The sequence below is a fragment of the Gallinula chloropus genome (assembly GCF_964237585.1).
Source record: "Gallinula chloropus genome assembly, chromosome: 2".
Lineage (NCBI taxonomy): Eukaryota > Metazoa > Chordata > Aves > Gruiformes > Rallidae > Gallinula > Gallinula chloropus.
In genome coordinates this window covers 88,090,138-88,208,546 of record NC_140086.1, presented here as the reverse complement: position 1 = coordinate 88,208,546, position 118,409 = coordinate 88,090,138, and the positions used below count along the sequence as shown (strand labels likewise).

Sequence of the window (118,409 nt, the reverse complement as noted above, 5' to 3'; positions counted from 1 at the left end):
GAGAAGGGCGGCAGCTCGGGGCGGGGCCTGCGCGCGTCGGCCGGGAAGCCGGAGCGGCCAAGCGGAAGCGGAAGTTTCCGGTGCTCGCGGCGGGGGAGATGAGTGAGTGCTGGCGCGTGCGCACTGAGCGCGCTTCCCGCGGGGGCTGAGGGGGAGCCTGCCCGGGGCGGACTCCCGGGGCTGGGCGCGGGTCTGGGCCCTCCCCTCCCCCGGCTTCGGGGGAGCTTGGGCGGTCCGGGGGCTTCCTTCGCGGCGTAAGGGTGCGGGGCCAGCGCCCCGCCCGGGAGCTAGGCCCCGAGGCGCCCGCCGGCCGGCCCCTTGCCCGAGTCGTGTCGGCTGTGCCAGGGGCGGGCTGCCCCGGGGCAGGCAGCGCCTTGTGAGGTCCCCGAGCCTGGCGGCTTCTCGGGCTGGCTGGGCCCCGGGGTGTGAGCCGTCGTCAGGTGCGCCGGCCAGACCTGGCGTTGGGGAGGGCGCAGGGGCGGGCGGCAGCGCGCTGCGGGTCTGGCGGCCTGATGCTGCCGCTCGTAACCGGCTGACGCCAAAGCCTTGTGTCGAGCGGTACCGGGCGGGAGACTCAGCGCAGCAAAAGATAGCGGAGGGCATTCAGCTGCTAGCAGTACCCCTGCAGAACGGGGTCGGCGGTGGTTTCTGTTCTGTTTCTTTCGAAGCGCCGTATTCCCATTGCTGGTATACTCGCAGGGGCTCCCTGTGAGGCTGATTCGCTAGCAGTCACTTGCTTTGCTGAGAGCAAAATCTGAGCTGGCATCTCGGTGCTAAAACAGGTGTAACGCTTTGCGGTGATACTGAGGGGTTGTGGTAGTACCGAGGTATTTCATAGCAATTGGAAGTGACTTTGTGCAAATCACTTCAAACTCTGCAGCAAGACTGTAGGTACAGCCTTCTAGCTTTACTAATGTTAGTAGATCTGTGTGCAATAGTCGGTACTGCGACCCCACGCTCTTCCATTCTCATCCCATTAGTACGCGATAAAAGAACGCCACGTTCTTTATGTTTGTAACGCACGTAGGGTTTTAGTAAACAATGTAATCACCTTAGTATTATTTCCTATCAGAAGCTGATTTTTTCTACTGTTTTATCTTCCCTCTATTGTTAATTAAAAGTAAATAGTGGAGTGGGAACTGCTCGTAGCATAAGGTAAAACCCTGACCTATTGAAAACGTTTTAAAATTCAACTCGGACCACAATAAAAATAAGAGCAGCACTGCTTTACTGCCGGTACTCCGGTTGAATTAGTTAGTTTGGGTTTTTTTTTAAGATATATTTTTCCTTTCCTCTCCGGAGAATTAAAGCACACTTAGTGTGAACTTGTCAGTAGCTGTTTTGCTGGTGTTCTGCTTCTTGCCTTAAGATGGAGGGGAAAACTTCCCGATGTCCTGTAGCAGCCTCTAGTGGCGATCGGCAGTGTTTGTACGTGACTTGGAGTTGCTTAAAGGGAGTTCAGACACTGCGTGCTGCCTTTCTTTTAAGAGACTCATTTCTACCTACTTCTTTGTGCTGTTACATGAAGGACCCTCTTGCCCTTTCCTTGCCTAAAATAATGTAAAAACATTCCTCGGTTTGGATATATGAAACTAACTGAAATACTTAACAAATGCCAGTCATTACATCCAAAATAATTTATACATGACTGGGATAAAGTTAAAAACTGCCATGTGTATTCCAGAGCTGAAAAACATATGGAGAAAACTGTGCTATTGATAATGTGCTTAAACCCAGTTTCTTATGGTGTAGAAAAGGCTGGTTTTTTGGAGATACTTTAGAAGAAAACCTGATAAGGAAAGTTTAGCACCTTGGAAGATATTTAAAGAAAAAGATGCATATGTTTTAAAAACAACATTACGTAGGCCTACTTGAGGGAGACAGCTACAAATTAATTTCTTCATTTATTCAGTAGTCATTCTGAGAAAGCAGATTCTTCATCAAGTTGCATTGGCTTTTACTGGAGACTTCCTTCTTGCTTTTAAAGGACTCACGGTTTATATCTGAGAAACAGGGTATATAAATATAGCTCAGAAAAAGCCTGATACCTAAAAATGTTCTGCCAAGCTCAGCATCCAAAATACAGGGGGCTTGTAGGGAAAAAAGATCATGTTGGGGGGGGTGATAAGGTATGAATATTTTTTTTTTGTTTATGAATCTTTTTCATGAACTTTTAAACTTACAGTTCTTGAGATGGAAAATAAGTAGAAAAAAGGCCAGTCTTTCCTTTTACTGTGTTATTTTTCTAGGAGTGTTAAATCTTCACCTAATGCTTCGAAGTTTAGTGAACTTAAACATATGGCCAGTTTTGAGTTCCCTTATATGCTGTTTGGAGCAGTTATATGTGTGTAAAGTATGCTTTCCTTCTGTGCTATTCAGGTGCAGTTTCATCTGCTGTCACAGTGCACAGCTTAAATCAAACTACAAATGTGCTTTTATCTTTTTTTAGCTGCTACAGATAAAACTAATTTAATTTAAAAAAATAATTCTCTTTGGTCCATGTTGGTTTTTTCCTGTGTTAAATACTTGGAATCTGTTCATCTGTTTTGTGGAGTCCTACAGTGAAGCAGGGTAGAGTTTTTCATCTAACTGGAGTCCTAATCAAGGCACAGGGAACAAAATGATGAGGGAAATTTTGAAACAAATCTGATTTCTATATCTGGAAGCGTCCTTGTCTCTGTATGATTGTTTAAGACTAAATTTACCCCCTTTTCAAAAGAAACTTTAGAGAAGTTACAATTTTATTGTCTATTTTCAGACAGTAAACCAATGAATTTCAGTGTTTTTATAAAACCCCTAACCTTAAAAAAACTTTTTGTGTTCTGCAGGAGCTGAATAATGCAAAACTCATAATGTTGATAATTTGTGCTTAAAGATCTCTGCTGTATCATCCTAGTTTCCAGGGGATGTTTTTTAACAAGGGTGGCTCAGGTCAGCAGTTAAGTGACTTGTGTGTTAAATACAGACTTAGCTTTACCTAGAGAAACTGACATAAAGTGTTTGTTAAATTGGGACCTGGAATGAAAGTAGTACACCAGTGTCAAGGGGCTCTTGGAAATACTTACAGCCTTACTAAAAGGGTCATAATGTCCCATGAAATCAGATGAGGACCTGAATTAAACAAAACAACCCCCCCAGAATTCCTTTGAATTGAAGTTTGGCAGTGTGTTTTTCCCTCTAAAACTATTGTTTTGAAGCATTAGCATGAACAGTAGATAGTTGGAAGCCAGTTGTTAAAAATGCAGTGGGCAAACATGCTCAGAGCATGTTTTAGAATATCTTAGAAAACTTGTTCAAGCTTCATGATGTGCATATAATGTTTTTGTGAGAGTGAATAGAGAGGGGGAAAAATGTTGTTACAGTTGAGTGAGGAGACATCATTTGGAAATAAAAGCTATGACCTTCTATGACACCACAAACACTAGAGTATTGAATTGCTTGGGCTTTGTTCAACCTACTCTGGAAGATGGAGTGTGTTGTCTGGAAGCGTAGGCTACACAGCACGCTGTTGTAGAGGGCACCAGACCACTGAGTTGGGATGCCTTACCATGCCTCATCACAGAGGAGGGTGGTGTAGGTGGGGAAGGGAAATGGTGAATCATAGAATCATAGAATGGTCTGGGTTGGAAGGGACCCCAAGGATCATAGAGCTCCAACCCCCCTGCCACAGGCAGGGACACCAACCTCCAGGCCTGGATCTACACAAGGCTGCCCAGGGCCCCATCCAACCTGGCCTTGAACACCTCCAGGGACGGGGAATCCACTACCTCTCTGGGCAGCCTGTTCCAGCACCTCACCACTCTTTCTGTAAAAAAACTTCCCCCTAATATCTAATCTAAACCTTCCCTCCTTTAGCTTTAGTCCATTCCCCCTTGTCCTGCCATTATCTGCTCTTTTAAAAAGTCAAATCCCCTCCTGCCTATAAGCTCCCTTCAGGTACTGGAAGGCTGCAATGAGGTCCCCCCGCAGCCTTCTCTTCTCCAGGCTGAACTGAACTGAAGTATGAAAATGATAATTTGTAAAGTAATGCTTGAGTTCTGCAGTCTACAGGAACTAAACTCAAATAAAAAGCTGTTTTGCCTAAATTTCTTAAGGTGTCTTTTATTGAAGCTTTGTGGAGGTGAAGAGAGTTAAAGCTTGACATTGGAAAGGTCTTATTTATTCCTCTCGCTGCAGAAGCTTGGGGCAACTTGCAGAGATGTTTCTATGCTGGCTGTGCATTTGAGGGTTGCCTGCTTCACCTTTTTCCTCTTCAATTTAGTGTTTGCACAGTTAAAAAAATATCCTTATATTTTCCTTACAAATCTTGCTGTTCTTCAGTCATATTCAAATATAAAGGAGAAACGCACCCAGAGAGGTTTGAGTTGGCCTGTGTGGGAGGTCACGCGACAAACTGTGGTGTTAAAAGCAATACAGCTAGTGTAAGATTCAGCCTCTGGAGAGCAAGGGAGGAGTCTGAAGACGTGCTTTGAATGTGCTGAGTTGGCACAGTTGGGAGGAGATGCAGTTCTGCCCTGGTGCCAGCGCAGAGGTTTGTTTTGGGAATCAGATTGGGGAACTAAATCACTGCAAAGTTAGCTTTACTCTTCCTTCCCCCCTTTTTTTTTTCTTGAGGTTATTTTCGGTTGAATTCACTCTCCAGTCTGCTTGACTATGTGGTTGTACAGATGGCTATGCCAGCCCAAAGAAGAGGGTTGGCTTGGGAATAAGTGGGCAGGAGGAGAGAAGGGACAGGCAGCTCTCTGCAGCTGTACTGGCTTTGTTTTCCTTGCAGTATTTGTGACTGTGAAGACCTCTTGTTCTTTTAACTGCTCCTCTCACAACAGCCATTTTTGTATAAAATACCTGGTAAAACATATTTGCCTCACTGGTCTTAAGTATTTTGGTTTCAATTACAAGGAAGTTTCTGTTGGTGGTAGGGTACAGGTTAATAGCTGCCGCACAGAAGTGAGAGACAGACTTTTCCTGCCATCTCAAAACGGGCTGTTTGCATTCTCCCTGAAAGTAGTTACTAAGATAGCTAGATGTTTTGGCCTTCATGTTCTTGACGTGAAACTATATTTGGTGTCTCTCTCATAATAGTAACTGTCATCTCTTTGCAATCTTCTATCTGCACATGCTGTATTGCTCCCCTGTTTTACCAGCGGAGAGATCAGGAAGTGCCAATGGACTCTCTGGGGGAGGGGGGGGTTGGTGGGGAAAGTTGTAATATGAGAACTGGAGAGCTGTTGCCCATCTGTGTTCTCCAGGTCTCTGTCTCAGAGTTTTCATCTTGGTCTCTAAGCTTCCTTGCCTCCCCACCCCACCCCCCAGTGAAGGTATTGACTTTTTGGGGTTTTTTGCTAAAAGAGTTTGGGTGTTGGGGAGTTTTCATTTTAAATCGGCAGTGCCCTGTATTGCGGAGGCAGAAGAATGATTGTTTCAAGGAATCATTTCCTGGATCTATTAATTTTTATGGTCAGCAGGAGCTGAAAATTACAGGTGTCTTACAGCAATGAAAAGTGGCTTGGCTTTGCTTAAAAAGTAAAAGGTTTCAACTGAGGGTGTTTACAAGTTGATAAATGATTTAATAAATGTTATGATAAATTTCTTATCATAAATGATAAAAAATGTTAATTACTTTCTTAGTAGATATTGCTGTATGGGCAGAAAGAACTTTGTTCTGAAGTGGAAGTAAGTATTTCTGGCTGCAGTAACTGGCAATTTCGGTTTTGTGGCTTCCTCACGCCTAGGAAAATGCTTTCTACAGGGACACCTTGCAGCTGTGGCTGCTGGTGGAAGAGTTGAAGAGGAGGGGACTCCTTCACGTAAAGGTTTCTTACTAGACCTCGAAGTATCCTTAGACAAATAGTGTATGTAGTTGCTTTACTCCTTGAGGACTTGCTGTCTTGAAGGTGATGCACTCCGTTATTTCAGTAGCTTTCCTGCACCTTACAAACTGGCAATTGGATTTATTTTTTTAATATCTTCTTTCGTTTATAAATTGAAGGAATTGAAGAAATGACTTCTTTTTTTCCCCTTGCGCCGATTCCCTCACGACAAAGCGGTTCCTCCTGACAGCGTGTGTTCGGGGTGGGGTTGCCCAGGCGCTGTTACGGTGCCGCGCACTGGGTCGCGGCTGGGATGCAGGACCCTGGAGAGCGCCCGCCTGCCGCGGGGTTTGCGGGGTGGGTGGGCTGCGTGTCCCCGTCCCCTCTGTGCTCAGGTTGCTTTAAGCGAGGCTTTGGTCCCCGCGGGAAGCAACTTACCTCTGGGCCAACTCTGCTGTGAAGTCAGGTTGGGTAGTTAGGTATGTACAGCCAGTCTATTCAGTTACACGTTACAGTCAACTGTCTAGCATCGTTAAGCTGCACTTTTGAACCCTAAAGCTCTGAAGTCTTTTTTTTTTTTCCTTTTAAATGCTTTTTTAAAAATGCCTTTTTTTTTTTAAAGGGTCGTAACCTACAAGTTGATTATTTGTCTTCTGTCTTCCTTTTATTGAAAGTATTACTGTATCCATAGAAGGTTGTCTTAAAGTCCTTTTTTTTTTCCTTGGAACTGAAGCTATTGGCAAATTGGCATTCAGAGGATTATATATGCAATATTCAACACGTGTGGCTTGTTACTATTTATCATAATTATTTGTAATGGTTGATATTGATAAGAAAATGTGACTTAAAAGAAAAACAACTTCTGACAGCTTTTTTAAACCTTCCTTGTTCCTACTAGCTTCCATGGAACATAATTCAAACACTCTTTGTTTGTCAAGGGGTGTTTGCTTCTCAATGAGTATACAGAATACATTTGCAAGGTGGTTTTGCAAAGTTAAATGGTGCTGGAAGTTCTTCTGTTTTCCTTCCTTTTCCCTGTGTGTTCTATGTTAATATTTGTTGTATGACTTTAAAGAATTTGATCCTCGTTGCTTTTATTGCTAAAGGGAAAAACTCTGCAGCTGATATTGGTGCTTGTGCTTTTTTGCATAGTTTTGTGAAGGTCTCAGGGGACCTTCAGCCTTGGTTTGTCAGAGAGGGCTGCAATGAGACAGCAGGACTGCTGTGGCAAGCTGTCTTACAGGTGCTTGTGTTCTCTGAAGTGCCACTTGTCCCTTGACCCTAGCAGCCATGGAAGTTGGTGGGCTAGGTTCTGTTAGACACTCTTAGGCTGCAGTTATTTCCCAAAAAGTATCCCATGAAACTTGTGATATGAAAAATCTGTCTACGAGATATCCAAACAGGGGAAGAAAAAACAATGACAGAAAAAGATTTCTTTATTCTTGCAAAAACTAAGATTTTTTTTTAAGTAATGCAAGACACTCTTGACAGCACAAAAAGAACTAAACAGTCCATCTTAGGATGAAAACAGATATTAAGCAGTAGAACAGTGGTGCTCTAAGAACACTGGCTGATAGAGTATTATCTGAAGTCAAGAAATACCCAAGAGGATTTGCAAATACCTCCTGAAAACAGGCATAGGTAAAGACTCTTGCCCAGTGAAACAGCTGATTTGCAGCAAAACCACTCAGGGTTTATTAGTTTGGGGCTTTGCTTTTTTTCGTGAGCTCTGATTTGCTAGCTGCCCCACATACAAAGCGGATGTAATGCTGAATTTCTACTCTTCATTTGTTCTCCATTACCAAAGGATCATGCTTTTGTTTTCTCTTTCATGCCTCAAAGCAGTCGTCGTTTCTTAAAGAAGTATCCTTGTTCTCTTTCTCAGTGCTGTCCTGTTGTCTCTGTGGTTCTCAAGTACACTTTTGTTCCTGGGAGACTTGTGGATGCAATTTCCCAGGCTTACAGGATACTTCAGAGAAAACCACATAGGCTGACACTGGGTGAACTGATTTGCAGTATGTTTGAGTATTAGTACACTTGATGTTTTATTGGCTCCTTGCAGGCTGTAGTCAAAATCCTCCTTGAGAAGTTTTGGCAAAAGAGACTTTTCTAGGCAGGCAGAATAATTTTGATTATCAAGTGATGTTAAAAGAAAATTAAATATTCTTTGAGCGCCTTGCCTCGGGTTTAGATGATGTGCTTTACTGAAACATATTTAAAATTTAAAGCACATGTCATTTGTTATTATAATCCCTGAAATGCTCAGTGAAGATGTTGAACATACAATAATTTTAAACAGATGGTTTGAATTACAAAAGCCACTTCAGTGCAAGAGCAAGTGGAAATACTGTAGTTGCAGTTTCACTGTCTGGCAGAGCATGCTTTGCCTCAATGGAGAAAGAAAATGCAATTTTGAAAAGGATGAAAAGGGACTTGATCATTATCCAATGTCTGCTCATAGTCTGGTTATATGATGAAGTCAAGATGAGGATTTTGGGTTTCCTGTGATTTAAATAGTGTGTAAAGATAGGAGAGTTACTCTGAGGCTGGCTGGTAAGTATCTTGTATAAATTTATACAGTCAGTAGGTGTATGTGCTGTGGCACATGGGATGACTTGGTTGCTTTTATTGATTAGTATAACTCTTAAAAATCTAAATTAGTAAAAGAATAGGGTAGGAACTGCAAGTACAATCTTAGATGATGTATAACTGCTGTACCATGCAAAATACTGCCAGACAGACCACACACCTTCCACTTTGCTCCTCTGCCCTAAGCAAAAGGATCATTTTTTACGTACAGACAAATTGTACAGTCACCACTTCGGCAGTTTAAATTACAAAATACACAACGCTGTTTAGTTAAAAAATGTATTAGTCACCCAGAAACATAGCAGGCACTCCTGTCTATTTGCTGTAAAAGATATTGCCAAGGCCATTGATGCTTATTGAAAATGCATTTCCGATGGATTTTCTTCATCTTAACCAGCGGACTTGACAGTATTAGTGAAGCATGATGCCTCTAAAAGAAATGACTTGTGTCTCTTGAGCTCCCTGCCTTGATACTTTATCTTTTAAAAAAATATTCCTGCCAATGCAACATGCTCCATGTAGTATTTTGTGTATGTTTTATTGCGTGTTTGAAGAAAGAAAAGGTAAAAGAGATATGTTACGTTTCTCACAAAGAGCTATATTGTATTGCAGTGCAAGTACAGTTTTCTTTACCTTATAAATAATGCTGAGACATTATAACTTCAGAGGAATGCAGGTTAGCTGTTGATCACTTCGGGGAAATGAAGGCTGCACGTGCTTATGTCAGCTTTCCTGTTAAGCACTGAGGCACTTGATCCAGCTTGGGGCTGTGGAAGTAAGTTCTGTGGCCTGAGTTTAGAAAGACAGTGGGAGGTGGGAGGGGATGGGTAGGGGCAAGGTCTTGTCAGCAGGTTATAGATTAAATTGAGAAGAGGGAAGAACTTGTGTAAAATGAACTGCCTGCTTCTTGTCTCTGCTGGTTGGGCTCAGGTGGCTCATTGCAGCTGTCTTGCTACCCTGCCATTCTCAGTCTGGGTGTGTTAGTGCTCACACTGATGTAACTGTTGGTGAGGAGCTTGCAGCTAGTAGCAGGATTTTTTATGGTTTTGATGGGTGCAAGTGCAAAGAAAATAAAGAGGAGGTCTCTTCACCTCATCTGCCACCAACCAAGAGCCTTTCTGAGAATTCTGGAAAAAAACACCAAACTTCTCTAAAGTGCAATTCACTTTATTCTGGGGAACTAATTATTTGTGGTCAGGAGATCCTTGCTGCTTTTCTTTCTTTCATCCCCTAGAGTGGTGTCTGCTGGTTCTGCCTTGCAGTCTCTCAGAATGACTGCTCTCCTGTATCTGCCTGTTCTCTTCTCACACAACAACATCCAACAAAGTCAGAGGATCTGAAGTATGATGAAGGCCCCAACGTGGACAGGGCAGTGCTAACCTCCTACTTCGCTTTGTTCATGTGGACAGCTTGTGCTTAACAGGCAGCAAGTAGGTTGGTGGATCTTTAATACTTTTCTGTTAAGGATACAAAAAGGGTCTTTATTTAAGACCCCACTCCAGCTTTGAGTTACTGGCTTGAAATTGTTTGAACAAAAAAATAACTTACTGGGAAATTTGAATTCTAACATACTGGCAACATGTTGGACAGTATTGTTGTTTAGGAGGTGGCAACAGAAGGAGGAAAAAATATAGAAAGAATAATCTTGAGTCTGAATCGTGGTTTGCTAGTTGGGATGAGTCTCCAGAAGATATGAATTGGCTGTCTCAAGTGTATATGGTTGGACAGAAAGAGATGGTCTGTGGCAAATAGGTTGCAACACACTCCTCTTAGTCTATTATCTGCAAGACTAGAAACTTCTTTCTCTCTTCTTGGTATGACAGGCAATGGCTTAACAGAATTAAGTAGAATAATGCAGTGAGGATTGGGGCAAAGCTTGTGTTTTGCTTTGTGGACTGTTAGGGTGCTTTAAGGACTGTGAGAGGTAGCATGCCAAGTCACTTGCTAAGGGATTACCTGGTATGGTATCAGAGGACACGAAAATGCTGAGATATCCTTGGCTTAAGTTTTCTTGACAGGAAGATGTGCGATATATTTTTCAAGTGACAGTTTGTTTATCTGCTGCTTGGATGGCCAGGCACCTGAGGGCAGAGACATTTTTTCACTGGTAATAAATATTTCGATCTGGCTCCTTGTCCTCCGAAGTGAAAAGGGGTATGTGCAATTAATACATTTCTATTTTTCTTGTCTTGACAGGCTGTGGCTTCTTCTTTTTCTTAAAAGCTAGTACTTAATCTACTTTTTCCTTTTTATCCTTGATATTTCTTCCTTTTAGGAAACCCTTGTGGGGTTTCTGCCTTGAACCATCAAGCACCGAGCTTTACAGAGAAATTTGCTCCTGATCTGATGACCTCTGTAATGGAGGGGTGAGGACTAAAAAGTAAAGAACTTTTTTCTTTTTGGTGTTTGTGTGTGTGTGGTATCCCCCAGAAGCTAAAGTTCAGAAATAGTATGTAGACAACCATGTTTCCTGCTAGGACAGATGCACACACAGTGCTAGCTGTGCTTTTTCTGCGCCTAGAAGGCATGAAAGTACACACTGTAAGTGTGAGGGGTGTCTGAGCACACAGACTGTACTGGCTTAGCTGCTCTCTCCTCTTCCCAACCGCAAAAGTATTCCAGAAGGCTGCTGGGAACCAAGGAGTTTGATATTGATATTTGCAGCTCCTCTTGATGTTGACAGGCCTGTCAGAACACCTACCAGATCCTGATCAGCCTTTAATTCCCACAGTGGGCCTGTGGATTCAGGTTAGCTTTTGAACCACCCTATGAAATGGTGATGCCAAAGCACAAAGCGGGAAGAAAAGAGGAGTGGAAGAGACCTCTGTATGGCAGAGGACTCAGATGAGTGAAGATCTGTGCATTTTCAGAGTTAGAGGTGCTGTCAACTAGTTCCAGCTATTCCTGCATTGGTGGTGTGGGGGCTGCATTGACTGCTAAGTGGGATCCAGCCTTGGACTTTGCAGTCCAAGACCTTGCATTTCATCTTTAAGAATGCAGCTCAACTGATGATTCCTCTTCTCTTGGAACTGAGTAGGGAAAAAAAGGCATAATGCTAGAGCATATCATAGGCAGAGAGAAAACAGATGTCCCAGGAGATCTACGCTGATGTTTTTCCACAAATCTCATTTTCCCTAAAACTCCCTTTTCTGACTAATGAAGATCATGTCCAGATCTTGTAAGGAAAGGGGTATTTTAAAGATAAATATTTAGCTGTCCCTCTTCATATTGATGGCATCTTATGCAAGAGTGCAATGGGGGAGAGATGACCACAGGTCTACAAATTATACTTGAAGTGAGACATGCTTATTTTTTGTCTTAGAAACGCAATTACAGAGCACAAACGTTGCTTAGTATGTATTCTCTTTTTCTTTGGAGGTCCATTCAAAATCCTTGAGGGGCCTCTTTCTTTTACCTTCACTTTCTTCCTTGATGGCTTACCATTTATGGTTCAGTACTCCATGGTAAATCAACTTTGGCATTTCTAATTAGGGAAGAGGGTTGTCCTTCAATTTGTAGTTCATATTCTAACACTTGAAATCCAGATGTTTACAATTGAATGTTGATAATGAAATGCTGGTGGTCTGGCCTTGTCAACTCTGTCAGCCTTAACTCAGACTGTAGCTGGGATGACTCTTTCTAGGAGAGATAAAGCACCCTCATTCAGTGTAAGTGCAAACTGAAGACTTCTGAATGTTACCTCTGATGCTCTTTATTTCTTTGACTTCCTGTCTTGACGGCTTTGTTTAGTTAAAAGAAACGGTGTGAAGTACCATTTGGTAGCGATTCAGCCAGGAAATGAACCAGTATCGGTCAAGACCTGTTTCTGCACAACATTGCTCAGACAAACTCCTTCTCAAAATGCAAACTGCTTTTTATATGGGAAGGGGCCACTTCAGCCTGTTGCTCAACTGCCTTCCACCCCTGTCTGTCTTAGACCGTGGTACTTATAAGTTCGCAGGGGCCTACTAAAGGCATTTATTTGGCAGGAAATGCTTTCCTTCATTAATATCTGAAGTTGTTAGTTTCCATGTCTATTTGTCACGTCTCTGATAAGTAGCTTTGTGATTCAGTAGATATGAACGATGCATTCAACTTAATGATAATATTTCTGTGAGTGTGGTTTCATGTATTTAAACTCAGGCAGGAACCCTGAGTACTTGAAAACAAAACTGATTTTTACAAATATTCCAAGTCTTGTCTCTCTCTTGGCACCTCACTAGTAGACGTAGAAGCATGTAAGTTCTTGATTAATGAAAAGTTTGAGTATGATCACTTAAGCATGACTGCTATGTGTCTCTTCTGAAATGTTGCATTTAGTTATCTCAGTCTTGTTAGATGCTTTTCTCTTAATTTCTAAAATGTAAAATAACTATATTAAAATTTCTGATTCGGATTGGAGTTGTTCAGCCTGCCTTTCAGTAGGGAAAATGCGGGTGGCATTAGAAGTTATGGCTAAGCTGCATACAGAGCTAAATTTTCTTTGTATTAGTAAGTAATAATATGTATTAACTTTCAATATATATATTTTTAGTGTGTGGAGGGGTGGTTTTTCTGGTGTGATGTGTGGTGGCTGGCTGTGTCTGTCCAGCTGCTGGAATTCTGCGTAAGTAACAAGATAAACTGTACACATTGTCATTGAGAGGCACTAACTGGATTCTGAAACAGTTTCTCTTGGAGAGAGGTGTGTGTTTACATTGGTAATGGAATATCCAAACCTTCCATGCTGTTAGGAACGTCTGTTTCAAAATTGGTAAGTGGAGGTGTTGTTTTGTTAAGGCTGATGATAATTAGCAGGTGTTTAAGTAACTAAGCAGCCTGGACAGGGCCAGTAGTACTCTGTCAGAAGTAAACCTCACTCAGGGGCACATCCCACACCTAGCAGAGCCGGTACATGTATTGGCACAGCCTTCGGTCGGCATCGTGGGCACCCCTCAGTCTGCGTGTCGGACACGCGCGTTCCTGGTGGGCCTGTTAGGGGAGGCTGCAGGGAAGGGCAGGGCAGGGAAGGAAAAAAACATCAAAAAAGGCGTCTTATTAACCCATAAACCCGTCCTTCAGCTGTTGTGCTTCTGTCACCTGTTTCAGAACGCTCAGCAGAGCAACTTTCTTCCTTTAAAAAAGAAGTTTCTGTGTCTCGGCAGGATGTAAGGAGCCCAGAACTGATAGTGAGCTGGGAAAAGGCCGGGCTGGGTGGGCACTGGCTGCGGGGCGGCTGTCCCTGCTGCCCTCGGCCTGCGGGTGCCCGAGCCGGCCTCCGCGCTGTGCCGCGGCCAGCCGGCAGGGGGCAGTGTGGGCACGGAGACGGCCCGAGCCGGCCGGCACTGATGGGCGGGACCGAGACCCGCTCAGTCTCGGACGAACCGCCTTGGTTCGGTGGTCCTTCTGAAGCCATCTGATGCCCCGCTAAACACCAGAGATGAGTTACTGAGAACTACTAATGCCTGTTTGAAAGTCTGAGTTAGTCACGTCGTGACTTTTGACCAGAACTTCTGCTTTTTGGAAGCAGAGACTGCTTATGGATCCTGGGTCATGCCTGTGGTCGTGGTACTCCTCTAATAAGTGAAATAAACGTTAATTATGCCAAGCCTCATCCGACTAACTTCATTTTTTCTCACTCCTCCTCAGTGCTGGGCTCTGCCCTGCCAGCCTGCTGTTGCCATGGGTGTACCAGTCTTTGTGCTCGCTGGTCTCCTCGTGCATTGTGTGTTCCTGGTCTCCATTTTTGACATCTACTTCAGCTCTCCCCTGGTTCACGGAATGAGTCCTCACCAGACTCCGCTGCCCCCTCCGGCAAAACGCCTGGTGCTCTTTGTCGCTGACGGCCTGCGGGCAGATGCGCTGTATGAACTGAGCGGCCATAACACATCCCGAGCGCCTTACCTGAGGTAAGTCCATCTGAAAGCGCTGCTGATCCGGAAGATTTCGCTTCTGGAGGCAGCCCCATGTAGTGTTCAAAAGAGAACAAGAGGAGCCATGGCAGCTGTTGTGTTGTGGCTTGTGTACTGCCTTCCCTCTGCCTTTGAAGTAGCAGACTTCGCAGTGCTCTGCAGAAAAGTGTGAATCTGAGTCGGTGTCCCTTGTGGTCAGTGAAGCTGCTAAACCACCAGCAGAGTAAATTAAGTTAATATTGTCCTCTGAAGACTACAGGCTGAGAGTGTGAACTTTCTCCGTTCACATCAGCGTGGTATCAGTTCTGAAGCCTAACAGAGTCATTAATTTAAACTGCTTCCTGGATGTTCAGTTTAGGAGTAGTACTTCATTAACGTGCTTGTCTTCTAATTCGAAGCTCCTGATGAGGCTTTTTAAGGAGTGATTAGAAAAGATGGCCTGAATGGATCTAACAGCAGGCTGCCACTTCCTATTTGTTACGCCCTTCCTGTGTACGTGACCCTGCTGCCTCCCTTCTGCTCTCTGGTGTGTGTCTGATTGCTTAATGGAATGATTTGGTTTAAGATTGTGAAAAACTAATCCTGCCAAAGAAAGAGTGTTAAAAGTCATAGCACTGAGTGCTTAGAACTAATTTTCATCATCCTCTCTGTTTCCTTATATCAAGATAATTATTTGATCATTAAAAAAATGGCAATTTCTTAGTGTAAGAAAAGTAGACAGTATTAAATAAGACAACTTTTGTGTAATAGCGTTGGTCTGGCTTGAATTATCACAGCAAGGCAGAACAATCAGTCATCTGAAGCCGTTAGAATGTTTGCAGTCTCTACAGAAATCGCTTCCTACAGCACTTACCAGCTTATATGGCATTACTTGTCCTGTCAGTGTTTTTCTAAGGTGCTGTCTGCCACATCAGTGTGAGATTTCCATGTTGTCTTTTAGCAGTGGACTTCACTACTTCCTCCAGAGCAGGTTCTTCTCTTAGCCGTAAAGCTGTTGGCCTTTTTGCACCATCAACAAAGTGTGAGTGTTGTAATGGGCCCATCACCAGGAGCAGTGGTGGGGAGTGGCTGTGAAAGAGTTAAAATGGATTTTTTTTTTCAGTTTCAGCCATTCAGCCTTATCATGCCTATCTAGAAATGGAAAGTTAAACCATGTATTTGTGTTGGTTTTGGCTGGGCTAGAGTTCATGTTCTTCATATTATCTAGTACCGGGCTGTGTTTTGGATTTGTGCTGAAAACAGCGCTGATAACATCTGTTTTTTGTTACTGCTGAGCAGGGTTTACGCAGAGACGAGGCCTTTACTGCTCCTCACACCATCCCACCAGTGAGTTAGCTGGTGATGCACAAGAATTTGGGAGAGGACATGGCTGGGACAGCTGACCCAACTGACCAAAGGGATATTCCATACCCCACGATGTGATGCTCAGCATTTAAAGCTGGGGGAAAAGGAAGGGGGGAGGGCACACATGTAAGGGCAACACTCAGAGTGATGGCATTTGTTTTGCCAAGTAACTATTAAAACAGGATAAAGCCCTGTAGTCCTGGAGATGGCTGAACACCTGCCTGCCCATGGGAAGTGGGGAATCAATTCCTTGTCCTGCTTTGCTTTTGCACATGGCTTTTGCTTTCCCTGTTGAACTGTCTTTAGCTCAGCTCACAAGCTTTGTTACTTTAAGTCTTCAGATTCTCTCCCCCATCCTGAAGCGAGAGGAGTGAGCACAGGGCTGTGCAGGCCTTAGTTGACAGCTGGAGTTAAATGATGACAGCATTAAATCATCAGCTTGCACTTTTGCTGTCTCTACCTTGGTTGTGGAGTTACAGACTTTATATTTCAAAATCTGTAGAAGTAAAACATTGTCACCTGCACTGAAAGTGCACGGGGGAATGGGCAGGAAGAGTTGCTTTGTTTCAAACAACACGCTGGTGGCTCACTGAGTGGAATAAAATGCCAGGGGAGATTTGAAGTGCCATCTGTATTTCTCTTACTTCTAATTCTACATATAATTACCTATGTGGGGATGTGTGTGTGAGAGGAAAAGAAAAAACATGTGGCATGTTGTGCCTTCTGAAAGGCAAGGGCCAGGTGCTCCGAGGCTTATCTTCAGCTCTGCTACACACTGCTGTGATTTCAAAGCAAGAGGCTTGGTGTTTTGTCACAAAACCTTTGAGCTACACTTCTGTAAACTAATCTTGTAAGCAGGATGACAAGATCAGATGTTTGTTGCTGCAAGTGCTTCCTTTCTTATTCTGCCACATTGTTTCTGTCTGAGCTTTCCTTTTTCAATAATATTAACCCAAAGTATATGCATTTTAATATGAAGTTCTTTTTTTTTGCACATTCATTCCTAAGTGCCAAATGTTCAGTCCCTTACCCACTTGTAGTGGGCAATGAAACAGACAGATTACTCTTCTCATCCAGGTGGAGCACTAGGGGAGCTGCTGCATTGTTAGCAAGGAAAGATTATCTTTAAATGAGCAAAAACCATTCTTGTAGCAAAGTTCAAGAGGAGATTTCTTCCTTGCCTGACACTTTACAGACATACTAGTATATTACTCGTATTCATTGTTACGGGTAGCTAAAATTTATACTGTCAAGGATATTGGACAGTGTACATGTGTTATATTATCTAGAAATGGGTTTTTTCTGCATAAAAGCCTTTGAAATAATTAAAACCACATAAATTAATATTGCACAGGTAAATGACAGTATCTGGCTTTTTTTTTTCCCCTGCTTGGTATGTGTCATTGTTGACTTCAAATCCTGTGATACAGCCCCAAAAAGCAAAGGTAAAAGATTACTTGCCAACTCAATAGAAATCAAATCCTGACTAATTTTCTACCTGTTGTGACAACAAATTGTGAGGAGGGCCAAAAGTGTTTTATTTTTGTCTTAAATCTTCCACTAACGCTAGTGCAGTATGTTTGGGACGGGATCTCCAATGAGAATAAATTAAACAACACTGTGAAAAAAAATTATTTAAGTATTAAATTAGTAGGTTTTTTCAGTACAACTTGTCTTAAAACCTACCTGAGATGAGAGCTAGGAATAACAAGTCAGAGTACTGTATTGTCTTTTACATGTTTCGCTGTAATACTTGGGCAGTTCCAGAGAGTCCCATGAGCTTTCAAGTAGGCCGAAGAATGGGAGGTTTAAGATGAGTTAAAAAACCAAACTCAAATAAACCAGCAAGCAAACTGTGAATCCTGTGAGCTTAGATTGGAGCCTGAAGTTGTAGGTTGTGGCTTGATTCTTCATTCATTAGTAAGGAATAAATTGAGAGCTGAATGCACAGATCTTGTAATTAACAGTTGTATAAAATGTCTCTTAAAGTTGCAGTGCATGAACTTAGAATCTACTTGGACTAAAACCTATCTGGTAAAAGTATATCAAGTTTTATAGCTTCTATCATGAACAAGAGAAATTAAATTTCCTGGTAAACTTGACTCTTAAAAACTGCTTTGAATTTGTTCAGAAAATTCTGCTACTTTTTTTTTATCCTGAACCTTAGTATAAGGTATGTCCTGGGGTGTTCTGTTTTTCTTTCTTTCCCCGTGCTTTGACAGTGGACAGTGAGTCTTTCTCTTCTTCCAGAAGATGGAGACAGGAAAACAGCATATGGTAATGCTCACTGCTTGCTCCGACAGGCTCCAGCTGTTCTTATCTTGAGCAGACAAGAGTAGTTTATGAGGCCCTTTCTTACACGTGGGCTTTGTCCTCTGTTTTCTTTGGGTTTTATCTGTTAGAACTCTAGTATGTCCAGACTCCCTAGAAAATTTATGTCTTTCTGTACAGGGGGTGAGAAGGTATTCTCCTTCACTTTGGTTTAATTGCAAAAGATTCAAGGTCTACTTACATTTTCTCCATGTTGCTGAAATGATTTGCACCTTGGATTTATGTGGCTTTTAAATTCTTTTGACGCTGCCTTTCAGTATGCAGCACAGATAACGACAGACATGGTCACAAGGAACTACCTTATAATTGAGCGTATTTAAGGAGAAAGAGAAGATTGAACTAGACGCTTTCAAGCTAAATGGAAAGAGCAAAGTACCATCAGGCAGAAACAATCTGTTAGGGGATTAAAAAAATAAGCTGTAGCAGAAAGCAGCAGAAAAAACCCCAGTATGTTAATGCTAAGTGTATTAGAGCACCAGCTAAACTCAGACTGTTTGCAGTACTGATGGGCTACAATAGTAATGTTCTCTGTGGGGTGTTATAATATAAAACAACATGCAGGTGAATGTTCTGCTTGTTTTGCTGCACAGCAGGCAGTCATGAAAGTCAGTTTTAGTCTGGGGGTTTTTGTGTTGGTTTGTTAGGGTGGTTTGTTTTGTTTGGTTTTCTTTCATTTCTTGCCTCACATCTACCTGCAACTCTTTTTATGTGTAATTAATTGTACTGTCGAGAAGTCATAAACATTAACTGTCTTGTATCCTGTTTTCAGGAGTATTCTAGAGAATAAGGGCAGCTGGGGAATATCTCACACCCGGGTCCCAACAGAATCCAGGCCAGGACATGTTGCACTTATAGCTGGATTTTATGAAGATGTCAGTGCAGTTGCTAAAGGTACGTTGGTCCTCGAGCTTTGAACACTGTCCTGAAAAATAAGGTGTTTAAGTAATATGCTTGGCTTCTAGCTGACTGTTGGTAAATACCTGCATTGTGATTTGTGTACCAAGATGATATAGAAAATAATTTTGGATGCGTTTCCCGCTCTTTATATTGATAGGTATGAAAATAGCTTACATAAAAATTAGGATGCTGAATTTAAAAGCAGAAATATGTTATGGAGTGACCTCTTCATGTCACATAGTTTTTAATTATCATTTGGGATGTAATGGGAGTTGGCTAAGTAGATGTCACAATTAAGAAGTGAACTGCAGTCTCAGCTGAACCATGGCTGGGTTGACTTGGAGAATCAGTAGCAAAATAAGGTGAAAACCCCACCTGTGTGGTTTGTCTGCAGCTTGTGTTATTACATGCGTGGTGGTTCATAATGTGGAACAAGCCTTCACTTTACTGGCTTGGTCTTTTGTGTGGTCTCTGCCTTCCCCCAGGCTTCTGGGCCTGGTGTGTGTTGGCTTTGGACAAGGGAGATAAGAGGAATTACTTGGTCTTGTCCATGTTCCTAATCAAAGGGTTCTTCCTTCCACCATTTGCTACAAATGCAGGATTGGCAGGAATTGCCTGTAGGAACATCTCTCTGTTTCTGTCAGCTGCCTTGTCATGGAAACAGAAGATCATGAAGGCTTTATTGTGACGAGGTGGAACATGACTGCTGGAAACATGATATATGAGTGTCTAATTTATTGCCTAAAATGCCAAAAGTTGAGTTCAGACAACAGGGGATTTAGAGTTCAGGAGAATTTTAGCTATTTAGAAGGTAAACCAGCTGCATGTTTAGTCAGTTTGAATCCCTGAATAATGACATTGGCTTAGGTTTTCAGCTCACTTCTAAGGAATGGGGACCTAATTGCAAATAGAGGTTGAACTCCTAGTAAAACCAAGTCTTCCAAAGTAGAGTTCATTGTGAAATAATATAAGGGAAACTTTAAAAACAAAACTAAAAAAACCCAACCACAGCAAAAGAAAAACTTTTTGCATGGACTATCAATCTTATTAATCTTAGCAGTAAATGAGATCTGGCAACCCCATTTAAATCCAGGTATGTTTGTTTAACAGGATGGAAGGAGAATCCAGTGGAATTTGACTCTGTTTTCAATGAAAGTAAATATACTTGGAGCTGGGGAAGCCCGGATATTTTGCCAATGTTTGCAAAAGGTAAGGTTTAAGTTCTGTGCATCTTGAACACATAGTTATCAGGTCGTAAAATAGAGGCACTTGGAATTTTTTAGTTAAAGAAGGTGAATGAAGTATTTCTAGTTTGTATATCTGATTGCTACTTCATGAATTCAAGACTCGGTGGAGAAAAAGCCCCAAGCCTTTGAAGAGGATATCCCTATTTATTACTCATCCATTTAAGTAGGCCTCAGCTAATTCTGTCAGCATACTAAAGAAAACACACCCTTACTTACAAGAACTTTAATACTTTTTAGTTTGGTTGAGGTTTAAAGCTCTTGCAAGATTGCAGCTGGGATTTTTCTTCCTCTTCTTGCAGGTCCCAGCAAGTCAGGTGATAGAACTGCAGCCATGTTTCTGGAGTGTCTGAGCTGGAGAAGTGGGTTATCCTGCTTCTCCAGAACAGAAGATGTATATGTAAGCAGGAACTGCCTGGTGCTTTTCCTGAAACTGAGCTGTTTACCTCCCATGGTGTGCAGTGTGTTTAAGTCTTGTCAGCCCAGTACAGTTTGTCTTTGACTATGAAGAGACTGCTGAGCAGCATTTCAAATGTTTAAAGGGTCTCCAAGTTTAATTTCCTTTCATGCTTGAAGGAATGAGGGTATGTACACCCTTTCCCATAGTCTCAGGATAAACCAGACTAAAGTGAAAAGGGAGCAAACTAGGGGCACGTGCTGCTGTTGTGCTCTAAGCATTTGCATGGACAAATCAGACAAGTGTAATAGGCAGGATAGGAGTAGAGTCTAATACTGGTTTAGGAAAAGCATGCAGCATATTTCTCATGATGAATCTTGAACTTTTTCTGAACTCCAGTCTCTTCCCCTTTTCCTCCTTCCACACACATACACCCACCTCTTCTCAGTTCCTTTCTTGATTCTCTAAGGCTTATGGTAATTATCTCCTGATAATTTCCCATGACCTCATATTACAGCTGCTATTTGTGAATATTGTGATAGTGGCTTGGGAGAGGGGAAAGGTAGCACGCTGCCCTTGCACAGATTATTTACATTTTTTGAGACATGTTCTTGGGAAAATATTTGGAGAATTAAAGAATCTCCCAGAGCCTTGTCCTTCCACTAGTTTTGTTTGAATAAGAAGATAAGCAGAGGACTTGGAAGCAGCTTTGATGTTATCTGGAGGGATGTGCAACAGTTATACCATATTGTTGCGGTGTCTCTCAATATGGCTTGTTCTGAGTGGCATCAACAGTGGAGCTTTCTTTTGCAGGGGGAGGGAAATCCTGCAGAACTGAGGAATGTTTAGTGCAGCGTTGCATCTGAGAAGTAGATGTTGTATAGGAAAATGAGTCAGTTTCTCATGAGAAAGGTTTATTAACTTCTTTTAGTAGAAAAAAGGTACGTCTCCTTCTTCCAAATGGGTGTTGTTTTATGATACAGAAATGATTTTATAACACACAAAATTTCCAAAGAGGAGAAGCTTTATAAACCAGAAGATTATGGAATCAAGTGTTCTTTATTTTAAAAAAAGAAGGCCCAAAAGGAGATGGGGGAATATAACTTCTTTCCCTTTTTCTATGATGCTAATTAGTGAGGTCAGACAGGACTCTGTGTGTGTGTGTTTTATCATGTCAAAATGTTCAGGATTTTATTAGCTGTTTCATTGCTTTCATTGAATGATGCTTAAAAACTACATATCAGCTGATTTTTTTGGGGGGAAGGAGAGAAGAATCCTTTGTTTCCTGTCATTGTCTGTATTCCACAGGTACTTTTCCTGTCATAAAATATTTCAGTGAAATGGTTGAGGATTCTATAGAGAAAGTAAATAAAATGCTCACATATCTCTTTCAATATCAAAATACATATGTATGAAATATAAATTAGTCTCAATGACTGTGTGATTAGTGTTTTAGTCTGAGAAAATGTGCAAGGTACCTTTGGAACTGGTGTGCGATTTAATCCTGCTGAAATTGTATGTTTCTAATAGTTAAACTTACTTAAACAACACAAATTCATTGTGCTAATTTTAACCTTACTTTCCATCATTTTTTCATATTATGACCTTTAATTTATCTGAAAACAATGTACTTCGAAAATGCCTAGTTTATTGCCAGAATGCTCTTTAAAATTGAGTGTTTTCTGCTTAGACAGAAACTGAGGTTTGACTTGGAACAGTCCAGCCCTGCGCTGTTTTGTAAAGGGCTGAGATTGTTGCTTCTGCTAAAGAAAGTAGGTATTAGTCCTTTGCACCCAGATTGCAGTTGGTTCCACAGGTTCTTTTTCTCTCTCTTGGAAACTAGGAGCAAGGCTAGAGTCATTGTTTAGCTAGAGTATGAAGCAGGGTATCATTGAGAACATGGGGACAAGTGGGACAAGCCTTTGTTTGGGTTATTCTGGGCGGACAGACCTCTCTGTCTCCTAGTTCTGTGTTCCTATGGTGCACCAAGACAAGTGCAGTACTTCTCCTGTTCCTCACCTGGCTGTGTTTGATGATAACTCCCTGATGCTCATGCTCTGTCAGATCAGTGCCTGACAGGCCTTGTGCCTTCGTTCTTTTTTCTTCTCTTTTGTCCCTGTAATATCTGCTAGCAAAAGTTTCCTGCTGGTCTGGGCTGCAGCACTTGACAGGTTTGTTGGACACAGGACCTGCTCCACCAGCAGAGCATAAGCTTCACTTTCTGGTGGTTGTAAAACTTACTGTAAGAGGGTGATAATTTGATTCTTGACCCTACAGTTGAATGTTGATGCTGAGGACAAGATGATGGGCCAGGCAAGTCTGCAACAGGAATAGGTTGTGTGGGAGTTTCTGGAACCTCAAGTTACTTCCTTTAGCATGATGGCATCACCAAACCCAGTAAAGCTCTGTGCTTGCATCTGAAGGACCCTTTTCACCTTTGAGTTCCTTCTACTTCTCTATCCTAGCTTTGCTTCCTCATCTTCAGATATGAAGTGTTGCACATACCACTGCCTGCCACCTCTCAGATGACAGAAATATAACTTCATTTTGCAACGTAGGATTTATTATTTAAAATAATAAATCAGTTATTTTATAGGCTATCCAGACACTCCACAACTTTCCCAATATGGCTTCATTTTCTCACTGTTTCTCTTTGTAGTAATGCAGGGGTGGGTAGCAGGGGTTTTTTCACTCTGGTAGAAATTAGAAACAGGTGAGTAGTAGGTATGTTACTTTGCCTGGTCTGCAAAATGCATGCTTTCATTTGGTTGCTGTGGTGTGGCACAAAGACAGGTGGTCTTGAGTTTTCTGTGACACTGCAGAAAAACAGGATGGCACTGTACTCTCTTAGGCCATCAGTCATTCTGACAGCGATGGCCAGGGCTTATTTCTTCTTTTGAACTAATTTATGCCCAATTCACTTTTTTAATGCCTGGGAGTATTTTCTTCCTTTACTTTCAGAACTGCAGTGAGTGTTCAGAGTTTTAAGTAGTAGTAATGTCTCCTGGGGGCAAGAGGGGGCTGCACCAGGAAATCTGTGCCAGCTTTCATCTTCCTGGCCTGAAATATCTGCATCCCTTCTGTGGGTTTGGACATAATCTTTGTTAAGCAGCTCCCTTATACTGAGGTGTTATTTCATTCACGAGCCTGGAAGCTTACAAAACTGCATTATAGAATTGTGACATCCAGAAAATCAGTTATATTCTGTCTGGCCATCAACTGATTGAAGAACACTTTCCCCTTTGGGAGTTTGCATAGTCACTGTAGAAACAGCATCCATGAGCTGTAACAACTCAGCATTGACTGAATTATTTCATTAAACACCACCAAACTTCAGGTCTTCCCAGGACTTCAGAAGTTTACTTCATTCTAGATCTTTATCTTCTCCCCTCCCCAACAGAGGATACAGAATTCAATTGCCTTGTTTTCGCATCAGTGGCCCTCATGTTGTACTTTATGCCTTAACATAGTCCAGTGGTTCTCCCTCTTGTATTTTAAATCCATGACTTAAAGATGCAGACTCTGAACATTCTATTTCTGAAGTTGTTTGCTTGGCTTTCGACACTGTGTTGTCTCCTACAGTTGATGTATGGTAAATAAGTTATATTCTTCCTGATGCTGCTTGTCTTATATGTAATACATTATGTTTTCCTGTGTAAAAGGCCTCATTGATAGGACATTAAAGACCTTGTATGATTCAGTTTAACAACCAAAAGCTAAGTACATTTTCTTACACACACCCCACCCTCAAAACACCCCCAAAAACCCTTGCATTCAAACCCAAAACCCCCTAAATAATGGGCAAGTTTAAGGTTGGAGAAAACTTCTTTGACTTCTTTCAGGATTGTCATTCTTGATAAGTTTCTACTGCTGTAGATTAATATTAGTGTAATTTTTACTATGAGAAAAGGAACAAAACTGTTATGTCTCCTATCCCATCTATATGGCTTTTGCAGGTGCTACGGGAGATCATGTTTATACATTCTGCTACACAGCAGAAAGTGAAGACTTTGGAGCCGATGATGCAGCCAAGCTTGATACGTGGGTTTTTGATCATGTTAAGGTAAGCAGAGAATCTTTTTATACTGCTTATGTATAAAAAGCACAGCTGGATGTGAACTTTTTATCATAGAAAGTGTTATCTTTATCATAGAACTAGAAGGTAAGAAATTTTTGAAAGATCCATCACATGAGGCCATAAGTAAAAATTGCTTGAATTGATTACTATGCCTAGTGTAATGGAAGCTTAGAGGAAGCATTGGTAATTCAATGCTAATGAACCCCCTAAGGCTCATAAAAATACCCTTTAAAAACATTCTTGGCTTTTCTTTGTTTTAAATATGTGTGTAACCTGAAATCCATCTTGGAGTACTACAGAGCCGTTAAAATTTTGAATGTGGTTAGTTCAGGATTCTATAGCAGGTATTATAGTATGACAGGAACATTAACTCTTCACTATGTGAAAGAAATGGACAATACTATTGGGTTAATTTTGTGAGGCTTACACCCAGTGTAGTCATAGGATGTGCCTTGTACTGATGCGTGTAGCTGGCTCCTCATGATCTCCTGTGGTTCATGCTATGCTGCGGCTGCCGGGGTGAGGGGCAAGAGCAGGGACAGAGCCGGCTTAGGCCCTGAAGCAGTATGACATGTTCACGTGGTGCTCTGCTCAGCTGACTTGGGTCAGTGCTGGTTCATTGCTGTTGTTCTCTGTGGTGCTGTCACTCTGAGTATTAATAGTCCAAGGCACGTAGCTTCTGATTATTCATTAATACCTATATTCATCTAATTCTGTGCTACCTCCCTCACTTGTCCTGCATTAAAAAATGCTAATAGTGGGGGTTGGTGTATAAATACCTGTATCTGCACAGCAATTAGGTGAGTTGCTTTCTGGATCTCATAACAATGTTGATGGAGTATAAGCCTTAATCAGTTTTTTTCTACAAGCTGTCTGGGCTCTATGCATTAACATCAGCTAACCAGCATAAATCCAAACGAAAATAAACCCAAATATATCAGTCAAGCAAATCAGCATCTGTATTAGCACCTTTATTAAAATAAAGGGTCATGTCACTCCCGTTTGTAAGTAAGGAAGCAAGTAGGACGGTGGGAACTACCTCTGTGCCTGGGAAAATATGGAACAGATCTTGGATGGCATGTTAGAGCACATGAGGGATGAGCACGTGATCCGGGACAGCCAGCAGGGCTTCACCAAGGGTGCCTCAACAATCTGGTGACCTTCTATGATGGAGTGACAGCATCAGTAGATAAAAGGAAGGCAACCAATATATATCTGGACTTTGACACAGTACCCCGCCGCATCTTTATCTCTAAATTGAAGATGTGGATTTGATGGGTGGATCATCCAGTAGATAAGAAACTGGTTGACAGACCGTAGCCAAAGGGTGGAGGTCAATGGGTCTATGTCCAGGTGGAGGCCGGTGACAAGTGGTGTCCCCCAGGGGTCTGTCTTGGGACCGGTTCTCTTTAACATCTTTAACAATGACATCGATGGTAGAATTGAGCGACCCTCAGCAAGTTTGCGGGTGACACCAAGCTGAGTGGTGTGGTTGACATAACAGTAGGAAAGGAAGCCATCCAGAGGGATCTTGACAGGCTGGAAAGGTGGGCCCAGGTGAACCTAATGAGGTTCAGCACTGCCAAGTGTAAGGTGTTGCACTTGGGCCGAAAGAATCCCAGATGTAGATACAGACTGGGAGAAGAGGTTCTTGAGAGTAGCCCTGCTGAGAAGGACCTGGGGATTCTGGTGGATGAGAAATTTAACATGAGCCAGCAGTGTGCTCTTGCAGCTCGCAAGGCCAATGGTGTCCTGGGCTCCATCAGAAGAGGGGTGGCCAGCAGGGACAGGGAGGTGATTGTCCCTCTCTACTCTGCCCTCGTGAGGCCCCATCTGGAGTCCTGTGTCCAGATCTGGGGCCGGCAATACAAGAAAGATGTGGAACTGTTGGAGAGGCTGAAGGAGCTGGGCTTGTTCAGCCTGGAGAAGGGAAGGCCACGGGGGGACCTCATTGCAGCCTTCCAGTACTGGAAGGGAGTTTATAAACAGGAGGGGAATCAACTCTTTAAAAGAGTAGACAATGGCAAGACAAGGGGGAATGGATTGAAGATAAAGGAGGGAATGTTTAGGTTAGATATCAGGGGGAAGTTCTTTACAGAGAGAGTGGTGAGGTGCTGGAACAGGCTGCCCAGAGAGGTGATGGATACCCCATCCCTGGAGGTGTTCAAGGCCAGGTTGGATGAAGCCCTGGGCAACCTTGTGTAGGTCCAGGCCTGGAGGTTGGTGGCCCTGCCTGTGGCAGGGGGGTTGGAATTCTGTGATCCTTGAGGTCCCTTCCAACCCAGACCATTCTGTGATTCTATGATTAGGAAGCTAAGTGTAGGTCTGCTTTGAGCAGTGATGTGGAGTCAAAAAATTCATTGTTTTTTAGTTTGCAAAGGAAGCAGTTTTTAGAGTTTGCTGGTGAAAAGTTGTGGGTTTTTCTAACTGCTATACTCTCCCTGAGTATGTACTCATGCCAGGTTGTGTGTTGTAATACATATGCATAATATAAATCAGTTTAGGCTGTCAATTACACTTAAATAGCTGTTGTCTTAAAGTTGCACCCTGCTGTCACTCAGAGCTGCACAGGTACATGAAGGTGGAACTACTTTTCTTTGGCTTCAAAACACCTAATGGCATTTCTTCATGCAAACTGTAATGATAAGCTTAATATGTATGTCACTACTGATGACTTTTTCCTTGAAACCAGCCTCATTATTTTAAAGACTTCTTTTGCACTTCTAAATTTTATTCTGTGAGCGGATAGGACTTGATTGACTGGTGTGAAACACTCATTCCATTAATCATCTCTTCAATTACACACCAGTGATTGTTTAGCAAGTGTGAAACTTGAGGCTGACTGAAACTGAGGTCACTGCTATTATAACTCCAACAACTCCCAGCTATGCTGGTGAGATTATATGTAAGTAACAGTAGCAATTTGCTGAAATCTAAGTTCTGCTTTGCCAACATTTTTCTTTCTCCTTTTTGAGTTTTGTCTCATTTAACAACAGATCATTTTATGCTGGTGGACAAGGCAGTAAGACACACTAAGATGTACTGCCTCTCCTGTGTAGTCAGCAGGTCCCAAGCATTGCAAGGGCCACTTATGGCTTCCCCTGCCCAAAAAAAGTTGGGATTAAAATGGAGAATGGCTAACTGATGTTTGGGCTACTAGTGCAGGCACCTGGAAATGTTTTTTTTTTTCTCTTTGAAAGTGTGAACTCAGGTGAACAGATGTGAAACTCCAACTAGTTTTTATTTGTATGAGTCAGAATCAGATTGCTTAGATCATGAGTGGGGCAAAATACGAGTGATACTTGACACCTGCTTATGGTACAAGGTGATATTGGTCCTTTCTTGGGACAAAGAAAATTGAATGTAGACAAGACTTGGTGGAGTTTTTGCCTACAGATGGGTTAACTCAGCAACTTTAATGTGTGGTAATAGCTTGGGAGTGGCTTGGAGATCCAGATGGGTATGAAATTGATTGACTCTGGGTTTCTTCTGTTTTGTTGGGTTTGGTTTGTTTGGTTTGGTTTTTTTTTTTAGAAGCCTTCAGAACAATTAAGGGGCTGAGTATAATTTAGTGTGATGTGGTGAAGTGATTGTCAGTTAAATAACCTTTACCTAGATCATAGTTTGAATCTATGCCAAAGACAATTAGGAAGTGATATACTGGGAGTCTAGGTTAATGGGGGATGGGGGGAAGTATAAGATGGTCTTTTTTGTGAATTTCTGGGGGAAGGGGTGTTAAGTATTTTGTGAAAACTGTTTGTTTAAGATTTAATTCTTTTTTTAGGGTAAAATGATTGAAATTCCAGGAACTCAAACACTCTTGGAGACAGAGTCCCAGTGAAAATCTAACCACAACTTATTATGACCACAGGGTAGGATATGCTCAAGACGTTCAGCTGATGTCTTCTGACTTAAATGGACATGTATCTGCAGATGGCAAACATTCCTTTTACTTGTTTGCTTATTTTGAACACAGTACTTTGTGCTTCCTTTGGCCCCTTTCTGCTGGAAGGAGGCCAGGCCGAGCCTTCAGCCTGTCCCTTCTGTGCAGGGTGGGGGCCGGAGTCCAGAACTGAGTAATGTTCAACTTTGAAACTCTGCAGACAGTGCCATGACCTGATGTGGATTTCTGCCAGTGGTTTTCAATACAGATTGCTCTGCTCTAAGTAGCAGTAAAATGGTTGGATGGTTTATTTTAAATATGTGTAGGAGTCCTGTGCCATGAGCATGCTCAACTGATACAAACTTGGCTTATATGTGCTTATCCTGCCCTTGTTTATTTTTTTACATCTCAAAACTGGCATAATGATTTTAAATAATGCATCAGCACAAACCAACATGCACAGCTTTAATCAGCCAATCCAATTAAGATATCCTGGATTTATGTACAAAGGACCTTTGTGAAAGGAGAAAGTTTGTTTGGTCGCTTTTCTCCCTGTACATCCATGCAGTCAGCAACAGTTTATCAGCTCTATTAAAGGATCATGCTTTCATGGAGGGCCTTGTTTGGGGAAACAAATTGTCCCCAGCCACTTAGATTAAATATCTCTGGAGTCTATATTTTGTTCAGATGTCATTAAATTATGTATTTGCTAGACCTTCTAGATAGTCTTTTTTCTTCTTTGCTTTTTTCCTGTCCAAAGAGGAAGATGATACTAAAAGACTTCACACAGTTGTAACTAAAATACTCTAGTAATATTTTAGTTAGTATTACATTATAATTAACTTTACAGTTTGCTGTGAATGTTTTAACGGGAAACTTCTTGCTGATCTTACTAAATTGCATTTCAGTTGTAGCAAAGCATTATTTGTTGTTAGCTGCCAGAGTGATAGAAAAAGGAGGCTGGAGGAAAGCTGTAGGGGTCACTGAGTCCAACTCCTTGCATGAGAAAGGTCCAGTTAGAGCAGGCTGCGCAGAACTTGCCCAGTCAAGTTTTGAGCATCCTCAAGGGCAGAAAGTCAACAACCTCTTGAGCACCTGTTCCAATATCTTGTGGTTTTAAAAAAACAATTTTAACAACTCTTCTTATACTACTGGAATTCCCTGTGTTCCAAACGATGTGTTTCCCCTTGTCCCATCACCAAGGCTGTCTGGTTCAGTCTGCTCTTCACCTTCCCTGTAGGCTGTTATAGACAGTGATGAGATCTCTCTTTAACTGCCTTTTCTTGAGACTGAAGAAACTGAGTTTTCTCAGCTTCTTTGTGTGCTCTCATCCCTGAAACTTCTTAGTGGTGTTTGTCTTAAATATGCAAAGGAGGTAATATTAGTAATAGAGCAAATAAAAGGGAAACAAATAAAAAAATAGAGACAGAAAAGATACAGTTAACATTAAGTGGTGGCTTGGAAACTAGTGTTAGCTGGCAGTAGGTCTCAAGTTTGAGTCCTGAATACAGTAAGGAGGAAGCCTGTAGCAGGATATAAGGAGATACACAGTGCTAGGAAAACCATTGGGCAACCTCCATAGCAAGGTCAAGTGGGTTTTGCCCCTACTTTTTGGTGTCCTGCTTACTAACCCCCCACCTTTATCAGCCTAAGATAACTCCTGGCAGTGAATTTTTTTCTGTAAACTATTTTTAAAATGTTCTATGGGATAAAGTTTGCTCTTTGGTCTGCGAAAAGCATGCCATATCTTAGGTTACACTCATCCTACCTTTATCATCTCATTCTGAATGAGCCAGAGGTTGAGCAAGCTCTTCAGGCTGCTGCTGCTCTGAGTTGCAAGGTGGCTGGGGAAATTGAGGTGGTTTTGATACATCACAGGCACTCATCTGGTGTGAGAGAAGCTCAGGCCTTGCCTTCCTCACAGTGGTTTCTTTCATTTAATCAGTCCTTGATAAAAAAAATACCTGCCTTCTAATACTGATCTACATTGTAGGATTTAATTTTGTAAGTTTCCTGTTTGTTTGGTTTGACATGTTGTTTCCTTTTATTTCATTGAAAATAGAAAACAGAATTATACTGTATCCTGTAAATTACTGGTATGGTCTGGAAAGCTTTTTCAGTCTGTGGTCAAATACACGCAGGTGGACTCCTGCAGGACATGGAAATAATTATATTGCTATTGAATGTGATTGGATTTTGTTCTTGTATCTTTATTTAAAATATCTCTGGACTTTGGTCCTGGTTTTGTTTGGACAAGAGCTGAAGTTAAAAGCATGTAAATACTAGTCCATGTGGCTTGTGTATATTCAGGGGGGAAAAAACGTGGAATTATGTACTGCCATAGTTTTCTGACATGACTTACTATGCTACTCCTGCTGACAGCTTGGTCTTCCTCTAGGTACAGTGCCTTCTGTTTACACAGGGTGTGAGCTTGAGTTTTAAAAGCTCCCCTGCCATGGCAGAGGTGTGTTGGACTGCTGTGTCCTTTGGTGGCAGAAATGGTCCACTGGTCTACCAGAAATTGCCCCGAACTTCTGCATGAAATTTGAAGACACTCTCCTGGGTTCTGTGGGTGCTTTTCCAACTAAAACCCTACCCAACTTTAGTAACAGCACTGCCCAAGGAAACAGAGAGATCATACTGGAATAGCTGTCTGCCTGCATTTTTATATTGCTGTAATATGGCTGGTCTAACACAGAACAACCATGTCAAGACTCATTCAATCAGAGGGGAAAATCCCCTCTGGCACCTGCCTCAGGGATGCTTAAGTAGGACATGTGCAAGGCGGGTGTATGTTCTGTAGTTGATGTATTTGCAAAGCATGTTCTGCTTTAATTCAGTTTCTGCAAACAAGTTGTAGCTTAGTACCTCAGTCCTGCAGAACCTGCAGCTGGAGTATTTGAGACTTATGCTTCCAGCTTGAAATTTATAAATCAATAGAAATGTAAAGGCCTAAGTGGTGCTCAGGAATGGTTTGTTGTGATCACACAGGAGGCAGAGAAGGAATGATAGCAGTTACCTGGTGTTTCTGCCTGAAGCTTGAAAAATCAAACAAAATCATAAATAAAACCCCCTAGAAGAACTCAAGAAAAATGACCCCTCAACTCAAGGAGTGTTGCCTTAGATAAGCTGAAATTTTGGCTTGACTATACTGACAGTAGTTATCTGGAAAATAATTAGATTTTCTCTTCTGCAACTAATAACTAATAGTATTTGGACATGAAAGCAGCTGTTGTCGTTTTCTATTGTACTCAGATTAATATCCTCATGGCTTTTTCCATACAGAGCTTCTTCAATTCTTCCAGAAGTAATCAAACATTGTTCTCTGCACTGAACGAAGAGAAAGTGGTTCTGTTCCTGCACTTGTTAGGCATAGACACAAATGGCCATGCTCATCGTCCAAACTCAAGGTAACCAAGAGCTTAACACATCTTTCTTACTAGTTTTAAATGCACACAGTAACTTTAAGTGCTAGTTGTCAAGCCTGAAACAAGACTTGTAGTTCTGAGAGTTTATGCAAGAGGACATAGATGGGTTTTATTTTGTTTTTAAAGTCTCCTCTGTAGAAATGACACATTTTTTTGCTATATACAGTGTGCCTGGTTATACTCCTGTCCTCAGTCTGATTTTTAGCAGATATTACTTGTTGACTAAATCAATTTTCTCAAGAGTTTTTTCTTTCCCAGTGATGATAATTTAGGGGTTGGACCTGATGATCTCTTGAGGTCCCTTCCAACCCCTGCAATTCTGTGATTCTGTGACTCTAAGAGTCTAGAGGATACGTAGTAAAATGCAGTTTTAAATAAAAAATAGAAGTGATTCTTGGATTCTCCCTGGTTGAAATGGTGTGGTTGAATTTACAGACAAGAGTCAGGAATAATGTCTGCAAATTCCAGCATTGTTTGAGCTTTCCTTAGGACACTTGGAAGGGAAGGGTAGAGATTACAGTACTCACCACCACATCTTGAAGTGTGTTACTTTCTTTTCATTTGCTCGCATGCTTTGACTGTGGGATATAATGTCTTTCTCTTGGTCCTTGCATACCTTCAGAATCATTGCTCTGATTTCCTACATCGTTCTGAAGTTCATACTTGCTGTACTGTTCATGCTCTTTTTTCATTACAACTTTTTGAAGATAGTTTTAAAACTTACTTTGGTAACAGCAACAAACAACAATATTTGACTGAAATTTAATCATGGTCACTTTTTCTAAAAAATGTGCAAAATTCTGGTTTAGCCTCTATTCCACAAAAGTCTGGGGTCTGTCCTGATTTGTCAATCATCTCAAAACAGTCCCTGCACGGTGAGATAGTTCTTTGCTATTTTAAAGTCGTTTTTGAAAATTACAGTTTAAGTCATTTGAGTTTTCTTGAACTCCTTAGTTTTGGCATTCTCTTTAACTTGCCTAGCTGTATGTGATTAAATTATAGTCTTAAATCAAAACTAGGTCAGATTTGAAATATAAACAAACTTTTGAGACTGGAGTTTGAGGAACCTTCAAGCCATGCTGTGACAATTTAGTATCACACATAGGGTTTATAGGAGGAGAAATTTTACATCTAGGATGCCTTTTGTTAGCTTGAGGTTCTCTGGAGGACAGACCTGTCTGTAATCAAAGGGCTGGGCATTATGACTATGAATAACTTGCTTTATACAAAGTATGAGAGCTGATTGAATCTTGACAACATTTTTTCTTATTTTCCCAGGGAATACAAGGAGAATATTGAGAAAGTTGATGAGGGTATAAAAGAAATTGTTTCAATGATCGATAACTTCTATGGAAATGATGGGAAAACTGCATTTATTTTAACTTCTGACCATGGAATGACAGATTGGGGTGAGTCTTTTTAATTGCAGAGTCAGCTGATTTTATGGATGGTTATCTGGAGCACAATTAGAGCTCTGTCCCTTTAGAAGCTTTGGAGCCTCTGATTTGACATCCTAAGTGTTGCTTGTGTATGAAATGTCTGCAAATTAGGAAATGGTTAATTGGCTGCAGGGACCCTCATTAGCCCTGTGACAGCTGAGTTTGCACATCCAGACAGAAAAAAGAAAATTAGTAGGGTAAAGCTTAGCACCCTTAGTGGCTGCTACTAGGGATAAAAACTCCTGAATACCACCTCTGTCAGAGCCTTCCTGTAGGAAACTAGCCCAAGCATGTGGTGTTTGGCTGCCAGCAGCAAAGTTGGGCTTGTTTCAGCCCATGTGGGGGAAATAATTTTCACTTTGGTGCTCTGAAGCACTTGGGAAAGGTGGCAAATCTGTCCAGCACCTGGTGTAAAACTGGAGGTGGTGGAAGGATCCCTGTACTTTTTGGCATTTTAGTCACAGCAGAAAAGTTGAGACTAGACTGCTGTGTGCTCTTTCTACGGGAGACTGATGCTGGAGACTAGGTGGAGCAGCTGAGAGTACAGAACAGAGAGAGAGGCAGGTGATACCCACTGAAGGGCATAACCATAGTGACTGAATGACTTGAGACAATTTTGAAGTAACCAGATTAAGGGCAGATGCAAAGAGTTTAAGGTGGTGAATTCATTCAGACAATTTTTTTTTTACTTCCTTGTTTTTATTCTTTCAAGAATTTCAAGCACACTCCTGTACTTGTGTGTAGCCAGTGAAAGTGATCTCTGCCTTGCAATGCTGTGTATGTTTGTAGGTCCTCACTGTGATACTTCTGAACCAAGACGTGATTTTGGCAAAATTCAGTGTCTTATTTTGTGTGTGAAATCCAAAACTTTTTAAATGGAGGGGATGCAAACTTTTTCTGTCATCAGAGATGGCAAAAATATTCCTACACTTATTCAAAATTGGCCTAATTACCATCTACTTATTTGCAAAATAGTCTGTTTTGACTGTTACGTTGAGCCGAACACCACTTGCAATAAAATTTTAATTCTGGCTGCTTTTGTCTCTTTCAAGTAGTAATTTCTTAATTTTTTTGTGAAGGAGGTATAGATTTTCTTTTGTATGTCTGTGATACATAATCATAGGGAACAGGAGGTCCAACCACCTACTCAAAGCAGGATCAACTTTGGGATCAGACATAGTTGCTTGGGCTTTATCTAGTAGAGCCTTTAAAACCTCGAAGGACAGAGCCTGTGCAAGCCCATTGGGCAGCTTGCTTTGCTGCTTGCCTGCCCTGATGGAGGGAAAAGGTTTTCTTCATCTGCAATTTGAACCTCCTTTGTTTCAACCTGTGCCTGTCTTCTCCTGTCCTTCTGCCATGTGTCACAGTGAGACCCTGGCTCTGCCCTCTCTCAAACCCCCTCGCAGTGGGTGCAGGCAGGATGCTCTGTTGCATCCTCTGCAAAGCCACTTTTTCTTCGTGCTGAACAAGTCCCAGTCCCTCAGCCTCTCCTCAAAGCACAAACGCTCCTGTGACCAATTTGGTCCCTCCATCACTGAGCTCATTTCAGATGGTTGATGTCATCCCTGTATTGGAGAGGCCCAAAACTGGATACAATGCCTAGAGGTTGTCACATAGGTACTGAGTACAGGAGGACAGTCCCTTCTGTGGAGGATGCTCCTGTTAATACAGTCTGGGATGCTGTTGGCATTCCTTGCTGCCAGGGTGCGCTACTGGGGTGTTCTCATTATGTACTGGATTCTTTGAAGTGCTCCCTGTTGGAGTGAGTTTGGAGGAGTGCCACGAAGATGATCAAGGGGCTGGAGCTCCTCTGCTATGAAAACAGGCTGCGAGAGTTGGGTTTGTTCAGCCTGGAGAAGAGAAGGCTCTGGGGTGACCTAATTGTTGCCTACCAGTACTTAAAGGGGCCCTGCAGGAAAGTGGGAGAGGAAGTGTTCAACAGGCAGTGTAGTCATAGGACAAGGGGCAATGACTTCAAGCTGAAAGAGGGCAGGTTTAGGTTAGATGTTAGGAAGAAATTCTTTACTGTGAGGGGGGTGAGGCGCTGGCATCAGGTGCTCAGAGAGGCCATGGAAGCCCCATCACTGAAGGTGTTGAAGGCCAGGTTGGATGAGGTTTTGGGCAACCTGGTCTAGTGAGGGTGTCCCTGCCCATGGCAGGGAGGTCGAAACTAGATGATCGTTGAGGTCCCTTCCAACCTGAAGCATTCTATGATTCTATGAATAAATGCTGGTCAGTGTAATTCTTCTGACTTTGAGACTGACTGAGTTTTCTGTCATCTCTTCCTCTCTTAAAGAAAAAGTTTGATCTTCTGCCAGAAATGTTAATAGCTTGAGTGAGTTCAAGAGCAAACCAGGAGAGGATGCTCAGGCATTCAGACCTTATCAGTGGTCTGAAGGCTAGTTCAGTAGCTTTTTATTTGAGCTTGTACTGTTAGGAACTGCTGCAGTCTTTCAGTGATTATTCACAGAATAGGATGTGGAGCAGTTTTAAAACAAAAATTAAAAGGGAGAAGAGCCTACTCGGTCCCATGTTCTGAATTTGGCATGATCAAAGAAACTGGTTGTTGGCAGAGACCAATAAAATTTCTCACTTTCTCATTGGACTCCATGATTTTGCTTTAATCTGATCTTTGATGGAACTGCTGCCACCAACATAGGTGGTCCCACCCACCCTCGTTGGCCACTTGTTCCTGCTACCGTCCAGGCACAAGTGCTACTGTGTGGTATTCTGGAACAGAAAACAGAAAACTAAACAGCAGCACCCCTTCCCTTCCTTTTCCCTGGAAAGGTCTGTTTGGAGGGTGCTGAGGGATGGAAAAGGAAACTGACTCAGTTGAAAAATCAATCTATCTGTCTATTTGCCACTCTTATAATTCGGGTCAGGCTGAAACATGGTTCTTGTAACAGGTGGAGGGTGGATGCAGCTGCCTTTCTCAGCTGTGTCTGCCTTAAAGTGTTCATAGGGAGGCTGAGTCTCAGTAAAACACTGATGGCTCAGCTAAAATGAAAGTTCACTAAAAAATTGCACTTTCCTCCTGCAATAGAAAGAAATAACTGATGCCTGAACAATGGAGGAACCTCTCTTGTCGATCTGCTCTTTTCCCAGACTCTGCAGGAAGAGCACTTGTTGCTGCTTTTGAGCCCATGGAGTGCCTTCCAAGAGATTTCTGAACATCAGAAATCTTAATCTCAGGCCTCTGAGTTCTTAAGCTTAGGGCTGCTTAAAGAAAGCAAATTTAGCTTTTCAGCTCTGCCATAATGATTATATAAGGATTCAATGCTACTCCCAATTTCATACCCAATTCTGGTATGCTTTAAAAAAACCCAGAAAACAAAAAAGCTGTCCTTAAAACAATGTGTTAGACTTTGTCCTCCTTAATTAGTATATACACACACCCACACAGAGGGAAGAGTGTGTGTCTGTGCAAATACAAGGAACACTTGTTATCTTGTGGACTGATACGGAGTCTGTGTAACAGTGCAGTTGCCTTTGAGACTGGGTTCTCTCACCGCCGTGTGGTACCTCACCTGCAGAACTCCATGGTCAGCGTTTCCTTCAAGCTTGTGTGGCTTCTGCTTCCACGCAGCTGCTGTTGAGGTGTCACAGTCTGTACACATGTATCAGCAGCCAAAAGGAAGGAGCTTTAATCTGGAGAGATTTCATTTCCTCGGAGAAGGAAGTTAAGTTTTATCCATTTTTAAGGAGTATGCTGCCAGGCTTTGAAACCTTAAAAGAAACCCAGCTTGTGTCACTGGGGAATGGATGACATTTGCAATGTGGTTTGTTTTTTGGTTTTGTACTGGAAGTCTAATCCTTATTTGGGGACCAGAGACTAGTTCTGTATGACTTCTGGGCACATGCCTAATTTTACTCAAATCAACCATCCCTGGTTTCTGTGGGATGATCAGGATAGACACATGCATGTGTTTCGAGCAGGTTAACTACTCCTCTATGTCCTGAGGCTTTGAAATACTTTGGCTTTAATTTCTGTATTTTTTAAATATATTTCAAGTTGTATCTTTAGAGGTTTAAGAGGTACAGATTTCCCAACTTGAATTTAGCCTTTGTTGTTAGTCACATAAAAATAAGCTATGAAGCTGGAATAGGCTGTCTGTTAGCATGCATACTGTTACAAAAACTTAGTATATGTGTGCATACATATAGAGGTTTTGTTTGATTTTATACCATGCATCTTAAAATTGTTACTTGTTTTGGTTTGGTGTATCCTAGGATCCCATGGAGCTGGTCATCCATCAGAAACTTTAACACCACTGATTGTTTGGGGTGCTGGGGTGAATTATCCACAGAAAGTCAAGTCCCAGTTCTTTGAAGACAACTTTTTGAAAGGTAGGTAAAATACAAAACCTAAGCTCAGGGTTTTGGTGGTAAGGGAGGTATTTAACCATTACAGCTCTTGATCATCACTGACTTCTGTTCCATTCATGTAAATATGGCTCACTTTGTGTGGTGAGGGGATGAAAAGTGACACTGCATTTTGCAAAATTAGGTTGTTAATATCAGAGCCAGTTTGTTTTTCTAATTATGGAATGGAAGACTTTCTCTCTTTGGGTACAGGAGGCTAGTCACATTCCTAAAACTTAGTTCCAAGGGAGACTTAATTCTTAGGAAGACTTCCAGAGGTTAAAAGCTATTTGTTCTGAAACATGATAAGTTGACGTTTCCTAAGACTTCACAGCACAGCCCTGGGGACTTTCCAGGAGCTGTCGTGTCTCACTTGCATCCTTATGGCTGCTGTGGAAACGTAAAGATTCTTTCTCAGTGAAAAACTGTGACTCTCTAATGGCATTTTCCCCCCCTTTTATTTAAGGGTAAACTTTTTTAAAGAAGATTTAATTTTTAATACTTGAAATATATCATGCAGTAAATATGGGATTACTGAAACATCAATGGATTCCTAGAGCCATGTGTGGTTGAACTGTGCAGGCCCTTCCTCCTCGCTGTGCCCGTTCTTGTGCCTGCTCTGTTTCGGAAGATGTATCGAGCCTCTCAGGTTGTGACGGGGGATCAATGGGGTAACGACGTTCTGGTTTACTGGATTGTTTGTCTGAGCAGCGTTAGAGAAAACAGGCAGATGTGACTTCAGCCCTGAGGTGTTAAGCCTGCCCTGCTCTTGAGAAGTTATTTGGTAACAGGTTAAACAAACAGGACTTTTCAGATACAGGCCATGCTAACGTTTCACTCTGTGATTAACGGCTGCTGTGGAACTGTGGCGTCTCTGATAAAACTGGGTATGAGTTGTAGGAGAAATAGAAAACAGCAAAACCAACTGATTTTGCTGTCTGTGATGGCTGATCTGCTAGACTTCTAAGGACACTTGATGTCTCCAAGGGTTGATCTGTTATAGTTGATTTTTACGGCTGTCAGTTTCTGTGAGTCTCAGCAGATTTAGTGAAAACCTCAGTGTTCAGCTTAAAGTAATGATGAAAATGGTGCAAGAGCGTCTCAAAAAAGATGAGTATTGAGCTGACTTCCAAGTACACAACAGGGGAAGCTTTTTTGGCTGACATCTGTTAGGAAATATGTATTTTCTTAAAGGAGGGAATGTGTCTGCACCCTTCTGTGCCTGCTTCATATTTTCCTTCTGATGGCTTAAAACCACCCCCCCCCCCCAAACCAACGACGGGACAAAAGCCAAGCACCCCAGAGCAAACATGAGAAATTTTTCCCTTCATTCTGGACTTGGTCTGCAGCTTTCCAGCCACCAAGAATGTTGGTCTGTTTAGACACTATTTTTACAAGTTCTTAATTGCCAGATTATCTTCATTGGAGATTTGAGTCTCTTTGAGTCTCTCTGAGTATTTTGTGAGTCTGAATGTCTATTTGAATAATAAATACCTTAAAAATTGACTGTTCTCTCTATGGTAGTACATTATAGCTTCTAGTAGGCTATGCAACTTAAAAGTTGTGGTTGTTTGGCCCTCCCTGGAGGCCAGATGCCCACTGAAGTCACTCTGTCACTCCCTTGCAGCCACCCCCTTCTCTACCAGAAACCAGCCACGCAAAACTACAATAAAAGTAAAGAAAAAATGTTGTTGAAATGGAACTTGGCACTTTCGCCAGTCAATACAGTTCAGCTACTCCACTAAGCTCCAATCCCAGATGTCTTCACAAAGCTAACATGAAAGAAAAGATGCTTAAAAGAGATCTCTTGAAAAGTTCTTTGAATTTGTCTTTCCTGCTCCATACAAATGCAGCTGAGGCTGCTTGCAGGAGAGGAGAGTGCTTTCACGACTGCTGTGTCACCAATGTGTGTGGGTGTCCAACTTGTGCTTGCACACAGAAACAGTATTGCACACGCCAGTGTTCAAGTTCTTGTGTCTAGTGACAATCCTTATTAATGTCTCTGAGTTTAGAGTTCATGGGAACAGTAGAGTATTTGTAATGCTGACAAACTTCTTGTGCTCTGTTCAATGCAAGCAGGCTGTAGGCAGCTCAGTGAATTGTCTCTCTTCTCATCGTTGCCTTTGAGAGTCGATACCCCCAAAAGTGGTGCCAGCAGGGAGGACTTAGTCTGTCCAATTTGTCACAGAAAGATTAATATGTTCCTTGGGTGGCTGGAATGGCACAGTGTGTGCTCTGGGATGACAGCGTTCGCCTCATCAGTCCCTTCACCTGCGCTCTGCTTTCCCTCAGGCCTGGCCATGCAATTATCTGGGGAAGATTTGTGGTGGCAGCCCAGCATCCCGTGGGCAGTGCGCAGCATTACCCATTTGGCCGTTGGCTTGACCCTTCTTCAGAAAGAAAGAGGATACAGAGCTGCTCTCCGGCCCCTCAGCACAGGCACTGCCTGGTGGCCTTGGGGTCTCAGTCCAGAGAAGCACAAGCTTCTGCAGCACAGAAGGCACCTTCTGCAGCAGAAGGATGAGGTGTGATTTGTTTTCATCTAGACACCCCTGTTTTAGAAGGTTGTCAGCCTGCTTTGTTGCAGCTGTGCCCAGTGTTATTGCTTCTGCAAGTTTTCACATGGTTCATGTAGCCTTATCCTAATTTCTTTTTGTGAACTGGCACCTCCCTACTGTTTCTCCTGGAGTGTTTGCACCCGACTGCTCAGCAGGCTGTAGTAAAAGCAGAGCAGGGTGCAGAAAAAGAAAACAAATACCAGGCAGGTGGGAAACTGCTGAGCACTGTACAGGAAACCTAGACAGCCAGCTGGCATCGTAAACCAGTGTAGGCTGTAAACACACCAAAGGCGTCTCGCTCCCAGGGGTGCAGCCAGGACCGGCTGGTCTGTAGGTACATCCTGGTCCTCTGAAGCTCCTGGGCTTCAGTGTCTTACAGTTCCTGGTCCAAGGCAGATATCTTCAACTCTGTGCCTTCCACTGACTAAAGGGAAGCACAGAGAGAGGTAAAAGCTTCTGACAAAGTTAGACATTGCTCCAGCAAAGCTGTGGTTTCTCCATACCTTAAGCACATTGTGTGCACATAGAGAGTTTTCCAACACTTTTCATTGGAAAATGGGATTTAAAGGAAAACAAAACACACGTTTATATAATAAAAATACAGGTGGGAGTTTATGTATATAGAAATATAAACCCATTTCCTCTTCTGGGGAGCAAAAGGAAGCAAGCTTGGTCATTTTCATGTGAGTTAAATGCAATTCATCATTAATGTTAATAATACTTCCCTTGTGTTGCTATGGGAACTCACCATAACTGTATGTCTCACTGCTGTTAAGGTACCCTGCTTCTCAGGTTGTTCCTGGGACCAAGTAACAGTGTAGTCAGACCCCTGAAGCTAGCAGTGGTATGAACTAATTGCTGAAAATAAGTTTGGTACATGCGGTACTGCAAACGTGGAGGGTTCCTGTCTCAGGCCATTTTTAGCTACAGGTTTGGTTCTGGCACAGAGAGGTTTTATCAAAAGATGGAGAAAGGGTGATACAGTTTAGGATTTGAATGCTTGCCTGAAGAAAATAAACGAGGTTGAGTGATGGTTTACTGGTGTTCGTGAAACCTCTGGATGGTGTATTTAAACATCTACTTCACACAAACCCAAAGGATAATTTTGGGCAGTGTGGATACACTGTGCCGGGTTTGAGGTGCTTGGGTGGACTCCTGCTTCCATCTGGGCTGTTTCTACGGTGTCATTTTGGTGGGCAGCGTTAGCAGGATGGTGACTGGCCCTAGGTAGGTCATTGATAATATTTTAAGTACTGTATCAGGAAGTCTGTGGCAGCCTCGATCGTGTTTTCCTGTGTAACTGATTATATTTTTTTCAGCTTGAATTAAAACAAAACAGCTCTTTTTTGGGTGTTTTGGGGTGGGGTTTTTTGTGCTGAATTTTTTCCTGCTCACATTATTGCTTTGGGTAGTGGGGCAGCTAATGTAAACATTAGGAAAAGTAGACACTGAAAAAAAACCCAGCCCACAAAACTCAAGCCCTACAAAGTTCTGGTTTTATGTAACTCTCTACCCCCAAAGAAAACAGGCAATTTCCTCTTTATTTCCTTAGAGGCTAATGGAGTGCAGGAAGATATGGTTTTGAACCAGCTTTTTGTATGATGCACCACAGCTTTAGGGGCTTGTATATTTGGCTCTGTCTCTGCCTTCATTGTAGTTGTTCTGATTGTGAAATCGCTGAATTTTTCCCTTGAGCTTGCTCTTGGCCAGTATGGCTTATGGCAAACATGAAGTATGTTTGTACCATTCTGTACCAGTATACTGGGGACCTTGGGTTAACCTTTTTTAAAAACTGTTGAAGAGATTTAAACATCCATTCTACTAAAGCTGAGTTTGAATCTTTTAGTTGGCACAGGAGGCAATACATCACTTTCTATACCGTGCTGAAAAAAAAAACCCCTTGGATTTTCTTCAACTGATCTGGGTCACAATTGCAGGCAGCAATTTATCCTGATGGATAAAAGAAAATGTGAACTGAAATGAATGCGTTTTATTGTTTCTGCCTGTTGAGTTCCATCTGTAACCCCTCTTGAGCTAGGATCCTAAAGCCAAATTATAATTTTCCTTAGTAACAACTCTTTACGGAAAATGGCAACAGGACATTAAATGTCAACTGAATTATCGCTTTTAAAGCTGTTCATGTGCTCTGTTATTTCTTGCAGAATGGAAATTGGAGCACTTGAAGAGGCTGGATGTCAATCAGGTATCAAACATACCTAATTTAATAGCTCTTGAATTTTCACCTTATATGATGAGTTTTGTTTGTTTTAAACTTACGGATGGAAGTTGATGGAATGATCACACTGTGGTAGCGTTTTCCTGGAATGTGTTATTTAAATTTTAGGGTTGGAGGAACCACAACCATACTGAACATAATATGAGAAAGTTTCAATTGCTTGTTAACGCTTGTGCCATCCTCATACAACTTCTCTTCCTGAAGGTGCGTTATCACACTGCTTTTAGTTACGTGGCCATACACCACTGTAGGAGGAGTGCAGTGTGATATACCAGGCAGCCCCTGAAAACTCAGTACGCTGCCTGAAAGTAACTTGAGTAGCATCTAGTGTCTCTTCAAGGTTTGCAAAAACAAATCCCACTCTTGAAGTGACTTGTGATGCTTTCCTTCTGCTCTCTACTTTGAAAATGTTCTGGAGGTGAGTATACACCTCTTTGGTATCTCCTATGAAGGTACCTAACTAAAAACAAAAAAAGCATAGTCTGATGACCAATTTTCCCAAGTTCTTGAGCATCTACTGTATGCTTTTGCTGCATCTAAATTAGCCCTGTATATGTTCAGTGTAGTTTTTCAGAGCTATCTATTTCGATGTCTGTTTTTTGTCACTTTTTCCAGTAGTTGCTATGATTATTGAATCAAACCCAGTTCTTGCTATAGTGTTAAAGTGTAGGGGTTTTTATCAGGGTCTATGATTATGGCCCATCCACTTTAGACAATTTTAGATAATTTAGACTGTCAAGGAAGCAAAAAAGGGTGAAAAATTTAACTCTTGATAGTAAATAAGCCAAGCTTGATAACACATGTAGATGTGTGCACCTGAAGTATGTTTGCTACTTCCTATTATCCTGTGAAACCCCATATGTGAATAACAGACTGAAAAATAGACTCCAAGCCTGTTCAAACTCACGCTAGAAGGTTGAAGTTTGGAACATTCTGGATCAGCTGCTTTCAGCAAAGCCCTGGTACAACACCAGAGATTAATTTTCCTCTCGAGGTTGGTAGGAGTTATGGGGATGTTCTTTTGACACCTTTAGAAGAATCTCAAGTGTTGCTTTGCTCTGGGTAACAGAGTCCCCACAGAGAGCGCTTTTGTCCTGTACTACGTCTGAGACTATGGGTAAATACAGCCAACTGGACTTCTGTATAATACACTACATATATATTGTCCTCTACAAGTTTGGAGTCTCCTTCTGCACAGTAGATCTGAGGCTGGAGCAGTGCCTGTGGTTTCAGTATAATTTCTTCAGATTTATGCTGGAAAAACAAAGAATTTCTGGGCATAGTTTTATATTAAGGAAAATATAAACCTGTTTGAGAACCAGTGTTTGTCATCACAAGTAGAACTTAATGGGAACATTTTATGAGAAGCTTTGGTGTAGGTTGATGGGCCTTCCTGAGGGCTGACTGGCACATCAGTGAAAAGTGCAGAATCCCCTTCTGAAGGGGAGAAGGTGAGTAATTGGCACTGTGGAAACTCGGGATAAGGGCTGCTGTGAAAAGCAGTATATTCAGTGTACTTCTTAGAACTGTAAATATGAAATTAGTTCTTTCTGTGCTATAAAAAGTCATAAAAAGTGGTATGCCTCTGAGTGCAGTGAAGGAGGTACTGAATTCTTGTGAATAAATACTGTGGGGAGTTACATTTGGTTTTTAAAACAAATGCATTTTTTTAAGCTTTATCAGCAGTTGAATTTTACATTTTGAAACCTAATCATGCCATGATGGTTGGAAAATTAAGTAATATAAATGAGTTTTGTGTGTCATAACATACAGTATTATACGGTTTAATTCTCTTAATATGCATACATTTAAAATTAATTTGAGTTTATTAGCTGTAGAAGCTGGAACTATATTAAAATGGGTACGCTTCTGTTCGCACAGGCTGATGTTGCCCCACTGATGGCTTCCCTCATCGGTGTGCCTTTCCCCCTCAATTCTGTGGTAAGCAGCACAAACGTTTTTTCCATATAGTAGAAATCTGCTTGCAGAGGGGTGTTGGGGACGGGTCTGGAGGTGTGTGAGGGGCAAAGTCATAAATCTGGAAAACGACTGTAGGTTATGGAGACGTCTTGTAGTTTTGGTGTTATACGCATGTCCTGGGTTTGGAGCTTAAACTCAACCTTTCTCTGTATTGCATAGTGCTTTCAGCTGGAAAGGCAGCAGATCCTTTTATAGTCTGCAGCTTTATACTCGGGAACTACATAAAAGATTTTTGTTGCTTTGTTTTTTAGGGGTGGTTAAAATGCAATACGGTGTGAATAACATTTGATTCTGATCATGAAAGTGGAGTCTGTAAACATGCTCCTGCAATTTGGTGTTTAATTATTTCTTGTTGAAACCAGCACGCTTCCCTCAGACGGTATCTTGTGCCTCTAGTGAACAGCGAGTGCCCTCACTGTCAGATGGCTCCATCTCTGCATTTCCTTCCTGTATTATCGCATAGTCCAAAGCCTGTCTCATAAATACCTCATTGACAATTAGCATTACATTAGTGAGCTTTCCTACAGCTTGTTTTGTTTCTTAAAATACCTGTTTATGGCACTTTTTTTGTTTTTTTAAATGCTGCTTCTGGAGTCTTCCCCAAATACTGTCCTCCTGTCCTGCACTCACTGCTGGTCATATATGCAAGGAAAGCCGCCCAGCATAGGGTGACACGGGAATTGCTTGCTTTCCTGTTACAACTACTGGGTGAGTCAGGCCCAGGCAAGTCTTTGGATAGAAGACTTTTAGGTATTTCAAAAATGGCTTCTGATTAAAAATTGAGGTTGTGTTACTGTGTAATATATATCTTGATAATGACTTCCGTTATTTACCCTTTTGCATTTCTGTAGGAGCTGGGATATTATGAATAGTCCCTGTAATGTTGAGAAATGATGTGAAAAGAATATTTTCAAAGGAGTTACAGTAGTTATTTCAGCAGTAATTTGAAATATTCTTACTGCTTGTTTGGCTTGACATTGAGTTAGAGAAACTCCTGTTTCTTCATTTAAAAATTTTTATGTATGTATGTGTGTTTTCTTCCCCAGGGAACTCTGCCTCTGGAATATCTGAACAATAGTGCTCATTTCAAAGCAGAGAGCATGTTTACCAATGCTGTTCAGATTCTCGAACAATTTAAGGTAACTAAACATAAGGCAAAGAAAAAATATTTCTTTGAATGATATTTGTTGCTGTATATAGCATAATTATACCAGGACATATGCAGTATATGGCATGCTGTAATTCAAAGGACTAAAACTGAATGTGTATACTGAGTGATGTTGATTGACTAGCTGTGAGCTATAGCTGAAGCGGTTTAAAAGGCTTTAATAAAAACCTTTTTTGTAAGAAGAATGAGTAACTTTTTTCTTGATTCTTAACATAAATGCTGATCTTTATGGATGTTAATGCCCATCTACTTGCAGTATGTAGGTAGGATCTGAGTGCTGATACCTGGAAAGGGAAGTACTGTGTTTGAAACGGGCTGGGAAACGAGGGTCTAAGTCAGGATCAGTATACACACAAATCAGAAAGGTAACAGGTACCTGTCCATTAAAGAAATTAAATTAACGGCCTAATTAACTTTTAGATAATGCTGTTGTATCTGTTGTTTTGCTTTGCAAGTGTACATCTCTGGCTTCTCTGTCTTGATTCATCCAGTACTGGATATTATCATATTATGGGAACACATATGCAGCCTCCCCCCTACCCCCCAAAAAAAAAAGTTTGTTTCACTAGATGGTGGAATAAGAAACAGTCCCAAATTCAAAGATCACTGTTTTGGCAAGACATAGAAATGCTCTGAGGGAAAACCATCCTCTCCACAGGCAGAAACTTGAGCCACACAAGAACCAAACTGAAATCTGTGTGACTGGTGGAACAAGAAACTACCATGAGATCACCTGCAAGAGATTAGCACCATCAGCACCTTCTGTCCCTTAAATGCCAGGCTCCCAAATGTAGTTTGTGTGGATAGCAGGTTGGCAGTGTCAGCAGTGGAGTTGCTTCCAAATCTGTGGTGGAAAACTGGAATGTAGCAGCGAAGTGACTGGTAGGCTGGACATGAAGTTGAAGCATGCTGATAAACCTCCACAGTTAGAAGACCTCTGCTCTGAGAATTAAGCATGTGACTTGACTCTTTTTCCATTAAATTAGTGTCTTGGGAATTATTTTAGAAAAAGTTTTGATCACCTCTAAGCCTATTTTTTTTCTATCATTTCATGGTGCTAAATTATCTGTTGTCTTGTGGGCTGGCTTGTTTCTAGTGCTTTTGTGTGTGAATTTCCATTGTCTTTTGCTGCTGAGGCAGAATTAGGACACTGACTTAGACATGCCAAGTGGGTTCCTACTTTTCCTGTGGTGGACTGACTCGACCACAGCTTGTACATCCTGGAAGAAGATGCTGCCTTGGAGGGATAGGATGAGGTGTGCAGGTTGCTACTTTGAGCTGTCAGGTTTTGGGAGCAGTGCGCTGAGGAAGTTCCTGTCTGTGCTTTATGCTGGCAGTCAGATTCGAGTCAGGCAGCTGCAGGAGGCCTTAAAGATGTTTTGAAGGGCCTTGGGCCAAAGTGGCTCTGTGGCTTCAAAACCTTCTATTTTTATCCGTGGGCAGGTTAATCGATCTAACAGCATTGCTTTGGCAGCATCAACACAGCGTACTAGTTCCTGTCTGGCATAAGTAACACCAGTTTCATAGAGGGAGGTTGTCACTGAATTCTGGCAGCACTTCTGGCAGTATCTTCCCTTTATCCTACAAACTCTAGAAGCTACTCTGTGACAGTGACTGGCTGTGGGGTGGTTTATTTTACCTACTTTGCAGCAGGCCTGGGTTTCTAGGAACGCCAGTTCAGCACTCAGGAGTGACACATAAAAAGGCATAAGACCCAGTTTCCCAAACAATATATTGACTGTATGATTTCATTCCTTTTCTGAAGTCTTAGAACTCTTCTGTGATTTTTTTTGTTGTTGTTTAATTCCTGATACAATTTTTTTGCTTGTTGCAACTTGCATATAATGGTGTAACTTCTTTTATGTAGGTTAAGATGAGTCAGAAAAAGGAAACAACATTGTCATTTCTGTTCACACCATTCAAGTAAGTGCCTGTAAATACTAAATATATTTTACCCCATTGTTTGTCTTATCACTGTGCTATTTCGGTGAGATATAACAGCAGCATAATTTGTTTTCTTTAGGCTTTTTTCTTAAATGACAGTGTTTTTCTGACTGGGAAACTTTGCATTAGAATGAGATTTCTGTGGTTATTTTCTATTTTAAAAACCTGGTTAGAAGTAGATTTAAAAAAAAAATCCATTCCTTTTATTTAGTCTTCTGTTAAGGTATTTGCTTAATCTTTTTGACAATATAGCTATATATAGCCTGCATGGTAGTTTTCACTGACTTCCAGGTTTTTTGCTGTCTTTTTAGCATTCCTTGGGAGGTGCAAGTCCCTATAGGGTCAGGAAATACAATCCATTCTTATTTATATGTATATAAAAGTTGAACTAACGATTGTTTCTTTGATATAAATTCTAATGGAAAACAAACAAAATGCCTTGCATCCAGAAAAGAAGCTCAAAATCTTTAGAATTTGTGTGGACTGGTGTTAGTGTTTTCAGGGCTGTTGAAGGAGTCTCTGTCATGGATTTGTGTATCTGTGAGCTCTGTGCTCCAGTATATGGAGCTGTTACTGACCTGCTCAACCTTCAGTCTTATCCAATTAAAGCTGCTTTTTTCCTTTTCCCCCCAAAAGGTTTTCTGAAAGCTTTGCTATGAATGCTGTTGGGTTCTGCTTTCAGTTTGTGGAGTGCTCTGAAAGTAATTTGTCACCAAGAGCAGCTGTTTTCCTTTGGGACATAAAAACTGATGTTAATTAAGATCTTTAAATCATAGGAACAGTAAAAAGTACTTGAATCTCTTTCTATGAAGCATGTTTAACTTCAGATTGCTGTCTTTCTAAACAGAGATTTACTGTTATTTTACACCACTAGCTCCTTCAGAGGGAAAAGCTCAAGACAGTCTCTGAGACCCAACTCAATCTTGGGCACGCAATGAATGTTTTAGATAAAATTTTCATTAAGAATGACAGGTGTGTTATCAAAGGATTTACTGACCTGTATGGAACAAAAATGCCATATGGAAAGGATGGTTAGTAATTTTTGATTCTCTGGAGAAGGCCATTAGTTTAATTTCACAGGTTTAGTTTAAATTTTACCTTTCCCTGTGAAATAAGGCTCATCCTGTAAAACAGGATGTGTGTTTTCTGCATGCTAAATTTATCTTTAAAGGAAGTGTTGTTGATTGCCTTATGGGCTCCTGTTTCTCTTTTTTTATGTTATGTTGGAATGTTTTTAAGTGGAAATGCTGGAGACATAAATATGGAGTGATAAATACAATGTTAAAAGCATGACTAGAACTTGATATGGACATGATGTTACGTTGGTGTGGTTCATTACAAAAATAAAATTATTTCTCTTTATTTAGGTGTTCTTAAAGCACTTTCTGAAATAGGATTTGGGTTAACGGGACTTCCAGGAAAGGCTTTTCTATGAAATCAAATTAGTTGCTTGAGTGTGTGAACTACTTGTGAACTGGTGCTTGTGCTTACATGTTGTACGGGCAGAGGCTTTCTTTGGTTCCTCAAGATGGTATTGTTTGTCTTTAGTATGGTATGACTCTCCTCTCTTTAGGAAAACAGAAGATTCATACTACAGGTGGTTGCATGATGCAGATACTCACAGTGAGGAAGGTTGGCCAGATGCTAATTAGTCTTCATTGCTTGGATTTCAAAACTTGGCCCATGTCTGTGAAGCTACCAAGGGGCCTCATCCAACCAGTTACTAATAGTTGGGATGAAGCAGATGAACATAAACTTTAAGCTGTCAAGTAACTTCCTAGTGCCTCAGCTTGCAGGAACTGAAGGAAAACATGAGTCAGTTTTAGACACAACCTGTCTACAGGTCTGTCCCCTCTTCATATGGAGGCAGCTGTGTGTGAGCGATGAACACGAGCCTGAGCTTCAGCTGCAGGTCGTGATCTGATGCGTTAGTCTAAGGCAACCTTCATCAGTCTTTCAAATAAACTTGGCTTGAACCAGAGTGAGAATACTGAGGGAAAGGCACGTATCCCCTTCTGGTGACTTTACTGTGGTCCTGGGATGGATTTTTTTATGGTAGATTAAAGCCTATAGAAGTGTACAGTTACTCTACGTTTTTCAGAAGTTAAAAAGGCAAAGTTGGGAGTAGCATACTCCTGTTCGCAGAGCCAGGGATCTCTTGGTACACTGTGCTGTGTTTCAGAGTGAGTGGTAGTGGTAGAGGTTGCATTTCTGCACAGCTATTTGGACTTGTTAGCTCAGGTTTAATGGCAGGTTTGCCTTCTAATTTGTGTCAATCTGTGGTTGCCTTGTCCACTGCTGCAGCTGAGCACAATTCCATGCTGTGCTTTTGCTAGGTACTTCTGTCCCTTCATTAAGACAAGAGTAGTTCTTCCACCATTGTCCATTGATATTGGTTGTTGTACAAAGGAGTTACATCCTTTTTTTAATCCTTTCTCATGCTGAAATCTGTAACTGGAAGCTCAGAAGGTGTGCTCACCAGCATAATGCCTTCCTAGTTTGAGGTTAGGGAAGCATAATTGGTGTCTGAAGTGCTTTGGGACCATCAAGTTGTAATCGAAAATGTAAATTTTCTGTTTTGGAATACTATTGATTTTACGTATATTTCAGCATCTTGATAACCTGAAATTAAGAAAGATATCTTTAAGGAAATGTCTTTCCTAAATAATTTAAGTGATGTAATTGAATAAAGTCTGTGTAATAGGAACATAGATACGAGTTTCTGATTTTAAAACATTCTGGCTTCAGAGAAGTTCATATAATTACTATTGAAGATGTATTTATCTGGAGGATAGAATATGTTCACAAATAATGTGTTGTGTAGAAACTGCAACTTAACAAAAACAACTTATTTTTTCAGCCAGAAATAGTATGAAAAAGTTTCTTTTAATATTCTGTGTGGAAAATCCTGTTCCTGAGCTTGAATTTCAAGTGTTTTATTACCAAGTGACTAGAAAATTGTTCATGACCTTCAGATGCAATAACTTCAGAACTAGTATTGGAGTTGTATGTTGAATATATTGTACCAAAAGCATTAAGCCAGTTCTTCATATGTATGTGTGTGTGTAGATATGTGTGTATTGCAAGCTTATTTTTACTCATTATTTACACAATGTTGGCAATAGAAAGTGTCTTGAATTGATAGAAGGCTTCTGATGTCCACAGGGAATCTCATCCCTGGTAGAAGCGTGGCTTCCACAGTGGACAGGGAATGAAGGAGGCCATTAGACATGTGCCCTTTCCTGCTTGGATCTAAATTGCATCTCTCTCTGAAATCTCTCTGTCAGGTGTATAATGATGAGGATGGAGCTGATCATTATGTCACATCACAGAAACTTCAATAGTGTCTTAAGGTTTGAGGCAGGTTAGAATTTGGATAGCTGTATCTATTAATAAGGATGTGTCTGGCTGCCAGTAATGCCACTTTCATTTTGTCCAAGTGCCTTCATCAAGGAACAAATCTGTATAAAAGTGTATCTTGAGGCTACCTGTGAAACTGTTGAGAATACATTTCAGAAAGAGCTCAGCTGCAAGTGTCTGCTGATTGTGCAAGGCAAGGTGCTCTAACCTGCTCCCAGGGCAATGAATATGCAAGTGCAGAACAGTGTCTCTTTAGAATACTTGTTTAGAATCCTTATCTGCAGTTCCAGTTGGATACCTGAAGGGATTTACTGTCTGAAATTAGTTTCCTTCCCACTTTCTTCCACTCCCTACTTTTTTTTTCCCCAGCTATGAAAGACTTGTTTTCAAAAATTATTTCCTTAGCAAAATCAGAGTCTTTTCTTATCTGGATTCTGAGACGTAGACAATGCTCTGACCTTTATGTGTGAGAAAGCAGATACCCAGATGCTTTGGAGGAATAGTAAGGACACATCTGAAGATTGCTGACAGAGGAAAACTGATGTCTAGGGTAGCAAACTATCTTACTAGCTTTCTGACCATTTGATGTACCTTAAGGCAACTGCTGAGCTGGCACAGTCCAAAGAGGAGTGTGCCAAAGGGCCAGATGCTGCTCTTGCAAAAGCATTCCCAAAGCTGGCATCTCTGGGCTGTGAAAGTAATCCTACAAGGAGTAGCAGGAGGACAGTGTAGTGAGGCGAGTAGATGGGACATGAGCATTGCGCTCTTAACCAATTAATGCAATTTGATTATCCTGACAGGTACAAGAGATTGAAGATATTAAATTATACAAAAGCACAGGAGTCTTTCTATGTATGCCTGGTGTATACAGCGCTTTCAGGGAAGGTTCTGTAGCTGTTCAGATTCTGGTGCCTCACAGCAAGATGGCAGGAGCAGTAGTTTAAAAACCATCACATACTAAAAAACAAGACATGAGCAGCTAAATTATAATCAGTCCTTGCTGTCTACTTGCTGTTCTTTTTTGTTGAATGTCTTTAAGTCATCAATATGGGGTTTTTAAGCAGGAAACAGCTTAAGCATCTTATTTAAAGTCAGTTTATATCTTCTTGTAGATGGAAAATTCCATATCATCTTGATGTTGCATTTTTAAAGTAGCTTAATTGTTTGAATGCTACATCTCAATTATCCCAAATACTTATTTTTGTGTGCATAATCAAGTTATAGCTTGCATAGTTATATAGAAAGTCACTGCATTTTTAATGTACAGCTATTAAATAAAAATATGCCTCTCCCTTACTATATGAAAATGCAACCATTTCCCTCTCCTCTACCCTCACTATGAGCTGAGATAGAACTCCCTTAAACATTTGCATGGATTTGATGCAAGGAGGTATCAGTCATGTAGACTGAGCCTTTCCACATAATTACACGTCATGTATTTGTCATGGTGATAGAAAATAGCGCTCTCGTAGGATGTCTTCGAAGATGTACAGCAACTTCAAAGAAATGCCATATGCACAGATGCCTCTCTCTTCTTCCCTTCTCTAAAGATACAGCACTACATTGTTCCCCCTGTCTGATGGCTTTTCAGAACTTAAATAATAGATATTTCCGCAAAATTGACATTGGGAGCAAAGTGAGACAAGTGATTTCTCCTCTGCCATTAAGTGGGGAGGGCTCCTCAAGGTGTCAGTAAACATAGTACATCCTTTGAAGCAGTCTATTGTTTGAGTGAATGGCTTTTCTTTATTTAAATGGTAGTATGTGAGATAAATTTGCTAACATGGGATGATACCTTGCAAGAGGAAACGTTAAGGACTGAATGTCAGGAGGAAGGGGTGAAGCAGGGAAGGATCTTTCTAAGGATCCTTACTCTCCCTGTCTGAATACTTCGTGTCTCCACGAAGTAAATCACCTTGATTTAGCAGGGGTGCTGATCTACCTCGGAAGACATTTCAGGCTGTTATTCCTGTGGTCAAGAGTGAGGGACAGCAGCTTCTGTCAGCTTTTAGTGAACCCCGGAAAAAGGCAGCCAGCTTCTTCCTTTCTTCACTTTGTCCCCACTGTTTTACCAGGTGGTAACAAGCAGAGGAGGGTGCAGCTGGTAGGAGCAGAGCAATATGGACACCTTTTCGCCTGTTGGTGCCAGGGAGGCAGGCTGGCAATTCTCTCCCCTCCAAGCTTGGCTTTAGGAACCTGAGAACAAAGGAGAGAAATACAGTGCTGTAGAGACAGAAGTGCTCAAATGGAAATAATGGTTTCATAATATTAAAAAAAAACCAACCCTGATTGAATAGCAGATGTATTACCTCTTTAGGGAGAAATCAATGCCTGTGCTATAAAATGCATGTTCTTTGGCAAAAATGTCAACTTCTCTTTCACTGAATGGGCTGTGTCTGAAGCACTCTGTTAAATGCTGCTCAGGGAGGATGCAATCCTCTTAGAAAGCAGGCATCCTGCTGCTCTCTGGTTTCAGCAGGGCACCCAGGAGCTTTTAGTTTTTACATGAAAAGCTTACTGGCAGCAGCTTCTGTGCAGGAGGACCAGGCATAATTGGATTTACTACCAAGTAGGAAGTAGGTAAGGTCTTTATAAGGAGCTAAGATGCTAATGTATAAGATAAAATATCACAAGGTTTATGTGTGTTTCTCTGTTTCGTTGTGTAAAACCCTTTAGCCTTCGAACTTATGAAGCTTCACACAACAAAGGTGAGAGAAGGTTGTACAGGCAGGTGGTGGGATGCACTGAGCAGAGGATGTTCTGCACTGGAGTGAGGCAAGAGAATGCAGGGTTCTTTCAGTAAGAAAGGCTCTGTAACAAATAGTTTAATAAAATAGCTGTTTTAATAAAATAAAATAAAAAGAAGAATATAGGTAGCAAGTAGATCTTGCAGGAAATCTACTCTAGTAATCATTGCAACAGCCAAACGGAAAGGAGGTTCCCATGAGAGCTTCTTGCTGCACTTCTGGATAAATAGGACAGGCAGGTGATGTTATCACCATATGGATTGGGAGCTACATGCAGACTCCTGATGACTGGCTGAGTTTGCCCTGTGGCCAAGGAGTTGTGGGCACAGCCTGAGGCCATGCTGGGCCTGCAGCAGTGGCCTCGGCCTACTCAGGGTAACTGTTAGATGAATACCCAGCTCATTGATATACAGTGGTCTCCTGGCCAGGACCAGTACAGAGAGCCTGCCTAAACATGTGTTTTGGGAGCCTGGAGCCCTGGTATTAGGTACCTGCCCACGTGTAGCACAAGCTGCATGCTCTGGATGAGACTGGTTAGAAAATGGTTGCTATGGTTTGGGTTTGGCCTCTAGGATCCTGGAGTGGTGGAAGATCTGCCGATATCTAGAGGGTGGCTGATGTATGATGTGTTATTTAGTCAGCACCTCCCCTGCAGTTCTGAAATAGTGGACATTTTATAAACAGTGAATTTCCTTTCCTTCAGGGATTTTTAATCTTCCCTGTTAAGTAGTTTCCCTTTCCAGGGCTGCTGCATTGTGTCCTACTGGCTCTTCAGGCAAACCCCCTGCTCCCAGCCTCTGCGTTCCACTGTGAGGGTCTGCAGCTCTGGCTGTAGCAGTTTGCATGCAAAATCCGCCGGGTGCAGCCCAGTTATCTTAATTGTTTCTCTCTGTTCAGAGAATTGGCAGCTGGCAGTTAGCTTGCCTGCTCCTTTTTCTCTCATCTCTGCTATCTAAAGGATTTACATAAATATCCTAAGGCACTTTGCTGTTGAATATGTGAATGTGCTGCATCAGGGACGCTGATTTGTGGAAATTAAAAGGCTATTTTAATTCCTAGGACTTGACAGCCCAGGATTAGACCATTAGCAGTCAGACCACTTCCTACAGTTTCACGGCTGTCCCCCTGTTTCCTTCTTTGCATGGTTGTAAATCTGAATACAGAAGCCTATGTGTGTGGGTAGGGTTTTTGGAATGTATCGGTAAATATGCTTTTTGTTATCTTTAGCCAGTGCAAGTTTGTGTTCCCTCCCTTCATTTCGTTATACCTTAAGGAACAAAAACCTCAGAACTTAAACCAGGAAGGATCCTCTGGTTGACTTTCTTACCCCTTTTCTCTCTTCTGAGTGCCTGATGCATGCAGCAGTGCTTTTTAACACTTCTTTAAAAAGTTTGCAAAGATAACTGACTACAGCTCTTCAGTTCAGCTGGCTGATTTACAGTCTAACGTGGTAGTCAGAAAATCCAGAAATCACAGAAACCTCTTTGAAATTTAAGACACCCCAGGACAGAAACTCCTGGTGGCAGAAAAGTGGGAGAAAAGAGTTTGGAGACGGAGCACTGAGGGTCCTGGGCTTTAAGAAGCTGTAATAAATCCTTTAGTATAGGTTGTGTGGAGAAGCTTTTCTTTAAAAAAGCACAGCTTTAGCACAGTAAAATGGCTTTTTTTCCCCTCTGTAAACTACACACATCTCCTGAATTATGAAAATCAAGTTCCATAGGACTTGACTCTTTTAGCAGCTTACCTGCAAATATTTTACTGAACAGTTAAAATTTAGGCTATCTGAACAGGTTAAAGATCACTGAGTTACCAAATTGTTTACTTTTTGAAAATTTTTCATCAAAACTGAAACATAAGCAAAGGGCTGTCTCCCTATCTTGTAGTATGGGCTTTCAGTCTGCCTTTGACAGACAGCAAAACAATTCTTTGTTTTGAGTAGGCATGTCTAAATAACTGGGATGGAACACATTTTGAAAATGGGAAAAAGTCAGCTTCTGGCTATTAAAATTCCTATAAATATGTAATTTGGTAAAGCCCATGGAACTGTAACACATTTTTCTCCTGATGATTGCTCCTAGTAGCATCATGAACTGCACAACAAGTTCAACAGAAAATAAACATCATGGTTCCAGACTCTGATTTTTGATATGTTTATTTGGTTGATTTTTCCACATTTTGCTGAATGAACTCATGATGTTTCACCACTTGCCATTTACTTTCTTTCTGATGATTATCTGCTGTTGATGAAGTGGGAAGGTTTTATATTGTGCATTTTATTCTCTCCTAAAAGGCTATGCACCATACCTTACAAAGAAATGACAGAATGATAAAGTTGGGCAAGTTTGTGATTACACTATCATCAGTATCAAAGCCTCTGTGCTCTTGGGTTGCTAACTGGAGTGAATTTGATGTGGAGCAGGCATAAGCATGCAGTCATGTTTCTGTTAAATCATGTTCAATGCAAATTTTAAATTGTGCTCTCCTTTCCCATTGCCCACCTGATGCTCTCTGAGGTGCTGTCTCTCTTGTACAACAGGGATGTTTGAAGGCAGCTCTTATGGGAGGCTGACTTTTTGAAACCTGTTGCTGCTCTGAAAAAGGCTTTGAAAAAGTGTTGTTTGATTGCTGTATGACTTTTGAATAGCAGCCCTGCAGAAGCATCAGGGCAGCCTTACATCTGCACTGCCAAGATCCCATTTTGCCAGCAGTTGTGATGTGGATCAAGGCAGCGATAGTGGGTCCTGTAAGTACTGTTTCAGCTGGCTGCAGAATTGCTGGTCTGGAAGCGATCTTTCTTCCTTAGTGTGGCCCTCTCACAGAGGGATTGGGGGCAAGCAGAGTTTGAACACCTTCAACTGCTTCTGGCAGTTTTCCCCCATGGTGAGAGCATAGAGGAACTAGCGTCTGCCCTGCTCCATGCCTGGGTGCTAGGGGGACTGGGGTGGGTGGCAGGCAGAGACCTGTGCTGCTCTGCCAGATGGTGCCAGTGGGACTTTCATGGCAAGAGGGGCAATGTTAACCCAGGGGGTTTCTTTCAGATTGCAAGTTACTAAAGTTCCAGTGGTGCTCTTTCTGGAGAAAAGGCCAAGAACCTGTGACTGCCCAGCCTTCTGGCAGGGGAATTGCTGGAGCTGTTTGGAAAGGAGCAGTCTGATGTCAGTCTTACTGCTAACAATTTTGGAGTTAAAAATTTTGTAGCAAAGCAAGTGAGACTACAAATCAGTACCCAAATAACCAGGCATAATAAAAGTAATGAACTAGCAGTCACGAATGCAGATGTACTGGCAAAACATCTCCTTCTGCTCTAAGTTTTTTATTGGGGGTTGGACTGGATCTCTTGAGGTCCCTTCCAACCCCTACAATTCTGTGATTCTGTGATTCGTGGTTTGACTGCAGCGTGCTACCTGTGTGGGGGCAGCATGTTCTGTAGCATGATAAACAAGTCTCACTGGCCAAGAAGAGTGGTCTTGACATTGCCACGGTGAACCTCCTTTGTCACAGTCGTCTTGTAAGTGATGTCAAATAGCTTAGCTTATATGAAGTGTATATAAGTATACTTATGACAAGGGTAGCTAACATCTCAGAAGAGACAGATTACAAGCATTTGCACAATTAGCCCAGTTGTTTTGTTGCATACTTAATTATGTTTCTTCAGAGATGAAGCTTTGGTTTCTATCTTAAACTAGAAAGTTAATCTCTGGTAGCCATAATGAAAAACAAAATTACTCTTTTAGAGCCACCATTGTTTTATGTGAAGAAAGTAATCTTAAGTCTTCAGAAACGTTGTGGTATTGTGAATATACATGTGTTTATAATATGTGTAACCATAGACTTACTGGTTTTTCTTTTAAGTTAAACCTCAGGGTACAGCCTTTTCCAGTACACATGATTTGCAATACTTTCAGTAAAAGAATAGGAGGACAGTTTAATCCACTGACTGAATTCTTTGTGTGTGTTTGTTAATTGATAGGGCAGGTATTTTTGTGTTACTGAAAAAGACTTGATTTTACTAGTCAAGACTATTCATGTGGGATTTGGTAGAATTGGATTTTGGTGATGGGTAGCTGGGAAGAGCATATACACGCCTACCTCAGTTTTCTTTACAGCGTTCAAATCGGTAAATTCACTTCATTACTATTAACATTAATTGCATGGACGTGTGCGTTAAATGACCTTGAGAATACATTGACATACTAGTAGTGCCTCTGGCGTGCTGCATACTAAAACAGAGAAATGACTAATCAGTTTATTCTTTTCTAGCACTCTGTCTTTATTCAAAGCCTTTTAAATAGCTTCAGTTAAAATTAAGCAGTGTAAGAATAGGTCTCAGATGTAAATTCTCCTCATGGTTTTGCTGTTTGATGAACCTTGTAAGTCTGATTTGTGAAGTTTCTGGCTTCTTGCAGTAGGCAACTTCCCACTTCAGTTCATGAGTCAGCTTTGTGACTATGTTTTCTGCTACAACTAGCAAGAAGCTCCTATACTTTGTCAACTTTAGGAGGTGAATCAAGGTCCTCAATGGATGATAAACGGCCTGTGATGAACTATACCTGGTCCTGAACGGAGAGATAATCAGCATATTTCATAACTCTGCTTTCTAGTCTGGCATGAGATGCAAATTTCTCTAGTCAGTTCTTTGAATTTTTGCTTAATATAGAAGGAGGCAAAAAGTATCTTAAAGTCATGATCAGCCCTTACGTTCAAGGTGAAATATATGAGCAGTCCATAGTTTCTGGTGGAATTCATGAACTTTACAAAACCCATCTGCAGACAACTTTAAATGCAGAATCTTGGAAGGCATGCATGTGGAAGTAAGGTAAAATGTGTGGTATTATGTTAGCTGTTGAAAATTAACAATACGCCTGCTAATGGTATCCCCATTTGACAAAATAATTGCCTTCTGCATCTGACTTACTGAAGTTTTGCTGTTTAAAACCCCCATTTATTCTGTTACACCGTCCTTGTACAGAGATCCCAGGTGCCGTCATCTAAGAAGGAATAGGTGAAGACTATTGTTCATTAATAATTAAATGATTCATTGAGAGTAAAAGATAATTAAGGGGGTTATAGCTAAATAACTGAGGATACAAAGTCAAAGATAATTTTAGCACATTAAAAATGTGTTGAATATGACAAGGATAGAATCCACAGAAAGTACGTGTAAAACAATAAAAACGAGGCAGTGAACATAGGAACATCTTGGATGCGATCAAGTCCTACATAAAGCTGCTTAATATTTATTCCATATTTTTAAAATCCTTACCTAAAAGCTGATATTTCTTTTTCCTTCTCCTATTAATCTCCACACAATGTGAAAACTCCCACCTTGGTTTGGTGTTTTGCTCCCTTTACCCTGCCAAAAAACTTTGCAAAACTTGAAGGCTATAGGTTTCCTTAAGACAGTACTTGGGGCTGGTTCACCTGCTTGAAGAATTGATTCTAACTGGGAGTCACCATCAGCACATGCACGTGCTGGTAGCCCTCGGCCTGTGGAGCTGTACAGTTGGCTTTCACAGGAACCAATGACCACATCTGCTATTTTTCAGCTCTGTTTTCTAAAATACTTTGTTCTCCCCTCAAAGTTACAGTGATCAAATGCTTATCAATGCCTTGTCAGCATCATCTCCTCCCTTCGTCTGTATCCACAGGACCTCTCTTTCCTACCTCTTTTATAGATACCATCCTTCAGCTCTTCTCTAGTTTGGAGAGTCAAGCATTTTTTAATACAGTTATTTAATTTATTCTTCTCAAAAGTAAGATACATTGCTGCTGCTGTTATCCAGTGTTTTAGAAGACCTCTGCACAATACTGTTGTGCTCTGAACTCAGGGAAACAGCATCAAAATATACCGGGATGTTATTAGTAATAAAAATCCAAACTGTTCAGGCACAAAATCCTTTCACTGTATTTCAGGGCTCATAAGATGATATGTGTGCATCAGCTGCATCTGGGTTGTTACAGGAGTGGCTCCTGAGTGTTTGATGGGAGCTGCAGGAATGGCCACACTGCTGTGGTTCAGCAGAGTGACTGTACAGGTGATTGCTGCGGATTTAAACAGTAGAAGTGAGACCCCAGGGCCAGTCCTCATTTGGCACAGCCTGAAACATGGTGGTGGTGGCGGTTGCTTATGAGGTGTGCGAAGGAACACCTGCAAGGGCAGGAGGCAGGCAGGCAGGCATGCAGCTGGGCCATCATGTGCTGGGGATGCCGAAGGGATGATACAGTTCCACAGAGGTGTTGGGAAAGGCGTGAAGGAAAACTGCTGTTTGTGTTCAGCTATCAGAAAGACGTGACCTGTGATAGTTCACCTGTGGTGTCTAGAGTAACAGTGACCATGTCGCAGCTTATAACTTGCTCAGGGTAAGCCTGGATCCTTTGGCCTGCTGCTGTCTTTGAGTTGTGTTCAAAAGAAAGAAAAAATGAAGTATGGGGAGGAAAATGCCGCCTCCTCCCTTTGTTTGAGGTCACTTGATCGGTTTATTTCTCCGTGCTGCTACTTTCTGTAAGGGAGGAATTGTAGCATATATTTAGGTTGATGATCAAATACATTAAAATCAGAGATTTGTATTGCTGACCTCAATGTAGCCAAGTAACTGCGTTATCCCCTGCTCTGAGGATTCTGACAGCTTCCTTTGTAACAGGAGACAAGCTCTTGTTTTTCAAAGAGAAGATTGTTAGGCATCATCCACTGCTAGTGTGGAACCTGAACAGTTCATCCTATGCTAACAGGCTTAGGAAGCTTTTACAGCCATTTATCAAATCACTTAAATTGCTTAATTTTTCTCTGTGCAGTGCTTCTTGTCCAGAGCAATGGTCAAGAATAATGTACAAGGGAGATAATTTTCAGCAGTATCAGATGGGGACATCTATGTAAAAGAAATATCTCTTAATGCAACAATCTTGGGGTAAGGCAATTGACACAAGTGTGAAGATGAATGTAGAGGAATGGATTAGTTCCAGTTACCTAATTAGCTCTAATGAAGCTCAGAATATTTTGTTTTGTCGTTTCAGAGTTATTTTTTATTACAAAGTAAAAAATCTTTTCTGTCTCTTCATCTGCTTATGAAAAGAAGAAACATTAACATGTCTTTATGTTGTTGTGCAGACCACTTTCTGATTCTGAACAGATCAACTTTTTAAAGAAAGCAAGAGAATATATTCAGCAGCAGAAGTACGATGAAGCGGTAAGTTTGGTTTTGCTGTATGCCTTCTAGAAAATTTTTACTCAAACTCCTATTATATGTAAATGTTTAGATTTGCTTAACTTGAGACTAAACTGGGAAATGAAATTTTTTGCTCCCTTATCGTGCCCAATAAAATCCTACTTAACCTGCAAAATTCTGCATTTTGGCATCAGTTCTAACAAATAATACTGACTTGCTCTTTTTTTTCCCTTGTACTTCTTAAACTGTTTGTGAGCATTCTATAGTACAGTATCTCACAGTGAATGCTTTTGTGTTCCACTGTAGAGGAGGGTAAATTGAGAGAGAAACTGAGCAGTGTACATCATGGTCACACTTCTTGGGCTACTAGTTGCATGAAAAAATGTATGATGTTTTCCTCCATCACAGATGCTGCTTTGTTCCTTTACCTGAACCATCTGTTCTTGATTTTAATTTCACATTTCAGTTTGTTGGAGCCTGAGAGCCGTATGTGGAGTCACTCTGTGCTTCCCAGTTCCAGGATTACTTTCAGTAGTGTTGGCACTACTTACTGACAGGGGTACTCAATGGGTGAAGTTCACTAGTGCTTGGGTTCTGCCATTCACAGAAATAATTTGTAAAGCTAAATAATACAGAGCCTCCCATTCTAGCAGGTTTAGTTTCCTCACTGACTTCTGTGTTAAAAAGCCCATGAAAAAGTCAAATATACAAGATTACATTTAACCTGCCAGATGCATGGAAGAATATTCCATTATGTGTTGGGGTTCAGCCCTTCCTTTTCCATAATCTATTTCTCAAGGTAATAAATAACTATTTTATGCACAAACCAGCTAAATCCATTTCATATCCTGTGCCTTTTTATTTACTTCATTGCTTACACTGTGCGGTTCTGGGCTCCCCACCATAAGGACCTTGAGGTCCTTAAGCAAGTGCAGAAAAGGGCAACCAGGCTGGTGAAGGGGCTGGAGGGCAAATCATATGAGGAGCAGCTGAGGGAGCTGGGGATGTTTAGCCTGGAGAAGAGGAGGCTGAGGGGAGACCTTATGACCACCTACAACTACCTGAAGGGAGGTTGTAGAGAGGTGGGCAGTGGTCTCTTCAGCCAGGTGACAGGTGATAGAACAAGGGGAAGTGGCATGAAGCTGTGCCAGGGCAGCTTTAGATTGGATATTAGAAAAAAAATTTTTACTGAAAGAGTTGTCAGGGCCTGGAACAGGCTGCCCAAGGGAGGGGGTTGAGTCACCTTCCCTGGATGTGTTCAAAAAAAGGGTTGATGAGGTACTTAGGGATATGGTTTAGCATAGGTTGGGATTGGTTGGACTCGATGATCTTCAAAGGTCTCTTCCAACCTTGTGATTCTGATTTTATATGTTTTGTCTGCCTCCAGGTATCTCTATGCAAAACCCTGATTAACCTTGCTTTGGAAGGCTTGTCTTACTACCACACTTACGATAGACTGTTCCTGGGTCTAAGCATTGCAGTGAGTTTTGTGGGCTGGACAACTTACGTGATTTTGGTCATTATCAAGATGCATACCAATTTGACCAAGACTGTCCAGGCTAACAATAAGGTAGGTCAGCAACATGCCATGATTGTTTTTCTCTATGGGTTTTCAGCATGGTACATATGCTCAGTCTCTCTGTGTGAGAGACCAAACTGCATGCCTTCCACTTCTGACTGCGTGTGGAAACTGGCAAACTGTGGAGTTCTCTATCTACTGCAACCCTGTGTAATGTTACTGCTCAGCCCATTCATTAGGGCCGATACTTTGAAGCTGTGTAAATCTGTGTGTGTAATACCATGCTTTCTCACTTTTGCCATTCCTTCAGCTGTGGATTTTACTAGATGCTAACAGAAAAGTAAGCAAACAGTGATTTAAAACTATTTAGAAGGTCTGTCTTTAACCAGAAGTCAATTTTCAGTTACTTGTAGTAAAGTCAGGACTGTTGTAGTAATACTTGTTTGGAAGAATACAGGCTTCAGGCTTCGATTTTGATTCTTGTTCTTTACTGTAAGGCCAAAAAAAAAAAAAAATTAGTATGTAAATGGTTTTATTCCTGTTCCTCTTTGGCAATGTGAAATCGGTTTTCAGAGGCTGTGCAGTCCAATCATGCCATTTTTTAAATGTATAACTTCTTTTAATAGAAAGGTGTACTGTGGTTTCACAGACCAGCTTGCTCTCTTGCTCATCGTGATTTGCAAGGCTGCAGCAAAAGACATCAAAGATGAAGGAAGCTCATTCTAACATTATCATGGTTTGATTTTTTTCACAAAGTACAAAATCCTGCGAAATTCATTTACTTTCAGTCATTCTTCAGGAAAAAAAATACCTCAAAAAGATGAACAGGCAAAAAGCTTGCATTTCATTAGAGAAGGATTAAAGTCTTGGGGGGAGGGGATGGCAACTCTCTCAAACTTCAAGAATTTGTTTCAGAATAAAAGGAGTTGTTTCATTTGGTAATGTAAATTAGAATAAGCACTTACTTTGCATCTTTACTGCCTTCGATATATTACTGTGAGAAAATTCCTATCATGCTATCTTGAGGTTTTTACTACTGGCTGAAATGAGATAGTCTTGGCCTTTAATGAAAATGATCAAACAAAATTGAAATGGAAAATATTCATAAGTGCTGTGCTGCATGATTTAGGTTTTATTTCATCCAATAACTGAGGAGAAATAATCCAAGATGCATGTTATGTTAGAGATGAACAATATAATTACAATAAGTAGACTGAGTATTTGGCATATTAATAACTACATTTAGTAGCAACTTCACATTTTTAGTTGACTTCAGATTTCTGTTTGATATATTGATTTTACTTATTGAAGAGAAATTTTATTTTAGTGACAATGTTTAAAAAAACATGGTTTCTTAGCTCATTGTCTATAGATTTTTTTCTTTCCCCAGTTTTACTAAGAGGCCCTTTTCTGTGGAAGCCTTTTTTTAGTGTTCTAAATACTTTGGGGATCACAGTGTGACGCTAATGCTTTACTATATGGAAGTTATTAGGTTTAAAGCTAATATTGAAGCTGCTTAAAGAATTTCGCTGAGAAACTAATCTACCATTGACAAATAGTCGTCTGCAAAGCACAGCCTTATAAAACCTGAAAGGAGCCTCTGAATAGTGAAACTGCATATCCCCTCTATTATCTTTGAAAGTTTTCATATGCAGCATAAGCAGCACAGAATCCTTTTTTTTTTTTAATTCACATGTTGTTTTGCCTAGTGAGAAGTCTAACCTTTTCATCTATTTTTAAACATCCACAGGAAATGCAAATCTGGTTTCCATTTTCAATGCATGACCAGCTACATTGCACTCTCTAATACTTATGTCTCTATATGGAATAAAATGTTGATTGTATGTGTTTACTCATCTAATGATTAATTTTATTCTCTGCATATCATGTCTATGCATATTCATTCTGCCTATATGTGAGCAAATTTAAAACTAATTGAATTGTATTAGGTCAGCTTTCTAGGTGACACATTTTTTTCTTAGTTTAATGGCATATATTAGAAGAAATCCTGTCTTAAAAATCATTTAGGACTTGTGCTTGCTGTCAGCTTAGATCAAGGCAGTTTTATGTCAGGTATGGGGGCAGGGGGACACGCAACCAGAAAAAATGCTAACCTGTGGGTGTGAACTGCTCATTGAACATCTTTTCTTCTCAGCATATTTAATGTAGTCACATATCTGTGTACATAACTCATTCAAAGAAAACGCATAGAAGAAAATAGTGGTTTCAGTCATTACCTGCCCAATACGCTTCAAGACTGCTCAGTCACTAAAGCTGCCTTTTGCTATATCAAGTTGATATATGTAAAGCTAAAATTGTTTATTTAAAACTTGTGCATAATTTTCCATTACCGGTTATTCTTCTGATATTACATCTGAATGTCCCTAAATAAGGCAGAGTGATTCAGTGACTAGGAGGAGGCAGATGCAGAGTGATTGTTAAAATACCCCTCTTTGCACAAACAAGATTGCTGCTGCCTGATGACTCAGGGCTAGCCTACCTGTCCATTTCAAAAGATCTGTCTTGAATGTTCCTACCTACAGCTGTCTCGGTCCAGGCATATGTTTCTTTGACTACACTGTGGGTTATGATTAAGGATAATAACAGCTCTACCTATGCTAGGAACCTTTTAACACCATGCAACTCTAGACCTCTGTTGTATTTTGAAATTGTAGGTTCTTTGATTAAAGCCATCTCTCCTGTGGAAGGCTGGTTGGAAGCCTCCTTCAGTAGCTGTGCCTAGATCCTGAAGAATTGCATTGGGATTTTTTCCAGTAGGAGTTAATACTTTGTATTTTAATTTAATTATTTCTCTTACAACTGTTTCAAGCAGGAGGAGGAAATGTGCTAATGGAATTTTCATTAAACATTTTGATTGTAAAGCTATGAACTTGAACTCGAAAGGTTGAGCTCCAAGTCTGTTTTTAGACTCTAAATTTGAGAGAGTTCTTATTTTCCATTTCTCTGGCTTCCAGTGGATTTCAAGTGCATTGAAACATGGGACTTCCAGATCATACAAGCATGCCTTGCCTGTGCAGATTTTAATGCAGGACCTTACTTAGAGACACATTTAGAATTAGATCGTCAAATCCTACTGTTGGTTTGGGTTTGGGGTTGTTTTTTTTCTTTCATCTGTCTGGAAACAGGGTCTGGGGTTGTGTACATCGACAGAAGGCAGCTTGAGTGGCTGTGTTAAAATAGCATTTGCTTTACTGCATAACTAACAAATGGAAAATAATGTGTAGATTAAAACATTTTATTGCTGTTTCGGGAATGTTTGTTCAAGTTTGGTGGTGGTTTTTTTTTTTCAGGAATCTACTGTTCTCGTCTATGGTTTTGCCTTTGTTGGACTGATAATTGTATTCTTCCTGTGGATTCAAACATGTCCTTGGACATACTACGTGTACTGTCTCTTGCCAGTACCAGTATGGTACGCAGTTGTAAAAGAGTAAGTAAAGAATACAGTTTACAGAGAATGTTTTCTAAAAATGGGTGTACAATTCCTTTTTGTTGACATTTTTTTCATACCTTTGGGAGGAAAAGCTAGGTATAATTTTATCAAACTTCCTGAAATGTTTCCTGAGAAATTCCAGAGGAGTCTGGTCTATATTTCACTTGACACATAAAGTACTTTCCGAACAGACAGATACAGATGCCAATTCTAGAAGATAGCTTTTCTAGGAGCAAGAATAAATTAATGTCTTTCCAAGATGAAATGGTTTTAGTTCTCTGTAGCAAAAGGGTGCTAAAGTCTTGGGCACTGACTTTTGTAATATGGGACAGGTTGTTCCTTTTCTTCACTGATTTTGAAGTAGTATGGTCCTGCAAAGCGTCAGCTACGCTGAACACCAGGTGCTTTTGGCAAAGATGCGCTTGTCATATTGAGGATTGTGCTCTGACATTGGAAAAAACCTCATCTTGTTTGGGTCTCCTTTTACTCCAAATCCAAAAATACTTGTTAGCTTCTGATTTCTGTTACTTGCCTAATCTCCTGTCAATTCTGTAGCTACCAACTTGGTATTAATCAGAGAAAATGAGACCAACCGCAGTTAGATAATGAGCTGGCTCATAAAAAACTGGAAAAACTAACTGGGGATTTTTTTATCTCTCTAAAGCTTCTGAATGTTTCATCAGTTATGATGGACGTTAACCAAAAATATTCATAAGCTCAGAGCTGATTTGGATAAAGAATAATCTGAAGCTTGTCCAAATACTGGCAAAGATATGCCAGAAATGGGATGGGGAAAAGCTGGAGGGTTTGTTGTAGATTTCATGTGAAGTAAAGCTGGGTAGACAGAGCCACAGGCCATCACCTGCTCTGTTTCCAAACAGCAGGCAGGATCAGCAATGCCTGAAACGTTTCTGGTACTCTAACCCCCTCCGTGTCCTTCAGAGGTGTAAAATCCTGTATTGTTTCTGTCTTTTAAAAATAATGACTGTCTTGCTCCATCATTTTGAACAGACTTCCTGTTATTCAAGACCTTGCCACAAATCTCTTGTCGCTTCATATCACTCAATCTGTAGGATTCATCTTGGTTTGTATGCTGGGAATTGAAATACTAGTAAGTATTTTATCCAGATATATCAACAGGGTACAGCATTGTACTTCTTTGAGGAATTCTAAGTTTTATTAGTATGCTTGTTTTCCAGACCTCTATTTTATTTTATTTTATTAGGTTTTCAGCTTTTTCTACCGCTCCACGCTTACAATTGGTCTTCTTGTCTTTGCTGGCTGGCCAGTGATCTCACAGCTGTGGGTTCAAGCAAAGGTACTGTGTTGCTTTCCTCAAAAAGAGCATTTTAAGTGGCTGTCAGCTGATTCCATCTCACGGTGTGGGGACTGGTCCATTTGGAAGGCTGCTTTAGATTCTTGTTCAATTACACGTATCCTGATGTGTCATGAGCAAAATGTAGCAAGGCAAGGGAGTTTAGTACAGTCTGGATAGATCTGTTACACAAGGTAAGTATAAGACTGCTGAAGAATTTTGGGGGTAGCTGTGATTTAGCAGGTTTCTGTTGTTAATGAGAACTACAAAACGTTCGACTTAAAATCATGTGTAACGCACTTCATTAACCAGATTGTCACAGCAGCAGAAGTGTTGGCATGTGGGATTGGTGAAAGTGACACTGTTCAAGTAATATGATCATTTATTGAAAGAAAAAAACCCAGATAACTGAAAACTGTCCGTTACTGTCTGCAATCAGCTGGCACACATTGTTCCTCAGAGGCAGCTTTCTGCAGGCAGAAACCGCTCCACCTTTGTCGATATGGGTGTGAAGTGGCAGAGCCTATTAACATAAGAAACATTTCTTCTGTTAGTTTATTCAAATATCTCTTATTTCTCAGGATACCTATAACCCAGAGTTCTGAGGTAACATTAACATTTTAATTTAAAAAAAGTCAAATTGCTAAGTCTTGCTCTGCAAGAACTGTCAGGATGGATGCTTGTTATTTGGGGGTTTTTTTCTTAACTGTATTTGAGTAATCAAGTAACTTGTCTTAAAGTTGAGAATACACAAAAGATGGTTTGTAGCACTGAAAATTTCCTTTCAGGAACTTCAATTCGACTTGGTTTTCAATGCCAAGCCATACGGCTCCTAATGTCTTTATTTAGAGTAAAGTACCTAGGATAGCACAGACTTTAGAGAACTACTTAGATGATTATGGTGGTTAAATCAAATGGCATTCAGATTCAAAGGCTGGAACATGTTACCCTGTTGCTAGAGAACAGGCGATTAGTTAGCTGCTGCAGACTGATGAGATTAGTTTCATTCACTGCTTCTGTAAGGTTACTCATCAGCTTTCTGTCTACTGCAGTGTGTGTGAAGGCCACACTTGGAGAAAGTGCTTTTAAGTATAAGCTTAGCTTTAATTTTAATTGTCTTTGATAGGATTTTAACAGCTGTGTAAATTAGATTCTTTTCTGTATTAAGTTGAAGGGCTGTAACACCGAGGACCCTGTGCCCTTTCTTCAGTTAATTTTACTCTGGATACCTTCGAGGCTTTTTTGCCCCGGGGGAGATGATACTGACTGTTAGTAGTTCGCTGGAGGATTTTGCTCTGATTAGACAATTGTCTGTCCACATGACCTCCACAAAAATCCTTTTATTTTTTTCTTTCTTTTTTTTCCCTTCTTTTAGATAACAGCATTGATCTGGACTCTTCTGTGTCTGCTCCTGGCAATATTTCCCTTAATGCCTGTTGTAGGAAGAGAACCAAACATTCCTCTGGTGTAAGAATAACGTCTTGCTCTTTAAACTTGTTTCCCTCTTTGATATTCAAAATTTAGGCCGACTTTTGATATATGTGAGGAACTGTATTATTGAAAGCTGGCCAAGACAGGTATTGAAATTCAGAATTTAAATAACGTGATTATAGAGACCTCAGTTATTCACTAATGTGAATGAGAATAGACTTTTAATTCTTCTGCTACATCCATTTTCTCTTTGCATTATTCTGGAATTTCCTGTAGCGGGAAACATTTTGCACAATACAAAAATGCAAATTTTGCATTAAAATAAAGGTCATCATTAAAGGAGGAGCTTCACTGGGGTGAATGGTAAATAGCACTCACATACATCAATAAGAACATTTATTCAAAAGCAATTTACTTTGACAGCATCTTTCTGAATTCTTCTGTCTAACTTTGAATAATTTGAATTTTGAATAGCACTCTGTACCTAATGAGGCACTCGGGGAAATAGAACAAATAGCATAGGCAGGGCTCTTTCCTTCCTCAGTGTCTCCTTTGTCTAGTTTTCCACTTGTGCTTATCTTTTTTGTGTCTTCCTTTCTAGTGTCCCTTGTCTGTTTTTCTACAGTTGTTAATTTGCATTTTTGTAGTGTATTTTTGTTGTCTGTCCCATCTCTTCTTGTGAGGTACTCTTTCATCTTACATCATTCTCTCACATCTGGATGCAGTCCATTTGGTTGGCGTGAAGGCATTAGGCTTGTGGTATCCCTGTAGTTACTGCAGAGAGACTTGAGTTGACCTAGAGACTGCAGCAGCTCCTTCTGCTGTCTGACAGAAGATACTGTGCCCCATCAGAGCCAGGGTGCCTGATCCTCAGTAGAATATGGGATTTGAGCAGCAATATTTGATTGCAGACAGACTTACGAGCCTGGATATTTCCAGAATTATTGGCATTCTGCCTCAGTATTATCTTACTGTGATTTAAATCCATTTATTGAAAACCCATCTTAGTTGTGATGCTTGGGCACATTAGAAATATTTGGGATAAATCTGCTTTGGCTGTATTGCAGCTTCTCAGATGTATGTAAACATGTATGTATTTCTGCTGGTCCAAATGGGTAGGGGTTTTTGTTATTCTTCAGAACACATGAACATAGCTTAGATATCAAAATGAAATTAAATTACCTTTAGATTTTTCTCCTTAACACTTCTTTACATTCAACTTACTGAGGCTGTACATCTTCCTATTTATTCTTCTAATGAAACATTGTACCTCTGAAACAGTTTGTGCCTGTCTGAATCTTGTCAAGGGGGTTTTGAAGCTGAAAAGGCTTGAAGCAACAATTAAAAATATATGTATATGTGACACTTCAGGATATTGAAGATGAAGGAGATGCTGGGAGAGAAGATACAGGAGGGAGAAATTAGAGTGCCAGTGAGAAATGGGTGCATTTATTAAATCTGTTCTTGAGCAGTGGAGCTATATGTCAGGTCAGGGCTGCTTCAGTACATTAATAAAACTTGTATGGTATGAACAGGGAGCTCCTGACTCAACTCAGTCATAAAAAGGAAGCGTACAGGAGGTGAAAGCAGGGTCAGATGACCCAGGAGGAACATAAGAGATGCTATCTGAATATTCAGGATAGGTTAGGAAAACCAAAACTCTCCTGGAATTGAATCTGGTATGGGATATAAAGTGCAGCAAGACAGCATACAGCAACAAAAAGAAGACTAGGGAAACTGTGGCCCTGCTGCTGATTGGGACATGAAAAGGCTAAGGTCATCTGCCTCCATCTTTACTGCTAAGACTGGTCATCAGGAACCCCAGCCTTCAGACTGCTGAAACCTGCAGGAAAGCAGGCTGGAGCAGACTGGTTTGACAACAAGCCACCAGTGTGCCCCTTGCAGGAAAGGCCACTGCTATCCTTGGCATCGCCAGGATAAAGATGAGGAAAGTGATTACTCTTCTTTACGCAGCCCTGATGAGATGCATCTGCAAGTGCTGTGTCTAGCTCTGGGCTTTCTGGAGAGATGTGGGCGTACTGGACCAGGTCATGAGAATGGCCGTTAAGATGAGTGAGGGATTAGAGCATCTGTCACAGGAGAGTGAGAGCTGGGACTGCTTATCCTGCACGAGAGATTGAGAGATCAGGAACTGGTTATTCAGGAGAATAGAGGACACAGGAGGATCTTACTAGTGTATATAGATACCTGTCAGGGGGAGAAGTGCAAAGAAGACATTCTTCTCAGTGTCTGCTGAACAGCTAAGAAATGGGGAAAAGATACAGGTACAGGAAATTCCATTTAAACATAAGCACAAAGCTTTTTTATGCTGAGGGAGATCAACACCTGATCAGTCTCCCTAGAGAAGATGTAGCCTATCTCCATCAGTGGAAGTCAAAGATGACCCAGAGCAGCCTGTTGAAGTCAGCACTGCTTTGAGAAGGGAGTTGGACTAAAGTGATCTCCAGAGATACCTTCCAACCTCCATTCTGTGAATGAGTAGCCTGCAACAGTGTTCCCTTATTGGTTAGATCATTAATTGAAAATTGTTATTGTGATACAGCCTGATTTTACCCAATATGGGGTATTTGTACATTCTTTTGTTATGCCTGAGAAAACATGGGTGGAGCAGTCAGAAATGGACACTTCTGTCAGTAGTCTCCCAGTGGAGATGCCAAGTGCCAAGTGGAAGCGAGGGCTGTGTCATTTGATTACATCCAGGTTGTAGCATGACAGAAATGCTGGCAAAAATTGCTGCTGCCTCACAGTTCTGTTGCTTGCTTGATGACTGAAGGGAGGCAATTGGAGGTGGTGTTAGTATCAATCTTTTAGTGAATAGTGTCTGTTATTTTGGGATACTGTCATAATTAACAGACTCCTTTGTAATACCAAGCAGTATTTTTTTCTGTGTTTGTGATGAGTGACAGTCTTCCTCTTAGTCTTGCTGTTAGACCACTGTTACAATCAAAACTATAGCTTTGTTTAAATGCAAGTGCACTGTTAGATGACAGACCTTGAAACCACTGATCACTGTTACTATTTTGTTTAAAGTATTATTTGGACATAATTAAAAGTACCTTAAAATGGTGAGTGACATGTGGCCAAAACAGAGATTTTTGCCACTACCACGAAGAGAATATGACTGTATTTGTGAATGGCAAATTTGTATTAAAAAAACCCAACAAACCAACCCAAAACACAAATACTCCACAATTAAAAAAAGGTCTTAGCCACCACAAATAGAAAATAAACCAAACCCCAAACAGCTCCAAAAAAAAAAAAAAAAAACCAAACCCAAACTGGATGCTGGGTTACATTTTGTTTTTCTGAAGCTGGATATTGTAGTTGCCTTAATTTATTCAGTCTTGATACTGTAATGAATTATTTCATCTTAGTGAAGAACATGTCTATGAAACTTTCCTGAAACTTTTGATGATACTTACTGGGATTTTACCGTTCTTTTGTTTTTACAGAATAGCAGCTGGCTTGCTGACTCTCTTGATCTCTTGTTTCTCATTGCCATCTCTATGTAAAAGTGAAAATAGATACAGAAATAATGAAGATATGAAAGTACATTTGTATCAGGTCAGTTGCTACTTTTCAGTAATTCTGTATGTTACATGGTTTGTACATGCAAATGTTTTACAGATTTTCTAAGAACACGTTCCTACCAAGGCCACAGTCTTCAAGAAGAAAATTATTGTTCCTAATAGTTTACCAGCCCTTGACTATTTCAAGAAGACTCTGTCCTCATGATAATATGCATTTTTAAGTATCATAATGCTGTGTTCCCAAAAGCTCATGCTGTGTCTGTTTGTGTATCAATACCCAGATGTGCATACTTGGAGGTGCATAGATGCTTGGAAGGTTTTTGTGTTTGTCCTGCCTTCAGTCTGCGTGTGTTAATCCCAGTAACCTTTACAGGAATTGCACTTGCACACTAAGGGCAGGTTTGCTGGTTCAGGGGTTCTTGCCAGTGTCTGGCTGTTGAATAACAATGTGAGACTGATACTGAGCTGGTTTTCTCTTGGTTTGATCTTCTTTCAGAGGAAAGACGAGATAATTTTTTGTCTTTATAGCTTCATGAACTAGGTCTTTTCATAATAGGTGATAATTAAGTTCTAGAGAGCCTTAAGTTTCTAATAATACTTTGCATGTCTGCTGTCTTCCCTTTTAAAAAGAAAACAACTTATTACAAGAGAAGGTTTTTATTTCAGGACCAGCTTCGTTGGTTATGACTTATGTGCTAATGTCTTACTGAGCTAAGCAAGGCATTCATTATATCAGTGATTTAGTTATGGAGATCAGATTGGCTAAGAGGAGGAGGGGAAAAACAACGAATGTTTCAAATGCCTTTACCTGAGTGCACCCGCATATGTTATGTCCTGGTGGTTTCTCTTAACTTTTCCAGGTTAGCTGTTGTCCTGGTTTCCATGGAGGTAGAGTTAATACTCATTCTAGCAGCTGATGTAGTGCTGTGTTTTTGGATGCAAGATGAGAATAATGTTGATGTTTTAGCTGTTGCCCAGCAGTCAGGAATTTTTTAACTTCTCATACTGCCCTGCCAACGAGAAGGTGGGGGGCACCCAAGAGTCCAGAAGCCAGGACAGTTGACCCAAACGGGCCAGGAGCAGCTCAGGAACCAGCTGAGCGTTGACTTTGTGTGGTGAGGAGTCATAGAATCATTTTGGTAGGAGAAGACCTTTAAGATCATTGAGCCCAACCAGTAACCTAGCACTGCCAAGTACAACCACTAAACCGTGTCCCTAAGCCCCACATTTATGTGTCTTTTAAATACCTCACCACAACTCACCACACAACTACTGCAGTGTCTCATGCAGTGTAACTTTGTGGAGAAAGGCAGAAATGACAGTGAAACAGATCTGTAGTCAAAAAGTAATGCCAGGCTATTCTTGAGCCGAATCAGGAAATTCACTCACACAGCACTGAGATACTTAATTAGCTGAAAGTGTTCTGCCTGCTTGTTCAAGGAGTAACATTTTCATTTTTCTCCCAACCTTTAAGAAGACCATAAAGGTCCTCAAATTGCTCCTTAATCAGAAGATATTTTACAATAGTGACATCTAATTACTAGTCTCTATTAGAGTTTTATTTCAAAAGCTTACTTGGGAATGGAAAACATGGGTTCCACCGTTCACACTCTGGGTAAGGCAAGGATTGGAAGGAGAGATAATTCAGACTGAGAGGGAGGGAAAGGATGTTACAGAGGCATTGTGCATTTAATAACTTGTTTTGAAGTTAAATTACGTTTAGTTGCTTTGAAATGTGCAGGAATACAAAAGGAAAATGTCATAAGAGCAATAGAATTCCCTTGGTCTCCTTTTTCTTTTGAGTTTTCAGTGAACACAGGGAAGGGGGTAATGTTCAAAAATGCTGGCATATGAGTTTTGATTTACAGCTCCCAGGCAGTTTTAAGGGTAAAGTGAATCCTCTAATCAGATGAAACTTGCAATGACAGACAGTGATCAGGGCACTGATACTCATATACATAAGCACACACAGTTAGGTTCCTGCTTTGCAGCTGACAAGGGTCTTTTAAGAGTAGAGTTTGCAACTGCCCTACACGTGTTGTGTGGAGGCAGGCAGTCACTGAAGGCAATGTGTTCCTCTGATAACGTTGTTCCTTCCTAGACAGGAAACTAAGATTAGTTGGTTGATGTTCCTTTGTTTTAGGGAATAAGAAGATAGATTAATTTCATACAGGTCTGACTTCTGTGTGCCACTTTCCTGGCAAGTCTTAACTGAAACAGAAGGGAAAATATGGTGTCCCCTCCTCATACTCTTTATGGTTTGTCTTGGGATTCCCTTAGCACCTCTGCTAACCGCTTTTTTAGGTTCAGCTCTGACTAAAAGACTTTGAATTACACAATGGAGAAGGAATGGCTGATGTGTTACGAGTTCATTTTCCCTTTTAGCAAAAAGCCTACTGATCTAACCAAACTTCTCACTTCTCTGATCAGGATGCACTGACTCCTTTTATTTAAATCCTTTTCCTCTTTGTTTTGATAGTGTCTGTGTGCAAGAACCCCCGTAAATCTTTCATTTCACCTCACCTCAATTTTTTTCATTGGCTCATTTAGGATGAGATGCATTTTCGTTCAAGAAATAAGGTAGTATTTCCCAAAGGCTCAAGTAATTCTTGTTGCCTGAGTTGTTCTTTGCAATTTGTTTTGGAATTGCGTCTAAATGAAAACACTTCCCTTTTCAGTTCCCTTCCTATTTCAGTGCAAGAGAGAGGGATTCAGCAGAGCCTAGGCTTTTTGATGTGTTTATGATGATTTTTTTTTTTCTCTTGTAGACCACTTTCTTTTTTCTTGTCCAGGTGAGGTTCCTTTTTGATCTGGGAATTAGCCTGTAGTGAAAATATGCCTGGTAAGGAACAAAGCGTGTTCCATTACATTTACTGGTCAGAAAGAAACCCAGATTGTCAGGGACCCTGTCAGTTGGCAAAGAAAAAAAAAAAGAAAAAAAGAAAAAGAAAAAACCTGCCATTTTGCATGTAGTCCTCCACAGAAAAGATAGTATCCTTTGATCTGATCCTGAACTACATGTTTTTGTGTTGGTTTCGCCATGAATGGGTCAGTGTCCACCTTAGCAATTGAGTATGAGCTACATACTTGTATGGATCTGAGAGGCCATTTAAATTGATTCCCTGGGTTTTTTGGACCTAGATACTATTGATCTCTAGCATAGATATTAGCCTTAATGAAGAAAGTCTCAGACAACCAAACAGCATGGTCAAAAAGATTTTTAAGTGAAAATGTATAACTGCAGACATTCTAAAAAGTAAAACTGCAAGCTTGAGTAACCTCATATGGTTATGTTGACCTTGCTGTTACAAGATCTTCAGTTATGTTTAGGGGAAATTTTGAAGTTGTGATACATGCCACTGTCTACTTGGGGCAGAAGATGCTAATTACACCCTCAGTTTCTGAAAATTGTCTCATGTTGTCTCTTGATATTATTAAAGCAGGAATAACTTCTTTTTTGCTGAATTTTGTTTGCTATGGCAAGGAGAAAATTGTCTTTTGATTAATGCTATTTCTATCTTTGAGAAGTCATCTTCAGGAATGGTGGAAGCTGGTGTTAGTTCTAATCCATCAGCTAGACTGCCGCAGTGCTTACTGGACAACTTTTTCTTTTTTTACTTTTTTCCCTCCTGGAGTTAACACCAGTTTCACTTTGCCAGAAGTTTCATAAATGTAAACCAGTTGCTGCTCCCATTAGTTCCAGTGTTAGGCCAAGTTATCCTCAGTTTGCATCTCCAAGTTGAGTCTGTGCAGTTGAAGAGTCCTGGAGATGTTGGTGAAAGCTGAAACCAGGTTGAACATGATTTAAGCTGCCAACACAGGAGTCTCAAAAGCAGATGCTGGGCCCTTCCCTGGAGACTGGCATGTATCTACCAACAGTAAATTTGGTTTACTAGCGTGCTCGGGTCATCACAAACCTTCCAAGGCACAAGATGTATCGTGGGAGATGACATAAAGTGAGTGCAAGGTGACTTCAGCTGCGACTAGGGGATAGCAGAGCTCATGACACTAAAAGAAGTTGAAAAGTTATATCAAAAGGGAGAGATCTGGCCTGAATACAGCAAAAGCATCGCAAATAAATATCAGAAGTCTAAAGGGGACAATCCCTGAGCTCTTGGAGGCTTAGTGCTTTGACCTATCTTATTGATGTCACACAGAAGTAGAAGTTATGTGTTCTTCTGGCCTGAAATTAAATAGAAGCAGCAGATACTGAGCACCTGTGAAACGGGGCCAAAAACCAATGCAGACTGCTAAGGATGTCCTCTGGGCAGGGACCACTGCATCTGGCAGGGGTATGGCAGCTATTCATATGTTAAAGAGTGATGGATGTGAATACTGTGTAGTTACTTTACTCTAAAAAAGCTACAACAGCAATTATATCTTGTAATGCAGTTTTAAAGCACGTTTGCAAAGTACCATGCATGCTTGATTTGCCTTTTAGTGGAACTGCAGAGCTGTGAATAAATAGCAGTAATGGAAAAGTTGGCTCAAGCCTTTTCTTGGATAATTGTCATCTTTCAAAACTGACTGACTCATGGGGTGATTTTGCTAAGTTTTTTTACACCTACTTGATGACTGAATGGTGTCTCTTGACTTCACTGCTTTTCTAAGGCAGAGGGCTCTGCTTCAGGTGGTTCAGTTTCATTTGAACAGCCTGCTAAGATGGCAGCTTCTTTCCATCTCATAAAATCCATCCCAAATCTGCTCTGCTGCTGCCATCTCTTCTTACAGGAGCTGTGTGCTCATGCAAAGCTCTTGCTTTAACTAGCATTCCCCTTCCACCCTGTACCTGATCCTGCAGTGAAGCCAGAGGTTCTGCTAGTTCTTCATGGTTGCTGTTTGAGGACAGATGCTCCTCAGAAAACTGGAGACATATGTTTTCTGTGTTTTACGTGAGTGTTTAAGGAGTTACCCTTGACAAAGAGCCTATCATGTCAAATCAGAATAAAAAAACCCCAAACCTAGAATGAAGTTTTGAAAAGCATAAACTGTGAAAAGCTGGAAACTCGACACTGCATACCAGATTTGCTCTGCCTTAAGTTGATTCAGATGAGTTTATGCAACTCTTAATCGTGTTTATGTATTTACTATAGGATGGCAGAGATCCATAAGTTCATCATGTTTCATTGTCTGATTCTTCTTTCTAGATGTTGACTATTGCACTTTCAACCTACGTTGTGAGCAGTACCCATGACAGTCTTAAGAACAAGCAAGGATTACCTGTATTGAATCAAATTATTAGTTGGATGACTCTAGGTAAGAACATCTTCCCTCCCAAACTTGTATGCTGATGCTTTGTGGGGTTTTTGGTTGGGTGAGGGGCAGTGACTCTTTTTTTATTAACAGCTCATTTCTGCACATGTTCTTCTGTGTCACTCCTAAGAGTTCTTATATGCAGTCACTATTCTTTCCTGAGGTTTTTTGAGGAATGTGGTAGAAAGTCCTTGAAAATACTAATTCTTTGTATATTTGTAATAAAATGCAAACTACTTAAATTTATAAATATTGTTATCTTTTCTTTTGAATATTCTGGATATCCTGGATGCCCCTTTCAGGGATGTGGTGGTGCAAATTCCCTGTTTGTGTCACTTGGAGACAGATAAGGGTGACATGTTGTGTGAGCAATCTAGTTAAGCCTGGGGAACTGAGGGAAGATTGTTGCTGTATTTCTGTTGAGTTGAAACTTGAATTTGCAGCTGATGGTGAGGAACCTTGGGGTATGGCAGTGCTTTTCAGAACTGCCTTGCAAAACATCTGTGAACTAATCATAATGTATGTTTGATACCTGTTACGGCCTAATTATTCAAGAAAATGTCCAAGACTATAGATTTTTCATTACTCTCAAAATCTTAAGATTAAACAGAGCAAATGTAATTATCACTGGGTTATGGACTACAGTAAAGCAACATCTTTGGTACTTCAGCTATAAAATCATTTCTGTAGAGCTCCATTAGATGATGTTAGGCGCTGTTTATCCCGGAGTGATCTGGAATGTGGGATTTCTTTCACACCTAAACGTATCTCACGCAAAGTTGTAAGTCAGCTCCTTGCTGAAAGTCAAGACCAGGAATTTAAAGATTGCTTAATGGAAGAGTTACAGCTCTGGCTATCCAGTTGCTGAATGTCTTGTATATCCTGTGTGTTTCTGTACTGGTGATGTTTGAACTTAAGCAGATCTTGTCAGTTTTAGCAGTCCTGCTTCTGTTTGAGCAAAGGGATTCAAGATTAATACTACTGGTTGTGATCAGTGTGTGTGTGAGCAATGCTCTCTCTGTAACATAGTTTTCTTTGGAGCGTTTTCCTTTACATTGTGCTTTCCAAACTCTTCATAGCCTGTCAAGATAATGGGAGATCTCTGTGTGGAGGAATTCCTTGTAGTTGAAAAGTTGATGAAATCAAACATGTCCTGCTTGGCTTAATGGAGTAGGAATTGAGGGTAAAGGTTATCTTTCTCTCCTGTATAAGGGTAAGAGAAAAATGTTTTTCATTTGAGAGGTGATTTGGGCAGAAAGGTCTAGGGTTGTGAGGAAAAAGTCTATTAAAAATTCTCTTTGCTCTGGGTGATGCTTCTGTGCTAAAAAGAAACCTACAAGAGAAGTAAACTGTATGTACCTGAAAGTCTATTTGCTCCCATGGTGGTAGTGAATATTTTAGCAAAATCTTTCAGACTGGAAGTAATCATTTTAAATGGATATATATACAAGGTAGGAGCTTTATGCATTTGTTGAAGTTGCTTTACATAATTAAACACAGAACTAAGCGGGTAAAAAGCCAAGGCGTCCCACATGTCCTGGATACTCCTGTTGTAGGGAAATGCCCTGTCACTGTCACTAGCATAACCACAGCTAGCATCTCTCATCATGAGCATCTACCACAAGTGTGACACTGTAAGAATTAAAGCTACTATAGCTTTTCTGAGGTGGGAAACATCAGAGGTAGTCAAACTCCTCTTCACCTTTTTACTGAGTTGTGGAGGAATGACACTGTCACTTGTTGCACTCTGGCTTTGCACTGCTCTGTGTATTTATACAGTAAGAAATGCAGCTATCAGTATTCATTTGTAATAGCGATAAGCTGGACATGAGACTCCCCAGCTATTCATTCTGATGCCTTGTTTAAAGCATTAATGTAGGCATAACATTATGTGTTTGAAGAAAGACTGTATTTTGGAGAACTGGGCAGATGAATTAGTGGTGGTGGGTTCTGGCAGACCTTTGTCCAGGTGGCTTTAGCTGTTACGCCGCGTGGTTGGTGCAGTGTACCTTAACCACAAACATAAAACCAGGAGTCAGAAAGTTAATCCAGCTGCTTCCCATGTTCTTCAGAACCACCTTGATGTTAGCAGATATTTCTAAACAAATGCATGCTGGTTTTTAAAGTTTTTCATCAGTGGAAATCTAGTGTAGCAACTTGTCAAATTTTTGCAGGAATCTGGGGTCACAACTGAGTGCAGGGGGGACATGCAGAGATTTGTCTAGGTCAGGCAGAAACCTGGAGGTCTTTTGATGGTTAATATCCGATGTGTCACTTCAGAGATGGAAGGAAATGGCTAATTGCCATCTACCATCCACTCAATCTGTGATTGTGCTCAGGGAGCGATACACATCTGTCATACACGGAGGCTGGTTGCCACACTGCATTTCTTTTCACCTGTTCTGTCTTGTGGGGAGGTCCCTGGAGTTCCTCCTTGAGATGCGCATCCTTTAGCTATAGAAAACTACGAGTGATGCTGAAAGGCTGAAGCACCCTTGAAATGAAGTCACTTACAACTGTAGCAGTGCCCAAGGCTGAAAGCCAAGAAGTAAAATGTGTCAACCCACAGGTTGTAGAAACAGTCCCCCCCTCTCTTGTCAATATGTTTACTGTAAATACTGCAGTATACTATGACAATAAAAAGAAGTGAGCACTTGGCATATATTATGGGCTTATTTCTGTTCCTTACTAGAGTGATTATTAAATATGCCTTAGAGTTGATGCAATCTTTGAGCGATTCAGTAACGTGAGGGCACTATACAGCAGTGAAGAATCACACCAGTGTCATTTGTCAATGTGCTTCTTCATAAAGACATAAAATTCACATATTTAAAAAAATTTGGTTTCAAGATCTCACAGCAGTGCTTTTCTTTCTCCCTTGCCTTGCTTCAAGCACTGGCTACTTCTCTGCTTTTCTTCCTCCTTGCTCCTCCAGTAGCCTGTTTCCCCTCTTCCCAGCTGTCCTCACCACCAGCAAACTGCTAAGCCCTGTCCTCACCTGCAGAAGTTTCCCAGCTAGTGGAGTCTCTTTAGGGACAGCTCACCAGGGCTGGCTGGGCAGTTGAGCAAGGAGCAACATGGAACTCTTATGATGGCCCACCTGCTTTAGAGAAATGGCTTACGTGTGATTCACGCCTCTTGCCTTTACCAGCATATATGGCCTCTGTAGTTCCTTAAATATTTATGTTTTAAACCTTTCAAGTAGAGAAGCTGATAAGGTGATAGTTTCTGTATCTGTACTGCCAGTATTTTCAGTTGCAGCTCAAAACACGGCAAGTTTCCTAACCTAATCCAGTGGTGCAATGGCTCTGTAACTGCAGTTGCAGGAGGTGCTCAGGGCCATGGTATGTGGTGCTTAGAGTCATATTAAACAGCCAGTTTTTTGGATGGTGCTTTTTGCAGTATCTTAAGGGAACATCAGTTCATGGGAAGTTATTATTGGGGTTGTAAACTAGAAAGCTAGCAAATTAACGTGATAGTGACTCAAAATTACTTTTGATAAATATTAAATGCTCCAAACATTGGGCTTCCTTTAGCAAAAGGAACTTCTGAAAAGTAGGGCAGATATGACCAGTATTGAATTTCTCTACATGAAGCATCAAGATTTGAAGAACATTCTCTTGTTACTGAGGATGAAATGTTTTGCATGTAGTAACTGATGGATCTCTTTTTATTGCAGTTTCTTCCTTGGCGTTGCCGTTCCTGAGCCCCACATTTCTCTTTCAGCGACTCTTCAGCATATTGCTTTCCCTGATGTCCACCTACCTGCTCCTCAGCACAGGGTACTTCTTTCTCACTATGTTTGGATTTATCTTACATATGAAAATCAAGGGCTAATTATCAAACTGTCCACTGAATGTCATGAACATTTCAATCAAAGGTCTAAAGTGTCCTTCCAGCTGTAGTCTCACCATTTATCTCCTTGTTTGTGTTAGTTCCCTAAATAAAATTTCAGGGGAACTTCCATATTTCTCCTTGTATTATAAACACTCCTTTCAGCTAGCAGTGGCTGGAAGGGCACGTATTCAAACAATCCTGCACCAAAATAAGAAAGTTCATTTTAGTTTATGCCTTTTGTTGCTTTGGGACACACTTTTCTGCTTGCAAACAAAAGGAAATAGCTTCTTTCCCAGCTGCTCAGTACTGATGTCTAGTCATGGCTTAGATGACATGTGAGAGGAAACAGGTAGCCCTAAACCAAAGGAAAATATTATCCAGAGAGATTTTCATGCAAGTACCTTTTGCAAAGGGATGCTAGTTCCCATAAAGAGTAGGGCTTGCTTCTTTTTGGATAAAAGACAATTCCTCAGAGCTTGTAAATGAAGAAAACACTGTGTTAGCCAACCCTTTTTTTTTTTTTCTTCCCAACTCAGTTGTTCTTAAAAGCATAATTAATGGGGAGTATAGGAACCATTCTTTCCGCCTCCCCTCCCACTTATCCTCTGGATTTAATTACACTGGAAAATTAAGTGGAATAAAATATCTTAGAGCAGACATTTTGCAATAGCTGCCTTTTGTGTTTACTCTCATTTCAGATGAAGCATTTTTACTTATTTTAACGTCCTGCCTCCTTTTCCTCACACTTCCCCCTTTAAGATTTTGATCCACATGCACACTCTTACACTCAACAGTTTTCGCCTATCCTGGCTGTAGGATAAATGTTCTACACTTTCAGGCTGGTGTGGTGGTTTGACCCTGGCTGGAGACCAGACACCCACCAAAGCTGCTCTTTCGCTCCCCTTTTCTGCTGGACAGGGGCGAAAATAGGTATTGAGAGGCTCAGGAATTGAGATAAGGACAACTTCAACAAACTGTGGGTGTTACTCAGAAATGGGAAAAGAGAGGGGAGAATGCCATTAGGTGTTTGGCATGTTGTTTGTGCAAAGAAGAAAGAAACCTGTCAGTGTTACATAGATGTTAGTGACTGCACTTACTAGACTATTACGCTACTCTTCAGGTATGAAGCTCTGTTTCCACTGGTGCTCTCTGGTTTGATGTTTGTGTGGATACATATGGAGCAAGAAGCACTGCAGCACTATGGTCTTTCACTCAAACCAAAGGTAACAGCTCCAGCTATAACAAGTTAATTATCAGCTTTACCTTTTTTTTTTCTCAAGGATATAATAAATGTTCTCAGTGATTTTAATAGAGCAGCACTTGGCAGTTCTTTAAGCTTGGGAAACGAGTGTCAGCTCTTCTATGCAATCTCTCTGTAAGAGAGGTTATAGTTGATATTATTGAAGATATTCTACATTAGACCCATTCATAGGAATGCAGGAATCAGTGTGACTTTGTGGTTTGTTCTGTAGGTTACCAAGTTCTGTTTGTTGAGTGTCATGCTAATTCAGCATGAGGTTCAGTAACTCTCTCAGAGTAAGTGCAATGTCACTGTACTTTATTCTGACTGCAGAGTCACGAGTGTCTGTGCGAGAGGCTGAAAAGAAATAATTTGATTTCTGGAATGGCCCATGGGAAATGCCAGAAATGTTATTTGACTTTGCCTCACCACTCTTTTTTTCTCCAAAGATGGTGTTTTATTTATCGTTAGACAGACAAAAAATTCAGAGACTAAATTGGAATTAGTACATTCTCAGATTTGCTTGGAGATATTCAATAATAGGTATCAGTGCAACTCCTTTCACCCTAGAATTTAGCATGTTGTGTCAGCAGTTGTCAGAGTCCCTGCTGCTCGTGCTGCCACTTCGCTTTTAGATCAGGTCAGTGGGCCTAACAAACTGTGGCTGTGCCACTTACAGGCAAAGTAACTCTGCCGGCTGCAGAGCTTTTGGAGGTGCTCAGAGCCGGGCAGGTGTGTGGCACAGCTATCCCCTCCTTCTCCCAAATGCATCATCCTCGAGGCAGATCACACAGAATCTGGTTATGGATGCGTGGGAGCAGCAAGTCATTTGTAAGAGAAGTGGCCGTACCACACCTTCCCTTCCTTGTGCAGCTCACAACAATTAGGGAGAGGTGCCAGGAGGTGAAACCTGAGAGAAAGCAGTCACAAGAGCAGGCCTGACACATGCTGTGGTTTTGTGACTCCTGCAAGGGAGACAATTTTTAAACTCAAGAGAGAACAGGATTTGCCAATTTAAGGCTGAATGTCAGAAATGGAAACAGGAATTGCTGTTTATTTATGCCACGTGTAGTTATGATGTTTTGTGTGAGCATGCTTTGTAGCATCTTAAGTGACAGAGAAGGAATCCAAATGTAAAAATGTACCCTGATGTGAGCCCTTGATTGCAATCAGAGCACAGCACAGGCACAGCACAGGCATCTGAGGGATATACATTTCTTCTTTTCCACTCTAGATCCCACTCTACCTTTTGCATCTTGTAACAAGGCAACTCTGATGCTTGCCTGTCTGATGGTGGTCTGATATTCTTTTTCTTTTAAATAAAATTCTGTTAAAGTAGCATTGCACAGTCATTAACATTTTATTAATCAAACACAAATGAAAACAACATAGTTAATCTGTAATGAAGTTTTCTGTTCTCTCCCCATATGTCATTTCACTTTTTCTTTCAAGTGAAAGGAACAATAATGATTTCACCCCTGCTTCCCATTGTTAGGCTAGAAAAATTATCTCTAGAATGCCCATTAATATATGCCACAAAGTAAATCCTGTATTAGAGAACCCAACTCAGTTCTCTGATGATGTCAGATTATTCTTAATTAAAATGTTGTCAGTGTTGAATGTCTATTATTTGAATCTTTTCCCTAGTGAAAAGGAGTTCACTGACCTCTTAAACTCCATGAAGACAATTGCTCTTCAGGTCAAGTGATGTTGTGGTGAGAATTGAGTGAAGGAGACAATGAATATTTTAGTATTCTTGCTCACAACATCAGTCAACTGAGGATAATTGCAGTCTTTTATTTCTGTAGGCCTGTGTCCACATGCTTTTGTGAGACGTGGAAGTCTGTGTGTGTAGGAAGAGTATTTATGATGAAAAAAGATGGTTATAAATCTAAGGCAAAGAAGTTCATTTTTAGTGTAGATAACAGTGAAAGATCTGCTCTTCATTTGATCATCCCATTTGTACAATCTTTCTGGCAGATTCGTTAAAGCATCATGAAAATATGGGGGAGGATTGCAGTCCTCACCATCATACTACTCTAGTAACAGCTGATAGGGAAGTGGGTTTATTTCTCGTTCATTTCAGTAAAAATAAGGTGGTTCTGTCCAAGTACATCAGTAGCTATTGGGTATTGATTTATTCTGCTGTTGTTCCAGCTTGCTGTGTTCAACTTTACCTGTGTTACTGACATAACTCAGTTTCGACAGCTCCACCTGGATGACGTCCGCAGGTCCTTCTTCTTTGTATCCTTTTTCTGGCTGCTGTGTTCCAGGGGGAAGGTTGGTTTGTTTCAGAAGGCCCCCCCCCAGTCAGAATCTGTAGCCTGGTGGCCACCAGAAACACAAGCTTGTAGAGGGCATTTGACTCATGTTGTTCATAGGACAATTGTCTTGTACATTATGTTTTTTGATAAAGTAGTAAAAAAATCGGTATGAACTGCACTGTTTTGGAGTCTGGCTCTTTGGCCAGCTTGAGAAGTTTCATCTCTTATGACCATTACAGTTGAGGTAAGCTCCTTCCTTCTAAGGAGCCTTGGTTTTAATTTGGGTTTGTTCTGTTACATTTTGTCTGGAGGGAACTTGTTCAAACTTCGCAAATGGGTTGGAAAAGGCGATACTGAAGTTGTTCTCATTTTTAGAGAATGGCAGTGTGTTAGGGAGCAGGCATTGGCCATGGCCAGCCAGATGAGATGAGGAGGAAGTCTAATGAAACGTGCCTGGAAGCGGATGGTTTCTGCAATTAAGTGTTTGTTCTCTAACATACAGTTATTTTACATTACTCTTAACTGAAACTGCAACCATTTCTATCTTTTTTATATTGTATGGGCTCCATAGTGTCATTTTTCTCTTCCATCGTGGGACTGCGTTTGCTGAGCGAGAGGTATTTGACAGCAGGGGGGTGATGGGTGTGCCAGTGTGAGGGGAATTAGGAGCCTGTCTAGAACAAATGGATTTCTGGTGCAGATGAGTTGTCATAGCTGGAGCTGGTGAGGGAGTTGCCTTGATACTGGTTCCTGTAAGGACTAGCTTTATATACAGCTGACAGGACTAATGCAAGAGGGCAGATAGCAGTCGCAGAGTCTGTGCTGTTGGAACTTGGGACACTGCTGTTGGACTTTGGGAACCTACAGCAGAGGAAGTGCAACAGATACTTCATGAGAAAGAAGTTCAATGCTAAGGAAGGAGGCAGAATGATTTGCTATGCCTTGAATGTTTGTGTTTGCTTAAGAGTATACCTGAAAAGCAGCTGAGTCACCTTGCAGTAAATGTATTAATTTAATTTGCTTTTTTGGTATTTTTAATAAAAAATAAACTTCTAGTGAAGCTACCACTGTCTGTCAGATGCCAAAAGTTAGCCAAAACAGAAATCAAACAATCCAACTGCGTTTTTCAAAGCACTAGCATGGTACTGCTTTATCACTTGAATGTAGCACTACTTTAATCTCATCTTAATCTAAAACATGATTGTGTTTTTGTTCAGCTTCAGGGAAAAAAACCCACAATGTGCAGGTTTCCTTTGCAGAGATCAGGTATGATACACACCTGCTCAAAAGGTGCTGTGGTCTTTTTAATTTAGATGCAGTTCATTGTTTGGAAATAGTTATATTAGAAGAAAAACCTTTTCTAGAAGAGCAGTCACACTGCAGCTACAACCTGTGAGCTGCCTATCTTAAGACTGTCTCAAGGTTCCTGTGTAGGGTCCAAAAGTCAGCATGTGCTGAGACACCTATAGGCTGTTCTTCCACAAGAAGATTCCTATTGCTTATACTTAGCATTTTGATTAGATATATGTGCTACTGGTGTATTTTTTTGTTTGCTTTATTGCAGAACTGTTCTTGGGGGTAAATCTTAACTGGCAGAATTGCACTACGCTGCTAGACTGCTGTGTTAGTAAACTTGAAATGATGTGATACTCTTGGGAAGCATCATTTCGTTAGTTATGCTGACCTAATCCTTCCAAAATATTGCATGCAGAATCCCAACGATTCTGCTGAGCAGTTGGTTGCAAATTGTTTATGCAGAGACTTTAAATGATCCAATGCAGGAGCTATAACAGGGAGATCTGGCAACAGCAGCCATCATCACTAACCTTCTGCCTGATGCAAAAAAGCAGCTAAAAAACATTGACTGGAGAAATGTGAGCTATAATGGGCCCCAAAGGGCTCAGGAGGTAGAAAGCTATCTTTCATGGGCTCCTGTAGCAGCAAGTGCTGTACTAGATGGAAAGGATGGGGTCCAGCTATACAGATACTGCCAGAGTTGTCCTTCCTTCCTCCCTCAAGAAAAGAAAAAGACAGGGAGTGCCATGTTGCAATGGATAGACTCAGCATAACCTCTGGACAGCAAAGCCGTGGAAGGGATGCAGCACAGGAACATTTAGTCTCATTTTGTAGCCAACTATCTCTTCTGTGGCCAATTCCTCAATAAAGCCATCTACTTTGGTGTGCAGTACTCATGCATCTGTCTTTACTCTCTGCAAAAGCATGTGTGTTTGAATGCCCAACTGAGGTTATGGTCCAGGGGTATTCCTACCTTGCTAGGTAGGGGCACAAGCTGCGTGGGGCCTCAGAACAGGATCTGAAGTTTTACCTAGGCAGTCTCTGTCCTTTAAAATTGACAGTCGTGTGAAGTCTTGGGTAGAGCTAGACAATACTTTGGCTCTCTCAATGCAGTGTAAAGCTGTAATAGTGTGACAGCTTCTTGTAGTTTCATGATAGGATTGTGAAAGTAAATTAGAATGAAGGTGGGGTGGGGAAATGCTGGTTTTGTTTTGCTGGTTATTCTGTGGTGTGTTTTCCTTAAATACATCTAGGTTTTCTTTATAGTGACAGCCTTTTTTGGTACTGGAAACATAGCTTCTGTTAACAGGTGAGTCTTATTGATTTGAGATACAGCAGGGTATAAAAAATTCTACAGTTGGCTTGCTAAATATAAATTTGATTAGCAAAATCAGGACAGCAGAATTAAAGCAACGGTCAGTGGAATAATGATAACTATTTCTTCTCTGCTCCTGAGCCTGTTGGCTATGAGGTCATCTCAGTTTCCATTAGAACTTACTGGCAGCACAAGCTGAGAGAGCTTGGCCGTGTGGCACCTCCAAAGACACAGGCAGAGGAAAGCTGCAGGAAAGAAGTGAGGGAGGCAATCCTTGCTATTTGAGCAAGAGGAGGGAGAGTTGGAAGCCTTGTTTGCACGTGTATATATGCACAGTGTGTTACAGGAGTAACTAAATGCTCTGTGGTTTTTAATGGAAAATGCCATTTCAAGGACATGTTGTAACGTCTTTCTCCTGTTTCTCCAGCTTTGATCCTGCCTCTGTCTATTGTTTCTTGACTGTGTTCAGCCCCTTCATGATGGGAGGCTTGCTTCTGCTGAAGGTTAGTAATCTCACTGCAGTGAAATGTTCTAAGAACTGTTTAATAAATAACATGCCCCATACCCAGTAGGTACTTTGCCATTTACAAAACCATGTATATGTATTTGAGCTTCATTAGCTGCCTTAACCATGTGTGAAGCTTTCAGCCTTTGTACCGTTTCTGGAGACAGACCCTTCTGATTGCCAAAAGGGAGAAGCTGAAGTGCATGGAAGTATAATTTCACTGCATAAGATCAGCCTATTGTCTGAAAATGGAAATTTAAGTCGAAAAGCCTTAGATTATTTTAAAACCACTAAGCTTTCCCTATAGTATAATATCAGTAGGAACATTTTGGATCTATATGTATATATTATCAGCCCTATCTACATTACATTAAGTAGAGGCTTTGAACGCTCTACTGATTAGGTTGTCATTTTACAATGAATATTATTTTTTAATAGCCTCTGAAAGATTGGATTGCACTTCTTATTTGCTGGCACGGTGTGGGAGCTCTTTTCGAATGTTTGAGTAGAGATTCTGCCAGAGGCAGAGGGGCAAACAGGATGGGAGACGTGGAATTTATGGATTATTGCTAAAAGTAGCAGTAGGGTCCTGCCTCTGCTCTCTGCTACCTCTGTCCCCAAGAAAACAGACTTAAGTTAACAGGACTTAAATCAAGAAAGCCTATAAGGGTTTAGCCTGTAAGAGTTGCAGTGCCTTCCTACTACTAACTTGAGGATTACCAGACAACTTTGGAAAGAGCAAAAGGCAACATTCATGTTTGTTTTCTCCTTCACTTTATGAACTGCCTACCTTTGCTTGACTTGGCTTTGGAGGAGGGGCAGTGAGATCTTTGCCTTACTGAATGCGCTCCCTATTCTGAGTAGGGGTTTTTTTGTGGTTGAGATGAGATTGTCCTATTATGCTTGGAGCTTTGCAGCCTGTCACATGAGATATTGGATCTGAACAGCTCTGTCTTCTAGCCTTGTTTAAAGTATTTATCACCAGTCCTAAAATGGATAAATGAAGTGAGGATCATTAACGTGTTTTAATTATAGTTTCCCATCTTGCCTCATGGCTTATTTCACTGCAGTTCAGCTATGACCAGGGAAAAGGGGGTTGTTAATTTATTAAGCATGCTTCCTGCGAGATGAGTTTCTACCCTTTCTTACCAGTATTTTAGTTTTGTGATGTTCATATTCTGTGATAATTTCAAAAGTATAAAAATGTTTCCCACACTCTGCCAGGTTGTTTTGCAAATATGGCTGTAAACCAAAACGCAGCTTGTGTTTTAAACAGGTTGTAATCCCGTTTGTTCTGGTGTCGTGTGCTTTTGAAGCTGTGCAAGTCATAACACAACTGTCTTCTAAGAGGTACAGTAACTGCTGCATTTCTGCATTAGTAAGGGTTTCAAGGCTGTTTGGCAAGATTTCAGCTTTGTCAAATCTCAGTCTAAATTTTAAAAAAAATAATCAAGCAATACATCTCATGGTTGCTTTTCTTGATTATTATGGTTTGGTTGTTTTCAGTGAATTTTGCAGGCTTAGGAATTCTTTTTGCAGTGATAAATGAATATAAATGGAAGCGTTGGCCCTGTCTGAAACAATCAGATACTTAATATTCTTTGGTGACAATACGCAGGCGCGCTTCTTCCCCCGTAATATAGAAAAATGAGCAGAACTTAGTCTGATTTTTGGTTTGTATTGCATCCCTGCCCATGACACCTTATTTTTAAAGTAACCCATTTATAATGTAACCAGCATACAGCTTTCTAGCACTGACCTCACTGCAAATAGCATTTAAAGAAACAACCACCACCACCAGAAACCTAAGCAAACAAAGGGCTGTGTGCCCTTCCATTGCAGTTCAGTGCTTCCCAGGTGTGCCCAGTATTGCTTATTTTTTGCAGTGGGACTTTGATGGCTGCTAGTCATTTTCCCATCTCTAAAGACTCTTCAGAGATGGGTGCCCAGCCTCCCAGAGTGCTGTATCCTGACTTGAAATACCCCCGTGCTTTTCACTGTCTTGAGATTGATTTATTTTTTTTTTATTAATTCATATTTTTTTCAACTGTTTGCCCCCCTTTCAGGGGGCCCAGCGCACGGCTGAATCCTCTGCTCATCATGTGAGGTTACAGATGGTGCTGAGACAGAGGAGGTCCCTGTGAGCCAGGTGGCTTTGAGCCTGTCACTGCAGGATGTTGCATGGGGTTGACAGAAAGCCTTGCTGTCTGTGGCAGGGGGACTGCAGGCACTCTCGCCTGCATATTGCTCAGCTGAGCAGGAGGGCAGTTCTCTCATTGTGATGCCCCCTGCCTTCCTGCTTGTTTTCATCCTACTTGCACCCTGCCTGGTGTCTCCTTGTAAAACAACACCCAGTCCTAAGGAGCCTGAAATCTGACCTTGTTGGTGGGGCAATAGCAGGCTCACCGTCCCTTTTACATTCTGTGCCTCAGCTGTGTGTGCAGCATACTTGGGCTCTCCCTAGGCCCCTGTAAGAAGGGTATTTGTCCTCCTCACTAAAGTTTACACAAGAGCAGGGCTGTGTTGGAGAACTGGGGTTGCACAGAAGACTGGCTGATTTCCATTTCTAGGGCTCAGGCATCATAAAGGTCAGCGTTTCCTAACTGGTGAGTGGTTGCCTCAGCAGCACTGGTGATACTGCCAGCTTCTATGGAATGTGCATCTGAGTGTGTGAGAGGGGAATCCATACCAACTTCCTAAACCAGGGGCCATGAGTGTGTCTCTGCTGCTTTGAGGCAATGGTTTGTAACTGCTGCTGGTGTTCGTGCTGGCTTCATTTTGCTGCGCTCAGGTAACAGTAGCAGTGATACTGTCACAGCATCAGCCTGGGAACAAGGCAGAAACCACAAGATGTGCCCAGGATCCCTAGAGACGTTTTGCTGTCCTTGTCACCAAGTCCTGGAGTCTGCACTGCGCTCTTTATTGCTCTTGCTGCTCCTGATAGATAAACTAAGCCATCACAGGAGACAATCTGGTCTTTGCAGTGTAGAAACACTCTCAGAAATTAGTGTTGTCCTTCTGTTGTGTGTCCTTGTGCAGTTCAGAAGGGCAAAGAGTAGATTTTTGTGATTTGGACAAATTTACTCCTCAACTACATGTTTACAGGTTAGAGGGGAGTGTTTTTTTGGGTTTTTTTTTTTCTGATCATGAGGAATGTTCTGTCAGAACATGTTCTTGGAGCTTGCCTGTGGAAACAGCCCTCTAGTTAAGTGCCTCCCAGGCACAACAAGATTGCAACATCCCATCTGAGCCATAGGTGCATGGGGAGAAGCCTTTCAGTGTGCCCAAGATACAGTCAGTTTGTTGCATCCTGATTTAGGAATGAAGCATAGCTGACATAGGCAGTATCAGGAACCTCCTCATCAGGAGGCATCGGTACAGGTGTCCCCCCCAGTACGTGCTCATGCAGTGCTGCAGCAGGACGTTTTCAAAAGTAAAAAATGAAAAGCTGTCTGGATTTATGATGGAAGTACTGATGAATTAACTGTATTCTAGTTAAAGGCTTTTTCTGTTAACGGGTCAGCTGTTTGCAACCTTGCCTCTGTCATTAACTTAGAAACTAGTTTTAACCAGTTACAGCGATTGCTTTCATGTAGTTTAGGATTCAGATAGTTTAATGAAAAGAAGATTAGGTTAATGGGAGAAAAAAATAGCTCTGTGTGCTCCTTTCTGGTTCCTTTTACTGGCTGCAGCCTGCTTTCCAGAAGTAACCTCCTGCCTGACAGAGAGGCTCATGGCTTTAGGAGCGCGCCACCAAAATGCTGGGTGTTCCCTGAGCATCTTACAGGTGCACTGAGACCTAAAGGGGGGGTGAGCACCTCCTTTAGCAGCCTCCAGCCTAACAGGGTGGTTGCCAGGGTAGGACTGATCGGCTCAGGTATCTGTCTGCCTGTGCTGGACAGGTTTGCTCACTCTTGAGTCCCTCTTGAGATGTCTGAATCAGCCTGACCGGGTCTAACCCGCACGTGCTGAGCTCCCTGCACCGCCAACGGGCGGGCGCTGCTGCTTCTCCAGTAAAGGACTCCTGTGAGGTTTCTCTCTTGCAAGATTCTACGTCATTTAATGCGAGATGTCTTTTTGAGCAGGGTGGGATTGCACATGCCAGATGTTCTAGCCATATATTTTAATTGTTCTCTAATAGAATGAAATGCATCTGGGTGATTGAAAGGCAAGTGCAAGAAATCATATTTCATTTCAGTTTCGTTATGGGGGTTTTAATAAGCTTTGTAACATCTGTGGCCATGAATAAGAAGGTTGATGGTCTGGTTTTGTTTGTTGTTTTTTTTTCTTTGCAGCCTTTTCCTCATTGTTCTTGTGATTTCAGACATTATGGCTTTGGTAAGTGGTTGTTGCACATTCTCTTCAAATAAGATCAAGAAGCAGAGAGCCTTCCTAACTCCTCCTAGAGAGATCTGAATTTTTTTTCAGACTTCAAAGTTTTTGTAACTAGGGCAGTGAATTGGATTGAAATCCTAGCATAATTTAGAGATAAAGCTCCTCCAATCACTGCTCTTTGAATTTCATGTAATTAATGTTTCTGAAGAAGCAGTATTCTCAAACTAATAAGGGAAAGAAATTAAATAATAAGTTATCATTCTGAGTTGTTCATGTGCTTCCCAATTAAATTCTTATGAAGAATTTAAATAAGAATATTGGGTGTAGTTGTGTGAAGGGTTTGGCTATTTTTTCAGGAATTTTGAACCTTTTACTCACCCCACCCTCCCTTGGAAAAGAGAGGAAAAGGAGACATGTTAGCCACCAGCTTTGTTAGAGTTGTCAGAATCAGCAACAAGAAACTTCGTCCCCTTTGTAATAAGCTGTTAGGAAATGCAATCCACAGACCAAGCTAGCTAAAAGGACCCAAGGCTGAACAATATCCCAACATAATTTTTCCAGATTAGTTTCTTTTCATTGCCCCCTCATTCTGTCTTCAATCCAGCAAGCAGTGCCCCTGGGTATCATAAGGTAATGGGAAACCTTTTCAAAGCAGCGGTTAGAGCTGGTTTTCTCACTTTGTACACGCTGGTTTGCTTTTATCCCTTTGGAGTAAGCATTCTTGATGTGATTTCCTCATACAGTGTGATCTGTGCTTCTCACTTGATGGGGAGGGTGGAACTGAAACACCACCCCCAAATGATGACTAATTTGTCTGTAGAGTAAGAACTTAGAAGTTATAGTTTTGTGTAGTTTTAAATAAATCTGTGTGACTAATCTGAGTTTTGAAGACTTCCGCAGGAAAAAGATTAATGTACCAGTAAACCACAGTTGTAGCATTTCATTAGTAAAATCAGTCTAACTAAACCAAATTACTGGTAGGTAGCAAGCCTCTGTATATCCAGGTCTTACATCTCACATATCTCCTATTTTGATTTAACTATTTCAAAACAATTAACAAATATGTACTTGATGTGCAAAACAAGATATTACCAAATTGGTTTGCAATGCAGGAGCTGTGTGCCTATCAAGAGCTGAGAAAGTTGGCAGGAGAAAAAACCCTAAAAAAACCCCACCAAATTGGTTTATAGTTTTGGATCAATGTGGCCACCAGCTAGAATTTGGGAGATTCAAAAATAGAGAAGTGCTGCCTTCTCCCAGTGTTATTCCTATTTCACAGGTAGGGAATTGTCAGAGTTGCCCAAAGATAATTGTGGCAGAATTCCATGAAAACGATACGCAGCCTTCTCTTTGGCACAAGGTGTTATTTGGGATCCCCTTATTTCAAGCAATAAGGTGGTTTTTTTATATTGAAAAACTTCTCTACTGGTCATCTTCTGTTTCTTGTGAACCCAGCTTGACAAGACATCTTTAGCTGTTTGTATTTGGTTTCATGTTAAATCTATTTCTGGCTCCTTAGACTATTCTTTACTTTAGTCCAAATGAGTGTTCCTGGAAAGGTCCTGCCCTTGTTCTACTTGAAGAATTAGAAACTTGGAGTAAACAGCCTGAAACATCGGGTTTAATTTTGTGTTTCAAATTGTGCAATGTTGATTTACTAATTGAAGTTGTTATATTTCCTAGCATTTTTTCTTTTTGGTTAAAGATTATGGAAGCTGGCTGGATATTGGAACAAGGTACAGTATTTTTTTGCCTCCTTTGCATTTTTGAAAGACCCATAGGTTAATGTTGTTGTTTATCTACTTGGAGCTCTTGTAATTTTTTCCAATTAGTCTCCTTAATCAAAAGCTTCAGGGATGTTCCCCATACTTAAAATGCACATGTGTGCACATATACACACACACACATATATATATGCACAGGCACACATGCATGTATATCCCAAGCTAAAACTTGCATCTTAATCCATGCCAGAGCAATATGGGGTAAGTAATGAATCTAGCACAGTAAGAAATGCAGTTAGTAGGATTTGTTTGATTTCCAAAGAACAGTAATTACACACAAAATATTTTAATTACTGTTTTGCATTTTAATCACTGTTAAAATAACAATTTATCAAAATTGTTAGTTGTCTTGAAGCTACTTAAACCTCCATATACAGGCCCCTGTGAATGAACCTTGTGCATAGATGGTGGTGGTTGCCAAGCCCATGCATTTATCAGAGCCTTCTCAGGGGAGAGTAAATCTGTAGCCTTTAACTATAGAAATCACAGCAAAAATGGGAGAATTTTTGTGTGATGAGTTGCACGAGCCTCCACAGCGTATGTTGTGGGGCAGGTGTTCAGCAGTGTGGTCTTACCTGTGAGTAGTCCAGAGGTAGCAAGCACAAGGAATACACGGTTCAGATTTACCTTCCTGAGTTGTGGAAATAGGTAATAAGCTGTAATAGGCTTAGTAGGGAATGAGTCGTTAATAATCCAGCCGACCTGGTCACTTGACACTGTTATTTAAACAGAGGTTGAATAGTGACCCGTTGTTAATGTTCTGTTTGGGCTGCACTTCCTCTGTACTTTGCTGAGCCCCAGCGTTCCCCCCAGCACACGCGTGTGTGTCCGCGCGCGCGCAGGCGTGTTGGGCCTGCTCTCTCTGGCGGTTCCAGTTCCTGCTGGTAGCTACCTTTCTGAAGGCTCCTGAAGGGAGGGAGGTCCAGGTGGAAGGAACAGTGGAAACGATGCTTTAACATCACGCTTCCTGGCTTGGGCCAGTTCATGGCAAACCAGAGGGCCGCATCCTTTGGTGGGACTTCCTACGCAGACTACCGAGGGTGTTAAAAACCTTCAGAAGGGCTCTGTTCTGCCAGGCAAGAGGTTTTCTCAGTGGAAGTCAGAAAGCAAAAATGTAAATTGTTACGAGTACCCAAAAGCTTCCTCTCTGATGTACGGCCTTCGCAGCGCAGGGATTTACAGTGGTGACAGATCGCTGGCTCCCTTTCAGCTGGAAGCTTGCCTTATCCTGAAGATTTTAGGGGGGAGCTCATTATGCACAACTGTAATTCTGCCTCTCTGTGTGTGTGTTTTGAGCAGTGAAGCACTAAAAAGTCTTTTCAAAAGAGTCATTTGTGATTAATTTTTAACATGGTAATGCATAATGCTCAGGCAGCCTTAAATTTATCATCGCTTCCCTTTTGAGGGCTTGACTCTGCCACCTACGGTATTGTGCTGTAGCATCTTTACGTGTGTTTCACATGCCTGTGTGTATGTGCAAGATAGAAATGGCTGGGTTGTGGAAGGAGAGAGGTGAAGCCACAGGCACAGAGCTGAAGGGCTCCTTCTTTCACCTCACATGAGCAGTGTGTTGGCACCTGGACCTTCTCCTCGGAGCGGATCTCTAATGCGTGACCCTCAAGCTTGGCAAAATTATCAACAGCAGAAGATATTTATTTTTACTTTATCCCTTAAAGGGAAGATGAGCTTCATGGGGTTTTGGGCAATTCCCAAAACCAGTGGGAGAGACATACTAACGTGGTTCTTTCCTGTCCTCCTGTTACAACTGCAGTGACAGCTCTGTGGCATTCCCGTTGCAGTATTGTTGTTGCTTTGACAGCAAGGTCTGAAAATATCCCATCTCAGTTGACATTTTAGGTGTTGCCAACATTTTCCTGAGAAGGCTGAGTCAATTAAGGAAATGACAGGTTTTTTTGGTTTCTTTTTTTTTTTTAACCCAACTGTTTGTATCCCAACAAAATGTGTGTAGGATTTCATGGAACAGAGAATAGGGGCACCCTTAGGGACAGCAGCTCTCATCCTTTTTTTTATCTTTTTTTAATTTTTTGTCTTATTTCCATCTACTTTCTTCTTCTTTTTTCCTCTTTTGTTTCTTTTGTGGTGCTGATAAGAAGTGTGTGCACACACAACTCTCAGGGTTCATTTTATATTACTGGTTACCACATTATTGAAGTCACAAGAGGAAAAGCAGTAGTTGAACTGTCCAGTGAAGACTCGTTCCTCTGAAGCCTGTGAGAGTCCAGCAGTACACGCACCGCATTTCCAGAGCTGCTGATGGGTATTTCTGTACTCCTCCTTTTTTGTGGTGATGGCTTTCTATGGATTCTCTAATTGACACACTTCAAAACTTTGGTGTGCCCTCTCTCTTCCTAAGAGTCTGCAAGTTCAGTAGGAAGCCCTCATTAGATGGTGCTTGAGGTTTTCAATGCCGGTGCTCAGAAATTTCACATGTGAGAGCTGGTTTAAATCCCTTGTGGTAAAAAGATGCCTTCTCTGTTTTGTTTTTTTTTATGGGGATATTTTGTGTCCTCATAGATCTGTCTCATTTTTTGGAAGTACACTTTGTTCACTGAACTGACATATGTCCTCTTGTTTGGTTGTTTTTTTTATTTCACCCCTAGCTCCTGGCTTTTACATCTCCTCCTACCATACCTTAACCACATTACGTGTCATTTTAACATGCCTCAAATCTGCCTTAAAAATGCAGTGTCTTCATTCTCCTGGTTGAATTCCCCACGCCCCTTAAGCATTGTCTTTGAATGTAAGGAGATTTCTGCTTCCCCTGCTCTTCCAGCTCGTGGTGAAATGCTGAGCAGCAACAGACCCAACATACCGTCCTGTATTGCCACGTTCCCCAAATCATCAACACACCACTGATTCCCTCCTCTCAGTCAATTATCAATTGTGATAAATATTTATGGCTTCTTAGAAAGTTTTTGAGCCCCTTTTGCTTAATGGTCACCCTGAAATCAACGTGAACTAGTTTTTCAGAGACTGCTTTTCACTGTTTTCATACAGCAATAGGAGAGTCTTGCAGTGAATGCAGAACGTGTAGCAGTGGCTCACGCAAGCTTCTGAGGTCTGCTAACCTTACCCTGTACCAATGTATCTTGAGGTCACTGTAAATGGCATCGTTTGCCTAGAAGAACACACCCTTACATGTCATTAAAAATAATAGTGCAGTTTGCCTCCTGCTTTTGATGTATCAGTGATCATGTGAAGTTTGTTCTGACAGATTCTTTAATTTTTCAAAAAGCAGACAAATGGAATAGCTACCTTTTCAGCTTACTGTGTCTTAAAAGGTATGTTTATCTCTACAGATAGAGAGGTGCAACCTTTAAATCCTACTGTATCTGTACAGTATATGCAGTTTGTAAATAGCTGTATATTCAGATGGTCGAGATAAACCCTGAAGCTTCTCTGTATGACAGAATTACATAGCTTTGTATAGGCACATACTCTGCTACTCCCTCCCTCTCTTTGTAACTGTTGTGGAAGATGAAGAGAAAGATAGTCTTCACTGTTCTGCAGTTTCAAAGTTCAGGGAACATAGATAAAACACAGGAGACTCTTTTTTTAAGGTTTTAGGATAACAGAATCAATTTCAAGTTTGGGATGCTGGGGCCTCTGCTAGAAAGAAAACAGTGCTTGCCAGCAATTTCAAAAACAGAAGGTAGAAGTTATGTGCTTTGTGATTTTTATGTGTGAAGCAGAGGAGAGAGGGTGTGGGATCCTGTGTAGAAATGCAGGAGACTTAAAGTTCAGAATCTGAACCTGGCTCTCTGTGTGTGCTAGGGAGCAATCCCAGGCTGCAAAGTCGTGTAGAAATAAGATCCTTGGACTTTTCTGCAGAGTGTCCTTACAAGTCCTTGCATGAATTGCTTTCAGTTTACTTGGTTTATTCCTAATTCTTTAATTGCTGTGGTAACTTACACCATCTTCCTGTCTTGCCAGCTTCTAATCAGGTCTTCCATCTTCAAAATTAGCCTGTCTTGGGAGAAAGCTGTGTTTTGGAGCAAGACTGACTTTTCCCCACCCTCATTTTTTACTGACCTTTGATTCTTCCTGTCTTTGATTAGTACTTCTCACCAATGTACATGGTTACAAAGAAAGCCAGGAGATGATAAAACCTCATATGTTCTCCTCTTGGGTCCTTGCCACCAAAACAGGTGTCTTTTTCTCTCTGATACAAAATTTTCCTAGCACCAGCTTTGCCTGCTGGCCTTGATCCATGCACAGGGCACTCCCCTTTCCGTTGAACAGCGGTGCCTTACCTTGTATCATCCGTGATCCCCTACACCAGCTACCTTTTCTCTGCCATTATCTCTCTCTGCCCATCTCATCCTCCATAAGCATTGCCCCACTATGCTATTCTCTCTTATGCTGTGCTCACTAAACTACCTGATTAATCTGTCTTCTTCCTCCACATGTGGAGGAAGGCTTAACTTGCCTGGAGCCTTGAGTCTTGCTCCTTTTTCTTGTTAGCTCAGGTTGTTTTCTGATGGAGAAAGCTTGTTTTGAGAATTACTCACTTCACTCTGACAACAGATCCAGCCAAGGGTGCAGTTCTGGGTTGTATAGGGATCAAGATGCTGCCACGGCTGTCATGGCACATACCTGTAAGAGTCTTGCTTTGTTTGTTTAATTACAGCATTACCTCAGACTGAGGACTAATTTACCAAGCAGAGCTGCCCACAGGCACTGCAGTACCAGTTGCTGATAGCCCCAGAGATGCTGTTTGTAATCATGTGACAAGTAGACTTAAATTGCTTTTGATTGTGCTCTATAGCATAATATATATATTTGTTTATGCTGAATATCTGATATTTTAATAGAGAAGCATACCTCTTCAGCCTTCTGCGCTACAGCGAGGGAGGAGTGTGTGCTGCACTCTCTTCTTTACAGAAGTACAGAGGACCCAGTCCCTTCACTGACAGGTAGCTAAGCAGAGACTTCTTTCCTTTGAGAGGTTTAGTTTAGTCCTTTTTTTTCACCATACCCTTTCTGTGCTCCCCAAAATCACTAATTAGCACCCACATCTAGAAAAGCTTCTTTTAGGGCAGAGAGGAACTCAGATGCCTGTGTAAGAGCCGTGCTGGTGGCAGCAGGTCCCCTGTCTCAGGGGATGTGTGGGAATAAAGTCAGGGTCTTCATTTGGCTTCTGCTCTTCCTTTTTGTCATTCAAGCTTTCTCTGAAAGCGAGAAGGAAGGTGGTGCTGCTGCTTAAATGAAAAAGGACAATGCTGGTGCCAGGTGAGGAGGAAAGCAGAGGTGTTACTAGTAATGCATTAGGCATTAAGCCACCCAGCTGTCTGTCAGGGTGGCTGTTCCCTTAAAAGCCACACAAACCTCTGTAGCTGTGGTGCTTGTAGAGTCCCCAAGGGCACATTGTGCCATGAAGATAACTGCAAGGAGGGTATGAGTCCCAGTTGGCAACATGTCCTTTCTGATGGAGAACTGAATCCAAACCCAAAATGCACCCAGGTGGACTTCCAAGGGGAGCTCTTGAGGGGGTTGTGTTCCCTTTGTTGTTGTAAATGTGCTGTGAACTGCGAAGTCTGAAGTGCACTGATCAGGGGACGGTGTGCTCTGTGCCTGACTGCCTGCTCTCAACATGTCACCTCACACAGACAGGGCGGGAGTATGGGCCTCATAGGCATGCTGCTCTGCTTAGCTAAGGCTGGAGTGGGGAGGTGCTTAGGATCATAGAATGCATGAGGTTGGAAGGGACCTTTGAAGGCCAACTAGTCCAACCCCCTGCAGTAAGGCTGCTCAGAGTTTCATCAAGCCTGACCTTGAATGTCTGCAGGGAAGGGACCTCCACCACCTCTCCAGGAAACCTGTTACAGTGTCTCACCACTCTCATAGTGAAGACCTTCTTCCTAGTGTCTAATCTAAACCCACCCTGCCCTAGTTTAAAACCGTTCCCCCTTGTCCTATTGCTACACACCCTTATAAACAGTCCTTCCCCTTCCTGTAGGTCCCCTTCAGGTACTAGAAGGCTGCAGTAAGGTCCCCCTGGAGCCTTCTCTCTCAGCTTGTCTTCACAGGAGAGATGCTCCAGCCCTCCTATTCCTTACGGGAACAGCACACAGGAAAGATGGTTCCTGTCTAATGTTTTAAACCTGGAGTTGTTTGCATTAGTCAATGTTTTCAGCTGTGCTGCATACCGGTGGGAGTTCACAGAGGTGCAAGCTGCAGGCTTTAGGGGCATATTATGCTTGTTGAAGTCTGAGCCCACTTGTGCTGGTGATTTCTTAAAGCTGTGTATTTTGACCAAGGTGTTTGTGAGAAGGTTTAGCCAGATTCCACTGAAATAGAATAATCTTGTCCCTTTCAAATGTTTTCTCTCCACTTTGGTCAGACTGGCTCCTTTGGATGCTGGTATCCTGGCAGTGGGAGAGCTGCTGCTCATTAGTGAGCTGCTTGGATCACTTCTGTTCTCTCTCAGTGGTTAGCAGCCCGGCTTTGTTAAGAGCTGGTGCTTCTCCACTTCACAGAGCTAAATTGCACTAGGGCAGTGCCAGGGCTGTCAGAGGCTCGGTGGGTCGTGAGGATTGATGGCGTCGGCGTTAGGAGCTTTACCGCTCCTCTGTGGCTAAACTCGAGAACCAAATGAGTCCTCTGGCAGGAATTTCAGGTCATTAAACCAGCAAGTGCTCCTTGCAATCCTTTTTTGTGACTAAACTCAGACTTTCATGAGTCTGAAGTTACCCCACTTGTCCTAAAGAGCCATCTGCTTTGAAATAGCGGAGGTGGGTACGCCAGGAGGTAGGTGTGGGTATGCCAGGGGGTATGGGTACCTCTCGCGTCAGAACGCCAGTGTCTCCAGTAGTCCCAGGAAGAAAAAAAACCAAACAGCTGCTTTGGATGCATGATAGACATGGGTGTAGCAGTGTTTCCTCTGGAACTCTAGCCTGAGATGTTGCTGGATTTGGTAAATCTCCAATTTCTTAATGACTAGTGGTTTACAATAACAGCAGATCAAGTCAGACATTGAACACAGGATGCAGAATATCCTCAGCCAAAGTGCAGTCTGACCCTAAACAGGCCATCAGTAACACTGGTGAACATCAGGTACCAGGATTTGAGCAAGCAGAGCAGAAGCTCCCTCGCTGTTATCCTTTGAATCATTAGTGACTTAAGTACCTCCTAACCCAGAAGCTGCATCTTCATAGTGTGTTTATCAGCCACTCTTGAGTTGGTTCGTTTAATCTCTCTGAAACCATGTGTTACCAGAGCAGAGAGTTCTGCAATTTTTAGAAATGTTGAGTGAAAAAGTCCTGGTGGTTTTTCTTAAAGCTGCTTGTTGCTAGAATGGTGTTTTCTGTAGAAAATGCTACTTCAGCTGCCATAAATTTCTGAGTTGTCTTACTACCATGAATGTCTGACAGCAGGTTCTTCCTAGGTTCTGCAGTATCTGTTCACAGCAAATGGAAGTTTTGGGTGGTTTCAGTCACATAAGCCAAATTACCCACTCAAATGAAAAATACACCCAGTAACTCTTATTCACTTGGTATAAATTCAGTTGTGTTTTCTATTGTCTCCACTGTTTTGTTTTGTCACAGACTTTGGTTTTTACATGATAGTGCTGCTCTCATAGTTGGCTTCCAGGAACAGCATATATAAAATGACTTCCAAGGCCAATAATGAGGCATAGCTTAGAAAGAAAAAATATACAGAGGGTTGTTTATGTTGGGTTGTTTGGGTTGGGGTTTTTTTTGACTCAGCAAATTTGCATCTTTGTCTCACTTCCTTTATCTGTCTCCCCCTTGCAGCATCAGCCACTATGTTCTGGTGATGTCACTGACCATATTTATGATGCTGATGAATGGACTGGCCCAGCTGCTAACTACAAAGAGACTTGAACTTCCCAGAAGGACCAAGCACCATTCCACATGATGAAGTGATAAATCTTCCTGCCTTGTCCCCATCCTCAGGCTTCCTCTGAACAACCTGGGCTCCTGGACTGTAAGAAAGCAGAGTGCCAGAAGCCCACCCAGGCATCAGAGCACCCTGCTGATAGGGGCTGAGTGCCGCCCCGTGACTGAAGTTTGCAGTTGGACGTTGCCACTTAGGCATCCACGGGGCTAAAAAAGCCTCAGCTTTACTCTCCAGGTGTACGTATGTCTTGAAAATAAAGCCAGCAACAGAGTCCTTGTTAAGAGAAACAGGCAACCAGCTCCTGGTTTGTGTTGCTGCTGTTGCGGCCTGTCTGGCAGCTGTCTGTCTGTCTCGCGCAGCTCACCCGCGCTGGGGTCTGTCTGCAGAGCCCGAGCTTCGTTTCGTGTCTCCCGTAAGCATCTCCCGGAGCGAAGCACAGATGAAGTCAGCCTGGGCAGAGCAGAGAGCTGTGTGTGGCTGCTGTGGCACACACACCTGAAGTTCTCTGGAACTCTCCCTGCTGTTCGCAAGCCCTGTCGGCGCGGGTGTGAGAACACGTTAGCACGTGGTACGCTGTGAGGCCGTTCCTTGTAAGCCAGCAGCTTTTACCTAACCCCAGCGTGAACTGCTGCTGCTGACCGAGCTCTCCTGCTGCCTCCTGTGCTGGGGTGGGCTGAGCAGTGTGCCAGCTCGGGTAATTGATCCCAGTGAAAAGGAATGAAGAATGGTAAAATAGCGCTGGCGTGGATTCCCTGTTCCAGCTCGTGATGGGGTGGGCAGGAAGGTTCGGTCTCATTGTTTCAGAGTTAGATCAGCGTGAGGAGGTCAGGAGGCTGCAGCTGGAGGTGGTGCTTTGTGTGGAGCGATGCCACACAGAGGCTTTTTTCCTTTCTTACCTTGTGTTACTTTCTGCTTGTGCGTCCCGCTCCTGATTACAGGTGTCAGCCCAGGTAACACCCTCACCATCAATTCATCACAGACACAAATCCCCAAAGAGCCGGGGTGTCCAAAGGCTCTCCTGATGTGGGTGCTCCTGGAGACCCAGTAACTGTAAATACACTGCATGAGGCTTTCTGATAGACTTGTAACTTCGTAGCCCTTTCAGCAGCATCACCTTCCCTACCACTAACCAGAGCACAAACCAGAGTGCCTGCTGCACCTCCATACTTCATTGGTCCCTCAAGTCTTCTGTTGGGAGAATTAAACGCAAATTGTATCTCCTGAAGCAAAAGTTGTATCTCCTGCTAGGTGTCCTGGCTTTGAAAGAGTTCTTTTCTGTCCCCATGATCATTAAAAGGGCTTTTGAAGCCGATTCCTCTGCACAGTGAAGGAAGTGAGTGAAAGAGAAAAATTTTCTCCTTTCTCTGCTATTGTGTGATGACATCACTAGCAGCTGTGCGATGTCATATCCCAGTGTCACACTCCCAACTTGCAGCCAGGCATTGCTGTCTGGGAGCTGATAACTCGGTACGTAATGCTGGCAGCCAAGGCTAGACATTCGTCATGAGGGCCGCTCCAGTATTCTTTCCAGCCATCTGGCTTTTGGCCATGGTCATACGTATGTTTAACATTCTGGAAACTAGTCATCCCTCTCCAGGAAGTTTGGCCGGGAGAAACCAGTCACAAACCTCCATCTGCTTCTTGAGTACTAGAAAAAAATACTATTTCATGGGCCTGCAGTCATCCATGCAGCTTCAGAGTGGCCCTTGAGAGCCTCTCAGTGCTGGAGAGGGAGTCATTTTTCCACCAGGTAGTGGTCCAGTGGTCCTACTGGGCATGTTGCTAGCACAGCTGAAGGTATGTCACATTTGTAGACCCTGTATGTGGGAAGGTGGGCACGTGCCCACTGCTGGCAGTCATACCATAGGCCTGAAGCATACCAAGGCCAGGAGCAGCCATGAGCGGGTTTAGCTGTGAGCAAGTTATTGCTTGAGGTTTAGCACTGTTGAAGTTGGACACTGGTACAGCCAGAAAATGACATAGGACCCTCTTAGGTCAGTTCCCTCAGCTATTAAAGCTCTGAGCCTAAGGTCAGTGGGGCTGCATGGGGAGGTTTCAGGCCAGGAACATTGTTCAGTCTTTACACCTTCCTTTTTGGAGGTATTGCTTTAGGGTTAGCATTGTTCAATTGGGACACTGGTACAGCTGGAAAAGAACATAGGGAAATCTTAGGAGTATTCCCTTGGCTCTTAAAACCCCAAGGTCAGTGGGGTTGAGTGTGGGCTCCATGAGGAGGCTTCAGGCCGGGAACATACCGAGGCCAGGAGCAGCCGTGAGCAGGTGGAAAGTTGCTGCCACAGCAAAGACTATGTGTAAGCAGGGGACTCTGCCACAGTTGCTCCCATTAGATCCAGTGGGTCTCTGCTAGGGAGAGCTATCCCCCACCTCTGCAAGGTGCACTGTGTCACTGCAGGATACTGTACTGCCAGCTTTGTGTGACCTGACCGATGTCTTGAGACCTCTGGCTAAAGCCTGGTCATTTTGTCACACACAGCTATAGGCAGCTGCACCATCCAGCGTTCCAGCCTCCATTGCAGGAGTGAATTCTCTGCAGCACTCCTGTTTGCAGAGCGAATTCACTGAGGGGGGAGCAGCTGAACAGCTGGTGTTGGGAGTGATGTGAAGGAATTGACTGAAAAAGTGGGAACGTGGGACCCCCAGGGCTGCCATCCCAAGGCACACCTTCTGCAGACGTGCCAGACTGCTTGTTAGCTATGGCGAGGCCAGGTGGGTGCCCTGCCTGCCAAGTGGAAGCGCTGGAGGTGTGTGTACTGTGTGGGGCTGCAGGCTGCCATGGGGGGGTGCACAGAGGCTCAGGCCCGATGTCTCTTCCTAGCGCAGGAGGCTGGTAGTTAAACAGCGTCTCACCCCACCGCCTCCAGTGCCGCCCGTCTGCGGTGCCAGGAATAACCCCTATGCCCTGGTACGCACCCCTATGTCCCAAGTACAGCACCAAGGGCTCTTTCTGCTTACAGCTTCCCTGTGCCTCCTTCCACAAAGCACATTTTGGTTTTGACATCGTTCCTGTAAGAGCAGAAAGGGGACGATGGGCAGAGGGGAATGTTTACAGCACGCAAGTCATTTTCTGCCCAGTGCTGCTGCTCTGCGGGGCTCTCTTGCTGGTTGCCGTTTGTTCTGGTTGGGCCATAGTGGCAGCAACCTCAGCTGACCTTCCCTTTTCCCCCGCTGCTCCCTTGCAGCTCCGTGCCATTTCTGGATTCGGCTTCTAGCCGGGGCTGCGGGGTTGCTGGAGAGCAGCTCTGGTGGAGAGGCAGGATTGGCTCTGCTATTCCCGTGTCTCCCCAGGGGAGCCTCTTGCTGGAGCCTTGGCCCACACTTCTGGGTTTACTCCAGCACAGGGAGGTGTCAAAAATTCTCCCACTCAGCTACTTTACACGGCCCCATGGGGTGTGTGACAAAGCCGCCGCTCCCTCCCACGGATGCACATTCCTCTCCTTTCCAGAAACAAATGTCATCAGCAATAAAAAGTTCCCCCCAACCTTAGAAGCTAAGGTAGGGAATAAAACTTTGTACTCAGCTGAGGTTAAGCTTTCTTTTTCTCTGCTTGTGGGTCTTAGGAGCATCACCCCTTTTTCCGGGGCCCAAACAAGGCTTGGGACACAGCAAGGGGGGCTCTGAGCCAGCAGAGCCTTGCAAGCCAGTGCAGGTATCACCCAGCCCCTGTGTTCCCTGCAAAGGGCACAAAGGCAGGATTACCCACAGCCCTCCTGCCTGCCTGCAGCACAGTTGCAGGCTCTCTGATCCCTTGTGCAGGTGAGGCTCCAGACAGCAGAAACCTCAGGCAGGGGAAAGCAGGCAGGTTGGCATCATTATTTATGCCCAGGGCTGCACGCTATTTTCTTTTTAACTATACTTGTAGTGTAAAAACCTTTGCAAAGCTTTTATTTGCTTGCATGTAGAGCCACAGACCCCTGAAGAGCTAACCATAAACACGCAGTGCCCATCAGGTGGTGTAATGTGAGAGAAGCTCTACTGAAGAGCAGCTGATGCAAAGGTCTTGTAATCTTCAGAGCTAGGAATTGTTCTCTGCTATTGTCTTATCAAAGCTGTGCGCAGCAGCCTTTTGATATCCATCCAGGGAGTGAGCTGTTTCTTCAGAGATGATGAAGCTTAGATTGTATCAAGGCTTCTTATGACTCGAACTAAATGACTACCCCTCCTTCTTCACAGAGTAAATCAGATTTTACAAGCTGTGGCAATTTCACATGCGTGTTGTGGCTGTCGGCTGCGACGCTGCTACGCAGCCTGCACGTTCCTGAATGAGAACAAAGGCGTGAATGAGCGCCAGGCTGGGTGGCATCGCCCTTGAGCTGCAGTGGCTGGTTTGGCCAAGCCATGACACAAATGGCATTTCAGCTCCTACCAGCCTGGCTGATCTGTCGGGGTGTGATGCTCATTGCTTTTCAAAATCGTCTGCATGAGTCCTTCAGTCCCTTTTCCTGCGTCTTTGGGGTGGTGAGGATGCTTCTCTCAGATGCTTTTGGCAAAGAGCAGGAGAGTGTGGTGGGTGCCTGGCTTGCTGCTGCACCCTGGTAGGCTTGGGGTGCTGTGAGCAGAAACCAGCTAGAGAGAACGTTTTGGGGAGCTACAGTTGTGATGGGGAAGGGAGAACACCTCTGTCTTGTACCTGCTCTGGGGTGTGCTCTGCATCACAGTGGCTGGGGCAGCTCCACATGTCCCCCTTCTCCATCATCACGTGGCTTATTCCAGCCTGCAGCCAAGAAACTTGGGCTTTCTTCTCCTGTGTCTTGTCTGTGGGCAGCTGCTTTGTGAGCTGCTGTGGCTGGGGAAGGTTTGGCAACCTATCTTGTGCTGCTGACACGTGCATGGGACAGCCAGAGGTCAGCCCTGGTTGTGTCGCTCCCGAGACAGTGCTCGTGGTGAGCTCTTACTGACCGTCGCAGCAGCTGGTGGCCACCAAATTCTTTACAACTCTCTTCTCAGCTGGTCTCTCCTGGACAGGTTACATCTATAACCATGTGTGGGGTTGGATCCAGTTCATCAGTTTAAAGAGGCTCTGAACTCCGCTGCTTCCCCAAGGGCTCCCTCCCCGCCCCAGGGCTGGGCACAGCTTTTTAGCATTTGAGGAGGGTGGAAAAGGGGAAGAAGGCTGAAGGCATGGCACTCACCCCTTCCTGGGACCTTGGAGAACAAGCTTGCAGATATCAGTCTATTGAATTACACTTGGCAGCAAGCTTTTTAGCTTTCTAACTTTGAAGGTGGATAATATCAGGTGGAAATAGAGGAAGACACACCTTATTCTGTTGGTATTTTGTTTTCCATATGAGTTGTAAGGAAAAAAAATGCCTTTTTCCCCCCCCCCTTTCTATTTCCTTTCATGTTACATAAGGTGAAGCTGCCACACAGGTTTACCTTTCACTCGGGTCAGTGCCACTGACAAACCTGCTAATGGCTGGACATCACCCAGTGCATTCTCTGAGGGGGGGAAGGAACAAGGACCACACCGAGACCGCCAGCCGTATGTACTCGCAGTGCAAAATGACCAGTGGTGGAGCCTGCTTCTGCTGTGAATTTCTCACCATCTGCAGCCCTGCTTCTTAGGGTGTCACCTCAGCTGCAAGGAGGCCCTTCCTGACCTGAATTGTCCTGTGACCCAACGGGCTGCCAAGCCCTGCGTGCCCTGCGTGAGCAAGGGACAGGATGGTGCAGTCAGTCACGGCAAGCGCAGTCACACCCGGGACCAACGGTTTTGCCTCTCAGCAAGATGGGAGGTAAAATATAAGAAAGCCACGTGTCACTAGCAGGCCTCTTTGTTGTTCTTCCCACCTCCTCTTCCTCCTCAGGGACTCTGCAGCGTTGCCCCAGCAGTACCTGGCCCCAAACTTCAGCGAACATGAGCTGATCCAAAGGGCGTGTGTCCAGTAACAAACGCTGCTGAACTGAACCGCTGGCATTTCGGTTGAGGGAAATCTCTGACTGAGACCTCAACTCCTGTAATTACACTTAACTTATTGCTCTTGCAGAAATGCTAAAGGATGAGGCATTCTGAGTGCAGTTCTCATATTGACTCTCTGCGGAATAACCTTTCTGTATCTCAGTAGACGTGGCCTTTTGTGCTGGACATCATTATCCTGTCGTCTTGGCGTGTGAGGTGATGCAAGGCAAAAACTGCAGAGTAATTTCAACAGGAGCTGAAATCACAGAATCACCAGGTTGGAAAAGACCTTTGAGATCAAGTCCAAGTGTACCTGTCCTCTACTAAACCCTATCTCCGAGCACCTTGTCTACCCGTCTTTTAAATACACCCAGGGTCGGTGACTCAACCCTCTCCCTGGCAGCCTGTTCCAGTGCCAGATAACACTTCCAGTGAGGAATTTTTTCCTAATGTCTAATCTGAACATGAGTCCCGGTGAGTGCACAAGCAGAGATGGGCTCTGAAAATACTGCTATTTTATTTCTGTATCAATTTCCATATTAAGTTAAGAGACACTAGAACTCACTGCAGCTATATTTAGCTGCTCAGATGTTTGTGTCTCCATCCCATCGGATCTCCAGCAATGAGTGGATAGTTTCCATTAGGGTCTGGGAGGTGGGAAGCTTGTTTTATGCCTGCCCTGCTGTGGTTTTTTCACGCAAACAGGCAGTATCTCTCTGTGTCTGTTCCACATGAGCCTGGCATATTCCCTTTAAATGGCTGCAGACTCACGTGCTTTAGGGCAGCTGGGCAGTGGAGCAGCATTTATGGCCAAAAGTAGCAACAAAATGCGTGTGTGATTTTTAAAGAATTACACAGTGAAGGAAAACTTCCTAGTATTTGGGACAATGGCCACATCTTCATCCCAGACCTGAACACAAGCCTTCTGAAACCTTGTCCCAGGCTCCTCCATTTCCCGGGCCGTAATTTCCCTGCCAATCCCAAAGCAGTCATGCAGTGAACGCTGCCTAAGATTATTTTTTCCCCCCAGCGTGGCTTTTGGCAGTTCCCCTCAAGTATCCCTCCTAGCCTTGCTCCTCTGCCTGAGTGCTGGGTGGCCCAGGACCTAATTTGTCAGCCCCGCTCTGCGGCAGAAGCTTGGGAGTGTTCACAGAGTTGGCATTGGCGCCTGGGATGGGTCAGGGGATGTGTTTTGTCCTGCTCAGTAGGTCACAATGGCAACTGGTCTGTTGTGGGGCAACCTGTTTGGTTTGCTGCTTTGCTTGTTTGTTTAGGGGTTGGGATTTTTGGGTAGGGGTACGATACCTAAAGCTCAGGGTGTGGATTTTTGTCAATTAATAATTGTGAGACCAGCTGGCAGCATTAATTAATTTTAATATGACTCAGTCTGAGCAGTGCTCAAGCCTCCTCTGAGAGAAAGTGGATGACTGGGGGAGGGGTATTTTTTAATTCTTTTTCAGGCAAGTTCACTCAAGAATAATTTTTTTACAAAAATTCCTCTACAGAGCAAAGGAGCAGACTCTGTCCTTTCCCCTTCCCTGTGCTCATTTCTTGCAAAAGTATCTGACATCTGGGGAGAAGCTGCCTTTTCTGCTCGTGGATGCATGGAAGGGCAGGAGCATGGAGCAACTAGCTTCACATCCTATGGAGCTGCAGCTCATTGTATTCTAAGGCTCTATTGCAGCAAGGCACCGCTGTCACTCCCAATGCAAACTGTTGGGACTGAATGGCAGCAGCTTTTCACAGCATCACGGAATCGTAGGGGTTGGAAGGGACCTCGAGAGATCATCAAGTCCAACCCCCCTGCCAAAGCAGGTTCCCTAGGACAGGTCACACAGGTCAGTGTCCAGACAGGTCTTGAATATCTCCAGAGAAGGAGACTCCACAACCCCCCTGGGCAGCCTGTGCCAGGGCTCTGTCACCCTCACTGTGTAAAAGTTCTTCCGCATGTTGGTGTGGAACTTCGTGTGCTCCAACTTGCAGCCATTGCCCCTTGTCCTGTCCCCACAGACCACTGAAAAGGAGCCGGCCATTTCCCCCTGTGTCCCACACTTGAGATACTTATAAACATTAATCAGATCCCCTTCTTTTCTCTCCTCCGCAGCAATTTTAATTCCTTGTAAAAGGTCCCACGAGCTGGGAGCTTTTCGGGGCTCGGGTGAGCGGAGGTGCCGTCCCCCTGTAGGTCACAGAGATCAGCCTCAGCGAGGGAAGGGAAAACTAAAGTGGTCACTTGTGCTTGAGCAAATCACCCTGTGGTACAGCCCGAGCACCCTCGGCAGCGGCGGTGGCAGCTGTTTAACCCAGCCTGTGCCACCGCTATGCACAGAGGCTCCTTGTAGGTTTGGCAGCTTGCTCCTGCTCTCACTGTAGGGCTGGGGTGTGTGAGAGAGGGGTCGGTGTGTGTGCTTCTGAAGGCAAAAACACGTGATGCTCCTCAGGTTAGCGCTAAGCGGTGGTGTTTGATTGGTTGGTTTGCAAGTCTGCGAGTATGCCTCATGATTAAGAAGAGGGATGCAGTAATGGTTGCCTTTAATTAATGGAGAAGCAACTTTCTTGCTGGTTCTAAGCACCGTTTGATCCATCTGCTGTGTCCCAGGACTGGAGAGCTCTGACAAAGGGCTGAGAAGGCATTGTTGGTGCCCGGTGCATGGAGCTTTATGAAAGCAGTTCACATATTTGCACACTGAAGTATAACTACCAGCACATAAGCAGGGGGATAGATGATTAACTATAAAAGATTGACAGTTTGGGCAAAAGTCCAGCAGAGCACTTAAGCGTGAGCTTAACTTGAAACAACCCAGCTCCACTGACTGCACCGAGGCAGGGTCAGGTCCTCTCTTAAGTTCAAGAAGCTGCTCGTGCGCTTCAGTTAAACAGGTGCTTAAGTGACCTGGAGGACGGGAGTCTGGCCAAGAAAGCGTGTAAGAGGGAAAAACTTTCTCTCATAGCCTGTAAATCAGGATGGCAGCAGCAGGTAGGACTGTAAAGAGACCAGAGCTCATCACAGATGGAGCATCCTCAGCTCCTGTTGCTGAAGTGGGAGCTGTCAGTTGCCTAGGATTGCCCAGATTTAGGGCTAAAATAGGGGTACTCTGGCAAAAGAGTGGTCTGCCCATTTCAAAACAGTGTTTTGTTCTGTTCACTTTGTTCTGTTTTGTTGTGGGTTTGGTTTTTGGGAACACAGACATTAAATATTTCATTGTTCTCTCCGGAAATCTCGCTCTGCTTTTGGCCAAATATTGCTTTCACCAAATGGTGTGACTGGAAACGGAATCGGGCTGAAAGAAGCCAACACCCTCCAACCTCAGAAACCAGCTGTGGTTTTGTTTTCCAGCAACTTGGAAGTCTTCTCCAGCATTCATCCAGCACTGACCTCATGCTACACACCAGAAACCCTGTTGGTGACTTCGCTTCATCGCAAGCCATTTCTTGCAGTGTATCTGGAAGTTCCTGAACCTGGGGGTGGAAAAAGCTGCTCTGAACTTAAAGCAAACATTGAAGGTCCAAATCAGGGTCTTTCTGATGAAATTGGGTTTGGACTCCATGTCTTCAAATGCTGCAGGAATGTTTTCATACACCTGGGTGAAATGTAGCAAACTACCACTGAAAGTGTACCGCTTTCTCCTCAAACACTTCTAAAGTCAGGAGAATATTTGGGCATGGATCAAACAGATGCTCCTTGGGGTACCAATTCCATCTCCAGGAGACACCTGCAAGCAATGGCTACTCTACATTCAGCAATCTTCACAATGATCCCTGTGGGCTTCTACATCACCACAGAACAGTACACACTATTGTTGTGTGTTCTTTGCTGTCTTGGGAAGCTTTTTGACTCCATAATTCTGTTTTATTTTTCCTTTATTTTACATCTGATGATGTTCTGTCTCTTAAGGTGCCTCTGAAGTTCATGGTGATCGGGTGAAGCTTAACTAAAGTGTATCAGTGTGATGACAGCTTTCATTCAGGAGACACACAGGAAGATGAATTGTTTCAGTGCCCAAAAGATGGGCTCTGGAAATATAACAAGAAACAGAAAAGGACGGGGAAAAGACTTTTCTGGGGCCCAAATTCAAATCTAAGCAATGAGGGGCTGTTAGTGGAGTGTGCATTTTCCAAAGTAGCCAGGAAACGGGCAGGAAAAAAGGAGCTAGCAAGTCCTGGAGACTAAAAAAAAACCCCTTAGAAATATGATGCAGAGAGAATTGCTGAAAAGTCTCTTTAGAGGTTTGAGTGCAGACTAGAAAAAGATAAATTATCTCTGATTTGATTCAGACTCTCTTCAAGGCTTTTGTATAGCTTTTTTTCTTTTTTGCAAAATGAGCAGGATTGCTTAAAAATACCTGAATCCCTGAGCAGTTTCTCTTCCTAATGGAAATAACCAGGAAGATACTGATCAAACAGCATGACATTTGACTACTATGAAAGTAGCCATAGTTTTGTAGTCAGAGGGGAAGGCAGGACAAGAGCTTTCACAGTATCTGTTTAAAGAATCAAGATAGATTTTTATGCTTCTGTAATGCACAGGCTTTGGATATAAGCCAACAACCACCAAAATCAGAAGGGATTTCCCAAAGCCCCTGAAAGCCAATGGAACCAAAGGTCAATTGTACATCAACAGTCAAAACACTCTGGTTGTTGCAAATCCAGAAGGCTTACATGTTTTGTGATGCCACACCTTGGGTACTGTGCCCCTCACTACAGGAAAGACATTGAGGTGCTGGAGCGTGTCCGGAGAAGGGCAGGGAGGCTGGTGAGGGGACCAGCAGATGAGTGTTTTGAGGAGTGGCAGAGGGAACTTGTGCTTTTTAGCCTGGAGAAGATGAGGTTCGGGGGAGACCTAATTGCTCCCTACAACTACCTGAATGAAGGTTGTAGTGAGGTGGGGGTTGACCTTTTCTCTCTAGTGACAATTGATGGGACAAGAGGAAATGGCCTCAAGTTGCACCAGGGTAGGTTTAGATTGGATGTTAGGAAAAACTTCTTCACAGAGAGGGTTGCTAGGCATTGGAACGGGCTGCCCAGGGAAGTGGTCGAGCCTCCAGCCTTGGAGGTATTTGAAAGATGGGTGGATGAGGTGCTGAGGGACTTTGTTTACTGTTGGTTTTGGCAGGTTAGGGTGATGGTTGGACTTGATGATCTGAAAGGGCCCTTCCAACCAAGACAGTTCTATGATTCTATTAACATTCCTTTTTTAAAGCTGGGTTTGATGTACTTGGGCCTATATGTAAGTTGTGATTTTCTGATGTGCCAGATTGCTGCAGCTTTTCCAAGTGATGGTTCTGGTTGAGGTGAGGAGCTGGCTGCCTTCTCATATGCAACCCACCCCACGCTCTCCAGCCAAATCCTCCAGCTCCCCTTGGTTGCAGATTTGAAGTTCCAACCTTCACTCAAAACGATTTGTATATTGGTCAGCTAATAGAAGTGTGGGCAGGAGCAACACCTGAGCAGCTGTGAAGAAGGAAGAAGTGCTAGCATTCATTTTTGGGGAGATTTCTTGAGTAGAAGGTACATCAGGGTAGATTTTATCACCAGAAAATTAACTTGAGAGTGGGTGAGATGTGGAGGAGGAAGTCCCAGCTCTTCCACTGCCATTATTGAACGGTTTGGCTTTGCTTCTGTTACCCAAGGAAACTATGTATATAGTCTTTTTGTTGTTGTTGTTGTTGTTGTTTTTCTCTGGACTCGGTTCAGAAATCAGTAAATCACATAAATTTGTCTCAGGAGAGGCAAGTTGATTGTTTTCTGTTTAAACCAGTTCTGTGTTTTGTCTTGCCTGAAAAATCCTTCCTCCTTCTCCTGCACAAGATAATGCAGGTAGGCAGTAGCATAAGGGAAGGTGTAATGATAGATTTTTAACAGCAGTTTTACATGCTGTATGCTGGAAGAAAGGAAAGGGGAGAAAAAAATACATGTGTTAATGATGTCCTATCATAATCATGCTCTCTTCAGCTAACATGGGAGGAGGATGCATAATTACCTGGACGGAGACGACGTATACTGACTTATACTGACAGTCATTCCTCAGCTGGAGCTGTTTTTCAGTGTGTGAGCATAACAGGCTTTAAGGAGCAATGCACAAAAATGCTATTAGCTTTGGAAAAAGCAATACTCAGCCGGCTTGGCCATTGTGTGGGTGAAAGCACGACGGGTACTCAGACTGCAGAGTACATTTGCATGAGAGTAGTTAAATCATCTGAGCAGAATGTCCCCCCTGTCTGTTTCACCCTGTGCTGGGATGGCTGCTGGGGAACTCAGAAGCAAAAGTAGCAGTAAAGATGTAAAACTGCATTTGCAATTCCTCCTTTCCTTTTCTTTTCTTTTCTTTTCTTTTCTTTTCTTTTCTTTTCTTTTCTTTTCTTTTCTTTTCTTTTCTTTTCTTTTCTTTTCTTTTCTTTTCTTTTCTTTTCTTTTCTTTTCTTTTCTTTTCTTTTCTTTTCTTTTCTTTTCTTTTCTTTTCTTTTCCTTTTTTTCCTTCAATCAAAGAAGAGGCACAAAAAGGTGGGAAGAGGCTGATTAGTCATGGGAAGCACTACTGGGGAAACCAGCAGCTCTGGCTTCTGCCACAGTGTGTGACCTCGGCCAACTTGATAAAACAGCTGGTATCAATTTTTTGCACTTGATTTAATTTTGAGCAAAACTTGAATACAGAAGTTCCACCTAAACATGAGGAGGAACGTCTTTACTATGAGGGTGGCAGAGCACAGGCTGCCCAGAGAGGTTGTGGAGTCTCCTTCTCTGGAGATATTCAAGACCCGTCTGGATGCTGTCCTCTGCAGCCTGCTCTAGGTGATCCTGCTCTGGCCAAGGGGTTGGACTAGGTGATCTCCAGAGGTCCCTTCCAACCCCTTACCCTTCTGTGATTCATGACACCAAAACTCCCACTGTAATGCACCACATTTGGTGGGAAGTACAGCCCACATTAGTACTTTTGCTGTGTGAGGGGACTCGTTTGAGAGGATGACCCACAATTTACCCCTTGTCCAACAGATGAATAGCCTACCCAGACACAGAGGTAGTTTCCTATTGTTACCTTTGTACAGCCTGCGGCGGGAATCTGGGTTGGGGTGTCTGGGAACCACAGTAACACAAGCAATGACAGCCTCCCCCAGCATCAGCTAGACGCTGTGCCCAAGTTGTGATCGCCTGGTGCCAGAATATTTGCTGGAGCAGAGACAGACTCCAGCCTTGCCAGGATGGATGGGGTCTTTTTGCGGGCTGGTGTTGTGTTGTTCTGAAGCCTTTGTAGGCAATTTAGAGAATATGTCCCCAGGACATTGTGCTTTGGAAAACAGGCGCAGGGACTGGGGCGTGTTAGCTCAGCTGCGGTTTTATTGGCGATGTGGGACATGAAATAACCCAAAAGTTTTCATCTGGCCATAGAAGTGACTGAACAGAAGTGCTTTACAACTTCAGGAGTGTTACATTCTAGTTGTGCTTCAGCATTTGCAGATACAACAGATGAAGCAACTGGAATGATCCACACAGCGAAGAAACGCGTTGTTAGCCACAGCCTTTGATAAGCTTCCCTGCAAATCAACAAACACCAGTAACTAGAAGACGCATCCTGTAGATGGGGAACGTTGGAGGGGGTTTTTGCCTTGAGCTTATCCACATGATATATATGCTTTGCGCGTACCTGGGGGTGACCCCTCAGCCGTACCTGCTGCACATGTTACCTGGCGGGCCTCGCGGTGCAGGAGAAGCCAGGCGGCTGCACACCCCTCATCGGCATTCCGGTTGTGTCCAGCTTTGGCCATTCGTTTACGCCGCTGAACGCACATGCAGTCATCAATAACACGGCCTGCAGGAAGTCCCAATTAATGTCCATGCAGGAAAGCTTCCTTCATGTTTGCCCTGGCTTCTGTAGATTTAAACACTTGACCTTAATGATGCATTAATGTTGTTTTCCCTCTCTTTTTCCTCCCCTCCTCCCTTAAATGCTGTGTTTGCAGTATAGAGCCTATGATTTATTTTGTTCTCTTTGCCCAGCAGGGACACTTTTTCCACTGGCTCTTTAATAAGACGCCTTCATGACTACGAAAGCCATTCGTCTTTATTAGTTGTGTATTTTGCTCATCACCTCACTTACATTTATGAATTAAATATTTATCGATTTTTGTTTTCCCAAAGAAGAATGCCCCAGTGCTCAGTAAGAGCAATTGCCACCAGCTTTTCAAAAAGACTCCTAAGCAAGCCAAACTTGCATTACTTCTCAAAGTCATGTCAGAAACAACAGGAACTGAACCGTCTGCTAATGGAGATCTTGTGGGCTTGGGTTTTTTTAAGTAATCTCTAAAACGGGCTGTGAAGGAAGGGCTTGCATCTGCTTTGTTTCATTTTCTCTTTTTTGCTCAACGATTCACAAGCAAAAGTGAAGGATTTTTTCTTCTCTTCCCCACTTTTTGCTTGTAATCTCATTGATAGAGAACTAATGAGCATTCATTCTCTCTGATACTATGTGAAATCTATTAATTTATAACTGCAAGTGGTTAGGTTACTCTCATTTTTTTGATGAACTAATTTTAAGGCTTAAAGGACCAGCATGGTCAGCTACCAGATATTACTGCATCAAGCCCACAGCTGTAACTGGAAGTTGCTGAAGAAAGGTGTGCAGACCCCAGCAGTAAACCTTGTGTTCATGTAGCATACATGACAAATCCCCATCACCACTGAAAATATGGAGCTTGTTTCAATCTGGATTATGTACCTTCAAACTGCAGCCACGGAATTTGATTCTGAGTGTGTATCTATAGCATTTGATTCCGAGCACGTGTCTATCATCACAGAAATCAGCCACAGAAAATAACTCTAAAAAGTCTTTCCCCACCCCAGCAGTATCCTGTATTGTCTGAGGTTATGTCCCATGAGCAGAAGACCCAGTGGAGCCTGGGCACAGCTGTGCCTATGCCTCTGTCCCATGGGGACCCAGCTGTGTCCCCTGGATGCCCAGGCAGGGCACAGCTGGATGAGTGGTGTTTGTTGACCCGCCATCCAGTTGTGCCTGGTTTTGACTGCCTGCTTTTCCCTGAGATCTCTTATTCTCCCAGACTGCTCTGTCTCATCAACCTTGCAGAAATTCAATTATTTTTGAGATTTATACCTCCGAGACACCTTTGAATTCAGCTGAAATTGGCTTTGAGAGAGAGGCAGAGAGGGATGGAGGAACTCGTCTCTCCTGAAGACATGGGCTAATAACTCTGGCCTCTCTCTGTCTATCTTCCACTCCCTTATCACAGCCTTTGGCAGTTGGAGATTAAAGATAATTTATGCCCTCCAGTAGAAATCATCTATGTAGATGCCCTTTTTTTGGGAGAATACTGCCTCTGGAGAGGCAGCCCCCTGCACCTTGCGATCCAAATGGGGCCAAAACTGAGTCCACCCTGATGTTCACTACTGAATCCCCTGAAGTCAGCAGGGTGATCTGAAGACCTGAGCTTTGATTTATTTTTCAGGATTGAGGGAGTTTAGGAAAGAAAGGGAGCTTCTGTCCCCTGTAGGCTTGATGTGTGCAGGGCTGGGCCTGGAGCTGGAGCTGAGGCCTCACTGGGGAGCTGCCATGCACCGGCCCTTCCTGAATGCTGCAGCTGGAATCACTTTTGTTCTGCTCCTTTGTTTCACCTGGACTGACACCACTCATGAAATGGGATGACCCTAAGGAAGGACAGACAAGAAAACATGGGAGAAGGACATTTTGCCCAGCATCCTTTGCTGAGGGATGCCTTGGATTTAGTGCTAGCAGAGCCAGCAAACTCAAATGGCGTGATGCTACATGCATGTTTCAGTGAGTTCCCTTAAAAAAACATGTTTTGCCAGCTTTGCTTTGCTTTTTTAAAGGAATAGAAACATAGGGAGGAAGAAGCCTTCCCTCAGCAGCACTGTTGACACAGTCGCAATTTTCATTATCTGTAGTTTTCTTCTACAGCAGCAATAATGTCACCTCCCTCCTGCTCCTCTGGGCTCTTCTGACACACATCAGTCGAACGCCCAGAGCAAGATTGCCATGAAATGTCTGCTGACAAGGACAGCAGCTCATGACACACAGCTACGATGGTGGTTATGATCATCAGTGTGAGGACAGGGCACGGGGCAAATGCGGAGGTGGCATCAGGCATCGGGCCTTGTGCCATGCTCTTCAAAACACTCCTTCATCGGCTTTTCTTGCAGGACTTGTCCTGGTTTGTTTCCGATGGATTATTATCTCCCTTGGGCCTCAGCCGTGTGTTTGCCATTGTGTCTTTGCAGTGAAACACCTCTGTAACCATCAACTGAAAGGCAGCGAAACTGAAAGAGCTTTTCGGTGTAATTTGGCAGAGAAGGGTTAATGCTTTCTTGCCAGGGACTGGCCATCCAGAGCTATGCGCTAATGAGTCATACTCCTGTAAGCTCTACTGATACTGCATCTTCATTTTGTTTCTGTGGTGGGTAAATCCTCCCTTTGCAGGGTGCTTTCCTCTAGTTGAGGGTGTGTAGTCCTCCACGGAGGTGACCGTGTCACTGGGATAAATACTCCAAGGGTCAGTGCCAGGAGATCCAGCTGGAAGCACCACTCTCCTTCCCTGTTGACAAACCCCAGCTTGTGCAGTGAGCAGGACACCTTCAGATATGCATGTCCTGTCTCTCCATCTTCCCCCACTGGCATTTCAGGTGTAAAGCTGTG

At 42.3% G+C, this 118,409-nt stretch overlaps 1 protein-coding gene across 1 annotated transcript; it reads left to right on the top strand.

The window, feature by feature from the left end:
- Positions 1-14,060: 14,060 nt before the first annotated feature.
- PIGN (phosphatidylinositol glycan anchor biosynthesis class N) lies at positions 14,061-102,242 on the top strand (the record flags this gene model as incomplete). The annotated part of the gene is made up of 29 exons (XM_084279732.1): positions 14,061-14,287; positions 18,735-18,856; positions 19,973-20,071; positions 24,460-24,566; positions 31,750-31,874; positions 33,171-33,301; positions 37,565-37,681; positions 42,417-42,457; positions 44,372-44,431; positions 45,517-45,609; positions 47,506-47,561; positions 58,659-58,691; positions 60,795-60,873; positions 62,240-62,422; positions 65,683-65,819; positions 66,834-66,933; positions 67,048-67,140; positions 68,513-68,604; positions 72,042-72,153; positions 77,267-77,375; positions 81,052-81,154; positions 82,330-82,432; positions 84,607-84,693; positions 87,263-87,318; positions 87,752-87,827; positions 89,106-89,179; positions 92,125-92,167; positions 93,848-93,900; positions 101,727-102,242. The coding sequence occupies 29 exons, from the start codon at positions 14,061-14,063 to the stop codon at positions 101,848-101,850; spliced, it is 2,835 nt and encodes a 944-aa protein (XP_084135858.1). The 3' UTR covers positions 101,851-102,242.
- Positions 102,243-118,409: the final 16,167 nt, after the last annotated feature.